We start from the raw sequence: 124712 nt of genomic DNA, 5'->3' as shown, positions 1-124712 counted from the left end.
AGTCAAGCTGTGGTACTTTACTGGAAATTTGCAGGACTCTGGATTTTGAGAATGTAAATCTTTTCGTAGTTTATTAAAAGTTGATTCCAGTTTTAAAGGGTGATTAGTGTTTACTGAGCGTAGATGAGGTGGAAAACATTATAAGCGAATAGCGCTGTGTGGGTATGGAAATTAACTGTGGTTAAGGAGTACTGTCTGATGAGGGAGGAAAAGTGTCTTACCAGGTGCTGAGAGTTTACGTTTATATTATTTCCATGAAGAGAAGTAGGGAGAAGGAAATGGCAACCCACTTCAGTATTCTTGCCTGGAGAATCCCAGGGACTGAGGAGCCTGGTGGGCTGCCGTCTGTGGGGTCGCAGAGTCGGACACGACTGAAGCGACTTTGCAGCAGCAGCAGCAGCATGAAGAGAGGTATAAGACCATTATAGAACTTTGATCTTTATTCTTTAGGTAATGGGTACATCTGAAAGTTTTTAATCCAATGAATCTCATGCTTTATACCTGTTTTTTGTTCCGCACCACTTTATATTTGTGGAGTGCTTTATAATTCATGAACTTTTTATTTAATCCTCACATGGTTACCCTGTGGCATTGAAGGACAGATTTCAGGATAGAGTAAAAACAATAGAAACTGTTATGAAGTGCTTGAAATATTTCAGGCAAGAGATTGTCGATTTAAAAAACAGTCACAACCTAAAGGTTGAGAGTTGTTTTATTTGGTGGGAATTTTTAGGACTTAACCCCAGGAGGCAGCATCTCAAGTAGCCTTGAGAGAACTGCTCCGAGGAGTCAAGGGGAGGAGCCAGGTTATATAGAAGTTCTATGACAAAGGGCAGGCAGGCTGAATATCAGAGATTATTGTTAAAGGAAACCAGATATCCCAAGTTAAGAAATTTGATGATTTTCCATGTCTGGGAAGATGCAAGAGTCTGGTGAGATCCTTGTTAATTGATATGGCAGGAAATAACTCCATTTCTCAAGATGAAGGTTTGCATTAGAGCAATGACAGAACAGATTCAGGGAGCATTCTGAAGGTAGAAGTAACCTAACTAATGATTCTAGATAGTAATTGGGGATAATCGTGAACTGCCATCCATACCAGAGATACACACCTTCATGCCTATTCTTCACATACTCTCCTTAGAACATCTGCAAACCCACAGCCCCTCTTGGCTGTGTGATGATACATGACTTTGACTTCTCATTAAAATAGAATTCCTGTGGCTGTGTGGATGTCAAACCAAAGAAAACCCATTTGCAGAAAGGTTAAGAAATTGAGATAAGGAAGTGGGAGAGAGTTAAACAGAAAGAAACTGTTTTGAAATCTGACTGCTTACCAGATCTTTCCAATTTCTCAGGGAACCTGCAGCACTTAATGCTCTTGAGGTCCATGAGATAGCTCTACATTCCAATAATCTTCCTACATTCCAATAATCTTTTTTTTTTCTGGCTTAAACAAATGAGTAGTTTTATGTTCCTTTCCTCCAAGACAACCAACTAAGCTGGAAGTAGATTTCTTACTAAATCAATCAGCAATTCATGAGAATATCTATAAATGTGTAATTGAAGTTTTGAATATATATATCCTAAGTTACAAGGTAAGTGACCAATCTGAAATCTCAAGGAGGCAACTTCTAAGTTTTGAAACCAAAACTTAATCAGCAGAAATCTGATCATTTGTTCAAGAATATGATCTCATTAGCATAATCAACCTGGAGCACAAAAAAGGAAATCTAGAACAGGAAATCCCATGTCACGTCCAAATGATCTATTTGAGTAGTGCAAGAATGATGCAATATTAGAAAAAGTCAGTTATAATTGGTTATATTAATAGGTCAAGGAGAAAAATCAAATTACTAATTTTATCATATTGGAAAGCATTTGTCAGGAAGAAATTTTCCTCTACCCTCATAGGTTCTTCTGGCTGATCCGAGAAATTGACATTAAGACAAAAGGAAAAAAATAAAAAGTTCAGTAATATGTACACCTGGGAGTGACCCAGGAAATCTGAGTAACTCTGCAAAAGAGCAGAAACCCTCACCTGAAAAACCATCTTTAGCTAAAGACAAAATAGGATGTTGGGGATAGTGGCTTAGGACTTTAAAGGAGAGGGAGGCAGATGGAAAGGCAAATGTTTGGCAAATAAATATTTGTTGGGTCATGCAGAGACAATGGAACACAGAGTAGACTCATGATACCCCTGAACCAGGAACAAACCTCTGAATATTTTTTAGGCAATCAAGGAAAAGGTCAAAGTTACTTTCTGATCTTGGTCAGGTCTTGATTGTTTTCAACTTGAAATAACCCACAAACCAAAGAGACATTTTGGAGTGCTAAGTTCTGTTCTCAGTTCAGATCAGTCGCTCAGTCATGTCCAACTCTTTGCGACCCCATGAATCGCAGCACGCCAGGCCTCCCTGTCCATCACCAACTCCCGGAGTTCACTCAGACTCACATCCATCGAGTCAGTGATGCCATCCAGCCATCTCATCCTCTGTCGTCCCTTTCTCCTCCTGCCCCCAATCCCTCCCAGCATCAGTCTTTTCCAGTGAGTCAACTCTTCGCATGAGGTGGCCAAAGTACTGGAGTTTCAGCTTTAGCATCATTCCCTCGAAAGAAATCCTAGGGCTGATCTCCTTCAGAATGGACTGGTTGGATCTCCTTGCCGTCCAAGGGACTCTCAAGAGTCTTCTCCAACACCACAGTTCAAAAGCATCAATTCTTCAGCACTCAGCTTTCTTCACGGTCCAACTCTCACATCCATACATGACCACTGGAAAAACCATAGCCTTGACTAGACGGACCTTAGTCGGCAAAGTAACGTCTCTGCTTTTGAATATGCTACCTAGGTTGGTCATAACTTTCCTTCCAAGGAGTAAGCGTCTTTTAATTTCATGGCTGCAGTCACCATCTGCAGTGATTCTGGAGCCCCCCAAAATAAAGTCTGACACTGTTTCCACTGTTTCCCCATCTATTTCCCATGAAGTGATGGAACCAGATGCCATGGTCTTCGTTTCCTGAATGTTGAGCTTTAAACCAACTTTTTCAGTCTCCTCTTTCACTTTCATCAAGATGCTTTTTAGTTCCTCTTCACTTTCTGCCATAAGGGTGGTGTCATCTGCATAGCTGAGGTTATTGATCATATCCAATAAAATTCAACATCAGTTCAGTTCAGTTACTCAGTCGTGTCTGACTCTTTGAGACCCCAAGGACTGCAGCACGCCAGGCCTCCATATCCAACACCAACTCCCAGAGTTTACTCAAATTCATGTCCATCGAGTCGGTGATGCCATCCAACCATCTCATCCTGTCGTCTCCTTCTCCTCCTGCCTTCAATCTTTCACAGCAACAGGATCTTTTCAAAGGAGTCAGTTCTTCACATCAGGTGGCCAAAGTATTAGCGTTTCAGCTTTAACATCAGTCCTTCCAATGAATATTCAGGACTGATTTCCTTTAGGATGGACTGGTTGGATCTCCTTGCAGTCCAAGGGACTCTCAAGAGTCTTCTCCAACACCACAGTTCAAAGGCATCAATTCTTCTGCACTCAGCTTTCTTTATAGTCCAACTATCACATCCATACCTGACCACTGGAAAAACCATAGCCTGAACCAGATGGACCTTTGTTGACAAAGTAATGTCTCTACTTTTTAATATGCGATCTAGGTTGGTCATAATTTTTCTTCCAAGGAGTGTCTTTTTATTTCATGGCTGCAATCACCATCTGCAGTGATTTTGGAGCCCCGAAAAATAAAGTCAGCCACTGTTTCCACTGTTTCCCCATCTATTTCCCATGAAGTGATGGGACCAGATGCCAAGATCTTCGTTTTCTAAGCCAACTTTTTCACTCCCTTCTTTCACTTTCATCAAGAGGCTCTTTAGTTCTTCTTCACTTTCTGCCCTAAGGGTGGTGTCATCTGCATATCTGAGGTTGTTGATATTTCTCCCCGCAATCTTGATTCCAGCTTGTGCTTCATTCAGCCCAGCGTTTCTCATGATATACTCTGCATGTAAGTTAAATAAGCACAGTGACAATATACAGCCTTGACGTACTCCTTTTTCTATTTGGAACCAGTCTGTTGTTCCATGTCCAGTTCTAACTGTTGCTTCCTGACCTGCATACAGATTTCTCAAGAGGCAGGTCAGGTGGTCTGGTATTCCTATCTCTTTCAACATAAATCCCTCATTAAGGGGAGAAAAAGGTTAAAAGCTATTAGGTGTTCACTTAACATGATCAAGAATATATAGATATAGATATCCCAGAAAGCTGCCATCATCTCGTTGCTAATTAAACATTAGAAATACTTTCATTAAAATCAAGAACAAGGGAATTCCTTGGTGATCTAGTGGAGTCCTAAACTCCATGCTTTCACCACCAAGGGCCCAGGTTTGATTCCTGGTTGGGAAACTAAGATTCCACCAAAAAAAAAAAAAAATCAAGGACAAAGTTATCTATTGCCACTATTACTTACTATTGTGCAGAAAGTGCTACTAAGTGCAGTAACAAAAGAATGAAATAATAAGAGAAAATAAAGATGTAAATATTGGGAAAGATTTATAGATATGATTATATACTTGAATGTTTTAAGGGACAATAAGAGAATATAGTAGTATAATCACAAAATATAAAAAGATCAGAGCTTTATTAAGTGCTAACAATATCTAACTAGATGATATAATAGAAAAAAAGATCCCATTCACAGTAGCAATAAAACCCATAAATATCTAGGAATGAACTTTAAGAAATGTTCAGGACCTGTATGGAGAAATCTTTATGTTCCCAGAAGAGCTCAATATCATTCAGTTGAAAATTCTCCAAACTCAGTGAATTTCTAATTGTTGTTGTTCAGTCGCTCAGTCATGTCCGACTCTTTGCCATGGACTGCAGAGTGCCAGGCTTCCCTGTCCTTCACCATCTCCCAGGGCATGCTCAAATTCATGAGTCGATGATGCCATCCAACCATCTCATCCTCTGTCGTACCCTTCTCCCGCCTTCAATCTTTCCCAGGATCAGGGTCTTTCCCAATGAGTCAATTCTTTGCCTCAGGTGGCCAAATATTGGAGTTTCAGCTTCAGCATCAGTCCTTCCGATGAATATACAGGACTGATTTCTTTTAGGATGGACTGGTTAGATCTCCTTGCAGTCCAAGGGACTCTCAAGAGTCTTCTCCAACACCACAGTTCAAAAGCATCAATTCTTCCGCACTCAGCTTTCTTTATGGTCCAACTCTCACATCCATACGTGACTGCTGGAAAAACCATAGCTTTGACTAGATGGACCTTTGTTGGCAAAGTAATGCCTCTGTTTTTAATGTGCTATCTAGGTTTGTCAAAGCTTTTCTTCCAAAGAGCAAGTGTCTTTTAATTTCATGGCTGCAATCACCATCTGCAGTGATTTTGGAGGCCAAGAAAATAAAGTTTGTCAGTTTCCATTGTTTCCCCATCTATTTGCCATGAAGTGATGGGACCATCACTTAAGATGCCATGATCTTAAGTTTTTGAATGTTGAGTTTTAAGCCAGCTTTTCCACTCTCCTATTTCACCTTCATCAAGAGGCTCTTTAGTTCCTCTTTGCTTTCTGCCCATAAGGGTGGTGTCATCTGCACATCTGAGATTATTGGTATTTCTCCAAGCAATCTTGACTCCAGCTTGTGCTTCATCCAGCCTGGCATTTTGCATGATGTACTCTGTATGTAAATACATTCATTTCACATGCTAGCAAAGTAATACTCAAAATTCTCCAAGCTAAGTTTCAATAGTATGTGAACCGAGAACTAGGTTTCAACAGTACATGAACATCTTGAACTTCCAGATGTTCAAGCTGGATTAGAGAAGGCAGAGGAATCAGAGATCAAATTGCAAACATCCACTGTATCAGAGAAAAAGCTAGGGAATTCCAGAAAAACATCTACTTCTGTTTCATCGACTATGTTAAAAGTCTTTGTGTGGATCACAACAAACTGTGGAAAATTCTTGAAGAGATGGGATTACCAGATCACCTTATTTGCCTCCTGAGATACCTTTATGCAGGTTAGGAAGCAAGTTAGAACCAGACACGGAACAATGAATATGTTCCAAATCTGGAAAGGAGCACGTCAAGGCTCTATATTTTCACCCTGCCCATCCCTGGGATTCTCTAGGCAAGAATACTGGAGTGGGTTGCCACTTCCTTCTCCAATGCATGAAAGTGAAGAGTGAAAGTGAAGTCGCTCAGTCGTGTCTGACTCCTAGCGACCCCATGGACTCCAGCCTACCAGGCTCCTCCGTCCATGGGATTTTCCAGGCAAGAGTACTGGAGTGGATTGCCATTGCCTTCTCTGAAAACGAAATTATTAAACTATAATAATTAAAATGTGCTTGTACACAAAAGTAGGTCAATGGCACAGACTAGTTATCCCAGTGCTGTTATTCCCTATTGCTGCTGGTAACAAATTACCACAAATTTAGTGGCTTAAAACAACAGAGATGCATTGTCTTACAATTCTAGAAGTCAGAATTCCTAAATTCTGGGTCTCAGTGAACTAAAATCAAGGTGTTGGCAGGACTGTGTTCCTTCTGGAGGTCCTAGAAGAGAGTCTGTTTCCTTGCCTTTTCCAATTTTCAGAGGGATTTGCCCTCTCTGGTTTGAGGTCCCTTCCTCCATCTTCAAAGCCAACAATCATTCTGATCTCAGCTTCCATCATCACATCTCCTTCTCTGACTCTTGACATCCTGATTCCCTCTTATAAGGACCCTTGTGATTACACTGGACCCACCCAGCTAATGCAGGATAGTTCCACATGTCAAGATGTTTCAGAACATTTGCAAAATCCCTACTGTGATATAAGGTTACATTCATAGGTTTCAGGAATTAAGATGTGGACATCTCTGGGGGGCTTTATTCTGTCTAACATACTCAGCTGTAGATATGAATATATAGAGAAATTTAGTATATGAGAAATATATGAAATTTAGTGTATGAGTATATGAGAAGAGAGAAATTGTGACTCACTGGGAAAAAAAGGGTGTTCATTAAATGGTGCTGAGATAACCACATAGCCATCTGAAAAAAAATAATTTTGATCCTTATCTCATACTCTGTGTTAGGATAATGAATCAAAGATATAAATGTAGTGTTAAACCATAAAAGTTCTAAGAGAAACCATGGGCTTTACAGCAAAAGAAATAAAGGGGGAAGCCAAGGTAGGGACTTTTGACAAAGGGGTATGTGCACCAAACACACATCTTGTTAGGTGACTACTATTCAAAAAGAATAGATATCTTAGTTAACGGTGTTAGTACTTTTCTAAGTACGGGAAGATGCAAGAAACTGGGTTCATAAAATTTTCTCCAGAAAATAACTGAGGGCCAGTTCTGCCAGTTTTGCCAGAGCATGAAATGCCTCATCCTGCTCTTCGCCCTGAATTCCTTTCTAGGATGTACTGTATGTCATCCTACACTGCTAATAACTCAAATCTTATAGAACTGGATGGTGGCCAACATTTTTTCTTTTACAAAACCCTCATTTTGTGTCTTAATTTTGACAAAGATTTGGGAGGCATTTCATGACCAATTTGTCCCACAGCGTTAGGAATACTCATTCCCATGTCAGGCGAGGATTTCATTGATATGCTACTCACTGTGCTATTACTGGACTCGGGCCTATTAATAGTTGCCCAAAGCCTCTGGATTGCCTGTCTTACTTGTATCTTATGGTCCAGGAAATGGCTTACTCCCATACCTACACTATTATAAACATTGATGTTATAGAACTATACATTTGGTCAATCATTTCAAGTCCCCTGAAAAGTGAAAGTGTTAGTCACTCAGTCATGTCCAACTCTTTGCAACTCCATGGGTTGTAGACTGCCAGGCTCCTCTGTCCATGGAATTCTCCAGGCAAGAATACTAGAGTGGGTTGCCACTCCCTTCTCCAGGGGATCTTCCTGTCCCAGGTATCAAACCTGGGTTTCCTGCATTACAGGCAGATTCTTTACTGTCTGAGCCACCAACTATGTATTTGGTCAATCATTTCAAGTCCCCTAGTCATTATTATTTTACTGGAGGCTCAGTCACACATTTTGTAATGTTAAACACACACACACACACACACACACACACAAATGAACTAAACAACCCAGTAATCTTATGAAATAGGCAGAATACAAGTAATATGGCTAGTAACATTAATAGAGTCATTTAGTAGTTAAGAACTTTCTTCCATTAGGTGTTGTCCAGGTCACCTGACCCAGTCTGTTCTGTACCAGTCATACCAGTCATAATCTTTATACATAAGTTCACCAAAGATGTCCACATATACAAGGTAGGTGGTAGTTCATTGAGACTTCTTACAGGACTGAAAAATAATGTTTTTTTCTAAGGACTACATGGCTGGTGCCAGAAGAAAAACTGGTCTCTATGTCTGAACAGGTATTTCTGATGTTGGGGAGGTGTGGTTAAAGCAAAATGCAGGTGCACAATGCACACTAGAGGGAAGGGAGGAGGCCTGAAAGGGCAGTGAAAATTTTTTCTTGTTTTGGCTTAAAATGTTAATTTTATTTCATCATTATATATATATATCTTTAAGATTCTAAATGGCAAAACCCATCATAAATAGTATCAAGTAAACCAACAAATGGGGGAAATTTGGCAACATATATCAAAAAGAGTTCTTTTATAAACACATCCTACAAGTCAATGAGAAAGATAACTCAGAAAAATGGGCAAAGATTATGAACAGACAATTCACAGAAAAGGACATACAAATTGTTCTAAAGCACAGGTAAAGAAGCACAACTTCACACATGAGAGAAATATAAATCAAAACCATACTGAGATAACCATCAAAAAGCTTGGGACACACTGTATTAGCAAGTTTGTGGTACTCAGTCCTAGTAGGATTGATTTGACTATTTTAAAGGGCAGTTTGCTGACATCTATTAAAGTTACAAATGCAACTAGCCTTTGACTTAACAGCTCCATTTCTAGGAAGCTATCCTATAGATAAACACGTATGCAAAATTTCAGCATAATTTACAGTAGCAGAAGATGATAAACAACCTACATGCTTATCAATAGATACAGTACATCCATCCAGTGGTCTACGATTTAACTAAAAGCAAAAATATGTGTTGGAAGTTCTTTATGTTTTGATCTGAACCTATCAAGATATGTCCTTAAGTGAAAAAGGTAAAGTGAAGGACAGTGTGTATTGCTGGGCTATTTGTGTAAAAAAGGAGAGAAGAAATACATATTTACACACTCATACCTACTTGCATACATGTTTACTTTTATACACAGACAGGTTTGGAACAACAGGTAAGAAACAGGTAATATTGGTTGTCTCTAAAAAGGGAAACTGAGTGTCTAGGGGCAGAATTAAAAAGAAATGTTTACTTTCCTTGTGATTTAAGCACAATTTTTAAAAAAGAACACAATACAATTTTTTGTTTTGGAAAATTTTTAAAGGATGGGGAAACATCACCAGAAAGAATTTGGCATAGTCTAGGAAGGAAAGAAATAAAATTTGGCATCAGAAACAGCTGCAGGAAGATATACTTCCTTATGGAACAAAAGCAATTCATCAGTCTTTCCTAGAGCCTCAGTGAAATTTTAGAATTGTACTACCTCTCATGCCTGGCCACCAAGAAAACTTTTTTTTTCTTCTCTCTCCCTTTTTGGCTACACTGTGCAGCATGTGGGATCTTAAGCTTCCTGACTAGGGATAGAATCTGTGCCCTCTGCAATGGGAATGCAGAGCCTTAACCACTGGACCACCAGGGAAGTCCTCAAGCAAACCTCTCTTCATCTCCAATTTTTCATTTTGAAAAAATTGAAGCCTAAAGAAATGTTGAAAGAACAGTGCATTTAAACACCTATGTACATGTTGTTGTATTTGTTTTCTCTCCTTTTTTCTGCATCTCTCACACACATGCATATATGCACATACCCACATATACTTTTAAAAAAACATTTGAGGGTTTCCCTGGTGGCTCATTGGCAGAATCCTCTTGCCAGTGGCGGAGACACGCATTCGATCCCTGATCTGGGAAGATCCCATGTGCCATGGAACAACTAAGCCCATGCACCACAGCTACTGACACTGTGTTCTAGAACCCTGAGCCACAGCTACTGAGCCTATACACTGCAACTACTGAAGCTCAAACGCCCTAGAGCTGCGCTGCACAACAAGAGAAGCCACCACAATGAGAAGCCAATGCACTGCAACTAAAGTAGCCTCCACTTGCTGCAACTAGAGAAAAGCCTGTTCAGCAACGAAAACCCAGCACAGCCAAAAATAAATAAAATTATATATATTAAAAAATCATTTGAAAGTAAACTGCAGACATGTGTTTCCTAATAAGAGCATTCTCCTACATACCATTATCACACAAGAAATTTAACACTGATACAAAACTATTATCTAATATATAGTTTAATATTCAAATTTCCACATCCCCAAAATATCCATTATGAATTTTTTTAATACAAGGTTCAATCAAGGATCAAGCATTGCCTTTCAAAAGTTCTTTAGTCTTCTGTAATCTAGGAGCCTTTCTGTTTTGTCTTGATTTCATGATATTTTAAAAAATTAATAATCAAAAACCTCAATTAAGTAGAGGAAGAAGAACAGAAAAGGGAATTCTCATGGCTGCATTGTTGGCAGAGTCCAACAAAAAGAAGAAAGACTCCTTTTCTGGGAAGGGTTCAGCCAATGAAAAGCCTTTGTTTCCTGTAGCCTCCTAGCTTTTCTTTCCTCTCTGTGTTTTCCTTTCCTTGTAGAGCGGGAAACTGCATGTGACCCACCACGGCTGCAGACCGTGAATTGCAGTTTTCTTCTGATCCTGAATCCATTTCCACTGGAGAAATATCTAGCAGTCTAGACTTTAGGAAACAACATGGATACTTTTGAACAGCTAAGGCAGGTTGTCTAGAACAGGGGTCCTCAACCCCCAGGCCACAGACTGGTATCAGTCTGCAGCATGTTAGGAACTAGGTTGCACAGCAGGAGGTGAGTGGTGGGCAAGCTTCATCTGCTGCTCCCCATAGCTCAAATTACTGCCTGAACCATACCCTTCCCCTGGCCCCTGATCTGTCGAAAAATTTTCTTCCATGAAACTGGTCCCTGGTGCCAAAAAGGTTGGGGACCGCTGGTCTAGGGACTATACTTTGAGAACCACTACATTAATTCTTAAGAAAGGATAGTTTCCTAAGGGACTTCAAAATAGTTTTCTTTTATTGTGCCTTAGAGACAAAGGGATAACTACGGTTGGTACCTGTTTCTTATTAAGGTCCTGACATACTTTAACCTTATCTGAGTTTTCAAATACGTGATTATTTCTAAAGTGAGCTTGCTTAGGCATATCTTCAAGGATATACTGGATACAGGGTAAAAAAACAAAAAAAACTTCATAAAGAGATACCACTTTAAAAATATTTTACATAATAAACTTACTTTAATAATGCAAAAAATAATGTTTCCAATCACTACTGAAGAAACTTCCAAAGAATTTTATAAAAATAACCAATACTTTGAACAAATAGAAAAGCAAATAACTAGATAAATAATACAATTATGTACTCCAAACCCAAGAAAGCAGAGATTATCATTGCAAGCCAAATCATCCTTGGAGCTGGTCATTCCAGGTTGCCAAAATGTATAAAACAAAACTTCTACTTTTTTAGGTTTACAGAAAGAAATAAAACAACTCCAGTAAGAAAAAAAATTTCATGGGAAGTTTCAGGGAAACATATCATATTGATGACCTTAAATTTTTTTCAAGGAGTTTACAGAAACAGGGAACATTTAAATATTGATTTTTATGGCAAATGAGTTTTATGTTGACTTTTGAAGCTTAAAAGACCATTTACTATTTTGACTAGTAGTTCAGGAGTAAAAGCCAATCAAGATGGCAGATAACATTCATGGGACCCATAGAACTTTAACCTGATCCCAAAATATAAACCAAAATATTAATATAAATTAGTTTAAAAATGTAAATATATTTGAGAAATATATAAGGGAAACAAAAATGATCATGATTAGGATTTGACTAAAGATTAGATGAAGTTTTTTCACATTTGTCTATCTTACAGATAATACTGATTATTCAATTATCAATGGACATGCCTATTTTTGTGTATAAGAAAGTGTTTGGCTTCAGAAAACAATACTTAAAAGTTCATTACCATTACCAAAACTTGACAAACCTGTGTTTTGGGTGTGATATTGTTTGAAGCTGTTATTAAATGAAAGAGACTGAGAATCTTGTTATAAGGCATCCTTCAGAAAAATGTTTTGAAACTGCCCAGGTAGAGGGATGTCTCTCTATACATCTCTATGTATTTCTATATACATCTCTTTACTATATCACAAACACAAAAACAGTATTTATATATTTACATATATGTATCAAACCAAAAATTAATTTTTCCCAACAAAATTATATTAGGAAAATACTAATAGACACTATATAAACCTAAAAATCACAGCCCTAGATATGGGGAAATAGCTAATATTTTTGTCTGTGGTGACCTCTCCTTATACTTAAAAGTTAATTCTTAAAGGGCTTGTACTAAAGCAGAGAGCGTAACTTTAGTGGGAGAAATTTCCATCAGAAGAAACTTTACCAGGCTTCTATGACCTAAAGATGAATATTAAACAGTAACTGAAACACTGACATAGTATGAAGTGTACTGTGTTTGACTGTTATAACTGCAGTCCATGATTCTAGTGGTAGAAATGGCTGTCAGTCCTGAAGCAGATCTCGGTAAATTTGTTTGACTACATTCTTTAGGTAGTTGTCTTCCAGTGGCACTTTAGATAGAATGGCAGTGACTTCATCTTGGCTGGAAAGAACAAAAGGCTAATTAATTTTCTGGAAACTTGTCTTCATTTCAATGAAGTTCATATTTTTGAGTAGGATTTCTGAATCTACTAGGAAGCACAAACAGGTATTTCTGGAAATAATTAGATGTCCAATCTGAACTGAGATTCTAAAAATAAGGTCTAAGAACCAATTATGTATGTAATTGTGAGGTATCGTGACTTAGCTGCTTTCTCTGGCAATGAAAATCTAAACTATTGGCGTTTGCTGATGGATTTGGGGTGGGCATATTCTATACTCTATCACCTTGCAATCTGTCAGCAGTGTATACAAAGTCACAACACATACAGTAGAAATGAAGTACTTTTAAGTCTGTTCCACAAACTAATTGAGAAAAGCACGATGACTACATAATTCTTAAAGTGATTACTCTGTTTTTAAGGCCATGAAAGTTGTTCAGATGTGACCTGGGCTAAACTTAAGCAGGATTTTTTTTCTTTTTGATTCCTGTTTCAGGAAGGAGTTACCATAAAATGGAGCAAATATAAAAAAATAGACCAATGGTCTCCAGTATTCACTGGAGATAGCAATGAAGGTCACTGACTTTAAAAGAACAAATTCTTCAAAATGAAATCAGAGCGAGAGGTGACTTCTGGCTTTCACTATGGTCTATCCATTTTCTGACCACTTTGAGAAATCTTTCTAAAGAAAGAACAAAGGTAAAAAAGTAGTTGGGAGCCCTTTCTTGCTTGCTCTTTACTCACCCAATGTTTCCAAGGTGATTTTGAATAGAGAAAGGTAATGGGACTGATGGGTAGTGGGCTGAGAGAGACAAAGTTATCTCAAACTTTGCAAATGCTGCTGAGCTGGAGAATAAAAGCTTCAATCTGTAAAAGACAAGATCCTCAATTAAAAACACAAAACAAAAATGGAATGAAACAAATACATTTTCTTTTTATACTGAAACTATGGTATACATCATTGCTTATCAAATGAACAGAGGGTAAAACATCTGGAACAAAGCATGCTTATTTTGTATTTTCATCATTAGTCATGAAACTATTAATTAAATTATTTTAATAAGTTTTCGACTAACTACTTACCGTCATGGGTTGTGTCCCCTAAAATTCATGTATTAAAGCCCTAACCCCTAGTACATCAGAATGTGACCTAATTTGTAAAGAGGACCATTGCAGAATTAATTAGTTAAGATGAGATCGTTCCAGAGTAGGGTGGGCCCCTAATCTAAAATGACTGGTGTCCTAACAAAGAGGGAACATTTGGACACAGACATACACACAGGAAGAATGTCATGTGAAGATAAAAGAAGCTACTGGGATTACATATTTACAAATAAGGAATGCCAAAAGACTTCCCACAAATCACCAGAAATTAGGAGAGAGGCATGGAATAGATTCTCTTTCATAGCCATCAGAAAGAACTGATCCTGCTGACACTCTGACCTCAGACTTTCAGCCTCCAGAACTGTGAGACTATGAATTTCCATCGTGTAAGCCACCCAGTTTGTAGCACTCTGTCATGGCAGCTCTACAGAAACTAATACACTTACTCAGTATTATTCACATCTATGCTTATTAGGTTATAATTTGGTCCCCATCGCTTTAAAAACTCAATCTCCTCTCCAAGGAGTTTGCAATGGCTCACTACCAGTGAGATTTCTTGAAGCATCTGGGAAAAACAGAAAAAGAAAAGATGGAAGTATAAGAACATTTTAGGGTTTAGTGACTCTTTTATAAAGAATACCCCAAAGTTGAACAGTTTAGTATATCTTAGTATATTTATCATTTCAGGATTCACTATTACATACATAAAATTTCAGTTCTGCTTTCTGGAACAGTTGACGTAATTTCCTTTAAATATTTCTGTGGGAATTTACCTTGGGTACCTGATGCTGTGTTGTGCATGTCTTCTTCCAGGATTCCTGTTGCTCAATGTACTGGAAAATAAGGCTATGAACTAAAATGGAGGAAGTAGGAGCTTTATCCTCTGAGGAAACAAACAAACAAACAAAATCAAAAGCAGGGTATTACTTATCATTCATGTATTTTATATATATATACACATACACACACACTAGAAATATTAACTAGAAATACCTTCAAATAACTAGGTATTTAACTATCATCTCTATTTTATTTTCAAACACATAAATCATCATATATAGTGAACATAAGTCACTGTGATATAAACTCAAGCCTTTATCACATACAGAATAAAATTGAGATAAATGTGTAGGTTTAAATGTAACATAACCCTGAGTTTAAATTCTGGCTTTCCTTACTACCTGAGTGATCCTAAGCATAATACTTATTGCTTCTGAGCTATAGTTCTCTAATTGCAAAATGGAGAATAGTGTTGATGTAAGTAATATACATATCTGATTCAGAGTAAGTACCCATAATGGTAATTTTTAAATTATGGAAATAGCTATTACTCAAGATTTAGTAATAACTTTTTAAAATTTCTTTTAAAGCCCATACAATATTTAGAACAATTCTCAAGCAGTTTTTGGTCTAATACACATTTCTAATTATTATTGTTGTTTATATTTAATTTAGTATGTAAAAGAGTTCTCAAGGAACAATATACACTTATTAAATAATTTAATTAATATTAAATAAATTTCCAAAAGAGTTTTGTTGGATTAAATGTTCTGAACTTACCATCTAACAGAGATTGAAAATTCAGATCAACAATCTTCCTATAAGCCTTGCCCAGGAAAGGGAGACCAACTAGGAAAAACCAGCACAAAAACAGTATTTCTTTTTATCATCTGATTTAAAGCCACATACAACTCAGTACTTTAGAATCCTATTCTTTCTGGGTAGCAGGATTTTTTCATAGACAGTTGAAGCTTTATCCCTGAATCACACTATTCTCTGTGTATGTAAAGTTTCCCCTGAGAACACTGAACTATATTAACTGGCAGGCCTTTAAGGAAATTTAAGGTGTGGGACATTTTTGTAAATTTATCAGGGCCTCCTCCTTTGAACCCTAACTTCTGTGCAAAAATATTCTTTTTAGGAATCATATAAAGAAGACGACTACAACCTCCCTATACCTATTATCTTTGTACAAATACAGTGAAAACAATTTATGCTTTTAGCATCACAGTAATTTTAGCCACTCCAGTATTCTTGCCTGGGAAATCCCATAGACAGGGGAGTCTGGCGGGCTATAGTGAATAGGGTCACATAAGAGTTGGATGTGACTTAGCGACTAAATAACAGCAATGCATTTTAGGTAGCTAGGAGAGCTGATTGTTCTTCCATACACCAGAGTTATCTCTTGTCTCTAAGATTCTGATTCTTTTCACTCTGTTGAATATTATCTATGCGTTAGGCACTGAGGATATGCTAGTGAGACAAACAAACATGATCAACCTATGCTCTAAAGAATTACAGCTCAGGGGGACACACAGATAATTGCACTAGTAAACACACCAAGAACTACAAACTATAATAAGCACAATAAAGAAAACTGCATGAAGCAATGAGAACATATGCCAGGAGGGCAAATAGCAAAGGGAGTGAGTAAAAGAAGAGTCAAGGAAAACTTTCCTGAGAAAGTGATAATTTAGTTGAGCTCTAAAGGACTATTAGTAGACATTTACTTAGTGAAGAGGAGGTGCTATGGTCTGAAAATTCATAGGCTGAAAACCTAATGCCTACTGTGATAGTTGTAGGAGGTGGAACTTGGGAGGTGCTTAGATCATAAAGATGGACCCCTTATGAATGGGATTAGTGCTCTTAAAACAAAGACCTTGAAGAGCTAGCTAGTTATGTGAGGATACAATGAAGAGTCTGCAGCCTGGAAGAGGGCCCTTGCCTGACCATACTGGCACCCATACTTTGAGCTTCCAGCCTCCAGAACTGTGAGAATAAATTTCTGTTGTTTATAAGCTACTCAGTGTATGGTATGTAAAATTTTATAGTTTAAAATTTTCTCTAGTTGCAGCATGCAGGCCTCTCTTGTTGTGGAACATGGGTTCTAGGATGTGCTGGTGGCTCCGTAGTTTTGGTGCATGGACTTAGCTGTCTCAAGGGGTGTGGGATCTTAGTTCCCCAGCCAGGGATTGAACCCATGTCCCTTGCACTGGAAGGCAGATTCTTTACCACTGGACCACCAGGGAAGTCCCAGTTTATGGTATTTTTTAAATGGCAACCCAGAAGGACTAAGACAGGGCAAAAGTTTCCAGGCATAAGAAACATCAGGATGAATGTCCTGAGGTAGGATGGAATATGACTGAGCATGAAAGACCATGATCTTTTAAAGAAGTGAAAGAAATTCACTGTGGCCGATGTGCAGAGAACAGTGTAAGATGAGGAAGGAAAAGGAGGAAAAATTCAATTCATTCAGGGCTTTACAGGTTATAAGCATTCTGATTATCAGTCTAAGAGTAAGCGGTACATGATAAAATTTTCAACAATTACTACAGCTACAGGAAGGAGAAAGAAATAGAGGGGAAAAGAAAAAGTTCCAGAAAGACTACCTATAGTGTTATTGTACAGATTGGAGGTGTCTCTTGGCAGAAGAGACACAAAATAGTAGATGAATGTTAAATCTGAATCAGTTTAAGTCTTACGCATAATTTAGATATGCCAGGTAAAGAAGAAAGAAGTATAGAGTGATTCCTAACTTTTAATTTCGGATCTGAACAGAAGTTGATGGTATTCATTTAGAAAAGGAACTTTTTTTGGAGGGTGGGGGGGCGTTGTTCTACACGATTTACAGGATTTTAGTTTCTCAACCAGGGACTGAACCTGGGGCCACGGTAGTAAAAGCGCAAGTCCTAATCACTGGACAGACAAGGAATTCCCAGGAATGTTTAAGGAGAACTGGGCTTGGAGGCTGAGAAATTATAAAGATTCAAAGTTTCAATTTGGCCATGTTCACCCAGGGCTGGCCATGCTGAAGCTGTTTCAAGAGAAGAGACCTAAAGATACTGACAGGAGATTATAACAAAATAGCTAGGACTCTATTAAGTTACCATCTAGTGATGTTTACCAATTTTGATAAACCTACCAATCAATACAGAGAGAATTTCCAATTAGGTTGTTGGGTTAACTTATGTATATCAAAAACCCAGTCAAGAATCAACATTAGGAGCAAATCCTCCATCACAACAGAGACAGATGGGAAAAAAGAAATCAGAGTAAATAGATATGAAGAGCATGTTGATCCATTTTTCTGGATAGGCAAAATTTCTATTATCTAATGTAGTTCAACAAAGGGCAACTTTCACTAGCTGGTTTTTTACTTTTTATTTAATAAAATAAAATTCTATTATCACTAAATAAAGTGATTGCCTCTTTTAAGATTTTCAGCAGTACTTTCATCATGTCAATACATGTTAATATTGTATTAAAACAAAGTATGAATCTTTAGTAAGTTTAACCATACATTTATCTGCAGAGGAATTATCTTATTCTTGCTACTTACCTACTGGCTCTCCAAAGGTAATGATGAGTTCTATTGTGTCATAAAGAAAGGTGAATACAGCTTGATCATCACTCCACTCAATGACATCCCATTCAGACAAGCTGAATAAAGAGAAAAAACAAAAAAACATTTTTTAAGATAAAAGAAGAGAGTTAAGTTCTTCTACCATCTGAACAGTACCATCAGCAGCTACTGGAGTTTTCTACTGGCTTGGGAGACATTCATTACTCTAATTCCAATACTGTGAATGTACAAACTTATGCTTTTGAAAGAAATAAGAACTGACTCAATTTTGAGTTATTTTTCAGAGAAAAGCCAAGTCTAGGCAATATAAAATATTAAATATCTTAACATTACAAATTTCATAGCTCTCCCACCTTGTATACTTTCGGCTTACTGTTGAGTATATTAATTCTTCTTTTTGAGAATACATTGCATTATAGGTTAAAAACAGTGATACACATTACAAACACATGTCAACTGCACTAGTAGTCTGAGACAACCACAAAGGTACAGGATAAAACACAAATTAATGCTGCCTGTTTTCCCTTACCTCAATTGATCCAGCAACTCTTCAGTTCTCCTTGTTTGTTTTTGCACAAAGTCTAATTGAGCAAGGATCTGCTCTTTCTGTATCTCCAGCTCTAAGAAATTTCTGCAAATCAAACCAGGTATTCACAGAAAGATAACGTCACTGCTAGAGAATTCAGACATCATTAAAATAAAAGTTTATGACAAAAAGCCATGTGCTAAATGGCTCCCCAGTGAGGTGAGTGATGTATATTTTTGCATTTTTAGGTTTTTTTTTAATAAACATTAAACTAGAAGTGTGGGTCTATTACTAAAATTTACATTTTCCCCCCACCCCATCCCACCCCTCTAGGTTGTTACAAAAGACTGAGCTCCCTGTGTTATACAACACTTCCCATTACTGATCTATTTTACATATGGTAATGTATGTTTCAATGCTAGTCTCATAATTCATCCTATCCTCTCCTTCGTCTGCTGCGTCTAAAGTCCGTTCTCTGTGTCTATGTCACTATTTCCGCACTACAAACAGGTTTGTCAGTACCATTTTTCTAGATCCCATATATATTTATTAATATACAGTATTTGTTTTTCTCTTTCTGACTTAATTCACTCTTTCTAACAAGCTCTAGATTCATCCACCTCACTAGAACATGTATCCTTATGGCTGATTCACACTGTTGTATGGCAGAAGCTAACACAATATTGTAAAGCAATTATCCTCCAATTAAAAATAAATTAACAAAAACTAACCTCAAAAAATTTTAATTTTTATTTTGATGTTAAAAATGTAAGCATAATGTAGACCATAAGAATGCCCACCTCAAAAATGAAACATGCCATAATTTTGGTGCATACATTTGGTTTTGTTTAGCTTATTAGAGCTAAACAGAATTTATATTTTGTTAGTCATTTTGCTAGCATCAATTTAATTTTAGCTAAATTATCATCACCTATCAAGTTAATGTTTCCAGTTGGAATTTAACTGGCTTTGTCATTATTTGTATTTGATTTCTTTGAGTCTTATAGTTAGATAAGATCCACAGTATAAGAAACACATACCTCATTTTATATTTATTTACACTTAAGTGTCATATAAAAGCAGTTTAATGCTAGATTTTCTTTAACAGGATCCTGATATTACACAAGCTTGAGAACTACTGCCTTGGATTAATGCTCTGTAAGCAATAAATGCTTAGAAAATACTGCTAAGATGGCCTCCAAGGTCAAGTGCAAAGTGGAGTAGAAGCCCTGGCTCAACCTTTGTCAATATTCATGTTCTCAGTCTTGTCAGTTTCTGGAGGTAGGAAATCACTTAACCATGTGGAAGTTGGCATATTTTCTAACACTCAAACTGAAGGCTCACCTTTGAAGCTTTTCTTCCTCAGTTTTCAGCTGTTCCAGTTCTTTGAAAAGAAAAACAAAAACAAAGTGATCAGAATGTACACATTAAAATACTGGTATAAAAATCATCTGTTTTATTGAAAAGTCTATCTCATTAATCTCATTTAAATAAAAAACTCCGAGGATTTTTTTCCCCATTTACCTCCCTAATTAAATCAGTTACCTTTTTCTGCAGCTCTCACTTCAGAATTCAGTTCTTCAACAGGACTGTCTTTCTGTTCATCCTCCAAATTCTTAGTTTCTAAAATAGACCATGGATTAAAGTAACTCAGTCAAAAATAACTGAACAACCAGAGATGAAAAGAAGAGATGGTCCCAAAATGTCATGTTAAGAATATTTCACAAGCATTTATCTTAACCCACCTTTTCCTTGACAAAAAAGCATTGAGATACAAAAATAATTTTATAAAAAGACTTGTTCTAGTGATAGATGGAAATTTTTTATATATAATTTGCATACATCAAAATTATTGTTAGGCAACCCCATGGACTAAGCAGGAACCATACACATATATAAATGCACACACACATATTTAAATTTATTTCTGATACCTTGGAATCATCCTTAAAAGCCTTCTCTCTCCCCACATCCAAACCAACTTTAGACTTTTACCTCAGATATATTTTCTGAATCTACTTTTTTCCTTCACCACTACCAAGTTCCCTTTATATAAGCTATTGTTCTTTATTAACCACACCATCCAAAAACTGCTTAACTTCTTAATTTACAGCCAATGCTTAACACCCTTCAAATGGCTATTCACTGGTCTCAGAAAAAGTCGAAACTCCTTAAGAGGCCCTCCTTGACCTGGTCCCTAAAGCTGGCATCTCCAGCTTTATCTCAGACTATGTTCCCCTTTGTTCTCTCTTTTCTAGCCACATTTGCCTTATTTCAGATCCTTTTACTTGGTATATTCTTTTCCATAGAAAGGCTCCTGCCTGTGTTATTCATATTGAACAGTCTGCTTTTTCCTCCCTTCTCACTTTAGCCCCGACTTATTCTTCAGACCTTGGCTTAAATGCCACTTCCTCAAAGGGAAGCCTCTCCTGAACTGACAGATTTCTACTTCAGGAGCTTACGGCACCATGGAACCACTCTTCCACAGCAGTTACCATAAAACTATTTAATGCTTATAATCTTTCCTCAATATTGCAAAAGCAAATTGTCAAATCCAAATATATTTGAATGTGATCTCCTATAATTTGAAACTGAAAATAGCATCGAAGCTCTGTATAGTACTGTAAAAAATTAAAGTATGGAAGCCTTTCTTAATGTATGAATGTTTGAATTAAAAGATAGTAATGGGAGAATTGACAAATTAAAAAAAAATATTCCACAAAGGCATAAAGTTTTGTTTTTAATCACTACAGTAGTCTTAGCAGCAAACACTATACAAGGCACATGATAGGTACTTCGTAATTTGCTCAAGGAGTAATGAAGAAAGGAGACAGAAATAGAGAGCCATTCAGTGGCAGCTAGAGAAAGAGTGTGATTGTTGGTACTTTTAAAGGTGAGAAATGAATATATTCAGTGGAGGAGGCAGAGAGCTTGTAAATACAAGAGATAAGGGAAAGTCAGTGTGATAAGATTCCTGAGAAGACAAGAGAGGCTGCAATTCAAAGTTCAGGTGGAGAGATTGATCTTAGGGAAAAGAAAGGAAGGATGAATATATAAAAGTTTGGTTTGTTTTGTAGCAGGAAGTTTAGAAATTTTGGCCTTAATGGCTTCTATTTTTTTTTTATAAGTGAAAAGGCAAGGTAATGAACAAAAGGGTGTGATAGTCTAAGACTATGGACTTCATATATTTATTACCAGTTCAATGGAGAAAATATACACCAGGCACTTTTTCTGTGCAAAGCATAGTGCTAAGAACTTTGAAGGATATGGAGAAAAATAAAAGCTGATCTTTGCCCCCATGGAGCTTACAAATTAGATAGGAAAGTAAACTATATAGAAGTAACTATAATTACAATTAGATATGATAGGTACAATAAAATAGTCATAGCAGCTCAAGAGAGAGAACACTATACCTTGGTAAAAAATATAAGGAGAATGTATTAGGCAAACACAAAGTGGCAGAACTGCATAGAAATGACAAGATTTGGTTGGAATTTAGAATGTGTAAGGGAATAATAGTAAAAATCATGTAAGAAGGGAATATCTGAAAATGATGGTTGAGAATGCTAAATGTCAAGCTCAGGAGTTTGGACTTTATTTTGTAATAAATGGAAACGCAGAAGTTTTTCAGGGTAGTAACATAAAAGAAAAGGTGGCAAGAATTCATGGAAGAACTATACAGAACAGATCTTCATGACTCAGACAACCACGATGGTGTGATCACTCACCTAGAGCCAGACACCCAGAGTCTGAAGTCAAGTGGGCCTAAGGAAGCATCACTACGAACAAAGCTAGTGGAGGTGATGGAATTTCAGGTGAGCTATTTCAAGTCCTAGAAGATGATGCTATGAAAGTGCTGCACTCAATATGCCAGCAAATTTGGAAAACTCAGTAGTGGCCACAGGATTGGAAAAGGTCAGTTTTCATTCTAATCCCAAAGAAAGGCAATGCCACAGAATGTTCAAACTACTGCACAATTGCACTCATCTCACACACTAGCAAAGTAATGCTCAAAATTCTCCAAGTGAGGCTTCAACAGTATGTGAATTGTGAACTTCCAGATGTTCAAGCTGGATTTAGAAAAGGCAGAGGAGCCAGAGATCAAACTGCCAACATCTGCTGGATCATAGAGAAAGAGAGTTCCAAGAAAACATCTACTGCTTTATTGAGTACACCAAAGCCTTTGACTGTGTGGATCACAACAAACTGGAAAATCCTTAAAGAGATGGAAATACCAGACCACCTGACCTGCCTTCTGAGAAATCTGTAGGCAGGTCAAGAAGCAACAGTTAAAACTGGACATGGAACAACAGACTGGCTCCAAATTGAGAAAGAAATACGTCAAGGATGTATATTGTCACCCTATTTATTTAACTTATATGCAGAGTACATTATGCGAAATGCCGGGCTAGATGAAGCACAAGCTGGAATCAAGATTGCCGGGAAAAATATCAATAACCTCAGATATGCATATGATACCACCCTTATGGCAGAAACTGAAGAGGAACTGAGGAGCCTCTTGATGAAAGTAAAAGAGAATAGTGAAAAAGCTGGCTTAGAACTCAACAGTCAGAAAATGAAGATCATGGCATCCAATCCCATCATGGGTCCCATCCAGTCCCATCACCTCATGACAAATAGATGGACAAACAATGGAAACAGTGACAAACTTTATTTTTTGGGGCTCCAAAATCACTGCAGATGATGACTGCAGGCATGAAATTAAAAGATGCTTGCTCCTTGGAAGAAAAGCTAAAACTAACCTAGACGGCATATTTAAAAGCAGAGACATTACTTTGCCAACAAAGATCTGTCTAGTCAAAGCTATGGTTTTTCCAACAGTCACGAATGGATGGGAGAGTTGGACCATAAAGAAAGCTAAGTGCCAAAGAATTGATGTTTCCGAACCATGGTGTTGGAGAAGACTCTTGAGAGTCACTGGGACTGCAAGGAGATCAAACCAGTCCATCCTAAAGGAAATCAGTCCTGAATATTCGCTGGAAGGACTGATGCTGAAACTCCAATACTTTGGCCACCTGATTAGAAGAACTGACACACTGGAAAAGACCATGATGCTGGGAAAGATTGAAGGCAGGAGGAAAAGGGGACAACAGAGGAGATGTTTAGATGGCATCACCAACTCAATGGACACGAATTTGAGCAGGCTCCAGGAGCTGGGGATGGACAGGGAAGCCTGGTGTGCTGCAGTCCCTGGGTCACAAAGAGTTGAACACAACAGTGACTGAACTGTGACAGAACAGTGACAGTGTCAGAACTGAATAGTGACAGAACAGTGACAGAACTGAACATAATGAATACTGTCCTTTATAATTATTAATCCTGCAGCAATGTAAAGGTTGGACTGGAAAGAGACAGAATGAAATTAAGAGCGTAGAAAGATTAGTTAGAAGATCTGAAATAGCACGTCAGAATTAATGATAGTGTTAATGGGAGCAGGGAAGAGTATAGAAGATACTGAAGCAGATATAATAGGATTTGATAAGAGAAACTCAAAGACAATAAAAGTTATGAGCCTTTTACAATCTGTAAGAATGGTGACACTGTTAATACAAATGAGAAGTATCACAGACAACAAATTTTTAGATATTATTTTGAAAATGGAAGACAATAACTTCCATTTTTTCACATACTGTTTAAAGTGCTTAAAGGACACTTTTGTTGAAAGGTTCAGCAAGAAGCTGGAAATGTTAAGTCTGGAACTGAAGAGAAGAGAAAGATGCCCTCATGCAAAATGGTTACAAGTCACTTGAAGGCAAAAATCTAGGACATCCCGGGTGGTCCAGTGGATAAGATTCCAAGCTTCCAATGCACGGGGCTCAGGTTCCATCCCTGGTTGGGGAACCAAGATGCCACATACCGTAACTAAGCCTGCATGCCACAACAAGAGAAGCCGGCACACAGCAGTGAAGACCCACAGCAGCCTAAATAAATAAACATTTAAAAATGGGCAAAAATCTGTGTATATATTTTTCCTGACACTAAGCGCAGTATCTGGCAGTAGTAGGTGCTGAACAAATGCTGGATGAATTTAACTGAATTTGGGAATCACTCATATAAACATAATTGTTAAGGCAAATGAAAGCATTAGGGGAGAAAATATAGAAATGAATAGATGAATGCTACACAAGGGCTTAGTTAGATAAGGGACAACAGAGGAGCTAAAAGAAACAGCAGAAAAGAATAGTATCAAGATAGAGCAATACCATAGAGTTCAGGGACAAGAACGCTTCAGGAAGAAAAGAAGAATCAGCAGTGTCAAATACTGAAAGAGATTTAGATGGCTAAGGACTGAGAGCGACCAAATTTGATGATTATGTGAAATTTTGTGATCTTTGAAAAAGCGGTTTCAAGATAAAACTAACAAGTCGGGATAATGAGAGACCAAACTGAAAGGATAAATAAGTTCATTTATTAAAAAACAACACAAGATTACGGTCTAAGTTATGAAGAGTTTTCCAAAGAGACTTATTATTTTGGGTATCTCTTGATTATATGAATGACCACAGTAAAGGAGTTGCTCTAATTTAATGTCTCAAGCTGCTAAATACCAGGCTTCAGCATAGTGTTACTAGCAAAGTAGGGAAGGATTTAGATACAATTAAATTTTCTTTTGGAAAAGTATTCAAGATATTTTACCGATTTCCACCTCGGTGAGACAGTTATCAATCTTCTTAAGTATATTGTCCATCTCATTTATCCTTTTATGAAGTTTCTCTCTCTCACTCTAAACACACAATATCATAGATTGTCAAGTTAAACCTCAAAACAAAACATTATAACATTATGAACAGTTCAAACTGCTAACATAACTGCTACGTCTGATTTATGATCAAGCAAATCTTTTTGTTTGTTTGTTGTTATTTTCATTTTGGCTGTGCAGTGCAGCATGCGGGATCTTGGTTTCCAACCATGGACTGAACTATTCCCCGTGCAGTGGAAGTGCAGTCTTAACCACTGGATCACCAGGGAAGTCCCATGAACAGGCAAATCTGAAAGATCGAAACTTCTAGTCCTGTCTTAAAAAAAGTTTTTTAAACATACATAACAGATTAATATTAATTCATATTTTATATTTATTCTATATTTCTATGTAATATATATAACTTAGAGTTTATAAAAATGATCTATGGTCAAATAAATTTGGGAAACACTGATCAAATAGAATTATAGCATTTTTTCTTTTTAGACCAAAAAAAAAAAATTTCTGACCTTAGACTTTAATATGCTAGCTATTATATTTCGTCAAAAGGGCATCACTGTATGTAACACTTCCCAGACTTATTTGCCAATGAAAAGTTTTTTTATGTAGGACCTTTCTTCAAGGATGACCATTTTGGAAAATGCTATTTTTTTAAAAAATACATGCATACACATGCATAGCTGAGTATGGACTATGAGAAGATAATACCAGAGCAAAGTCCTTAGCAAAGGAAGATCATAATTCTATATTGTTTTATTTCAATATATATAATTTGAGATGAGACATACACCCCTATTAGTAAATGTATTCTAGAATTACTCAAGATGCCAGGATTTACTATATTCTAGAATTCCTCAAGATGCCAGGATTTACTACTTTTCTTAAACTGACCCTCACTTCTTAAGAATAATTTTAAGTTTTTGCCCAACTCTCATTCACATGTCTCCTAAGGAACATTCTTCATATCCCACAATCACTATAAAGTAATTTTAATAGATATTTCTAAGCTCTTCACGGTCTCAAATTACCTGAGCTGACTGCACCAGCTTGCTGTATAGAGCCACTTTTCCTTGGTGAGTAAAGACTTTAGTCATCTTGGTAAAACGTGATTTTATTTTGTTCAAGTAAATTCCAAAGGCCTTCAGCTGTAAAGTCAAAGATTACACTGCATTAAAACAAACGAGTTAGAAAAGGCAAATGGTCTGGGAAGACTGGTTCAGCTGCTACGTGCTAAGATTTGCCCATCCTAGACTATGATTCCTAAGGCTTCTTATTTGCAAATTTAATTTCACTTAATAGTTTAAGTCCAGAACCAAAGATTTCAACTTTAATTCCAGTTGAATAATTCCAGTACAAAATTCATTTATATTACAAATTAGAAAATGACAGGTTCTTTAGTTAATAAAACTTCAATAAGGGCAAATATAAAATGAGTTGCTTATTTAATCAATTAAAGTCTATCTCTTCCCTACCTAAATCTAAGTGAAAAGCAAACAAGAAGGGAACTCTAAATTTCAAATGTATTTCATATATTAAATTGATCATGTAAGAAATGTACGATTCTATACTAATAATCATTCATATATAATAAAATCTTACTGACATATTATACCTGAGAAGTAAACTAAAGAACTCACCACTAATTATCAAGTGTGAGTGTGTGTTTGTGTGTGAGTGCTTAGTCGCTCAGTTGTGTCCTACTCTTTGTGACCCCATGGACTGTAGCCCTCCAGGTTCCTCTGCCCATGGAGACTGTCCAGGCAAGAATACTAGAATGGGTTGCCATGCTCTCCTCCAGGGGATCTTCCCGACCCAGGAACTGAAGTGAGGTCTCCTGCATGGCAGATAGATTCTTTACCAGCTGAGCTACCAGTGAAGTTCAATTATCAAGTAACAGGTACTAATTTCACAATAAACATTGTAATGACTATACTGATTCCCATTCAGAAAATGAGACAAAAGTACCTCCTCATCAGAGCAGTGTTTCATTTTTTCCCACAGGTTCCTATTTATATCAGTTAACAGTTTATCTTGGTTCAGTGCAGAAAGCTTTAATCTAAATAGAGAAAAGTTAATTAGCAGAGTTCAGAAGTCAACCCGAATGATTCAATTTAGATCTACAGGCATACTTAATTTTTCCTAGTTCTTTTCTACATAAAGAGGGGAATTCACTCAGGAATAGTGGCCAGTCTGACTATTTCAACACTTGTAGAACAGTTCAAGAATGTTATGATTCAAAAAAAATTTCCCTCCCAAATAGAATTCTCATCTCAATGCAGCAACTTGTTCCAAAATGAAAATACTGTTTTGGTCAAGAAGCTTATTTGGTTAATGAATACACTGTTCAATAAAGTTCTTGGTGAAATGAAAAATATGTCTTTTATTTTTACTTAAAACCAAACAAACTTTTTGGTCAACTCAATATGTTGCTTATAAAGAATCCTTTAAGGGCTTGTGAATGCATAATTGTTGCAAAGTTGTAGCTATTAAGTTAAAGTTTCCAATTCCGTTCAGCATTAATAAAAGTAGCAAGGTTACCTTGTTAATAAGTATAGGGAATAAATTTTTATCAGAGTTAGAAGATATTATAAACAGGCATATAGGTACAAAATCAAATAGTAGAGCACATCTAAACAAACTTCTCATTCTATGCAATGAATCTATTTTATTCAAAATAAAACATTCTTAGACAAATCCTGAGACACCCAGCTCTTAAATAACATGAAGGTAAGAAACTTATCTTGTTCAGGGATGAACCCCAGGATTTAGTACTGCGCCGGGCACTCAGTAGGTGCTCAATACTTCATTCAATGAACAAGCCAGAAACCGGCAAATCTGCAGTACCATAATTTAACAGCATCTTAACTTTCTAGTTTTAGAACTATGAAAAGTGAAAGTGAAAGTCGCTCAGTTGTGTCCGACTCTTAGCAACCTCATGGAGTATTCAGTCCGTGGAATTCTCCAGGCCACAATACTGGAGTGGGTAGCCTTTCCCTTCTCCAGAGGATCTTTCCAACCCAGGGATCGAACCCAGGTCTCCTGCATTGCAGGTGGATTCTTTACCAGCTGAGACACAAGGGAAGCCCTTTAAAACTATAATTCCCTTTATTTATTGAGGTAACATTGGTTTAAGACACTGGTTTAAAACACTGGTTATATGTTTCATGTGTACATTATATTTTGACATCTATGTACACTACAGTGTGTTTACCACCAAAAGTTTTAAAACTACATGATTCTTAAAAGATTACTTCATTTCTTTTCTGTTTGTTAGACTGGTTCAAATTCAGTTTGACAGTTCTAGATAAGTATGATATAAACACTGCCTTGAGTTGCAAGGTTTGGTTTACCTGTGAAAATCTAAATATACCTAATTTGTAAATTAGTCTGCTGCATCTACTAACACCAAACCACTGAGCTACAGTCTTGATTAAAATCATGTTCTTTTATAAATGCAAGCTAAGAGCAAATGTGATAAAACTATAAACCCAAAGGCAATCTTACTTTTAGGCACTATATAAATCTCTAAAGGGTACTATCTTCTTCTTTTAAACGTGCTATTTTGGAATTTATGATATCATAATCTAATAATTATTGCTTATAAGGACCTTTGTTGTCATTGTTTAGTCACCAAGTTATGTTCAACTCTTTTGTGACCCCATGGCTATAGCCTGCCAGGCTCCTTTGTCCATCGAATTTTCCAGGAAAGGATACTGGAGCGGGTTGCCATTTCCTTCTCCAGGGGATCTTCCCCACCCAGGGATTAAACCTGAATCTCCTGCTTGGTAGGTGGATTCTTTACCACTGAGCCACCTGGGAATCCCTATTAAGGACATACTCTTTGCTGAGAATGACATGCAAACTTCTTATATATACTACTTCTACACTACTAAGTAGGTATTATTATCCTCAACTGATGAATGTGAAAATGAAGGTTAAATACCTTACATAAGTAGCCAAGAGTTGAACTTCCATCTGACTACAAAACTGAAATTCTTTCCCATATACTATATTACACTGCCAATTAATACGGTCAGCTTTTCTTATGCCAGTGTTATTCTAATCAAAATCTTGTCACACAGATTATTCACCCATCCAACAAAACACACAAAAGAGGGAAACTTTCATACTCTTCAATCTTCCGGCAAAGAGCTTCACAATCTTCTTTATAAATCTGTATCTTGGGTCGATAAACATATTGACTTAACATCAGGTCTTCCAGAGTAGGTGATGTGTTTACAGTAAACTGAAAAAAAAAAAAAAAAAAAATCACTTAAAACTGGTATTTGAGGACCAAACCACGTGCAAGGACTGTTAAGAGTCTCAAACAGTGCTTGAGACGTGAGTGCTTACTTTTACAAGTTCTACAAAGGAAAAATGGAAAACTTTAAATTCATATACCTAGTAAGCTACAGTTGGAATTTGAAATAAAGTCTCTGACAACAAAGTCCATTTCCCACAGATGTTTAGAGGAACTGTGGAAGTTCCACACATAGGCTTATAAGTGATTTGAAAATGTTTATGCATTTGTATAAACACCTCAGTAAACTTGCGTGGGAGAGAGAAATGGTTATACATTGTTTTTTTAATTCATTTTTTAATTGAAGGATAATTGCTTTGCAGAACTTTGTTTTTGGTCAAACCTCAATATGAATCAGCCATGGGTATACATATATCCCTCCCTTTTGAACCTCTCTTCCATCTCCCGCCCTACCCCACCCCTCTAGATTGATACAGAGACCCTGTTTGAGTTTTACACATTGTTTTAAAACTATCAATATCTGAAAATTCAAACTTATAAAAAACCTCTTTATTGAAAGAAAAAAAAAAAGATGCCAGTTTCCAAGATTATTCTTTTCTATTCTCATTCACTAGCCCTGATCCTTACTTCTATCCCAGGTTGAACTCAGACTTTTCTGGCATACATAAAATGAAGCAGTAAAAATCTGGTTATTTTTAAAAATGTATTATAATATCTTTTGGACATTTTTTAAATGTCTTATAGCTCTAACCCAATGACTTTCTGATGTCCCTAATGCAGTGTTGGAAAAACCAAGTTAGCCTATTACATATAAAATCCAAAGAAAACACTACAAATGTCCATTATTCACAGGCAGTATGGCACAGAATAGGTCATTTTAGCATTCTAGGTTTTGGCCTCATCTATAATATGGGTACAGTATTGACCAACCTCTTAAGATCAAAGTAAAAGTTTTTTAAAAAGGTACCAAAGCTCAGGGCCTGCTAAATAATCTAACAAACTTTAGTTTCCTCTCAATCTCTCCTTTCAGTTGATAAATTAAAAGGAAATACAAATGAGGTTTTAATTTCATTTCTCTATCTGTAACTAGTTTTCTAACATGTTGTCAAAGTGTAAAAAGGTGCTAAAGGCAATGATTACTGATGATGACTCTCTTTCTTAAAAAGTAGTTTTAAACCTCTATACTTCTCAAAGAAATCAGGCCTCCTTGGGAAAATGGCTGACTGTCTTTCATATAGGAGCCAAATACTTGATAAAGTATTTGGACATAATATGGAAAAATGAAGAAAATCACAATATCACTACTTTACAACTCCTCTAATAAATTGCTAGATCTATATAATGATAACTTAATGGTGATCATCACCAGACATTAACTCCTGATGGAAGGACAAGTATAAAGTAAACTTGGAAAACAAAAACATGTCATCTGATAAAGCCTCTGCCGATATACAGAAAAAACAAAGGACAGAAGGACACGTTAAAACGAAAGTTAGGGTATGCATAATGGGCAAAACACATACTTAGCAGAGTATGGAAAAATCTGGTTTCCTCCAAAAAAAAAAAAAAAAAAAAAAAGAGGGAGAGAGAAGGGAGATGGGGGGAGAGAGGGTTATTGAAGGGGGCTTTATACTTTAAAAGATAATTAAGAAAGCTATCAATCTCATTTGGGTTGCAGTTTAACAAACTGGAAAATAATGCAGACAATCAGGGAAATATAATACTGACTGAATAATTAGTCACTTAAAGATAAGATTATCATATTTGGACATAGTTTAAAGAATCCTCATCTTTTCAGGGATATACACTGAAATACAGATAAATTGATGATACCTGGGATTTCCTTCAAAATAACCAGATGGGGAGGTAGGGAAATATAGAGACAAGGGTTGATAATTTTTTTTTCAAGTCTTTATTGAATTTGTTACAACATTGCTTCTGTTTTATGTTTTTGTTTGGCCCTGAGGCACGTGGGATCTTAGCTCCCCAATGAGGGAACAAACTTGTATTCCCTGCATTGGAAGGCGAAGTCTTAACCACTGGACTGCCAGGAAGTCCCATAAGTTTATAATTTTTGAAGTTTGGTGATAGATACATGAGAAGTTCATTAAACTATTATCTACTTTTGTATATGTTTGAAAATTCCTATAACAGCTCAATTTTTTTTCTTTAAAGAGTAAGGTTTCTCTTGAACCTTCATAACCACAAAGTGAAACACAGGAAGGACTATGTTCCCAGAGATTCACCAGGAATGCCAAATGCAAAGGATATCAGGCTTATGCACTGTGGATACAACTGAATGCAACTGCCATTGCTGTAATGCAATACATGGGTTAAACTACTGCTCCTTGTGTCCAGGACTACATGCACAAGTCACTCCCTTCCCTTGCCTTATCTATTTTGATTAAGTGCCCAATTTATGCACTATCAGCTCTTAGATATTTCAGGCCTGGTAAGGGTACCTGCAATAGTTCCACAACTGCACTGAAAGGGAATATTTGGTATGAAACATTCCTTGGGCATGCAGAAGGTCATGGGGCACTAACATAGAATCTTTTTTTTTTTCCTCAGTTTTATTGAGATATAACTGACATATAGCACTGTGTAAGTTTAAGATTCACAGCATAATGATTTGACTTACATACATCATGAAATGATTATCACAAGTTTAATGAATATCTATCACATGGAACAATAGACATAGAACCATCCAAATAGGGAACCAGTACATCAAGGCTGTATACTGTTACCCAACTAATTTAACTTATATGCAGAGTACATCATGTGAAATGCCGGGCTGGATGAAGCACAAGCTGGAATTAAGATTGCAGGGAGAAATATCAATAACCTCATTTATACAGATGACCACCCTTATCGCAGAAAGTGAAGAACTAAAGAGCCTCTTGATGAAGGTGAAAGAGGAGAGTGAAAAAGCTGGCTTAGAACTCAACATTCAGAAAACTAAGATCATGGCATCTGAGCCCATCACTTCATGGCAAATAGATGAGGAAATAATGGAAACAGTGAGAGATTTTTTAGGGGGGGCGGTGCTCCAAAATCACTGTAGATGGTGACTACAGCCATGAAATTAAAAGACACTTGTTTCTTGGAAGAAAAGCTATGACCAACCTAGACAGCATATTAAAAAGCAAAGACATTACTTTGCCAACAAAAGTCTGTCTAGTCAAACCTATGGTTTTTCCAGTAGTCATGTATGGATGTAAGAGTTGGACTGTAAAGAAAGCTGAACGGAAAAGAATTGATGCTTTTGAACTACGGTGTTGGAGAATACTCTTGAAAGTCCCTTGGACTGTAAGCAGATCCAACCAGTCCATCCTAGAGGAAATCAGTCCTGAATATTCATTGGAAGGACTGATGCTGAAGCTGAAACTCCAATACTTTGGCCACCTGAGGCAAAGAACTGACTCATTAAAAAAGACCCTGATGCTTCGAAAGACTGAAGTGGGGAGGAGAAGGGGATGACAGAGGATGAGACAGTTGAATGGCATCACCAACTGGATAGACTTGAGTTTGAGTAAGCTCCAGGAGTTGGTGATGGGCAGGGAAGTCTGTTGTCCCTGTGTTGCAAAGAGTCGGACATGACTGAGTGAATGAAATGACTGAATGATCACCTCATACAGATACAAAATTAAAGAAATAGAAAAAAATTTTCCTCGTGATGAGAACTCATAGGATTTGCTCTCTTAACAACTTTCATATACAAAATACAACTGTGTTAACTGTATTTATCATGTTGTACTTTACATCCCTAGTGCTTATTTATCTTATAACTGGAAGTTTGTACCTTTTGACTGCCTTGATCCAATTTCCCCTCTCCTCATCCCCACCTCTGGTAAACCACAAATCTGACCTCATTTTTTGAGTTTGTTTTTAAAATATAACTGACCTACAATACTATGTTACTAGTTCTTCTTACACAATATAGCAATATGGTATCTCTACATATTATCTTTAGCTGGTGCTACCAGCTGAACTCCTGCAACTGCACACACACATGGGTGCCAAACATACATCTCCCTGTCTGCCTCAAGAATGCCTCCCTAGTTCCAGCCTAAAGGAGACTCATGGTCATCTAAATCCTGTAACAGATGCCCATAGTTGTGAACGTCCTTTTCCACAGCCCATACATTACCCATTTCTTTGGCCCTTCTCTACTTTGGGATTTTTTCTTAACTACTTTTTTTGGTTGCACCACATAGCATGTGTAATCTTAGTTCCCCAACCAGAGATGGAACCTGTGCCTCCTGCACTGGAAGCATGGAGTCTTAAATACTGGACTGCCAGGGAAGTCCCTACTGTGGGATTTTTAAATTTCTTTCCTGCTATAGCATGAACTCTTCTTACTATCTTTTTTTAAAATTTACTGAAGTACAGTTGATTTGTCTTACCCTCTTGATGGTTCTTTCCCAGATATATTTCCCTAACACTGCCTTTCCTGACCTCTACAAAGCCTGAGACCAAACGGGAAGAGTCATACTAATTCATACTAATATTCCCTTGATTCATGCCTCAAAGATTAGCTTCCCAGATATCCTCCACTCTTCCACCCTGCCAGCAGCCTTTCTGTTCCTATGCTTCCCCTTTGCTTTCTCTGGCCCCTGGTACTGTTTCTGCATTTCCCAAGACTCTAGATACATACCTAGATACCTTTCTATTTCCCATCTGCAGCTGAGGCAAGGGGATTCTACAGGGAAGGGACACTATTATGGTGATGAGAATAATGAGGTTGGGGACCCAAAAGATGCATGAGTATTTTTCTCCTTTCTATCTTTGATTTACTTTTCACCTTTAGATATCAATCCTCCTGTAATTGATTTCTTTCTAAACAGCTTTATTGAGATTTAATTTACACACCATATTATTCACTAGGTATGCAACTAAATGATTTATAAAATATATTCACAAGGTTGTGCAACATCATCACCAGCTAATTTTAGAGCACTTTCATTCCTCTAAAAGAAACCTTGTACCCATTAGCTGTCATTCCTTTCTCCTCCACCCCTATCTTAGCCTCAAGTAACCACTAATCAGTTCACTTTTTGGCTATTATGAATAATGTTCATGTACCAGTTTTTGTGTAGAGGTACATATTCAATTCTCTTAGGTAAATACCTAGAATTGGAATTGGTGGATCATATAATAGTTCTGTTTAACTTTTTGAGGAAACATCCAGCTCTTCCAAAGTGGCTACACCATTTTACAAGTCTACCAGCAATGTATGAAAATTCCAGCCTCTTCACATCCTTGCCAGCACTTGTTATTTTGTCTTTCTGGCTACCGGCATCCTAGTGGCTGTGAAGTGGTAACTTATTTTAATTTGTACTTCCTTTATCACTATTTTGCTAATTGTCCATTCGCATATCTTCTTTGGAGAAACGTCTATTCTGATCCTTTGATATTTTTTAATCGGGTTATCTTTTTTTAAAAAAAAATTCTTTTTATTTATTTGGCTGCACTGGGTCTTAGCTGCAGCACATGGGTTTTAGTCCCCTGATCACGGATTTAACCCAGGCCCCCTGAGTTGGGAGCACTGAGCCTTAGCCACTGGACCACCAGAGAAGTCCCCAATTGGGTTATTTTTTTGAATTGTAAGAGTTCTTTAAATATTCTGGATACAAGGCTAAGTTGTATGATTTGCAAATGTTTTCTCCTGTTCTGTGGGTTGTATTTGCCGTTTCTTAATGGTATCATTTGCAGCATACAAGTTTTAAATTTTGATGAAGTCCAATTTTTAATTTTGGCACTTGTGCTTTGGTGTTGTATAGGACTGATTTTTTAATGTATAATGTGAAGTATGGATCAAGGTTCATTTTTTTCCTGTAGATAACCAACTGATTCAACACCATTTATAGGAAAGGCCACTATTCTACAGTGGCATCTTTGTGATAAACCAGACAGTCATAAATGTGTGGGTCTATTCTTTAAAAGTTAGAAGTCATCTAGTCCTAGTGACAATTTTAATGGTAAACTGCAAACTAAAAATTTCATTGGTGGGAATTTCCTGGTTGTCCAGTGGTTAGGACTCCTCACTTTCATGGCAAAGGGTTTGAGTTCAATCCCTAGTCAGGGAACTAAGATCCTGCAAGTCAGGTGGTGTAGCCAAAACAAATATTCAATGGTAGTTAATGACAGTTATCCAGTTCTTGGGTTAATTTTGGTAATTTGTATTTTTCTAAAAAATCATCTAGGTCTTAAAAATTGTCATCACAGTTGAAGGATTAAAAAAAATTCTTTTAATCTTTCCTTTAATCTGTGGATGCGTCTTTCTCAATTACATGTATTTTAGCTTTCTCTCTCCCCCTTTGTTTTAGATTTATTTTTTGGTGGTGGTGTGTTTTTGCTGCTGCACACAGGTTTTCTCTAGTTGTTGAGTATGGGCTTCTCATTGCAGTGGCTTCCTTCTCTTGTTGGAAAGCACGGGCTCAAGGTTAATGGGCTTCAGTAGTTGCAGTACATGGGCTCAGCAGTTATGATTCATGGGCTCTTAAGTACTGGCTAGAGTAGTGCATAGCAGAGTAGCTGCATCGCAGGGGCTCCGTTGCCCTGAGGCACATGGGATTTTCCCAGACCAGGGATTGAACCGGTGTCCACTGCATTGCAAGGGGGATTCTTACACACTGGACCACAGGGAGAAGCCTTCCTTTGACTTAATTAAGCTCTTTAAGAGTTTTTAAATCCTTTTCAAAGTACCAGTTTTTATTTTATTAGCTGCATTGCACTAATAAATGAAGCACTAAGTGCTTCATTTTAGCTCTCTGACAAGAGATGGAACCCAAACCCTTGGCAGAGAGCACACAGAGTCCTAACCACTGGACTACCAGGGAATTTCCCCAAAATACCAATTTTTAGATCTGTTATCTTTTCTACTAGTTTTTATTTTCTAGTTTATTAATTTTCTATTTACCCGAATTCTGTCTTCCTACCTTTTTTACGGATGTCATTTTATTGTTCATTTTCCAATTCCTTAAAGTATTAAAGTCCTTTAGTTTTAGATTCTCTTCTATAACAGTGATATCTAAGGCTTTTAATTTCCTGCTAAGTGTATGTTCCGTTGTATATCCCATAGATTGTTCTCCTTTGCTTTCTAAATAGTTTTGCTTTACTCTTTGATATGAATTATCTAGAAATGTGTTTCTTAATTTCCAAGATGTTTGTGTTTTTAATAGTTCTAATTTTATTGGATTAAGATCAGATGATATCTATGAAATCTCCATTTTTCAATTTCTCATGTTTTTCTTTGTGATCAAGGGCATACCTAATTTTTGCAAATGTTGAACAGACTTAAGTTAAACAAAATACTATGTAATTTTATATGTAAATGATATGAGTTTTCTATTAATCTTTTAAACTAAGCCTCTTGGTTATATTATTAAATTTATTTATTTTAATTGGAGGTTAATTACTTTACAATATTGTATTGGTTTTGCCATACATCAACATGAATCTGCCACAGGTATACACGTGTTCCCCATCCTGAATCCCTCTTCCTCCTCCCTCCCCGTTGGTTGCATTATTTAAATATTCTATGATTTCAAATATTTTTGATATTGAAAAATGTTTATTAAAACCTCTGCTGTGGGAGGGGGGTTCATGTTTGGGATCGCATGTACACCCGTAGTGGATTCATGTCAATGTATGGCAAAACCAATACAGTATTGTGAAGTAAAATAAAGTAAAAAAAAAATAAAACCTCTGCTATACTTGGGTTTTTATAATAATGGGGGAAAGCATATGTTCAGGAAAAAGTATAAAAAACAAAACAGATGGCAAGAAATGAAAAAAAACCCTCCACTTTTTCAAAATTTGTGTTTTTAAAAAATAAATTTTTATGCTAACCCCAAATGTACCTTCTATAGCAAAATTTTCCTTAGATTCTTTTTTTGTTCTTTAATAAACACTTGCTTGATATAGTTTAGTAAACAATTACAGTATATTTTAACTGAGATGACTATTTTGCCAAGAAATTGTACTTACTTTGGCTGGAAGATTGCTCTGTCTGGGTTTCTGTATCAGAATGTGGACCTGAAGAAGTATAAAGAACTCCTTTATTGTTATTCTTCCATCTCTGAGTTTCTGAGGAAAGAAAAATAGTTTGCATGACCATTCAAGGTAAAACTTGACCACTGCTCAAACTTTGACCACTGCTCAAAGTTTGTATGAGCAATTTTGACTAGAACCACCTCCTTTGTTTCTATATAGCTTAAAGTACTTTGCATATTTGTGTAGATATTATTCTGATGTAGGCTATACACAAGCAGATTTCATCTAATATTATTTAAGTTTATTCAGTAATAGTAAAATTGGGGGAAAAAACAACAAAATGTAGGCCTTCCAATTGTGATTCTACTCCACATAATTGCCATGTCCTGTCCTTAACAACAACAAAAAAAAACCACTGGTCTTCTGCATATTTGAAATATTTCATAATTCAAAAAAATTAAACGAGAGAAAACAAAATGAGGAAATCTGTTGCATTTGAGAAATAGGGGCTTCCCTGGTGGCTCAGGTAAAGAATCCTACTAATGCAGGAGACACAGGTTTGATCCCCGATCTGAGACGATCCCACATGCTGCAAAGCAACTAAGCCACGTGCCACAACTAATGAGCCTGTGCTCTACAGCCCACAAACCGCAACTACTGAGTCCACGTGCCACAACTACTGAAGCCTGCGCTCCTCAACAAAAGAGGCCGCCACAATGAGAAGCCCGTGCACCACAACCAGGGAGGAGCCCCTGCTTGCCACAACTAGAAAAAAGCCTGCACAAAGCAAAGATGACCCAGCACAGCCAAAATAGTATATAAATTATCAAAAAGAAATGAGAAATACTTTCATACCTCCTTCAAGCTCTCTTCACAAACGGTATCTCTGAGAAACTGTGATTCTATTTGACTACCAAGGTGTGCTAAAAGTAAAGCAAATTCAAGTGATGAACAAGTTAAATCGTAAACTTAATTTTATTGTTCAGGTCTATGTGTGGTTCATGCTCTTGAAGCTATCTGCTAGGATCCTTCTGGGAAGACAGTCATTTGTAGGGTAAAGTATATTAGTTTTAAGGCTCCATATATATTTTTCTACTAATTTTAAGCTTCTTAAGAAAATCACTCTTGTAATATAACACTTCTCAATTTATTAAAACAACTAAGAATTAAAAATAAACTAAATATTATTTTACTTATCAACTATTTATAACTCCCAAAAAGCTTATACAAATTTCTAATATCTCCTGAACTGAAATACATGTATTATTAGTCAAGTAACAAATGATTTCTTATTTAGCCTTCATTAAAATCTTACTGCTTAAGTCCAGAGAGGTCCCATCAGCCTTGATTGAATCCAGAGAACTGCTACAACTAGATGGAGTTCTGCTCAGGCTTTTTATCAATACACTGTTAGCATTTTTATCCATATCTCCTTCAGCACGGAGATTAGCAATCTGAAATCATCAATAAAGGAACATCATAAGAGTAATGTTATGACACTATTAATTATAATGACTAAATGCTGAATGCCAAGAGAAATACTTCTAACATAAAATTTATCTGTAATCATATAAAATACTTTAGTAAAGAATTAGAATAAGTAACAAGCAGCTTTAGAAGTTCAAAGTAATTTTATTTAAAAATATAATGAAATAACATTATGCATTATACTATGTAAGAAAATTGTTTCTCAGTGGTATCTAGGTTATAACCAGATCCTGCTGCTGCTTCTGCTGCTGCTAAGTTGCGTCCGACTCTGTGCGACCCCATAGACGGAAGCCCACCAGGCTCCTCTGTCCCTGGGATTCTCCAGGCAAGAACACTGGAGTGGGTTGCTATTTCCTTCTCCAATGCATGAAAGTGAAAAGTGAAAGTGAAGTCACTCAGTCATGTCCGACTCTTAGCGACCCCATGGACTGTAGCCTATGAGGCTCCTCCGTCCATGGGATTTCCCAGGCAAGAGTACTGGAGTGGGGTGCCATTGCCTTCTCTGTAACCAGATCCTATGAGCTACCAAATGTTGACCTATCCAGTTATTCATCTACTAGACACCAGGGTCAGGGCTACCACACTGTAGAAAACAGAAGAGAATACTGACTATACAAGATAGCCCTGTCTAGAGTACAGAGAAAAAATTTATTTCAAGGCTTTAGTATTTCTTTCCCCAGATGACCAAGACTCCTTTGGCTGAAGTCAAATAAGTCACATGGTCCTGGTTTTACCATTTTAACTATTTTACTTTACAGACTTAAGTGTCATTTTCCTCTAACTGAAATCATCTTCTAAGCTTACTTACAAACTTCTTAACAGAATTTAAACTTTGTTTCTATGAACCTATGATACTTTCTAATTTTTATTTTTCCACTTATAAAACTCAGTTTAAATGACAAGCCCATGAATACTGGAGTGGGTAGCCTATCCCTCCTCCAGGGAATATTCCTGACTCAGGAATCGAATTGGGGCCTCCTGCATTGCAGGAGGATTCTTTACCAGCTGAGCTACCAGGGAAGCCTGTATTCCCCAAGTTATCCGAATCAGTGTTTTTAAATAAACACAAAATCTTACTTCACTTTGAGGTACTGGGTTTGATCTAGCCATTCTCCCATCCTTGAGAGAAATGGACTCTCAGCTTCTACGTATTTTCATTAGTCAAGAAAATTCAGTCCATCTTTTCTTTATGCAGTCTGCATAATAAATCTTTTTACCCTTCAAACATTTTAACACTGAAGATGACTTATCAAACTCCATGTACCCTGCCTAGAGATTTTTATATGCAAAGTCACAATGACAAATCACTAGAAATGACAGAATATTTAGAATTACACAATCAATATTAATTTTTTCTACTTCCCATTTCATTTTTTGTGACCATTTGTCACTTCAAACTGTTTAAGTCTACCTGCTAGTCAATTAATTTCAAGATTTTATACAGGAATATTTCTCCATGCCTATAACTGGAAATAATCAATTCCTGCTTACCTAACAGTAAAATTAAAATCCAAGAATACTCATAATTTAAAAGAAGACAATCAAGAACATTTCTTAGTTCAAGACAGGGCTTACCTCCTGATCTTTTCCAGTATCACTAAACCCAATTTCATTTTTTCTGATTTTTTTCTCATTCTGAATATCATCATCATCATCTTGTACCCAGGTTCTTTTTTGGCTATTGCAGGTTTCTTCCATTTCATTTTCAGACGGTGAAGTCTCTCTTGGGTATGTCTCAGTCAAAGCCTTTTCCTCAGTATCTAAGCTGATAGAGTCTGAGGAATTAATCTCACCAGGATATATCGGGAGATTTTCCTCATTTATATATTGAGATGGACTTAAGTTCAGTTTAGCTGTAACAATTCCAAAGCCTGAATCCTTATTGGAAACCGGCTGAGTTTCTAAGTGATTTAAATCAGTTGTGTCTGGTGGAACCTGCTTCAGAGCATCAATACCTGTGACACTACAATTTCTTTTGTTTGGCAATCTGGGCAAAAATATTCCCAAAGAACATCTCCTCATTTTATCTTTTACAGTTGTCATTAATGGCACAGAGGTGGTTTCAGCTCCCTTATGTGGAATGTTATTTTCTTCACCTCTATCATCTTTAACATTGCTAGTCACTATGTTAACATTACATGCTTCTGTAGCTTGCACTATACTCATATCACAGCGTACCTTATTTACTAATTCAAGTAACTGTTCTGGAGAAGGTGGTAAATGAACTGGTTGGAAATCTAAAATTTCTTCAGTTTTTCCATTTAAGTTATTCAGATTTGGCTTGACACTACTACAAGTTGCAACACTGGATGCAATTACAGGATCTGATGCTTCTCGAGGACGGATAAGAGTTTGAATAACTTGCTTAGTCAAGGATGAGTTACTGTGGAAATCTATAGCTGTATTACATTTAGCTGTTTGAATATTTTTCTTTGGTTCTTTTTTATAGGCTGCAGTAAACTGTTTCCCATTATAAAGCATTGTGGAATCGTTTTCACATGTGGGTTCAGAGGAATTTCCTCCAACAGTATTTAAATTATTTCCAGCTTTAGACAATATTCCTTCATCTTTATTGACACTATTCTGTCCTTGTTGAGGTAATGGAGGTAGTTGGGTTAATAGATGGTGCTGAGAAGCAACACAAACATCATCAACAAAGGTCTTCTTTAAACTGTGTTCTGCCTTATCAACAGAGGGCTCCACTTGATCCCTTGGAAGCTTAAAACACACTGGCTTTGAGTTAAGTTTAGTCATCTCCCCCGAATCTTCACCATATGCTAAAGTTTCATTTGATATTAGATTTGGGGGCTCCTTAATCAGATCTTGATCTTTTAGCACTTTTGGGGCACAATGTAACTGTCCTTGGGTATTGGTTTGAACAACTTTCTCCTTCTTTAACAAGCAAGGAGCAGAAAGAGGCAGTCCCTCAGATTTCAAATAATCATCACTGGCTGAATTGTTTGCACAAGGAAGATCATTTTGCACTGGGCAATGACTGGCTTTTAAATCTTCATCTTTATCACATAAGGACACGACATTCTTCTCCAAATTACCAAAAAAGGAGGTAACATTAGGTAAACAGGAATAATTATCACCAGATCCACAAAGAGCAGTTGCAAGACTGCCTGTAAAATCCACATTTCTTCTATCTGTACTATTTAACTGACAGCTTTCAATTTTGGGTTTTTCCAATGTACAGGCCTGGCCTACAACTTTCATGACTTCTTCATCCACTGAAGTGCTATGGAATTTGACATCTGTCTCACCTTGACCCCCAGACAATGTATTAGTAGGAACAAAGGGTATCACATTATGCTTTTGCTCACTGTGAAGAAAGATTTTGTTTTCTACAGCCAGTGCTTGTTTTTCAGTGACTTCTTGAATAGAATTACCATCCTGTGGAAAAGAAACACCCAAAGTTTTTCCTTTTGCTATTCCAAATGCAGGGCACTCTTGAAGTATTTTCTCCGTGGCTTGACAATCAATGAAAACAGTGTGGGACTTAGTAACTTCCAGATCACTGTGATTATCTACAAACATAACAGTTTTGTCTGTAGTCCTAGTGGTTATTTTATCTGGTGAGACAGGTTTATACTCTAAGGCGGTTGTGTGACTTCTGGTGATCTCCATGTCATCCTGTCCACACGTATACACAACAGTATTAGAAGTTCCTTCCAAAGGCACCAAACGGGAGTCCTCTCTATCGTCCAGGACACTTTTGTTATTTATTTCCACTGTACAACACTGGATGACATGCATATCATTTTTATCATTCTTTGAAAATGCATTGGTTGTGTCATTTTTGAGTCTAAGGCTTTTCCTTCTCTGATTTTTGCCTGATAGAGGTTCTTTCAGAAATATAGGCTTTTGTACATTTCTGTCATTTTCCCAAATGGTTGATTTAGACATTTCCATGTTATCATCAGCTATAAATGCTTCAGCTTTCTCTAAAGGACCATGATTAGACCATTTCTCTGGTAGTGTTAGCTGGCTGACTTTTGCGACTGAATGATCCCTTTTGACATTTTGTGGGAAAAAAACACTCTCCTCAGTAGAAGTAGGGGTCACTTTTAATTTTTCTAGGCTTTTTCTTTTGGATAGTTCAAAGTTAGGTCTGTCTGGAAGCACAGTTCTCTCCTTTGTTTGGCAGTCAATGAAAACAGTATGGGACTTTGTCATTTCCAGTTCATCATGATTATCTACAAACATTACAGTTTTGTCCACAGGCCTAGTAGTTGTTTTATCTGGTGAGACAGTTTTACATTCTATAGCAGTTGTGTGACTTCTGGTGACCTCCATGTCATCTTGCCCACATGCATACAAAACAGTGTTAGAATTTCCTGCCAAAGGCACCAAATGGGAATCATGTTCATCTATTAAAGGTCTATGATTTATTTCCACTGTACAACTCTTGGTGATATCCATATCATTCTCATTTCCCTCTGAAAATACAACAGTCTTATCAACTTTTAGTCTGCCAAGACTTTTTCTTCCACAAATTTTGACGTCTTGTTTTTCATTCAGAATTCCGGATTTCTGTACATTTTTGTCCTCCAACACATCCATGATACCATTAGAAATAAACACTCCCATTTTTTCTACAGGACTTTCATTACATTTTTCAACTTTTACAGCTTTCTGTCTGTTTACTGTTGACAACTGGCTATTAGTGTTTTCAAAATTAGTCTTACTTAGTTCTAGTACTTCAGAAGGACCAAATCCAGTAATGACAGTGTGACTCTTGGTTAGATCCATATTTTCTTCCTTCTCTGAACAAATAACTGTCTTGTCAGAACAGTGAGGAATGGGATTACCTAAACTTTTCCTTAGTGGCTCAGGCAGTTTAGAATTCTGGCCTAGTACAGATTTTACTGTTTGACTGTTAACAACACTATGATTTCTCATGGCAGGCCATCCTCTTGATGAAAATAGTGGCTTTGTAGTAGGCAACAAAGCTTTCTCACATGAAATTGTATTTCTGTTATTTCCCAGTGGTACCTGTTTGTCAAGATCTTCACGAGAGTATACTATATTATGTTTTGTTGCTACGTCCTGGTTAATATCAGGTGACTGAGGAGAATCTTTATCAAGAAAGGGTGAAATCTTCAAAACTTGACTTTTTTCTTTGTCCCATGTATTAGCTGGGATGGTCTTAAATATTATGTTTTGTTGTTGGGATAGGTCAATATGATCTTTGGTCATTTTTTCCCATTCATCTGAAAGGCTTTTGCTGTGAGAGTGAGATTTACTGGTATTCTCAGATGTCAGATTGTAAGATGCAAGAGGAAACTGACTTCCTAAATTAACTGTGTGACTTTTAGTCAAATCCATATCTTCATCCGTGAAGATTTCAGTCCTTTTGTCAGTCAATGAAATAAATAAAGGATTTTCTGGGCTCTGCTGTAATCTTTCCTGAGATACAAGAGGAACAGAGTGACAATTTACATTCATGTCCCAATTCTCTGACACAATTATGTGATTTTGGATCATCATTTCTTTTTCAGATACTGGTACAGTTGCTTTCTGTACATTTGTCTGAACTTGTTTAAAAATTTGATTATCTATTTTAACTGTGTGACTCCTGGTAATGTCCATGCTATCTTCTCCTGAATAAACAGTTTTTTCTCTAAGAGAGTTGCCATCTGGATTGGGATACATTTTAGAATAATTATTGTCATGCTTTACCAAATTTTTCTCCTCTCTCATACTTGAGTGACACTTGGTCAGTTCCATGCCATCGTTACAACTAGAATAGAAAAATGTCTTATCATCTTGAATAGCTGGACCAGAATATTTAGATTCTGGGATCACGGCCAATGGTCTGATATTCTGGTTGGTAGCCTGTGTGACTGTTTGAATTTCTGTCCCTGTAATACGACTTCTGATCATATGTATGTTACCTTCAGGGTTTAAGGAAAGGTCTTGGAAAGCATCATTTGGTTTATCCTTAAAGACTGTCTTCTGTTCTAGTGCTTTAGTTTCATAACATGTTGAAACATCCATCATGACATCCTGAGTTTGATTTTCTATTTCAGATAGATTATCTGCTGAAGGTAACTTCTGTACAGTGTGGCTAATTGTCAAGTCCATGAAATCATTGCCATAAACTGTAATATCATCACCTTTAAATTCCCTTAAGCTGGCCTCATTGGATGTGGGAACAAAAGCCTGAATATTGGTTGTATGACACTGGGTAAAATTCATTCCATCATCTTGTTCTCTAAAGAGTCTAGTCATATTACTGGTATTTTCATCTACACCAAGAGATACATGCATCTGATGTACAGAAGTGGTCTTATTTACTTCTTTGGAATGAACAGGCATCTCAGAATTTTCTTTATCAGGTCCTGCAAAAGGAAAAGCATTTGATTTTCCTATTTTCAATCTTTTTATGAAGTCATTGAAATTTATCTTCTTTTCTGAAGAAGTGTTTTGATCTACGGAAAAATGTAATTCTTTCTTCATTCTTGAATCTTCAGTGTGGAGTTTTAAGTTAGCCAGAAACGATGTAGTATCTATCTTGGTGGACTTTTCACTTTTGGTACAATTGAAAAGGCCTTTGGTAATCATCACAGTGTGACTTGCTGTCAGGTCCATCTGGTTTTCATCTGAAAAGATGACTGTTTGGTCATTTGCATGTTTCCTTTCATGGCTGTATTCTGTAACTGAAATCTACAGCAAAAGCAAAATATAAGAGATCAGATAAAGTGCAAACTTCCAAAAGGGTATTTTATAACATGTACTATATAGAAAGATTATATAAGCAATCCTAAATGATGGTTTCATGATACCTTGGTTTGCGTGAATCAATGGTGTGGTGAGCAGCATGTAACTTATTATTAAAATGTTTTTCTAAAGTCTATGAATACTTGCAGTTTTTGAAGGTTAATTATAATTAACCATTAATTATAAGGTTAATTATACACCCTCTAGAATGACTAAAAAATGAAAAGACTGACAATACCAAATGTAATTGAAATGAAAATTATATTAGATAGGTCATTCTCATTCTAAGTAAAAAAAAACTTAGAAGGAATAAGCGCATGATGGCTAAATCATAGTACACTCTAAGTTCTTGGGGGCTGAGTTTTCTTTGAATGCAGTGGTTTTACTTGTAAAGACATGGTCTAACTCTGCTACTCAAAGTATGGTCTATGGACCAGTGCATTACTATCACCTGGGAGAGACGTATAGAAGTTCAGGACCTATCCCAGATCTAGGGGATAAGAATCTATATTTTAACCAAATTCTTAGATTATTCATATGCCTCATAAAGTTTGAGAATTCCTGATATAATTAACATATTTCTGTATTATTTAAACTGGAAGTGATTTAACTATACTTAGTTAACTGCTAGATAGTGAAGGACAGAGAAGCCTGGTGTGCTGCAGTTCATGGGGTCGCAAAGTGTTGGACATGACGTAGCAACTGAACCACAAATTAACTGGAAAGGTAGGTAGCTTTCCCAGTCTATGTTGGTTCATTCCGGTAAGTAATTTCTAAATCATGTCATTAACATTAATTTTTTTGTGTTTTAAAAGTTTCGACTATCAAACAAAATTAAAATATGAAGGTATTTGAATGAACTCATACCTCTCTCTGGGGCATCTGGGTCTGAATGGGAGCACAAAGCAATGTGTTCATTCCTATTGAGTAAAAAGAAAAACTATAATCATGACAAAAGTATATATCACAAAGAGCCTGATTTTTCAATTCATAGGAGTTTCATCAGTTACAGGTATTTACTAAAGTTTTTTCAGTTACTAAGTCCTTTCTAAAGACTTAGGTATTAAATTTTACTGAGACTTTCAAACTGTCCCACTTTAGAAAAAGACAGATCAGTGATTACCGTATTCTCTGCATACTGAAATATTTTCAGAATGTGGTAGAAATTTTTAAAGGTGGGATTCTAAAGATGGAAAGTATGGATTAATTTTTTTCCTTCTTCACGTCTCCATTTTTATTTCCTGGATAGTAGAAGTTACACACTAAAGAGTACCAACTGCTAAGACTGAAATGTTAGGGTAACATTTTTATTTAAAAAAATGTATTTATTTGGCTCCACTGGGTCTTAGTAATGGCACACATGATCTTCGTTGCAGCCTGTGGGACCTAATTTCCTGACTAGAGATCAAACATGGGCCTCCTGCATTGCGAACATAGAGTCTTAGCCCCTGGAGCACCAAGGAAGTCTCTGTTAGGGTAAGATTTTGAGCATCTTTTATTCTATGCTAAGGAATCTAGATGTTCCCAGATGAGATGTGCATTTTATAAAAATAATTCAAGAGAAGAAAATAGATTCAAGAGAAGATGAACCAATGAGGAAGCTACTCTAATAGTTCAGATGTAACACTGTAGAGTTGAACTTGTGTTAGGGCAACAGACAGCAAGAATAGAAATAAGAGATTAGATTCAAGACACTTTAGAACTGAAATATAAAGTTTTGGGGGACAAACTGGACTTTGGAAACAAGGAAGTGACTGAAGATGCTATAATAAAACAAGAAATATATCTAAAAATACTTAGGTTTAAGACGAATCTTTAGAATATTTTCAATAGTTTATGGCAATCCTGACTGAATATAATGAAGTGATTATGGGCTTTTTACTAAAGCCTTATTTACATATCAAGCTTCCATTTTTGTCATTTAACAAATATTGATTCAGAACATATACGTGCTCCAAAACTCAACTATATGCCAAAGCACAAACAAGACAAAGTTTCTGGACTCAAAGAATTTCTAGATTAATAAAAGAGCCAAAAATAAATACCTAAAATACAATATGATAAATTCTATAATAGACTGAAAAATAGTATTTTGAGAGCACACATCAGAGTAACTAACTGCTTGGTTTGGATAATCGAGAAGGCTCAATTTAAGCCAGCACCACTTAATGTATGGTGTCAGTCTGTGAACTGCTTAATATCAATTAATTTAATATAAGGAGCTTGCAGCCACTATAAAATTCCTTTCATCCATAAAGCTTTACTAAGAAAAATAAAGTCACTAACTAAACAGTAGCTTACTACCATAGTGCAAGTTCCTTTCTTCTCATGGACTATAACAGTTGTGGACTGGCTACTTTGAATGGCACTTAAGCTAAGGGAAAAGCTAAGTTAAGTGAAAGATGAGAAGACTGTTAGACAAATTGGATTAGGAAGACCTCTTTAGGTACAGGAAACAGCATTTACAAATGGACACAGTCAGAAAAAAGACCATATGGGAAAATGCAAGTAGTTATTCATGGGCCAGAGCAAAATATGCCTGTAAAGGGCTGGAGATAAAGTTGGAGAAAAAGACAAGTGAAATTATAAAAGGCTTTCTAAGTTTATGCTAAGGAGTATGGGTTTTATCCTGTAAACAAAATAGTGTCTTTTGAAAAATTTTAGGATGGGAGGTAATACAGTAAGATTTCAAAATACATAGAATGAATTAGAAGGATAAGAAACTAAATACAATAGTCCAAGAAAGAATTCAAGTGAGGATTTGAATTCAAATACTGGGAGAAGGTACAGAGAATAAGTAACATATAGGCAAGATATTTCAAAGACAGAACTGAAAGGAATAGGGCCAAAAGGATATATGGAAAGAAGGAAAAGTTAAAAAACGACTCAATTCCTGACTTTAGTGAGTGACTGTGAATGGGAGTTCAACATAGAAACAAGGAATAGCAGGTTTGAGAGAAATATCAGTAAGCTTGTTAAATTTTAAATTAAAGAGCTTATGTAAAGATCAATACTTCCTCTACATTTTTTGTTCACGGTACTCTTAAATATTACTTTTTAAGGAATCTAGATGAAGAGAAAAACACATGATAAGAAGAAAAGTATTCTGATCCTACTCACCAGTTATCTCACAGTAGTTATCTTCTGGATTCTTATTCCTAAAAATTAATAAGTAATTTAAAAATCTATGCTCCAGACAATTACCAAGAATCCCAACAGTTGAAAGAGGAGGGGAGGTGAAATGTTTTCACAGGATGACTGGCAGTAAACTCCAAAGACATCTTTTAAAAAAAGACTCATCTAATAAATGGGCTTCCCAGGTAGATCAGTGGTAAAGAATAAGCCTGCCAATGTAGGAGATGCCCCTGGAGAACTGGGTTTGATCCCTGGGTCAAGAAGATCCCCTGAAGAAGGAAACTGCAACCCACTTCAGTATTCTTGCCTGAAAACTCCTATGGACAGAGAAGCCTGGCAGGACGCAAAGAACTGGATATGACTTAGCAACTGAGCACATCTAATCTGGCAGAAAAAATTACAAGGCAATTAAAGGAACTTACCATTAAATTTTTTCAGAAATTTAAATATCAAGAACACTATAAAAATATGCTTAACATATGCTGCTTGCTTTTTCTTTCCTTTTTTTTTTTCTTAAATTTTTTTGGCTGTGCCTTGTGGCTTGCAGGATCTTAGCTCCTCAACCAAGGACTGAACTCATGCCCCCTGCAGTGGTTAGGAAGCATGGAGTCCTAACCACTGAACATCAGAGAATTCCCTACTTTTTGGGAAAAGAATGGCCTTTAAAGCAGCTCATTTTCTAGGAAAAAAAGGTAAGTAAAATGAAACAACCCAAATGTCCATCAATGGGGAGCTGACTAAACATTGGTGCTGACATACAGCATATTATAATAGACTGATGTAGATCTGTATGTAACAACACGGAAAGTGCTACAAGACATAAAGTGATCCCATTTTTGTCTTCTTTTTTTTTAAAAAGCTAAAGATTAACATGTAGTTAGATATATAGATATATATAATTTCTGCAAGGACATCCAAAATTATCAATAGTGTTTATCTGTAAGAAGCCTGAGTAATATGGCCTAGAGATTTTTCTGTATAAGTATATACAGACAATCTTTTCCTTCCAGCTCAGCTCTAGTCAATTACACGGAAAAACTGGTATTTATTTAACCAACCTTTTAGTGACAGACCTTTAGAATCTTTTGCATCTTACATGAAATCTCCGTGCCAAAGAGCATGTGAAGTTAAAATTTGGACTGACATTGCCAATTGTCTTCTACAGTATATGTTCAGATGCTCAGTCATGTCTGACTCTTTGTGACTCCATGGACTATAGCCCGACAGGGATTCTACAGGCAAGAATACTGAAGTGGGGTACCATTTCATCCTCCAGAGGATCTTCCCAACCCAGGGATCAAACTCAAGTCTCTTGTGTCTCCTGCACTGACAAGCATATTCTTTACCAGTAGTGCCACCTGGGAAGCCCTCTATAATATTTACCTACTACCAATGAGTGACTTTTTACCTAGATTCTTAATTGATTAGATAAACATTATATCTCAATATACCCTAAGTTATATTTCTCTTATGAGGAAGATAAGCATCTTTCCATCTGTTCAAGCTCTATGGTTATTTAATTTTTGAATTAATATTATAATAAGAAAAACATTTAATGAAAAAAATCTGAAGGCCTGGTATTTATTGTTTTCTACTAGTGGATGTATTTTAAGGATTTACATATGAAAGTAGAATGTTTCATCCCTCTTAAGAGGATAAACTATACTTAACAGCTATAGCAGCATGTTAAATTATTATGCAAATAATGTGCTTTAAGAATTAATCCTAAGTATTACACAAAAGGGAATTAAAATAAAAAACAAAAAGAATATTAACTTTAAAAACACTTAAATAATAGGAATAAACAACATTTAAAGTATAATTTGCATCATACTTTTCTTACTTACTGTATAAATAGGACATTTTCTCTTGCTTCTGTTTCTATAAATAGAGAAAAGGTTATTAAAGTTTTTCAAAAATACAGTAATAAAGTATTAGAAAAATTACATAAGGATATTAACAACAATAAAAAAATACTAATGCCATACCTTACATTCTGCCCCTCACAGCTCAAGTTACACTTTTTAAGCAAGTAGATAGATATTAAGTTATACCAGTTATCTGGTTAGATAACCATACCATAATCATATAGAAAACAGATTTAGTAGGGGTAACAGAACAAATTTACCTGAAATTTCTGACTTTTTCACTATTTTCATATGAGACTCTGTCTGGAATACTCTAGAAAAGAAAATAAAGATTACTGAAAATCTGCAATTTTTTTTTTTTTGACTGAACTGCATGGCTTGTGGGATCTCAGTTCACCCACCAGGGGTTGAACTCAGGCCACAGCAGTGACAGCCTGGAATCCTAATCCCTAGGCAACCAGGGAACTCTCCCAAATCTTCAAGTTTTAATTAGAACACTATGATGTTAATTTACAATCTATTTTGAGATAAGTAAGATAAAGCTTTCTGATTGATTTATAAAACTTCATAGAACCTCAGTAGTAAAACCAAGTAAGAATACCACATAAAATCTATAGGCCAACCTCATATATGAATATTAGTGCAGAAAACCCAAAATATTAGCAAACTAATGCTAGCAAAGTTATTTTATGATTAAACTGGATTTATTCCAGGAATGCAGAGATAATGCAACATCCAAAAAATTATTTTATTGTATTAAAGATTAAACTACTAAAAACTCTTAGTTATCTTAATAATTGCTCTAAAAGCATTTATAATACCCATTCTTGTTTAAAAACAAAACAAAACCCCCAACATTGTGAATCAACTATACTCCAAGAAAAAGTAAAAAATAAAACCAAAAATCTGCAACAATAAAGTTAAATTTACCCAACAATACAGAGAAAAGAGGCATACTGATTTTAACAAATGTAAACAGGTTGAAATACCCTATTAAAAATGGCTATTGACTAAATTTTTGAAAATTTTAAACTCAATCTACAACCTGCAAGTTACAAATTAAAAATATTTTTAAAAATTATCTATGGACAAACAACAGAAAAGTGAAGATAACTATGAAGTAATTCAACACATTACGTTTCATAGCAAAAAAGTATTAGAACTAAACAAGGTTGCTATTTTACACTAAGAGGAAAGTTATCAATGAAAACTAACAATGAATAACCCAATTTACATGTAAAAAGTGAGAGAAAAAAAATGAAAGAAATACAAACAAGAAAATGCCGAAATATATTTAGATGCCTCAAGATCCAAATTTTTATTTTTACTGAAGTATAGTTGATTTACAATGCTCTGTTAGTTTCAGGTGCACAGCAAAGTGAATCAATTATATATATATAAATACGTATATATATATATATATATATATATATATATATCTACTTCTTTTTTTTAAGATTCTTTTCCCATATAGACCATTATAGAGTATTGAGTAGAGTTCCTTGCGCTATACAGCACGTTATTATTAGTTATCCATTTTATATATAAGATCCAAATTTTGGAAACCACATATTAAGTGGGCAAAGAGTAAGTTGTAAATGTATAAAACATATTTACTAAAGCATATTTAGCAAACATATGGAGACAGTTAACTGAAATGGCAAAATAGTTCTTTCCTCCATTCTCCTGTAAATTTAATTATGTTATCCCTTGCTCTCTCATTTTTTTTCAACCTATACAGTATCTATGATATAGGGAAAGCTTTCAAAGGCACAATCTGTTGCAAAAATTATTTATGAACCAAGAAAGACACATGCTTTAATAACAAATAAAGAGTTCAATCACACAAAAACTTTAAAATATTTTCTTTAATATTGTCTAGGTAGATGAAGAAATGAAAAATGAAACATTTCAAAATGAGAAGAAAAAAAAGCACAAATGAGCAAAATATAGAAAAAATAGTAATGACGAATAAAATCCAAATTAAAATAACTAAGATAATAAAATCAATCAAATCAGCTAAAATTAAGTGTTAAAATATACCCTGAGGAAAAATAGGTACATTACTAAAGTTACTAAAACCAGTAACAAAAATGTAATAATGACTATGTAACTACTGCTTCTTTTAAACCTGGGAATTCTACTTTGAGGAATATAATCCCAAGGAAGTAACTCAAAAGAAAAAAGGTTAATTTACACAAAAATATCTAACACAGTACAAATGCTTAACAGAAAACTTAAAATAGTTATTTTTACATTAATATTCAGCGCTAGTGGTAAAGAACCCCCCTGCCTATTCAGGAGACGTTAAAAGATGAGGGTTCGATCTCTGAGTCAGGAAGATCCCCTGGAGAAGGGCATGGCAACCCACTTCAGTATTCTTGACTGGAGAATCCTATGGAAAGGGGAGCCTGGCGAGCTACAGTCCATAGGGTTGCAAAAAGCTGGACACGACTGACGTGACTTAGCACGCAGTTAAGTAAAATTACCCGTGTCCGACCTCTCCTCAGAGAACTAAGATCTTGCAAGCTGACAAAACAACAACAGCAGCAACAACATGTGAAGGAAAAGTCAGTCTGAAACAAAGTGGAGAAAGTGAGTTATTAAATCAAACCTAGGCCACAGTTATTCAGGGAGTATACAAATAGAATCTTTTAAGACATGCAATAATAGGTGTGTGTGTACCTACTGTGGAGGTAGATTCATTAGGTTTCATAGCCTGGTGCCTTTAAACATTCTGAATCATAACTAGTAGTTCAGATTCATAACTAATAGTTCAGATTCCATTATCAGCAAGCCATATTTACAGTATAATTTATTTTCTTAGGTAGAATGCCTTTGAGGAATGTATTGATGTACTCATATAAGGGTTCTGATTCATTTGTTTCTCATGATACATTTAGCAGTGAAGAAATGGTTAGTCACTCACTCGTGTCCAACTCTTTGCAGTCCCATGAACTGTAGCCTCCCAGGCTTCTCTATTCACAGAATTCTCTAGGCAAGAATACTGGAGTGGGTAGCCATTCCCTTCTCCAGGGGATATTCCTGACCCAGGGATTGACCCCGGGTCTCCTGTAATGCAGGCAGATTCTTTACCATCTGAGCCACCAAGGAAGCCCATATTTAGTAGTAGCATTCTTAGTTATAAACAAATCTCTAGTGAATCTGTTTAATACAAGCCCATTTCTAAAAGATCCACCCAGTTTTGGTACAGGGAAAAAAAAATTGTAGTCTGCAAAACCAAGTGCAGGATCTAGGAAGACAGTGGCAACTCTACCAAGGAATATACCACCAAGGGAAGCCTACTGGCAGGCAATAGCTAGCCTTCCCCGGTAATACCAAATCTTATAATGTCTCTCCCACCCCCCACCCTTGGAATTCAATAATATAAAACATTGACAACTCATGTTTATCCAGAAAGGCATTAATTGACTTACAGATAAAAGATGAACAGAAAAGAGCAATAAAACAATTACAATTACTACCAGTTAACAACAACAAATTTATATTTCAGAAAGCACCTACTGTTTGGAACTACTCAGTTAACAGAAAGATGTCACACAGCTTCTGCTAAGAGGGAACTCCCTATTTCACCCCTTACCAACATCTACTTACTCTTCCTCTAAGGAAAGGAAGAAAATATTTTCCCAGCAGCCCCACAACTGAAATCCTGGGCATCCTAGTGCAAAATCATGCTTTATGTGGTAATTGCAGAACTGAATTTCTTTAATCTGTCTGAAAGGTTTATTAAGGTAAAGAATTTGGAGGAGACAGAGGAACAAATGAGGAATGGGAAACAATGTAGATTAAAGCCCAGGACTTTCCTAGATTTCTGGACATGAAACAATCAAGTCTCATCCCAAACTGTTCAAATCCAAGGTTAAACTGATCTAGGAGCTCATCTCACTATAGGCCAAGTTAAAGCAGTCTAAGTTATACAGAAAATAAAATTTGAAGGTGGTGATATTAAATAGACAGTCTGTCTTTACGATAGCTAAAAAGAAAGCCTATTTATAGAAAAACAGCTACCTTGGAATACCACCACATCCCCTCCTCCTCCACAGAAATGTCTTGAAAATAACACCCAACATATTCAATGATGAGGAAAAAGCATACAATCCATAAAGACACCAAAGATTAAAAGAAAGCAAAGCATAATATATTTTATTAACATAAAAAAATACTCAGAAAAATGTCCCAAAGATGATGAAAACTGTACTCACAGTTTGCTATGGATTTAAAAAGCATAACAAAGTAATCATCTCTCTGAAAGGCAGAAATGCAAGAACTCAAGGAAGAGATAAGAAGACAGAAAAAGACACACAAATAGATGAAATTAATGAAAGAAGCAGAAGAAAAAATATAATCAGCAACAGAAAGGTGAAACTGGAAGAGATAGAGTGAGTAAGCACTTTGGAAAATATGATAAAGGACAGAACAATTTAACTAAACAAAGTAAAAGAAAAAAGGAATTAAGAGAGACTATAACACAGAAGAAAAGCAAAGGTTATAAATATTATTTGTATTTATGGATTATTGAGTCCCTAGTGAAAAGGCAAAAAGATATGACACTGAAAGATAACTCCCCAGGTTGACAGGTGCCCAATATGCTACTGGAGAAGAATGGAGAAATCACTCCAGAAAGAAAGAAGAAATGGAGCCAAAGTGAAAACAATGCCCAGTTGTGGATATGACTGGTGATGGAAGTAAAGTTCGATGCTGTAAAGAACACTACTGCATAGGAACCTGGAATGTTAAGTCCATGAATCAAGGTAAGTTGGAAGTGGTCAAATAGGAGATGGCAAGAGTGAACATTGACATTTTAGGAATCAGTGAACTAAAATTTACCGGAAGGGGTGAGTTTAATTCAGATAATTATTACTGTGGGCAAGAATCCCTTAGAAGAAATGGAGTAGCTCTCATAGTCAACAAGAGAGTCCAAAATGCGGTACTTGGGTGCAATCTCAAAAATGATAGAATCATCTCTGTTTGAAGGCAAACCATTCAATATCACAGTAATCCAAGTCTATGCCCCAACCACTAATGCCGAAGAAGCTGAAGTTGAACAGTTCTACAATGACCTACAAGACCTTCTAGAACTAACACCAAAAAAAGATGTCCTTTTCATCATAGGGGACTGGAATGCAAAAGTAGGAAGTCAAGAGATACTTGGAGTAATAAAGTTTGGGCTTGGAGTACAAAATGAAGCAAGGCAAATGCTAACAGAGTCTTGCCGAGAGAACACACTGGTCATAGCAAACACCCTCTTCCAACAAGACAAGAGAAGACTCTACACATGGATATCACCAGATGGTCAATACCAAAATCAGATCGATTATATTCTTTGTGGCAGAAGATGGAAAAGCTCTATACAGTCAGCAAAAACAAGGCTGGCAGCTGACTGTGGCTCAGATCATGGACTCCTTCTTGCAAAATTCAGAGTTAAATTGAAGAAAGTAGGGAAAACCACTAGGCTATTCAGGTATGACCTAAATCAAATCCTTTATGATTATACCGTGGAAGTGACAAACAGATTCAAGGAATTAGACTTGATACAGTACCTGAAGAACTATGGACGGAAGTTCGTGACACTGTACAGGAGTCGGTGATCAAGACCATCCCCAAGAAAAAGAAAAGCAAAAAGGCAAACTGTCTGAGGAGGCCTTACAAATAGCTGAGAAAAGAAGAGAAGCGAAAGGCAAAGGAGAAAAAGAAAGATATATCCATCTGAATGCAGAGTTTCAAAGAATAGCAAGAAGAGATAAGAAAGCATTCCTCAGTGATCAATGCAAAGAAATAGAGGAAAACAACAGAAAGGGAAAGACTAAAGATTTCTTCAAGAAAATTAGAGATACCAAGGGAACATTTCATGCAAAGATGGGCTCAATAAAGGACAGAAATGGTATGGACCTAACAGAAGCAGAAGATCTTAAGAAGAGGTGGCAAGAATACACAGCAGAACTATACAAAAAAGATCTTCATGACCCAGATAACCACGATGGTGTGATCACTCACCTAGAGCTAGACATCCTGAAATGCAAAGTCAAGTGGGCCTTAGGAGCATCACTACGAACAAAGCTAGTAGAGGTGATGGAATTCCAGGTGAGCTATTTCAAATCCTAAAGATGATACTGTGAAAGTGCTGCATTCAATGTGCCAGCAAATTTGGAAAACTCAGCAGTGGCCACAGGACTGGTAAAGGTTAGTTTTCATTCCAATCCCAAAGAAAGGGAATGCCAAAGAATGTTCAAACTACTACACAACTGCACTGATCTCACATGCTAGCAAAGTAATGCTCAAAATTCTCTAACCGAGGCTTCAACAGTACATGAACAAGAACTTCCAGATGTTCAAGCTGGATTTAAAAAAGGCAGAGAAACCAGATATCAAATTGCCAACATCTGTTGAATCATAGAAAAAGCAAGAGAGCTCCAGGAAAACATCTACTTCTGCTTTATTGACTATGCCAGAGCCTTTGACTGTGTGGACCACAACAAACTGTGGAAATTCTGAAAGAGATGGTAAGAGAACCTTACCTGCCTCTTGAACAATCTGTATGCAGGTCAAGAAGCAACAGTTAGAACTGGTAATGGAGCAACAGACTGGTTCGAAATTGAGAAAGGAAGTACATCAAGACTATATATGTCACCCTAATTATTTAACTTATATGTAGAGTACATCATGAGAAATGCCAGGCTGGAAGAAGCACAAGCTGGAATCAAAATTGCAGGGAGAAACATCAATAACCTCAGATATACAGATGACACCACCCTTATGGCAGAAAGTGAAGAAGAACTAAAGAGCCTCTTGATGAAAGTGAAAGAGGAGAGGGAAAAAGTTGGCTGAAAACTCAACATTCAGAAAACGAAGATCATGGCATCTGTTTCCATCACTTCATGGCAAATCGATAGGGAAACACTGGAAACAGTGACAGATTTTATTTTGGGGGGCTCCAAAATCACTGCAGATGGTGACTGCAGCCATGAAATTAAAAGACACTTGCTCCTTGGAAGAAAAGCTACGACCAACCTAGACAGTATATTAAAAAGCAGAGACGTTACGTTGCCAACAAAGGTCTGTCTAGTCAAAGCTATGGTTTTTCCAGTAGTCATGTATGGATGTGAGACTTGGACTATAGGGAAAGCCAAGTGCCGAAGAACTGATGCTTTTGAACTGTGGTGTTGGAGAAGACTCTTGAGAGCCCCTTGGACTGTAAGCAGATCCAACCAGTCCGTCCTAAAGGAAATCAGTTCTGAATATTCATTGAAATGACTGATGCTGAAACTGAAGCTCCAACACTTTGGCCACCTGATGCGAAGAACTGACTCATCTGAAAAGACCCTGATGCTGGGAAAGATTGACGGCAAAAGGAGAAGGGGACAACAGAGGATGAGATGGTTGGATGGCATCACCAACTGGATGGACATGAGTTTGAGCAAGCCCTAGGAGTTGGTGATGGACAGGGAGGCATGGCATGCTGCAGTCCATGGTGTCACAAAGGTCATAGGTGACTGAGGGACTGAAGTGAACTGAATGAAATTTACATAATAGAATAGAAAAAAATATTAAAAGGTTGATTCAGGATTCAAGACCCAAAGCAGTCAAAATGAAGACGCATTCTAGTAAAGAATGCATCTAGTAAAGATGCATTCTAGTAATGCATTCAATAAACTTCAAAGATAAGAAAAGACTCTCCTCTGACTTGTTCATAGAAACATTCAATGCTTTAAAAGAACAGAACAAGTTCTTTAAAGAGAAAGTGAATTGAAGATTTTATATCCAGCTAAATCGTCAAGTATAAAGCCTGTAACTAACAGTTTAAGTACCCAAGAACTCATAGAATAAATATTGTTCCAATGAGCCCTCAAATATAAGGGAAAAAGCTTCAACCAACCAAGAGATAATTAGGGCAACTATAGTGACAGAACTGATATGAACAATTAAATATATATAATAGAACTGATACGCAAATGTGACAGATTCCCTAACGTCAAATACCCAGAGAGAGAGAGAGAGATGCGAGAGAGGGAAAAAGAGACATGATAAAAATTAAAAAAAAAAAATTAAGAAAGCAATGAGAATGGGGGAAAAAATGAAAGGAAGAAGTAGGCTAACTACCTCATCCTTTATAAATGCCAAAGGATATCATATAAAACAATGAAGTTTCAACTGAAGTTTAAGCATATTAAATAGTACAAGGAAGGGAGGGAACAGACTAACTTTACAATTGCTTATACATGGTCAAACAATACAAAAAGGTGTACCGCAAATATGAAAGCAAAAATCTAGCAGAGACAGAAATCTTAACAGCAGTCTAGGCAGAATTTGAATCAAAAAGCAATAAACAAAGCAAATATGATTAGTTTGTAATGCCAGAAAGTACAATCTTGAATAAAGATTAACAATGATAATATGTACCAATGAACACAGAATTCACAGAGAAAAACTATTGGATAAAGAGAGTTAGAGTGGGATCCACTATCAATTAGAGACTAACTCACCTCTCATAATTCATGGAAATTAGAGTGACTGAAACTATGTAAGATTACAGAAGACCCAAATAATAAAAGGTAGAAAATGGATAGAATTGATATGCCAAATTCTACACTCTAATATTCAAAATATTATCTTCTTTCCCAAGTACTTATGGATCATTCACAAAAATTGATCACATATAAGATCACACAGAAAATGTCAATAAAAATCAAAATAATACAGATTAGCATTTTCTCACTACAATATAACTGAAAATGACCACAAAATGCCTTTACTAGATATGAATTTTAAAATTCTCAAGTAACTCTTCAGTGAGAAAATACAAATATATTGATGAGCATCAAAAAAATAATCATAAAAATACTATATATAAGAATTACATTAAATTTATAACTTAGGGAGAAGTGACATCTTTATGATATTAAATCTTTTTATTTAGGTAATTGTCTTCATTTGTACAGTTCTTTTTTTTTTTGGCCACACCAGGGAATTCCCTGTACAATTCTTAACTTAGTATCCTCCAGTAATGTTTTATTCTTTATATGTTATTATTAAATTTACAGCAACAAAATATAATATAAAGAAAAAAAGACACTTATCTTCTCATTATTATTATATAGGAAATATATTAAAATTTTAATAACTGTTTTTTTTCTCTATTTTTGTTGTTTAGCACCTCAAAAAAAATGTTAAATAACAGCAGTAAAACGTAGTTGTTTTTCTCCTGGACTTTAGAGGGGATGCTTTCAGTGTTTCTTTTAAACATGCTGCTGCTGCTGCTTCTAAGTTGCTTCAGTCGTGTCTGACTCTGTGCGACCCCATAGACGGCAGCCTACCAGCCCACCAGGCTCCCCTGTCCCTGGGATTCTCCCAGCAAGAACACTGGAGTAGGTTGCCATTTCCTTCTCCAATGCATGAAAGTGAAAAGTGAAAGTGAAGTTGCTCAGTCGTGTCCGACTCTTTGCAACCCCATGGATTGCAGTAACCACCTGCAGATTGCAGGCTCCTCCGTCCATGGGATTTTCCAGGCAAGAATACTGGAGTGGGGTGCCATCACCTTCTCCGTCTTTTAAGCATAACAGACTTTTAAATAACAATTTCCCAACATTTATCTAATTGACACACCAATTATCCAAATCAGTTAGTACCAACATATTTGGTGTAAGACAAAAAAAGTATTATCAGTAACATTGAAATTATTTTTTTCAACTTACTTTATAGTATCTGCAAAGCTGACTCGACGAGAGTTTTTCTTATTTCTCAAAGCATTGGATTCCTAAGGGCAAAGAATATATGGTAAGATTCTTAATGTAACGACTAAGAAGTATGTCTCCAAGAGTATGATAAGACAGACACCAGGTCTTATTTTAAACTAATGTGATATTATTAATTTTGATAATTTGATCCTTCAAAAAATTCCAATATAGAAGCACTTAACAGGAATATAATTTTCAATGTGAATGATGATAAGCTCACTGACACAAACATATATTTAAGGAAGGTGATTACTGTCCTTAACCTTTTCTCTCTCCTTTAAATAAGTGGTAATTTTGCTATCCAGTAGAAGAAAGACTGGAAACAAAACAAGTGATATATTGCCTATCATGGTAACCTTACTATACTATTTTTAAGATTAAAATAATTTTTTAAATTGTGGTAAAATACAATTAACATAAAATCACTTAAAATTTTTTTAATTTTATTATGGTAAGAACACTTGATGCGATCTACTCTCTTAACAGAGTTTTAAGCGTATAATACAATGTTGTTAACTATAGACATAGTGTTATACAGTGAATCTCTAGAATTCATTCACATGTATAACTGAAACTTTATACCCATTGATTGGCAACTCTCTATTTCCCTCTCCTTTCAGTCCCTGATAACCACTCCCCTCCGCTCTGATTCTATGAATTAGACTATTTTGGACATTGCATGTAGGTGGAATCATGGAGTTTTTGTCCTTCTGTGACTATTTTACTTAACATACTCAAGCCTCTTTTAACTGTTTTTAAGTGTACGCTTCAATGCTGTTACATACATCTATATGGCTGTGTAACCAATCCCCAGAAATCTTTTCATCTTGCAAAACTGAAACTATACTCAACAAACAACTCCCTCATATGCCCCAACTTCCCCACAACCACAATTTTACTTTCTGTTTCTATGAATCTGACTACTCCAGGTAATTCATAAAAGTATTTGTCTTTTGTGGCTTTTTTTTTTCTTTCTTTTAACATCATGTTCTCAATGTTCATTCACATTGCAGTATGTCAGAATTACCTTAAGGCTGAATGCTGCTGCCGCTGCTGCTGCTGCTAAGTCGCTTCAGTCGTGTCCGACTCTGTGCGACCCCAGAAATGGCAGCCCACCAGGCTCCCCCGTCTCAGGGATTCTCCAGGCAAGAACACTGGAGTGGGCTGCCATTTCCTTCTCCAATGCATGAAAGTGAAAAGTGAAAGTGAAGTTGCTCAGTCGTGTCTGACTCTTAGCGACCCCATGGACTACAGCCTACATGCTCCTCCGTCCATGGGATTTTCCAGGCAAGAGTACCGGAGTGGGTTGCCACTGCCTTCTCCATAAGGCTGAATAATATTCCATTAATACCACCTTTTGTTTATGTATTCATCTGTCAATGGATTCTGGGTTGCTTCCACCTTTTGGCTACTGTGAATAACACTGCTATGAACAGTGGTGTACATCTCTTCAAGACTCTGCTTTTAATTCTTTGGAGTATATACCCAGAAGTGGAACTGCTGGATCATATGGTAAATCTATTTTAGTTTCTGGAGGAATCATTATTTTCTATAGCAGCTGCACCATTTTACATTCCCACCAATAGTACACAAGGATTCCAATTACTTTACATCCTAGCCAACTGTTGTTATTTTTTGTTTTTTTAATAGTAGCCATCCTAACAGATATGAATTGATATCTTACTGTGGTTTTGACTTCCATTTCCCTAATGATTAGTGATGCTGAACATATTTTCATTATACTATTTTTATTTTCCTTCATCTTCCTTAACAAGGACAAACATTTTTACTCATATAGATACCAAACACAAAACCAAATGAAATTCATAGAGAATTTTACTTTCCTAATTCTGGATACCTGAGCATAAATTTTGTTACAAAGAACCAGGAATGTTCATCCTCTCTGTTAAGATCCTGGGAGACACTACAGGTGGCCTTGAGCTTAATAATGACAATAATATGGACATAATAAATACTACTATATTTCTTACCTTTTAAAAAACCCTGAAATTTGTGTGGTATATTAGAAAGCACTAAGGAAATTATAGCTCGAGTCTGAAGTCTGCCACTAACTGTGTGGGGTTAGACAAAACATTTAACCTCTCCGGACCTCCTATTTCTTATTTATAAAATTAAGGAATAAGATTCAAGATTACTATTGAGGTCCTGTTAGTTTTAAAGCTCTATGAATCTATGAATACATTATTTACTCATTCAAACATTCATTAAACTAAAAACAAAACAAAACACACACATACTAAATCCCATGCTGAGTGACAGCAAAAGAATGGTAAAGCAAACAACAGAGTCCCTACTCTGCTGCTGCTGCTGCGTCGCTTCAGTCGTGTCTGACTCTGTGCGACCCCATAGACGGCAGCCCACCAGGCTCCTCTGTCCCTGGGATTCTCCAGGCAAGAACACTGGCGTGGGTTGCCATTTCCTTCTCCAATCAATGCATTAAAGTGAAAAGTGAAAGTGAAGTTGCTCAGCCATGTCTGACTCTTAGCGACCCCATGGACTGCAGCCTACCAGGCTCCTCCGACCATGGGATTTTCCAGGCAAGAGTACTGGAGTGGGGTGCCATCACCTTCTCCGAGTCCCTACTCTACTGGGGATTAATGGTAACACAGACATTAAAACAAAAATCTACACAAATATAAAATTCAAAATGTAGTAAGTGATGGAGAAGGCAATGGCACCCCACTCCAGTACTCTTGCCTGGAAAATCCTATGAACGAAGGAGCCTGGTAGGCTGCAGTCCATGGGGTCGCTAAGAGTCAGACACGACTGAGCGACTTCCCTTTCACTTTTCACTTTCATGCACTGGAGAAGGAAATGGCAACCCACTCCAGTGTTCTTGCCTGGAGAATCCCAGAGACGGGGGAGCCTGGTGGGCTGCCGTATCTGGGGTCGCACAGAGTCGGACACAACTGAAGTGACTTAGCAGTAGCAGTTAGTGATATGAATAAAAACTACATTAAAAAATAATAATTTAGCCTGAGAATTACAGAAGATTTCTGTGAGGAAGTACATTTAAATTGAGATCTGAAGGATTAGTAGTCAGATGAAGAGTTGGACAGAGGGAAAGCATTTGATTCAGATCATGTGCAAAGGCTTGATATATGTGAAAAATAGAAAAATTTATTTATAGAGGCTAAAGTAGGGTAAGCACTCAGAATTAAATGGACTCCAAAGCTACACACATTTCATCATTCAACAAAATGTACTGAAAGTGAATTATATACCACGTATAATACACTAAGAAAACATACAACAAAGTTAATCTCAAGAGAGTTCTTATTATAATGGACATTAGTAAACAACTACAACAGAATATGTTAAGGGATGATTTTCTGAGAGAAGTGACACCAAAGCTGAGTCTTAAGAGATCAAATGGGAATTATGGGGTAAAGAGGACTACAAATATACAATAAACCAAGTATGATAAAATATTAATTGTAGAATCTAGGTAATGACTATATGAACATTTACTACAAAATTCTTTCTATTTTTCAGTGTGTTTGGAAAAATTTTTAATAAAATACTGGCAGGTAAATGAGGATGAGGGACTAGCCATCTTAACAGAGGTAATATCACATATAAATACCCACAGCCTTGACAGTTCATGTCTGTTTGGGGAATGGTAAGCAATTCTGAACGGTGAGATACATGTATGAGAGTGGCAAGAAATCTGGGAAAGTAAATAGGGGTTAAAAATCAACAGTGCCAGCTTGCTCAAATGTTTGGATTATAAGCTGAGGGCCAGGAACGCTTACTTGTACATATTCAACTGAGAATCATTTATGGTGCTCTCCCTTCAATAGCTAGCAAATTTTCTACTTATTGAAAGTATCACTGAAAATAGTCATCTATGATGCATTTGTACCAGAGACTTACCTGAGTAGTTTCATTCCCATTTCCACCTCTGAGGTCCTGAAGAGGACTCCTTGGGGGTTTCAAAATCTAGAAGAGAAATATTCAAGAAAGTCTGCTATTATCTATTATTATTTCAGAAAGGTAGAGATACTAAAATTCTGTAGAAACCTCTAAAACACCACAAATTCATACTACTTTGTACTTTGTGGCTGTTTTAAATGTTTGGCTCCATTCCCTTCTTGCCTACATTTCCCAGTTATTTTGCTTACTCTCATCCCATGTGGTCTGGGTAAAACTCTTCTTCAGCTCTAGGGTTGAACAGGTAACCTAGGCCAAGATCAATCTGCACAAACATTCTTTCATCACTAGTGACTGGTTTGGGAATGAGGACTTGACCCATATCAAAAAAACAGAGCCAACATGATTCAACCCTGAGTATTCTAGGTTTATTTATTTATTTTTTAATCCTGGGGAAACAGACACTATTTTTTATGTAGAACTGGAAACTGGAAGTTGGGAGAGCTAGCTATACTGTAGTAATAATAATAATATAGAGAGAGAACTGTTTATTACCCAGAGGAAGAGATTAGAGTATAAAAATGAAAGGAAATCAAGTACTAATTGTGTCCAGTACTTTCACCATAAGTGTCCTTGCAGAGACATCTGTCCTACAAACACTTTTGCTGCATAACTAATTGACCAGAAGGCAATTTTGCTATAAAAGATAAAAGAGAGACATTAAAAAGGACATAATGAAACATGAAAAATGAATAACAAAGTTAAAGACTTTATTACAGAATACTTGAATACATTTAAAATGTGTATAAATTCATGGCAATACTGCATAAATAACTGATTTTATTTTGTGAGTTGTACCTAAGCACTTGCCTTTTATCTTTTGCTTATAGTATATTTAATACATTAAAAAAAATTTATTGTTTCATACTTTTCATTTGGCATCATAGTTTTTCACTAAAATTTCTTCTATTAAGATAGGTTATCAGTTTTCAAACACTAGGATACGTATTTGTAATTGAGCTTTGTATTGTGTTATAAAACCCTTCCACAATGATAATACTGCTGCCAATTAGTAATGCGGCAAAAGTGTTTGCGGCAAAAGTGTTTGCGGCAAAGATATTTATGGCGAAAGTATCACAGAACCACTGGTGCTATTGTTGGAACCCCTTGTTAGTTAACTTGTGCCTAATATCATCCCTATCTTTTGGATTTTTTTCAATTTCATAACTCAAAAAGTTTTGTGCTTAAATAGATTGTAGCTGGATTATTTGGTTTTGCTGCAGCTCTGTACAATAGTTTTTATATATTTTTAAAACAGATTTATTAAAGAATAATTTACACAGAACACAATGAATTAAATCACCATGAAATCCATAAAATAGGAATTTCAGCATATCTACAGAATTGTATAATCAGGTTAAATATTTGAGTCTTTATCCAGAGAGTAACAGAAGCCAGCAGGGTTGGGATGATGATGCCATTCAGACGTACTGTGGTATACAGTCATCAGTCAATAAAAGGTAACAACAGCTCAAATAAGCGTTTCTTACTGAAGAATGTCGTCTTCCAACAGGTTTCTCCACATTGCCACTGAAAAAGGGAAAAAATTTTACATACACAGTGGTAAAAGACTGAATTTCTAAAACCCATCATTACAATATCCCTTCCATGCTTATAAATCAGTCATCACTTTCACTTAATAAACTTTATATTACAAGACTTAAATTCAGTATTTAGGAAGTCAGCATTTTAAAATACATATGGTATATCATATGTATTTCCTGAAAAACAATAAGTACAACATAGTTTACCATATTGATATAAGTACAATTATAAGATAAATAGACTAAAAAAAAAATAAGAAAGGTAATTCCCTGGTGGTCCAGTGGTCAGGGCTCTGAGCTTCCACTGCAGGGGGCATGGGTTCAATCCCTGGTCAGGGAACTAAGATTCTATAAGCAGCAGTGCGGGCTAAAAAAAACCAAAAGATAAATGGATCATAAATCAAAAGCCTCTAGCTCTGGTTTTACTACTGTGTGATTTTTTAGACCAGGTTTTGAATACTGAAAAAGCCAAACAGATAATTTAGTAGATGTTAAGAAAAATAGGTGGTGTTGAGACTACAGAGAATTCCTCCCTGCCTGGTTTGATCATTACAGCTACTATGTACTCCACTAGGTTAGCTGTTGCCAAGCAAGAATATGAGCCCAGTGTCGCAACACTTGATTTTTCTACTGTTGTATGAAATTTTGGCAACTAATTCAAAAATTAAAAAACAGTGTTTAAAAAATATTTTTCTTTGTCATATATCCATATGCCTATAGGCTGTAAACAGCTGCTAGTTTGTGATATGCCAACTTTAGACAAATCATTTCCTTGGGCCTCAATTTTCTCATCCTTAAATTGAAGAGATGGGAAGTAGCCTCTAAATCCATCTCAATTTTCACTCTAGATGAGTTTATACAAAGATATGATAAGAAGTGCCGTGATTCTGTAACATTTACTTCTTTTCCCTGGAACAGACTGGGAAAACATTTCAGAAGTTATCAATATGTCTTACCAATTGGAAAAATATCTTTCTCTGATAAGCAGTTAATGTTTTTAGCTGCATTTCAAGAACTTACTTTTCGTCATTAGCCTCTGAAGACATCCCATCCATTTTTGAAGAAAAACTTTTCTGTAACAAATACACAATAAGAAAAGGTGAGAAAAGAGGAGGAGAAATCGTAATGAAGGAAGAGATTAAGAACAAAATTGAGAATTTAGGATTACTTTCTGTGAGAGGGCCAAAAAAGGAAGGAAAGAAGAAAAAATTTTCATTATAGGAATATGAAATATGAAAAATTTTGAGGACTTTACACTGCTCTGTTATAATTACCATTCTTGGAAAATTCTCATATTCAAGATGAAATCAGTAACCAATACTGATTGGGATGATATGGACTTCAATGCTTCAAATAAAAAACTGTCCCAGTTTATAGGAGTTTATGGATTACATAATAATTCAATCTCAAAATATAGTCAATCAGCCATCAAAATACAGCTTAATAAAATCTGCACAAAATGAATATTTATCTTATGAAAATTCAACTTTACTCAGCAAAAAAAAGAAAAAAAAGACATAAAAATAACACTGTAAACACTGTAACTGGGACTTCCCTGGTGGTGGGTGCATAGAATCTGCCTGCCAATGCAAGGGTCATGGGTTTAACCTCTGGTCCAAGAAAACTGCAAGCAGATCCAACCAGTCCATTCTGAAGGAGATCAGCCCTGGGATCTTTTCGGAAGGAATGATGCTAAAGCTGAAACTCCAGTACTTTGGCCACCTCATGCGAAGAGTTGACTCATTGGAAAAGACCCTGATGCTGGAAGGGATTGGGGGCAGGAGGAGAAGGGGACGACCCAGGATGAGATGGCTGGATGGCATCACTGACTCGATGGACATGAATCTGAGTAAACTCTAGGAGTTGGTGATGGACAGGGAGGCCTGGCGTGCTGCGATTCATGGGGTTGCAAAGAGTCGGACACGACTGAGTGACTGAACTGAACTGAACTGAAGAAAATTGCACATGCCGCTGAGCAACTAAGCCCGTGTGCCACAACCACTGAAGCCCAGGCACTCTAGGGCCCGCAAGCTGCAACTACTAAAGCCCGTGAGCTTAGAGCCTGTGCTCTGCAACAAGAGAAGCCATCGCAATGGGAAGCCCATGCACTGTAATGAAGAAAAGCTTCCATTCACCTCGCAAAGCAACTAAGACCAGTGCAGCCAAAAAATCAATCGATCAGTTCAGTTCAGTCGCTCAGTCGTGTCCAACTCATTGCGACCCCATGAATCACAGCACGCCAGGCCTCCCTGTCTACCACCAACTCCCGGAGTTCACTCAAACTCACGTCCATCGAGTCGGTGCTGCCATCCAGCCATCTCATCCTCTGTCGTCCCCTTCTTCTCCCGCCCCCAATCCCTTCCAGCATCAGGGTCTTTTCCAATGAGTCAACTCTTCACATGAGGTGGCCAAAGTACTGGAGTTTCTGCTTTAGCATCAGTCCTTCCAAAGAACACCCAGGACTGATCTTCTTTAGAATGGACTGGTTGGATCTCCTTGCAGTCCAAGGGACTCTCAAGAGTCTTCTCCAACACCACAGTTCAAAAGCATCAATTCTTCAGCGCTCAGCTTTCTTCACAGTCCAACTCTCACATCCATACATGACTACTGGAAAAACCATAGCCTTGACTAGACAGACCTTTGTTGGCAAAGCAAAGTCTCTGCTTTTCAATATGCTATCTAGGTTGTATAGATCACAACAAACTGTGGAAAATTCTGGAAGAGATGGGACTACCAAACTGTCTTATCTGTCTCCTGAGAAATCTGTATGTGGGTCAAGGAACAACAGAACCAAACATGGAACAACTGACTGGTTCAAAATTGAGAAAAGAGTACAAGGCTATATATCATCACACTGCTTATTTAACTTCTATGCAGAGTAATTCATGAAAAACCCCAGGCTGGATGAAACACAAGCTGGAATCAAGATTTCTGGGAGAAATATCAACAACCTCAGATATGCATATGATAACACTCTAATGGCAGAAAGAGGAACTAAATAGCCTCTTGATGAAAGTGAAAGAGGAGAGTGAAAAGGCTGGCTTAAAACTCAACATTCAAAAAACAAAGATCATGGCATCCAGTTCCATCACTTCATGGCAAATAGAAGGGGAAAAAATAGAAACAGTGACAGGTTTTATTTTCCTGGGCTCCAAAATCACTGCAGATGGTGACTGCAGCCACGAAATTAAAAGATGCTTGCTTCCTGGAAGAAAAGCCATGGCAAACCTGAATAGCATATTAAAAAGCAGAGACATCAAAAAAATAAATAAATAAAAATAAAAAGCAGAGACATCACTTTGCTGACAAAGGTTCATACAGTCAAAGCTATAATTTTTCCAGTAGTCATGAACAGATGTGAGAGGTGGACCATAAAGAAAGCTGAGTGCTGAAGAGCTGATGCTTCTGAATTGTGCTGCTGGAGAAGACTCTGGAGAGTCCCTTAAAAAGCAAGGAGATCAAATGAGTCAATCCTAAAGGAAATCAATCCTGAATATTCACTGGAAGGACTGATGGTGAAGCTGAAGTTTGGCCAACAGATGCGAAGACTTGACTCACTGGAAAATATCCTGAGGCTGGGAAAGACTGAAGGCAAAAGGAGAAGGGGGTGGCGAAGGATGAGATGGTTAGATAGCATCACCTATTCAACAGACATGAATTTGAGCAAACTCTGAGAGATAGTGGAGGATGGAAGAGTCCGGTGTGCTGCAGTCCATGGGGTAGAAAAGAGTTGGACGTGACTTGGTGACTGAACAGCAACAACAACCATAATACTAAATGAATATCATACACGTAACTTTCAGAATCAATGTTTGTACACTTTTGGCAATACATAAAAAACCGAAACAAACAAAAAACCAAACAGATGCTTAAAAGATACCTTATTTTACATGCTTTTATTATATACAATAGAAGCCAAATTAAAGAACAATACTCCATAATGAACCTGAACCTGAAGTAAAAGTCTGCTTATTCTTCAGTATCAATTTATTTAATTAACTGTTAATATAGATATATAAGGCAATGGGAATCACCTAGGATTTGATCTCTGACTCTCCTTTTGTCTTCCATCACTTTCTCAGCCTGTTTATCCATTTTTCTGGTTTTACTTATCTCTTGTTCACAGATTATAGCCATATCTACTTAAAATAATATTTTTACAGTTTTAAGATAGTACATACTATCCTCTTTCCCAAAAGCAACTACCTCCACTACTTTTTTTGTTTTAAAGAAAACTCTCTTACCTGCCACCTTCTCTATCTCATACACAGATGCTCTATATCCAGATATATATAGTACAACAAAGTAAATATTACATGCTAATTTTACTACAATAAATGTAAGATCCTAAAAAAGAAAAATATAGCAAAAAGGAGCAATTTGTGAAAAGAAGAATGTGTCATGGTCACATTGGTTGTATTCCAGAAATACTTAGTTGGTTCAAGACTGGAAAATCAATTTTACAATTTACTATCCTAACAGATTAAAAGGGAAAAACCATAAATTATCTCAACAGATTAAAAAAAGTTTGATGACTTTTAACATCCTTTCAAATTAAAAAAAAATTAGCAAACTAGGAATAGAAAGTAAATCCCTTAATCTAACAAACAGTATCTATTTTAAAAGCAGCAAACATCAACTTAACAGTAAAACCGAAAACTTTTCAAGATCAACCAAGTATGATAGCTGTTTCCACTTCTATTCAATCTAGCACTAAGTCTTACTGATTCTATTTCCAATATATATCCCAAATTAATTCCCTCCTATCTTTACCACCATAATTCAAGCTGCCCTCATCTCTGAAGTGGAACATTACAATTTCTGTCTCATTGGTCTCCCTACTTCCGCTCTTATCCCCCTGAAGTCTTCTTAAACATAAATCACCTTTAAAACATTCCCTATGTAAAACCCCTTAAAAGCTTACCATTGTACTGAAAATAAACTCTTTACCAGGACCTACAAAGCTTTACAAGATCTGGATCCTGCTTGCCTCTCAGACTTCATACTTAAATCTCATACCACTGTCTCTCTCTCTGTGCTAGAAACATTGGCATTTCTATTCCTGCACAAACAAAGCTCTTTCTCAAGTCATCAAATTTTTATTTGCTATTATTTCTTGGCAAGAAAGCCAAGAAAAGTACTTTGTATCACTGTGTATGTCTCCTTTGTAGCATTACCACAACTGTAATTTAAGTCTGTTATGTAAATTAATTATTCCTTTTATCTTCCCAAACTAACTGATGGAAGAAATTTTCACATATTGAAGTATGGTGAAGCCACTGTAATCAAGTCAGATTACACATGATTTGGCTTGAACTTTATTCTAATTAGAACAGCCAGTGTGATAGCTTATCTAACATACACTATACATGTGCTTTAGCCATTAAAGAAGAGGGTACACTGTCCAGAGGTAAAGAATGTCTGTTTTGCAGACAGACATAAAAGCCTCCCTTTCTGGGACATCAGTGCTAGTACTCCTTTGATGATAAGGCTCCCTTCCCAGGCTCCAAGAACATAATGACCGGCTGTGTATGTGTTAATCTTTCTTTAAGAAACACTGAAGGAAGGTACCCTTGTTATATTTGATGTTCTTTGTTCTGACAAGATATAAAGCTGCACTGAAAATCATGCTTCTCCAGAACAGTTCCTCAGAACTGAAAGGCTGTCTCCCAGGCTATACTTCCTAGTTTGGCTCAGATAAAACTCTCTTCTGTTCTTATTTACAGATTGACTATTATTTGCATCAACATATCCTTGCCTAAACAGTAAACTCCATGAGAACAGGGCTGGTGTCTCTTACGTTTACTGTCACATTTTGAGAATTTGGCACAGTGCTTAGTAAATAATACAAGCTCAATAAATTCAATGCCTTCCATATTTTTTTCTCCTTTTGGAAATATTTTCAAGTCCATATTCAAAATTCATAGATAAAACTTAAAGTACTATCAAAATCTTGTTGCTCAGTCACCAAGTTGTGTCCAGCTCTTCACAACACCATGGACTGCAGCACACAAGGCTTCCCTCTCCCTCACCACCTCCCAGAGTTTGCCCAAATTCATGTCCAGTGAATCAGTGATGCCATTCAACCATCTCATCCTCTGTCAGCCTCTTCCCCTTCTGCCTTCAATCTTCCCAGCATCAGGGTCTTTTCCAGTGAATCACCTCTTTGCATCAGGTAGTCAAATGATCAGAGCTTCAGCATCAGTCCTTCCAAAGAGTATTCAGGGTTGATTTCCTTAAAGATCGACTGGTTTGATCTCCTTGCTTTCCAAGGGACTGTCAGGAGTGCCACAGTTCAAAAGCATCAATTATTTGGCACTCTGCCTTCTTTATTGTGCAGCTCTACATCTGTACACGACTACTGGAAAAACCATAGCCTTGAATCATCTAAACATATTCATTGTTTGAAACAGGCATTGTGCATAATCTCTGTCTCTCTGCCAGACTTAGCACTTAAGTGATAAGAGTCAAAGCTTACTGATGTCCTCTTTTAAAAATACTCTATTTATTACATATCTGTAAGTTCCACTTCCAACAGAAATAGGAGACTGCAGACTCTCACATTAAGCTTCATGTGTAAAATGCTGTTATGGTTGAACTTTCGATCATCATCACATTCACTGATTATTAATTGGTTCCAAAACGGTGCACCTGGCACGTAAGGAGGGGTGCTACAGCATACTCACAAAGGGGTTCTGGAACATTTTAAATTTCTGAGAGAAATAATTCTCAACATCTATCTACTGCTAGTTCAAAAGAGTACCCACTGACCTTACACTAGTTTTGGTTACATATTATTGCAAAGCTGGATTTTTGGCAGTTGCTGTGATATAAAGCAAGTACTTTTGATCAATGTGGCCCCAGAAATGAGCATGGCAGTATCCGATTCCAAGATCTGAAAGTTGTGTAGCGTTCAACATGAAATGGAGAAGGACTCTATGGACCTTGTTCCCCATGTTCTCCACCTGCCTTTTGTCTATGGAAAAACTTTACCTAAAGAATAGCATAATCAGAGAAGTGAGAAAATGCAGAAACAAAGGAAAACAGCAAAAGAAACCACATAAAAATAGTTTAGTCATCAAGCATAGTAAAGGACCTTTAGTTCCTTCTCAAGGGCTATAGATACTATTCTGGGCCATATCCTGTGAGCTCTTAAAGATACTGAAACCCCCACCAGGTGGAAGAAGTGAACTACACAATGAGTAGACTGTAGCCATGACATAAGCTACCACTGTTCAGAGAATTAGTCTCAAAGAAACGGGAACAAGCCCATCCTAGGAGTGAAGATCAACTGTATTTAAAACAATCAAGATGATCTTGATCAGATCACCACACGATCAATTTCAAGATGACTGTCAGAGCTGACTGTGCTGTTTCTGCATGTAGCCTCTCGCCATATCTATAAAAGCTGTTGCCCATTGATCATCACTGGGGGAGAGTTGGGCTTTGAACAGAAGTCTGCCCTCTTAGCCCATTGCCAATATCCAAAAAGAAGCAAACTCTCCTTTCCACCAACCTTGCCTCTTTATTGACTTTTGAGTGGTAAGCAGTCGGACCCCATTTTCAGTTACAGGTGCACATATCCAATCAAATAATTGTGATTATTAAAGAATAAAATAAAGTATCTTTTAATTCAATTTATGTATATTATCAATAATCTCAGATATTCAGATGACACCACCCTTACGGCAGAAAGTGAAGAGGAGCTAAAGAGCCTCTGGATGAAAGTGAAAGAGGAGAGTGAAAAAGCTGGCTTAAAACTCAACATCCAAAAAACTAGGATTATGGCATCCGGTCCCATCACTTCATGGCAAATAGATGGGGAAACAATGGGAACAGTGACCGATTTTATTTCCTTGGACTCCAAAATCACTGCGGACAGTGACTGCAGCCATGAAATTAAGACACTTGCTCCTTGGAAGAAAAGCTATGACAAACCTAAACAGTATAATAAAAAGCAGAGACATTACTTTGCCGACAAAGGTCCACATAATCAAAGCTATGGTTTTTCCAGTAGTCAGGTATGGATGTGAGAGCTGGACTATAAAGAAAGCTGAGCGCCGAAGAACTGATGCTTTTGAACTGTGGTGTTGGAGAAGACTCTTGAGGGTCCTTTGGAAAGCAAGGAGATCAAACCAGTCAATCCTAAAGGAAATGAACCTTGAATATTCATTGGAAGGATTGGTGCTGAGGCTGAAGTTCCAATACTTTGGCCACCTGATGCAAAGAGCCCACTCATTGGAAAAGACCCTGACGCTGAGAAAGATGATTGGATGGCATCACCGTTTCAGTGGACATGACTCTGACCAAGCTCTGGGAGATGGTGAAAGACAGGGATGCCTGGCTTGCTGCAGTCCGTGGCTCAAAGAGTCAAACAGGACTGAGCCACTGAACAACAGTTAATATATTTCATAGTGTCCAATGATATAGACTCTAGACTTGTGCTATATCAGTTAGTACAGATCTAGAGTCTATATCATTTAAATTTAATTAAAATGCAAGAAAATTTAAATACCGTTCTTGCCACAATTAGCCACAATGTAGGTGCTCAATAGTCATATGAGATTAATGAGTACTGTGCTGGGCAATGCAGAAATTAAACATTACCATTAACACTGGAAGATTTATTGGACAGCACTGTCCTACTACCAATATCTAGGGTATCTTTTACTGTCTCTTACTTAGCATCAAACACATCATTAATATTACCACTCCAAGTATTTTTCACTCAGTTTACATCTACTTGTCACCTTGTAAACATTTCCAGCCATTCACATTGTCAAGAAAAATCATACCACCTGGAACCCAACCTTTACAGTACGTTAAATTCACATCTCAAACCATTCTTTCCTTCAAGTTCCACCTCAAATAACACTTCCTCCAAGAAGCCTCCTCTAGACTCCACTGCCAAAAAGCATCAAATAAGCTGGTCTGTGTTCCCACATTCCTTTAGGATGTCCTGTAATCCTTTACAGTGTCTTGCTTTATAGTTATCTGTGTATATCAATTCCTTCCCGTTCTGGACTGTAAATTTTAGATGAAGGACTGAATCTCCTGCTCCCTGCCCGAGCACAAGACAAGGAATCCAATACAGATCTGAGGAATTAGACTGATCCAATTCAACTGAAAACTTCAACCTTAATACCTAAAGTAAGCTCTGCTTTGGTCTTCTCTGTCATATCTCTATAAACCGACCTTTAAGATTCCAATCGACAAAACATATTTTTAGAACTTTTTTCTTAAACTCTACTATTGAGACAAACAGCAAGAAAAGACTCCTTAACTCTGGCTTAATAACGCACCGATGATTTTTTAAAAACTTATTTGTGGCGTACTAATACTGGCTTTATTTATGTTATTACATCCGCTGCTGCTGCTGCTGCTAAGTCGCTTCAGTCGTGTCCGACTCTGTGCGACCCCATAGACGGCAGCCCCAGAAAACTCAAAATCTGCTCAGTGCCGCTAGCACTCAGATCAGACACTGTAAATAAACCATAAACCGAGAGTTCAAAATCACATTTCTGTTACTTCATTTATAGCTAAGAAAAGACTAAGAAATGCAAACACCCGTGAGTTCCCCAAAGAAGGGAAAAGGAGGTAGGTGCTAGGGGCAGTCCTGGAGCCCTGACAGAAGATGGCGGGGCGGGACGCGGAGAGAGCCGCGGGCCAGCGACCCAGGGCCGCTCGTGGGGCCCAGGTGTGGATGGAGACTGCTAGGGGGGCGAGAGGCGGCACAAGTGTAGGCCGAGGTGAGAAAAGAGCGAGTCCTGCACCGGGGGAGAAGCGTCCGTACCTGAGCCCACAGTTCTGCGGCAGCCTGGCTGTAGGCGCGTCCCTCTCCTCCCAGCGTGGGGCCTTGAGTCCGCTCTAGCAAAACCTAAATCCCGCGGGCGAAGACCAGGACGAAAGTTACCCGCCGCGGCCCAACGGCTTCACAAATTCTCAGACTTGTTTGTGGTCCGCACGCTCCTCACATAGCTCACCCCCACCCCTTCCCGTCTCCTCACGACGCCCAGAGGACTCTGTAAAGCATTCAAATCTAACCGCCTAGCTAAAGCGCAGGCGCAAAGCCGCTCAACGCGTCGGCCCCGCCCCTTAGGCGGCGGACCCTCCCTAAGATTTCTTCAGTCAAAGTTTTTTCCCAGTTAGTATGCCAATTTTATTTCTTTCAAGGTTATCTCATTTTCTACGGAATTTTCCTTTATTCCTCCCCACTGCAAATTCCTCACTGCATGGGAGCGGCCATCTTCTTTTTATTTCTTGCTGTAAAAAAGATCGGAGCTTTGCTTCCGTACAAAATGGCGGCTCCCATTCCATTACGTCACATCCCCCTAGTTTTACTCCCTATAGCTACCAGGAAAGAGTAGGCTTCTGGGACGAGGTGGCCGAGTGGTTAAGGCGATGGACTGCTAATCCATTGTGCTCTGCACGCGTGGGTTCGAATCCCATCCTCGTCGAGTGAAGGTTTTATTTTTTCGCCACTGATTTGAACCGATGACGGTAAATTTCCTTGCGGAATGGAAACAGTTGCTTATTCATTGCAAGTATGATTTACTAGTCGACTTTGAAACCTCCGGTTTTACTCTTTAGACAGCTTTTGGAGCATTCTGACCTCACGTATAAAGAAAAAGGAGGGAAAGAGACATTTTCTGGGAATCAGTGTTTAAGTAAATAATGCATTTAGTGTATTTTTAATGTAGCAAAAAACAGTGCATAGAATCCCACGATTATCGCTATTTACATATGTTCTAGTGGTGGTCTGCTCGGCATTAATTAACCCAGCTCCTGATTGAGGAACTTCGGTTATTGTGGACTCTAACCCCAGCGTTTTTCATACCTGTCGTTACTATGAAATATCAGATTTTACTTCAAAAGCTACCGTGAGACTCAGTGTTCAGGGTTCTCTTTCAGTCCCCAGGAGGCTGCAGGTGCTCAAGAAAAGTACTCGACGTTAAAAAAAAGATGTTGACAGCACTTGGAAACTTGGTAGTTATCTAGAAGTCAGAGAGGTGAAGACATAGCTGCCTTCCCAGAGGAGAAAGTTTTAATTCTTCTCTTGGATTTAAGCAGAGAGGGAGTAGGAAAAGAATAGAGATTATCCTCCTGAAGGGTCATCAGGCAGTCTTTCAACTCACATTTTAACAACCGTCATTTATCCACTATTTATCTACAGGCACCACAATGAATTACAGAACTTTAATTCACAATAACACTGTGATCACAACAGACATGTTTATTACTCCATTTTACAGATGAGGAAACTGAAAGATAAACTTGTCCAAGGTTATACAGCTTTTGTACTTCCAGAAAAGGCATTTATTTAAGTCTGTCAAACTCTGGTGGCCCTTCACCACCACCCTATATGGTGCTGGAAATTAGTAAAAAGCGCTCATCAATCCTTTGCGGTCATGGTTTACACATGGTTTACACATTCTCTCCACACTGAATGGTACCCCAGAACCTGACACTGGGCAGATATCTTCAGCCCTGGGAGTGGATATCAGGCTCCACTGACTCCTCCCACATCAATCCAAATCCCTTAGGAATGTAGATACCTCCCAGAGCTGAGGGCTGAGTGTCACCCAAGCACTTTGCTTTCTAATCCAGTCACCACCCTGTTGCTTGAAAGGGTTTCAACCTGGGTTCCACACACTCCCAAGGGGTCCATGGATAGAACTGAATTGGTTATTTGGTTGGGAGGAAAAAAAATTGCAGCTTTATTTTCATTAATCTTTCATTGAAAACACTTCCTTCTATTAATAAAGGTAAGCAACAAAATACAGTAATATTAACCTTGAACGTGAACATGAAGTCGCTCAGTTGTGTCCGACTCTTCGCGACCCCATGGACTGTAGCCTACCAAGCTCCTCTGTCCATGGGATTTTCCAGGCAAGAGTTCTGGAGTGGATTGCCATTTCCTTCTCCAAATATTAACCTTACCTGTGATTTTTGTCACCAACTGAAATAACGGATATTGTTGTATCATATTAGCAATATGCAATACTGCCATTGTTCTATGCCCATTACTGCTACAGTACTTCAGTTCAGTTCAGTTCAGTCGCTCAGTAGCGTCCGACTCATTTCGACCCCATGAATCACAGCACACCAGGCCTCCCTGTACATCACCATCTCCCGGAGTTCACTCAAACTCATGTCCATGGAGTCGGTGACGCCATCCAGCCATCTCATCCTCTGTCGTCCCCTTCTCCTCCTGCCCCCAATCCCTCCCAGCATCAGAGTCTTTTCCAAACAGTCACCTCTTCGCATGAGGTGGCCAAAGTATTGCAGTTTCAGCTTTAGCATCATTCCTTCCAAAGAAATCCCAGGGCTGATCTCCTTGCAGTCCAAGAGACTCTCAAGAGTCTTCTCGAACACCACAGTTCAAAAGCATCAATTCTTCGGCGCTCAGCTTTCTTCACAGTCCAACTCTCACATCCATACATGACCACTGGAAAAACCATAGCCCTGACTAGACGGACCTTTGTTGGCACAATAATGTCTCTGCTTTTGAATATGCTATCTAGGTTGGTCATAACTTTTCTTCCAAGGAGTAAGCGTCTTTTAATTTCATGGCTGCAGTCACCATCTGCAGTGATTTTGGAGCCCAAAAAAATAAAGTCTGACACTGTTTCCACTATTTCCCCATCTGTTTCCCATGAAGTGATATGACCAGATGCCATGATCTTCGTTTTGGACCTACCATTAGATCTTGTAAACTTAAGCATTCATAAGGAAGTATGTGCACTATAAGGTCACCAATTTTTTTTATTTTTAATTTTATTCTAGTTGATTTATAATTTCTGCTGTAAAGCAAAATAATTCATATATATACATACATTTTCATATTCTTTTCTATTATGGTTTATTACAGGATATCGATGTAGTTCCCTGTGCTATACAGTAGGACCTTGTTTATCCAGTCTATATATAATAGTCTGCATTTGCTAATACCAACCTAGATAGTATATTGAAAAGCAGAGATACTACTTTGCCAACAAAGGTCCGTCTAGTCAAGGCTATGCTTTTCTAGTGGTCATGTGTGGATGTTAGAGTCGGACTGTGAAGAAAGCTGAGTGCCGAAGAATTGATGCTTTTGAACTGTGGTGTTGGAGAAGACTCTTGAGAGTCCCTTGGACTGCAAGGAGATCCAGCCAGTCCATCCTAAAGGAGATCAGTCCTGGGTGTTCTTTGGAAGGACTGAGGCTGAAGCTGAAACTCCAGTACTTTGGCCACCTCATGCGAAGAGTTGACTCATTGGAAAAGACTCTGATGCTGGGAGGGATTGGGGGCAGGAGGAGAAGGGGACAACAGAGGATGAGATGGCTGGATGGCATCACCGACTCGATGGACATGAGTTTGGTGAACTCCGGGAGTTGGTGATGGACAGGGAGGCCTGGCGTGCTGTGATTCATGGGGTCGCAATGAGTCAGACACGACTGAGCAACTGAACTGAACTGAACTGAACTGAACTGAATCCCAAACTCCCAATCCATCCTTCCCCTCCTTTCCTCCCTCTTGGCAACCACAACTCTATTCTCTATGTCTGTGAGCCTGTTTGTTTTGTAGATAAATTCATTTGTGTCACAGATTCTACATATATGTTAGATTCTACATGTAAGTGATATATGGTATTTCTCTTTCCGACTTCATTTGGAATTAAATCACAGATTTTAAAACTATTTTGATAACTGTATTCCAACATAATTGGTTAACTTTATATTACAACAAACTTAATTTTATGCATTTAAAACCAATATTCTGAGAAGGGACCCATAGGCTTCACCAGACTGCCCAAGATCTGTGTCACATGAAAAGGTTAAGAACTCCTGACGGATTTTCTGAAGTGTCCTCAACACATCAGTTTTAAAACCCCTCCCCTGAATTAGGCCTTGTTCTGTCTCCCCAACACCTTTGCAGATGCTTTACTTACTCCTCTCCCTGGATCATGCCCCTGCTGCCCAACACCTCCTTCCCATCACCCCCTTCCTGGCTGGCTCCTGCTCCTCCTTCAGATCTCAGCTTTGATGTCATCCCCATCAGGAAGATTTTCCTAGCCCTGCAACCTGCAGCTCCTTCTTAGATTTCTCTCACCTAGTCCCATGCTCTTCTACTTCTGGGTCTTTGTACCCCTCCTAGATGTTCCTGTAGCTCTGTGTGTCTTCCTCAGCTTTTGCCAGATGGTATTTAAATTGTCCATTGGTGCTTCGACCTCTCCAAAGAGTGGCAAGTCTGCATGCTTATTCTGAGTTTTGCCTGCTTCTCACAATGATGACTTCCTATGGAAAATTGATAAGGTCTATCGATGCATCCAGTCTCTATAAATAAAAAGTGAGTGGGTTGTTTTCTCAGAGGAAGATCTTCAGCTGTAAAAATTCTGAAACTATAAAGCACTGGAAGTGTCTTGAGATTAAAAAGAAGAAGAAATCATGAGTGGATGCTCACTTTTCTATTCCGTATTTCTTTACCTGTTTTCATGCTTAGTTCATTTGTGATTTCTTTTATATGAAATTGCAGTAAGTCTTGCTGTGATGGTCCCAGTTTTTTTGCATTTCTGTGATCTTTTGATGTATAAGAGTTGTGCTTATTTTACCTCTTTCTACGAGACTTCAAAGGATTAAGGCTAACACAGAAAGGTAGAGTAAATCTCTAAAATCCAGAGAAAAGATTGTAAATCTCCTCTTGGATTCTGTCTGGAGTCACAGCTGGAAAAAAAAAAAACAGAACGGAATTAACAACATGCCAGATTATTTAAAAGCCCAGGGGTGGTGGTGTGGGGACTTGGATTAGTAATGGAAAAAGAAATTTATAATAAATGAAGGCAGTAACAGTTAGAGGCGCCATCTACTGGAGGCGCTGCAACTGAGGACTTGGACAAGATAGTTCTGCCTCATCTGCTGATACATTTTGCAAGATTCCCATTACCCACCCCCCCAAATTGGTCACAAGCCACAGATCAAGGAAATCATTCTCCATCAACACCAGTTCTTCATAAGTCCTATCCTGAACTGTTGCAGGACCCCTCAACCTCTGGAAGACCAGAAATAAAGAACTATTGTGCAGCCAAATTACATTACCAAGATATTCCAGATCTCTGTTATTTCAGTGCCAGGGAATGAATCTCCATTCTGAGCCCAGCTTCAAGAAGACCAATTCTCAATGGAGAATGAGGTGCTCTGGAAACTGTCCAGTGTTTAGTTGGTGATGGTCTGCTGCCTGGGCAGGCCCTTATGTGTCAGCCTCCCTCACAGACAAAGCTCTGAAGAAGTGAAATGTGTGTGTGTGTGTGAGCCCTCACAGACAAAGTTCTGAAGGAAGAAGTGAAATGTGTATGTGTCTATGCGCGCGCGCGTGCCTCCAGTTCATTTCTTAAACTCTTATAAGAAAAACCCAGACCCAGGGCTGTAAGACTTGCAAAGGTTGGTTTTGAGAGGTAGGCAATATGTTAAATCCTTCTATCCCTTACCATTAGGAAGTGTAGTCCCACTGGGAAACATCTCTGGGAAGACAGTCATGACAAGGTCTGTGATGTGATGCATTAGTCGCTCAGTTGGGCAGGACTCTTTGCAACCCCATGGACTATAGCCCACCAGGCTCCTCTGTCCATGGGATTTTCTGGCAAAGATACTTGAGTGGGTTGTCATTTCCTTCTCCAGAGAAATCTTCCCGATCCAGGGATCGAACCTGGGTCTCCTGCACTGCAGGCAGATTCTTTACTGACTGAGCTATGAGTGAAGCTCCAACAAGGCCTGAAGAGGTTCAAGAATTAATCCAGGAATTCTCTGAGTCTGCAACACCAACTCAAAACTTTTTTCTCAAATCATTCCCTTAGCTTCATGCTACCATATGAAAACATCTACTTTGCCAAAATAACTTCTGGGAATGCCTAGTAAGCTGAAAACTAAATAATATGTCATATTGAAGATCAATTAGAGCAAAAATTGAAATCTAGCTTATAGTAGACTTGCTTGGGGAAGACAAAATGGATAAATGCCAATAGAATTGGGGAAATAGGGAATAACACTTGCTATAGCCCATGCTTTGTAACTTCTGCAAAGATAGCTGTGAATAGACAGCAAGCAACAGTTACACTTTTCCTCATCATAGTGAGAATGAGCAATGCCCGAGATTTCAAATCTCAAAATTTTCATTTGAGATCTTCAGAATGAAGTAAAACTGGGTCAAACTCAACTTCAATAAGGTGAAATTAATGGATGATGGCAAGACCTGAGGACATGACTGGTGATCCACAGAGTTAGAAGCAGTAATTCCTTTTCTGATTGTGGTACTGTGGAGTAGAAAGTTTTTTATATTTCTCTTTGGGCTAAATAAAAGACCATTGGCCCTGAAAACCCCTAACAACTAGGTTCAGAGAGCTTCTGAGTCAGTGAACAAGAAGGCATCCACATACTTGAGAGTGACCCACCTGAACTCTATGGAAGTCAGAAGCTTCTGTGCTCAGACCCTTTTAGACCTTGCCCTATGTATCTCTTCATCTTGCTGGTCTTTCCTAGTCTTTAATATCGTTTCTAATAAACCATAAATCAAGAAAGGAAACTGTTTTCCTGAATTCTGTGACTTATTCTAATAAATGGCTGAACCCAAGGAGAGGGTTGTGGGAAACTCTGATTCACAGGTAACAATCTGGACCTGCCACTGTCATTTGAAGTGGGGACAAGTTTTGTGGGACCGAGTCCTTCATTTGTGGGATCTGACCCTGTCTCTGGGTAGATGGTGTCAGAGGTGAGTCAGATTGTAGGATACCCAGCCTGTGTCAAAGAATTGCTTGATGTGGGGAAACCACCACATATTTTAGAAGTACAGAGTATTCTATGAATAAAGAAAAGTGAGTTTTTCTTTTCCGGTATTTAAAATAAACACAGAAGCAGAGAGTAGAATGGTGATGTCAGGGGTTGGGGGCAGGGGGAAATAAGGAACTGCTGTTCAACAAGTATAAGGTTTCAGTTATACATGATGACCAAGTTCCAGAGATGCTGTACTGTGTCTATAGTCAACAATATCATATTGTACACACTGATTTGTTAAGGGGCTGATCTCACATTAAGTGTTTTCACCATAATAAAAAAAATAAAACTTTTGAGAGTCACAGGACACTGCCAATAAAGTGAAAAGACAACCTACAGAATGGGAGAAAATATTTGCAAATTATATATCTCTTAAGAGTCATATACCCAGAATATATGAATATTCTTATAATTCAACAATAAGCCAATCCAAATTAAAAATGGCAAAAAATTCGAATAGACATTTCTCCAAACAAGGTACACAAATGTCCAACAAGGATATGAAAAGATGTTTAACATTATTAGTCCCAAGGGAAATGCAAATCAAAACCACAATACTACTTCAATCTCACTAAGATGACTATAATCAAAACATTGGGAAATAACAAGTGTTGGTGAGGATGGAGAGAAATTGGAACCCTTGTGCATTTCCTATGGGAATGTAAAATGGTTCAGCTACTGTGGAAAAGTTTAGTGATTCCCCTAAAAATTAAACAAAGAATTACCATATGACCCAGCAATTCCACTCCTTGGTATATACTCGAAAGAACAGAAAACATGTATTCAAACAAAAATCTGTACACAAATGTGCATAGCAGCGCTATTCACAATAGCCCAAGTGGGAACAACCCAAATGCCCAATGAATGGGCATAACAAAATGTGGTATATCCATGCAATGAAATATTATTCAGCCATAAACAGGAATGAAGTACTGATGCATGCTATGAATTGGATGAAGCCTGAAAACATCACGCTAAACAAAAGACGACAGACACAAAAGGTCACATGTTGTATGATTCCATTTGTATGAAATGTCCAGAATAGGCAAAAGCATAAAGACAGAAGATTGGCTAATCGAATCAGGAGCTAGGTGGAAGAGGAAATGGGGATTGCCTGTTTGGAACTAATGAAGAGGTGAGGGTTGCACATCATTGTGAATGTAAGAAAGGCCACTAAATTGTATGTTTTAGAATGGCAATTGTGTTGTCAATTTTACTTCAATTAGAAAAAGAAAAAAAGAAACAAGTAGTGAAAAAACTAGACACACAAGGTATTAGAAAAAGAGCTCTATTTACAAACCAGAAAGTTCCCAAACTCTAGCTGGAGGGAGAGGAAGGAAGAAGGTAGCAAGTATGAGCAGGTCCTTTAAGAGCCCAACTTCACCCCCGAGAAACTCTGTACCAGCCCATGTGGTTAGCTCCTACTTCATGGCCCATTCCTGTTCCAATCCAATAAATAATCCCTCCATTGGCCATAGCCCTCAGTGTTCTTGCCAGTCATCTCGTGCCCAGGCAGGCATCGGTGAACAGTACTCAAAGTCTGGCCCTTTATAGCGCAGGGCATGCAGAAACATCACAAGGTCCTGGGGCGAGGGATCCTGTGGCACTCTCCGGCACTCTGAACAGAGTGGGTCTGTCTCTTGATTCACAACATCGATTTTGGTTGCCTTCCCTGATGTCACAGGCACTCCATCCAGATCCCGAGGGGCTGCCTCAACTGCTCCATCCATCTTCTGGGCAGATGCAGCCATCTCTTCTAGGCAGTCCTTGCTGAGCTCTGAGGAAGGTGCTGTGGAGTCTGGGGCTCCTGGGCACAGGTCACCCCCACAGAGATCTAGCACATCCAGACTCTGTTTGGCCTGGTGCTCTGCCACAAGGTCCCGCAGGAGTTCCTCATCTGTCTTTGGAATGTGGCCGCCTCGGCCTCGTGAGGGGCCCCAGGCGGCTGAGTTGTAGATGGGGTCATTGAGGATGGGGTGGCCCAGGAACTGAAGGTGGACTCGGATCTGGTGGGTGCGGCCTGTAAGTGGCCGGCAACACACCACACTGGAGTGGCCGTTGTAGCTCAGTCTCTGGAACACTGACTCACAGGGCTTGCCTTGAGGATCTACACGGCACACCCCTACCTTGTAAGACACCACCAAGATGGGTTCCTTGCAGGTGACTTCCTCGGTGGGGAACTCCCCCGCCACCCGGCACACGTACTCCTTCTCCAGCTACACAGGAGGGAAGAGGGAGAAAGTCAGTGCATGAAGCCCGACCCTTTTCAGTGATGACAAATGCACCCGTATCAGCAGAAGAGGGTTCAAACCCCAGCTCCATCATTGGCCAGTTGCACAATCCTAGGCACATTACAGTGCTCGGCTTCTTTGAAACCCATTAACTTGTCCAGAAAATGTTTGCTTAGAAAAGCATTTATCTCAACAGGGCTATTCCAAGGATTTAGTTAGCTGGGCTCTAACATACTTGGTATTGAGCCTGGTAAACAGTAAACAATAAATATATTACAGTCAGATCCAGAATTACAAGTCTCAAGACCACAATCACCACTATTTAACTCTTCTACCCAAACCTCTTCCAACTCTATCCAGAATCTTTCCACCAAGTAGATTCTCTCCACAGTCTTAAAAACCTTGCTCAGCCTGCCAGCATTTAAAATTTCAAAACAGCAAATTACCAAGAGAGGCAGTATATGTTATCTCTAAAGATCTTTTGAAACTTAAGAGATAATAACTTGTCTCTGGCTCCTTAGGTGCTGACCTTCCTAAAGATGGGAAGCTTGAGCAGATAAACACAAAACCTCATTTCAGATCTAGAACTCAGTGACACCCTTTTGATGCAGAGCATTTGTGAGCCCAGAAGTGGCCTGCGAGAGGCAAACTCAGTTTGGCTCACCTGCCGGTCCCGAACCTGTTCATGAATTCTCTCTGAGACGGCTGCTGTTTTGGCAAACATGAGGACCCCGGAGGTAAGGCGATCAAGCCGATGCAATGGGTGTAGCTCCTTTAGCTGGTGCTCCTTGCCCAGGATGAAGATGACCGTGTTGTGTCGGAAGCGGCCACAGGGGTGGACAGGAATGGAAGAAGGCTTGTCTACAACCACCACATCTTCGTTCTCTGCTAGCAGGCGGATGGGTTCTGCGGTAACTGGTGGCTCATGCCTGTGCACCGTGTTCCGTAAGAAGTCATTGTCCTGCCAATGACACAGGCAACTGGTCACCCCAGGGTCCAGCCACCTATGATCAGTCAACTTCACACACAACTTCCCCCCATCTTCCTTACTGGATGAAAGAATGGTCACAGTACATCCTTAAGCAGAAAAAGTAGTATACACAGTGTATTCTTATTTTGTAAACACACAGACACACAGGCAGAAGCAGGCATTGAAAAAGAGATAGAAGGACATAGCCCAAATGTTATATATATCTGGATGGTATGATTATGGATTTTGCTGTTCTGATTATTTGTATTTTCTCTACAATAAAGTTATATTTAACAATATATTTTTCTGAAATGAAGGGGAAAATCCTCCATAGTTCAGTTCAGTTCACTCCTCCATAAACCATCACTTATTGTGACCTTGAACAAAACCAAGCTGTAAGTCCAGAGATTTGGGCTCTAGACCTGGATTTGCTACAGGCTTACTGCATGCTCTTAGGGAAGTCACTTAACTTCTCTAGGCCTCAGTTCCCTTATCTGCAAAATGTGAGCATCAGTCTAGACCTGTGCTTCAAAACTGTGACTGATTCAAACCACTCATTTTCCAAATGCCTTGCCATCCCCTCACAAATATGGTGAGACAGTGTTAATGACAATGTCTGGTACCTCTTAGCTGCGATGGAAATTTAAAGAAGGGTCAAAGCACTGGGCTACACAATTCTGGTCTCAATCTCTGTCATTTCATAGTTCTATCCTATCAGGCTCTAGGATAAATAATTCAAGTGGAAGTTATAAGAACACAGGCTTCCCTTGTGGCTCATCTGGTAAAGAATTTCCCTGCGATGTGGGAGACCTGGGTTCTATCCCTGGGTTGGGAAGGTCCCCTGGAGAAGGAAAAGGCTATCCACTCCAGTATTATGGCCTGGAGAATTCCATGGATTGTATAGTCCATAGGGTTGCAAAGAGTTGGACACGACTGACTGACTTTCACTTCATTTATAAGAACACAGGTGTTGGAGGTGGCACTGTGCCTTACTTCTGTGAGGCTGATCTTAGTTTCCTTGACTTCCTCACAGGCAAAATGAGGTGACAGTATCTACTCCACAGGGTTGTCATTAGAATTAAATGTTAAAGTACATAAAATGCTAATGCTGTGCCCAGCACACAGTCAGGAGATATAAATGATAGTCTCGATTATTACCATCTGTACAGAGATCTACAATGCAAGGCAGAAAGTCATCAGCACCAGTGCCACAAGACTGCATAAAAGAAGATGTAAGAATTCCCTGGTGCTTCCCTGGTGACTCAAACCGTAAAGAATCTGCCTGCAATGCAGGAGACCAGGGTTCAATCCCTGAGTTGCGAAGATCCCCTGGAGAAGGAATTGGCAACCCACTCCAGTACTCTTGCCTGGAGAATTCCATGGACAGAGAGGCCTGGCAGTTCATGGGATCGCAGAGTCAGACACGACTGAGCGACTAACTTTCACTTTCACAAGAATTCCAACTTCTGTGCCTTGGAAACAACAAAGTCGCTTTGATGGAGGGGATAAGGGGGCTGAGGTCTGAAACATACGGGCGGTCTACCTGCGGAAATGGAGCGGTAAAAGAGTTACAAGTTAAAACGAGAACGCTTCGGAATGACCCCGAATTTACTCCGGTACCTATGCCCTAGTAACCGAAAAAACCATGCCCCCTTTCGGGCAGGCCCCATCAGGACTCCACCTTGAGCACAATGCTGAGGTCCTGTACCGGCTCCTCATTGAGGTGCAGGCGTCCCGCTCGGACAGCGGCCTCGTAGTAGGCCAGAGGCTGGGCTCTGAACTCCGTGCCGAAGACGTGCAGCAAGCTGTGGCCCACCCAGCGGCCTTTGCAGTAAGTCCGGAAGTCAAAGTAATAGGGCCGCACTTTGCGCAAGCCGCCTTCAAAGTAGTAGCTGGTCTCAGCAAAGTGCTCATCGCCAAAGCTAACCCCTGCCCGCCGCTTCTTCGGGGGCGGCACAACGCGCTCTCCAACCGCGCCCCGCCGCTTCTTCCGCTTGGCAGGGCCCAGGGCTGCAGCCGGGGCCCGCTCCCCGTTTCCTGAGGGCTGCTTCGCGTCCTCCGAGACCGGCTCCACTCCTGGACCCCCCGGCTCCGGGTGCCCAGGGGGCTGCTCACCCCTCGCGGCGCCGCCCGCATCTCCGTTTTGCTGAGCTGGAGCCCCCAGCCCGCTCGCTGCCTCAGCCCCGGTCGAGAGTCTTTCCGCCATGGGTCTCCTACAGGCACTCCAAGTCCTGGCAATTGCGAGGCACCGGAGATTGGAGTACACTTGCCCAAGAACCGGGAGCCACAACCGGCCTCCCAGCCACATGACCCAGCGGCCGCGGCCTCTGGGTCGCGATCTGAGGGCGTCACTGGGCACCAACCAATCAGTGAGACCTGGTGCCGAGGCGGGATCGCGTTGAGAACAGGCGTGAAGGAGGTAGCTGAATGAGTTGAGAGCTGTAAGAATGACTCATTAAAAGTGTAGATTCCATGTAGATATGCTCGAAATTCCTTTACTCTGGAAAAACTCTTGAGTTATTAATATTTCAAAACAAAACAAAATGAAGATTGCTAAACTCTGAATGTACTAAGAAACACTGCGTTGTATATTTTAAAGGGTGAGCATATTTTGTGATTTATAACTCAATAAATCAAATCCCTTATGATTATACAGTGGAAGTGAGAAATAGATTTAAGGGACTAGATCTGATAGACAGAGTGCCTGATGAACTATGGACGAAGGTTTGTGACATTGTACAGGAGACAGGGATCAAGACCATCCCTAAGAAAAAGAAATGCAAAATGGCTGTCTGAGGAGGCCTTACAAATAGCTGAGAACAGAAGAAAAGCGAAAAGCAAAGGAGAAAAGGAAAGATATAAGCATCTGAATGCAGAGTTCCAAAGAACAGTAAGGAGAGATAAGAAAGCCTTCTTCAGCAATAAATGCAAAGAAATAGAGGAAAACAACAGAATGGGAAAGACTAGAGATCTCTTCAAGAAAATTAGAGATACCAAGGGAACATTCCATGCAAAGATGGGCTTGATAAAGGACAGAAATGGTATGGACCTAACAGAAGCAGAAGATATTAAGAAGAGGTGGCAAGAATACACAGAAGAACTGTACAAAAAAGATCTTCACAACCCAGATAATCACGATGGTGTGATCGCTCACCTAGAGCCAGACATCCTGGAATGTGAAGTCACGTGGGTCTTAGAAAGCATCACTATGAACAAAGCTAGTGGAGGTGATGGAATCCCAGTTGAGCTATTTCAAATCCTAAAAGATGATGCTGTGAAAGTGCTGCACTCAATATGCCAGCAAATTGGGAAAACTCAGCAGTGGCCACAGGACTGGTAAAGGCCAGTTTTCATTCCAATCCCAAAGAAAGGCAATGCCAAAGAATGCTCAAACTACCACACAGCTGCACTCATCTCACATGCTAGTAAAGTAATGCTCCAAGCCAGGCTTCAGCAATACGTGAACCATGAAATTCCAGATGTTCAAGTTGGTTTTAGAAAAGGCAAAGGAACCAGATATCAAGTTGCCAACATCTGCTGGATCATGGAAAAAGCAAGAGAGTTCCAGAAAAACATCTATTTCTGCTTTATTGACTATGCCAAACCCTTTGACTGTGTGGATCACAATAAACTAGGGAAAATTCTGAAAGAGATGGGAATACCAGACCACCTGCCCAGCCTCTTGAGAAATCTGTATGCAGGTCAGGAAGCAACTGTTAGAACTGGACATGGAACAACAGATTGGTTGCAAATAGGAAAAGGAGTACGTCAAGGCTGTGTATTGTCACCCTGCTTATTTAACTTATATGCAGAGTATATCATGAGAAACACTGGGTCGGAAGAAGCACAAGCTGGAATCAAGATTGTGGGGAGAAATAAATATCAATAACCTCAGATATGCAGATGACACCACCCTTATGGCAGAAAGTGAAGAGGAACTAAAAAGCCTCTTGTTGAAAGTGAAAGAGGAGAGTGAAAAAGTTGGTTTAAAGCTCAACATTCAGAAAACTAAGATCGCGGCATCTGGTCCCATCACTTCATGGGAAATAGATGGGGAAACAGTGGAAACAGTGTCAGACTTTATTTTGGGGGGCTCCAAAATCACTGCAGATGGTGATTGCAGCCATGAAATTAAAAGACGCTCACTCCTTGGAAGAAAAGTTATGACCAACCTAGATAGCATATTCAAAAGCAGAGATATTACTTTGCCAACAAAGGTCCATGTAGTCAAGGCTATGGTTTTTCCAGTGGTCACATAGGGATGTGGAGAGTTGGACTGTGAAGAAAGCTGAGCGCCGAAGAATTGATGCTTTTGAACTGTGGTGTTGGAGAAGACTCTTGAGAGTCCCTTGGACTGCAAGGAGATCCAACCAGTCCATTCTAAAGGAGATCAGCCCTGGGATTTCTTTGGAAGGAATGATGCTAAAGCTGAAACTCCAATACTTCGGCCACCTCATGCGAAGAGTTGACTCATTGGAAAAGACACTGATGCTGGGAGGGATTGAGGGCCGGAGGAGAAGGGGACGACAGAGGATGAGATGGCTGGATGGCATCACCGACTCGATGGACATGAGTTTGAGTAAACTCTGGGAGTTGGTGATGGAAAGGGAGGCCTGGCGTGATGCGATTCATGGGGTTGCGAGGGACACGACTGAGCCACTGAACTGAACTGAAGGGCTCCCCTGGTGGCTCAAACGGTAAAGAATCTCCCTGCAATGCAAGTTTTGAACCTGGGTTCAATCCCTGGGTTGGGAAGATCCCTTGGAGAAGGAATTGGCAACTCATTCTAGTACTCTTACCTGGAGAATTCCATGGACAGAGAAGCCTGGCAGGCTACAGTTCATGGGATCGCAAAAGAGTCAGATACTACTGAGCGACTAACTTTTACCTCTCAGAACTCAATAAAGCTGCCATATATGTAATTAAGCACACACACCCCAGAAAAAATATTTTTACATTTGTCCTTCTCCTTAACAGCATGAGGACTAGAGAGCTCCCATTTGCCTTCCATATGCTCCTGTCCTGAGATTAAAACTCCAAGTGGATCAGAAGATGTATTTGTCAGAATTCTTATATGCAAAATACTGAAACCAACTCCAGTTAACTTCATAAGGGACAGAATTATTGAAAGGATATTAGTGCCTCATGGAAAGGCAATGGCACCCCACTCCAGTACTCTTGCCTGGAAAATCCCATGGACGAAGGAGCCTGGTAGGCTGCAGTCCATGGGGTCACGAAGAGTCAGACACGACTGAGCGACTTCACTTTCACTTTTCACTTTCATACACTGAAGAAGGAAATGGCAGCCCACTCCAGTGTTCTTGCTTAGAGAATCCCAGGGACGGGGGAGCCTGGTGGGCTGCCGTCTATGGGGCCGCACAAAGTCGGACACGACTGAAGTGACTTAGCAGTAGCAGCGCCTCATAGGATTCATAAGAGAGCTGGAGAACAGGCTCAGAAACAGCCAAATCAAGATAAGCCAAGACCTCTGAGAACCAGCCACATGACAAAGGGTGAATTTTATGGAGTTTAAATTATTTTTCAATAAAGTTTTTTGTATTTTTTTGTAAAGAGTGTTTTTCAGAATGTGTCTGAAACACAGACAAGGAGAAAGCTATAAGAGAGGTCTAGAGAGGGAGTCCTTGTGGAATTGTATAAAGCATTGCTGCTCAAAACGTGGTCTGTGGATTAGCAACATGGGAAACATCCAGCAACTTGTTGGAACTGCAGAATCTTTTCCCTCTTCCCTTCAGACCCCTTGAATGAGAATCTCTGTTTTAACAAGATCCTCAGATGATCTGACCGCATATTAAAGTTTGGAAAGCACTGACATAAACCATTCAAAGTAGACTGTTCTCATACCCTTTGGACATCCAGCATCTTCTCAACACTCTTCTTTGTGTGGTGAATTTCCCACATTAAGTACTGTTTCCAAGAGGTAGGATCTAGAAACTGGCCTTCCCAGAATCCTTAGCAACTTGGGCATCCATCACCTGGGCTCTTTTGATCAGGCAGGGCCTTTGGTTCAGAGGCATAATAGCAGTGTGGAATTCATGTCTGAGAAGATAGCACTGGAGGGATTTGTATATTGATATATGGAGTTATATTGGGGACTAACATGGGGGAAGTTCTTGTGTCCAGTGTCCAGCTGCAGTATCTACATTGAGTAGCAATGGGGTGCTCCCTGAGAAGTCCTTCACTGAGGTTTAGAAACTCCTGGCTATATAGACCCCAAGTCTGACTCTGGCCCATCTTAAGATTCTGTGAACTGCTTAATATATTTTAATCCTATGGTCAACAGAATAGTCATTAGCCATATGTGGCTATTTAACTTAAGTAAAGTGAAAGGAAATTTAAAATTCAGTTATTCAGTTATAGAAGCTGCATCTCATGTGCCCAAGAACCACATAAAACTAGTAGATACCTTATTGGACAACTTAGATACAGAACATTTCTATCATTACAGAAATTTTATTGTACAGAGCAGCTTTAATTAATCCCTTTTACCACTTAAACTGGCTAGAATGAGCTCTGTTATTTGAACTAAGAACTCTACCTAACTTACTCTGATAAGAATTTAAGCCTTTAAGAGCAATGGGGAATTATCAAAGAGTTTCTGGTGTGTGTGTTTGTTTGTGTGTGTGATGATCCAATTTGTGTGCGTGTGTGTGATGATTCAATTTTCATTCCAAAAAGATTACCCTGGTTGCCACTTGTAGAAGAGACTGAAGAGTGAATCACAAGATCTAGCTCCAGTTCAGTGTAGTCTTTGACCAAAAGGTTTCTAATTTAAACATTCAGACACCAAATAAATTTTGAACATCTGCCAAGCATCACTTAGCTTCAGAGATACAAAGGTAAGAAAGACATGGTTCCTGACCTCAGTGAAGGCCTAGGCTGGCTGATAATACAAATGAAAAACATATTTGTACGAATCACTGTGGGAAAACAGTGTCTAAGATAGAAGGATGTTGACTGCTGTCATGTGGCTTCCAAGTGTGAGCAGTCCTTGGGAAGAGGGAGATCATCAGGGCTTATGGTTTCACCTTTGCAAGTCCAGGATCTGGTTTGGATTTATTCAGCACACACACTAATTAAACTCAAACGACATGGATGAATTAGTAAGGGTGTGCTGTGCACAGTGGTGTCCAACTCTTTGCAACCCCATGGACTGTACACTGCCAGGTTCCTCTGTCGATGGAATTTTTCAGGCAAGAATACTGGAGTGAGTTACCATTTCCTTCTCCAGGGGATCTTCCCAAGCCAGGAAACTGCATCTCCTGCATCGGCAGGTAGACTGTTTACCACTGCACCACCTGGGCAGCCCTATCAGAAAAGGTGACCATTTGTTAATTTACAGCTATCACTTTAAGTTGAAACGTGTATTCAATTTTACATCAGCCACTATTTGTGCCTACTGTTAAAGGAACCCTCATTCTGGTATCAAGATATGTAAGATAAGGGTGGCCAAATTTGAAATCAAGAGGGTATTATTTTGGTGAGCGGGATATTAGAGAAAACTTCATAAGTGAGTTGAAAGGCTATGGAGCAGTTCAGTGAAACACCCATAAATCTATGACAGTCATCCTTTCTATGAATCAGATGCTACAAGATTCATGTCACCAGGTCAGGCAGCAGTTGGAGGACTCTGGGAAACCGCCTATCCTCATATATTCTCTATGAATAAGCACTGGCAAAAATCTTGCCTATTATTTGCTCCTTTGTTTTCTTTCTTGCTTTCCACTTCCTTCTGTTTGCATATTCTAGGAATGGTCATAAATGTAAGTAAAAGAGTACCTTGTAGTTCCCTTTCACATGGTGGTAGTTATCACCACCATAGCCACACTGAGAAGCTTCAGACACATCTAGAGACTATACCCTCAGCCAAGCTACTTCTACAGATGGGTGGCTACTGTCTTTTCTCACATATATCTTTGTGAGAGAGTAATCAACCCTGGAAATTGGAGATCAGGTTGGGAGGCTTATGTCTCAGCGAACCCCAGAAGGATATCAAAGGTCATCTTCTTTAAAACAAACAAAAAAAAGCCTTTCTGACACACACCTCCCATGACCACTGGCTCCTTTATGTACTCTGGCCTCATTTCCGTCATATCTCTATAACTCTTTGCGGTGATTTGTAAACATGTCTGTCTCCATGGCGCTTCCTCCTAAACCATGAAGCTGGGACCCATACCAAGTCTTACCTGTCTTGAATTCCCGCTTAACAGAATGCCTGGAACACAGCAGGAGCTTGATGCCTATTGACTAAATCAATGTGGGAAAGCGTCATAACTGGTGAAAAGTACATGGATCTCCTGTGGGAGTAAGGAGAGTAATCGCCTCCGTCCCCCATTCAAGGTGCATACGTTCTCTAATCTGCGTGTCGAAGGTCTGAAATTTTCGGGGACCAACACCAGTCCAGAGAACTGCTGAGGAGACTAACTTGCTCAGGGAACCAAGAAAAGTCAAGGCCTTGGAAACTGGGCTTCCCTATCTGAGCAGGAATCACGTGGAAAGCGGTGTCCGCGGGGCTGGAACCCACTGATATAGGTGGAATCAACCTGGCCCCTTGGAAAACAGGGGCGGAGGGTGTGTGCTCCACCGTATCCAGGCAACAACAGTCCCGCCCATCGTTTCCGAAGCGCTATGCGGCTCACTTCCTTACCCAGCTGGACTCCTCTCGACCAATCGAGGCACAGAACATCTCCAGGTTGGGCGGTGGTTGGAGGGCTCCCGGGATCCGTCACCTGGAGACTCCGCCTCCTTATTTCTTCCCTGCTGCCTGCAAAGAAACTGAGCCGAGCGTTTGAGGGCTGCTGGCAGGCGGTTGTGGTAAGGGGAAGAGGCGCAGGGTTGCGCGGCGTTTCTATCCCTGGCTCCGGCCGTATTCCGAGATACCACAGAGGTGCCTGGGGGCCTGAGTCGTCCCGCCTAGTCAGTCCTTGAGGCTGGAGTGATTGAGGCCCCGGATCTGGACACGAGGGTTGTTTCTCCGCTCTGGACGGTACTTCTAGTGGGGACCAGGGGACCGGGGCTCTGATGCTAGCAGTTTTGGTGTGGGTGGGTTCCGACGACTTCGGGATGGGAGTGGAGCCTCATTGTGACCCTTGGCATCAATTCATACTGGGCCTCCGTCACATCTGGCCTTTTACTTCCGGGCCCTGCGCTTCCTGGGCTCTCGCTCCTGAAATTATTCAGATTTTTTTCCTAAGCAGCCTTCATAATCTCAAAGGTCCCTCCTGAAAGGAGGTGTCAGTTCATCCTACTAGACTGGATAGTTATGAAAGCCCCCAGGGCTTTGTGGGTCGCTGTTCCCTTTCAGCTCTGCTCATGCTATTTTCAGTATAGTCACAAACAGGCTGAGTTTTATTGGGTAAAAACATGGCTTTTGGAGCGCCGGGGGTCTGGTTTCCAATCAAGGATTCACTCTATACCAGTAATGTGTCTTTGGCAAGTTATGCTTCTGATCCTGTTTTTTCGTCTGTAAAATGATGAAAATGTCTATCTTTCTGTTTTTTTTGTTGTTGTTTTTTTTTTTTTTTAAATAAGAATATGAAGCATGTTCAAGCTCAGCTTCTCCATGTAATGAGCCCATGAGCTAGTACTCTGACAGGTTTCACCAAGCAGCATTTTTATTATCGTAGTGTACTGTATATGGAACTGTGCAGGACTTTTAGTCTGTGTCCTATTGAAAACAGAATTTAATTGGTTGCGGACAGAGTGGTCGCATCTTGGAGATCTTTGGAGGAAAGTGCAGGACGGTTGTCCTCACTGGAAATGTCCTAGAAATACCTCTATGTGTGTGCTTGCACATGTATAAAACATCCATAGTGTACATTTACCATTTTAACCATTTTTAGATGTAATGTTCAGTGGCATTAACATTATCACACAACCATCACCACCATCCATTTCTAGAACTTCCCAAACTAAAACTCTGTAGCCATTAAACAATAACTCCCATTACCATCCCCATCCCAATCACCATTTCATTTTCTGTCTCTGTGAGTTTGACTGCAGAGACCTCATGAAAATGGAATCATTCAATCATTCAGTCTTTTGTGTCTGGCTTATAGAAATTCTGTTTTAAAAGACCAACTTCATTATGAAAACAAGTGCAAAGCCAGAAGAGAAACCCAATTACCCTTTTGTCATCTTTTTATCTATAACATAAGAATGTAATAGAATACATTTTAAATTTTGTTAGGAAAAACTAATTAAAAGGCTGTAACCTTCCTTCCCAAGTCAGTTCTTATTCACTTGAGGTTCTGTTTTTCAGGTCAGATTCCAAATGAAAATGTTTGAAAGCATTGACTCTACAACCACAAGATCTGGCCCAGATCTTTGGGCTGAAATCTGTTCCTGCCTGCCACATCCTGACCAAGAGGACAGTGCCAGCAATGCCTTCTCAGACTCCTTTATGGATTCTTACCCTGCAGGCACAGGCCAGAGGGAGGCCCCACACTTTGCTGCACAGCCAGCTGTAAAGCCTTGGGCTCCCTTGCAGGATTCAGAAGTGTATTTAGCATCTTTAGGTAAGTTAGATGGCTTTTTTGTTTGTTTGTTTAAATCTGAAGCTGGAGGTTTTAAGGAAGCATGTTGAAGTTCTGTTACATCAAATCTGGTTTTCTACTCTTAATTTTTCTTTTTGTCCTCACCACATGTATCTGTCAGGTGTAAATCTACAGGGGGTTTCAGGTTGGTTGTTGGGAAGGAGCCCTGTTTTCCCAGTATATCCCTTAAAATAGTCTTTGTCATCTCTGGCCTTTGTTTCATCTAAATTTTGCTTTATTCGTTGGCATTCTACAGAACACTCTTACCTACTCTTCAGTTCAGTTCAGTTGCTCAGTCGTGTCTGACTCTTTGCAACCCCATGAATTGCAGCACACCAGGCCTCCCTGTCTGTCACCAACTCCCAGAGTTCACTCAGATTCACGTCCATCAAGTCGGTGATGCCATCCAGCCATCTCATCCTCTGTCGTCCCCTTCTCCTCCTGCCCCCAATCCCTCCCAGCATCAGTCTTTTCCAATGAGTCAACTCTTCTCATGAGGTAGCCACAGTGGCTCAAGTATTCAGGTTACCCAAAAGTGTCAAACCTATACCTTCCTGAAAGAAAAAGGTCATGGCCCCAGAGCTCCATTTGGATTTCTGATACTACAGTTTGAGACACTGTTATGTTTAATAGAATGATTGTTGGGATGGGAGTATATTGACATAATGGGCTTCCCTGGTGGCTCAGTGGTAAAGAATCCGCCTACCAATGCAGGAGACTCAGGTTTGATCCTTGGATTGGGAACATCTCCTGGAGAAGGAAATGACAACCCACTCTAGTATTCTGGCCTGGGAAATCCCATGGACAGAGGAGCCTGGTGGGATACAGTCCATGGGGTTGCAAGAGTTGGATACAACTTCCCGACTAAACAACAACATATTAACATAAAGTTCATTCTTCCTCTTGTTAGCCATTTCACTTTTAAAATATTTCCTGAACACATCTTCACTTATCTTTATGGCCTTAAGTATTTAGAGAGACTCCTAACTCAGGAAAGAGATTCAGATCGTCCCTTGATAGGGGAAAGACAAATATCAGTCTTGGACAGGATTGCCAAACTTCAGAATTGTGTTATCCTGTTTCATTAAACATCCGTGAGACCCATCAACATGTCACAGAGCCAAACCTGGGAATAATTATTTGAAGAAGGAAAGACAATTCTGGAAGAAGCTTTTGAGGAAGGACAGAAAGAAGAGTCAGAATAGGGTTTACATATTGCTAAGAAATGTCTTGGAAAAACAAAAGGCATTTGGTTAATGATGTGCAAGAAAAAATATGGGAAAAACACATGTGGAATGATGGCTAATTAGAAAGAGGAGGGTGTAATGTGAAATTTGTTGGGAAGCCATCAGAAATAGGATAGTCATCCATGCAGTAATGGCCAAAGAGGTTAACAGTTCTGTTGTGGCAGTCAGAATCTGTCTTCAGTGATGGTAAGGAGAAGAAACAACAGTCTGAGGAAGCTGGAGAACCAGATCCTCTGGCTTGTTGGTGCTCTGTGTCCTGGGAAAAGAAGAATCTTTCATGGAATCAGTCATGTCTTTGATTGGTGAAGACTGGTTCAGAAAGTTAAAATTCCACTTATCTTTTCTAAAATCAGTTAACATGATGATTAAAATGTCCTTCCCTGAAGAAAGTAAGAGGCATTTCTGTTGCTTATGGCAGAATCTGGGTGACAAGGGCAGGCAGGTTTGGAGGATCCAAGGGCGCCTGTTTCTGCCTGATCACACCTAACTAGGGACTCAGCACACAGAGAGAGGAAGACTTCTTCCAGCCCCAAAGACCTCTTCCCACCTTGACAAGGTCTAACAATATAAAGATTGTTTTTATTGCCAAATAAACTTATGTCAGAGAATGCAACTAAGAGCAACAATTAAAAACTTTTAACCAGTTCAGGGATTTCCCTGGTGGTCCAGTGGTTAAGATTCCATGCTTCCAATGCAGGGGGCATGGGTTCCATTCCTGGTCTGGAAACAAAATCCCACATACCACAACTAGCCAAATTAAAAAAAAAAAAAAACTTTTAACCAATTCAACGTGAGATGTACATAATCCTTTTCACATCCTCCTGGAGAGAAAAAAACTCCTTAAATATTTAACATTTATCAACTGTAGTTTTTTTTTTTTTTCACATGGTAAGCTTTTGGTGGTAACTTATAGCACCAAAAGGTGTTTGTTTTGATAAGTGGATTCAAGCTGATGTGGCTTGCTTAGAAATGAAAACCAGATTGCAAATCATGAAGTTTCTATTGGTCCTGGGCTTGATATCCACCTATCCCTTCCAAAAATCCATCATTTACCCATTTATTATAGTTGGAGGCAAGACTAAATTAAGGCAGAAGACAAATGGTGATACCCTTTCTTGGATTCTTTATTCTTAAATATTTATTTATTTGACTGCACCAGGTCTAAGTGAGGCACCCAGGATCTTTGATCTTAGTTGCACCATGTAGGATCTAGTTCTCTGACTAAAGATTCGGCCTGGGCCACCTACATTGGGAGCTTGGATCCTTAGCCACTGGAGCACCAGAGAACTCCCTCTTTCTTGTGTTCTTACTTAAACTGCAAAGTGTAACTAAACATATATCATCAGGAAACCATATGGACTGCTCTCACAGGGATTATAAGATATTTGTTTTTATTAAGCCTCCAACATTCAGGCCACAAGTAGAACAACTTTCAGAAAAAACTGTTAGGAGATTCCTTTTCTTTAATCAAGACTTTAATCACACAGAGTGATCTTAAAGGTCTCTTATTATTGTGTTCTCATCAAGTTAATTTTAGTGTCTAATGAACCATTGAATCTCCCTCCATTTTCTTTGATTCTTTCTCATGAGGTTTGAAAACCACTTTATGACACCGTTACCAAAAAACAAAACCCAACCATTTACTCCTCAGAAAAACTGTTTTCAGGAGTTGAAAAAAGACGACAGTATACACATCACACACCAGGGAAAACAAGCTTTCCTTAGAGAGATACCTGCTGAGATTATGTGATTTCAAAGAAAATATGCCATCAGTTTATTTATGAGAATCTATAGTTTTCCTTTTTCTGGAGTTACACATTTGTTTGATACAATGTAGAGTGAAGATGTTGTGAAGGAAAAAGAAAAATGTACGTTTGTCCTTAAAAAAATGAGAGCAATGTGCTTGTACTCATCAATAAGAATTTTTCAGTTGGCATTTTGCATTTTAGATTACTTTTGTTTCATATTCAAGTTCTTTGTTAAGCTCAACTTCCTCTCTCTTTAGAAAAGAAACTGAGAAGAATCAAAGGTTTAAATCAGGAAGTGACTTCCAAGGACATGCTTCGAACCCTGGCCCAAGCAAAGAAGGAATGCTGGGACCGGTTCCTCCAGGAGAAGTTAGCATCTGAGTTCTTTGTGGATGGACTTGATTCTGATGAGAGGTAATTGATTCCTAGTCCTGCTCCAGGTGATAGTCTGTTTCACCAAAAGCATTTCTCTTCCTCTAAAGAAGTCAGGGAGAGTGACATCTGAGTCCAGATATAAGTTGATATCAACAGCAGCTTTTCTGAGATAAATATCATCCTTTTTAAGGCTGCTTTATTTGCTCTTAGTCCAGTGGCAGATTTTTGAGAAAGGATATTTTTGCCAAAAAGCAAATACCCCATCTACATCTTGATCACAGGTTGAACAGAGTTGAGAATAAACCACCGTCTTCATTTTTAAGTACACACTGCACTTGAGAAACTAGTCATCAGTCAACAACTGGAACTGTCTTCTTACCTATGAGTCTCCACTGCCTTACAGAGTTTCTGTCATACTGTAGACACTCAAATTTGTGTAGCACAAATGGATGAATTTCTTAAGCATCTCTGGTGTGAAGGGACTGTGCTTGATGTCATGGGCATGAAGGGGGAGATGTAACGACGTTCTAGACCCTTCTTTTGGTCCTCAGAACTAGTTTGGGGAGAGAAGAATATATATGAAGACATACCTAGTAAAACGAGGCAGCATAAGAGCCAGATGAGCAGAAGTGACAATGTGCTTTAAGAGTTGAAAGACCATTGAGCTCCCTCTGGGCTCTAGTTTTGTTCCAAAGGGAAACAGTATCCTCAGGTGGGCCAGATGCAGAAAGGAGGAGAGGGCATTCTGTTACAAACAGCAGGATGATGCTTGACACTGGGCACAGGAGCTCTGCCACTTACTGGGTGAGTAACCCATGTGTGCCTCAGCTTCCTGCTCTGTGAAGCAAGAGTAGTAGCTCTTACTGCATAAGGTTGTTATGAGCCTTAAATGAGTTACTGTGTATGAAGCACTTAGAACTTGTGCCTGACACAGGGTCAGTACAAAGTGTTCAGTTCAGTTGTTTAGTCGTGTCCGACTCTTTGCGACCCCATGAATCGCAGCACGCCAGGCCTCCCTGTCCATCACCAACTCCCGGAGTTCACTTAGACTCATGTCCATCGAGTCAGTGATGCCATCCAGCCACCTCATCCTCTGTTGTCCCCTTCTCCTCCTGCCCCCAGTCCCTCCCAGCATCAGAGTCTTTTCCAATGAGTCAACTCTTCACATGAGGTGGCCAATGTACTGCAGTTTCAGCTTCAGCATCATTCCCTCCAAAGAAATCCCAGGGCTGATCTCCTTCAGAATGGACTAGTTGGATCTCCTTGCAATCCAAGGGACTCTCAAGACAAAGTGTTAGCTATTCCTAATATTATTCTTCCTACAGAGTTTTAAAATTCACTAAGAAATTTTTCAAAATGAAAATCAATGAGGGAAATAAAAACCTGAATTTTAACACAAGGTTTTAGGGGACTGTGATTTAACCTAAGTTTACAACCTGTCATTAACATTGATTTTCAGAGTCCCATGGTATCAGATGAATACTGCTGCTGAAATCATGTAAATAGAACTTCATAGTTACATTTTATTTTTAACTTGCAAAGTATTTTCACTTACATTATCTCAAATACTCAAGGTGGCCCCAGATCCTTCAGAAATCAGGATGGCATCTAAGATCAGGCCAGCCACCTTCCAAGGGTTCAGAAAATAATATAAAATTTACTCTTTTCTTTTCCCGGTAAATTGACCCAAACACAAAAGATGAAGACGTACCGATTCCTGAGCCACTAATAATTTGGTATTTTATTCTCTCCCCACTAATATTAATATTTCCTTCCTCTCCAGTTCTGAGAAACAAAGACAACTTTCTTTTGCATAATTCTCAAGTAGGAATTCTTTTTCTCTGAAATCCGATCAGCACCAAGACTCAAGTTCATGTTTCTGTGTATTTATTAATATATGAAATAATGTGGTTTCCCTTCCTTGTAGAAATAACTGGAACCTTTTTATGAAATGTGTGGTAGATGAAGATTAAATACCCACATGCATTGCCCTGAGCCTACATCTGTGAGAATGCTTCTTTCTGTTCAGAACAAGCACAGGAAACAGATATGCATTTGGTTTTAAACCTAAAAGTGTATGTTTTAAGCACAGGCCATTTTGTAGTGGAATTGTGTGTTTCTTCACATATGTGAAGACCAGATAGGTAACCCCTCCTCATTGAATGCTTTTGGCAAGGGAGCAATGGGCTGGGAAATCTTACTGTCCACAACATGACTCCCCCATTGTAGGTGTCTGAAGTCTGCTGGTTACGGCCTTATTTTTTGGCATATGACTTTTTGCTGTTGAAGAGCATAGAATGAGCTTTCCACTATTTCTAGTCATTTGTATTTTATTGTGTCTGTCTAATACCTTTAGGGGAGGATCCTGGATGCTCAAGGAAGGTAGGCAGGGATACCTCCCCCTCTCCACTGTGCTGTGCTTGGTCGCTCAATCATGTCCGACTCTTTGCGACCCCATAATCTGTAGCCTGGCAGGCTTCTCTGTCCATGGGATTGATTTTCCTGGCAAGAATACTGGAGTGGGTTGCCATGCCCTCCTCTAGGGCATCTTCACAATCCAGGAATCAAACCCAGGTCTCCTGCATTGCAGGTGGATTTTTTACCATCTGAGCCACCAGAGAAGCCCAAGAATACTGGAGTGGATAGCCTACCCCTTCTCCAGGGGATCTTCCCAACCCAGGAGTCGAACCAGGGTCTCCCACATTGCAGGTAGATTCTTTACCAGCTGAGCTACCAGGGAAGCCCTCCTCCTTACCACAGATCCAAACAAAAAAAAGCCTCCTGGCATAGTGGCCATTCCTTTGTGGGGGACATTGCTACTCAGATGTTTCCATCTTGGCATCTTGCTATAGAATGAATTAAATAAACAAAAACACCCAAAAAACCACACTTAGCGCAACTAAGTGCTGTAAGTATAATTGAGCTTCAGACTACTTCAGGTATCAGAGATACCAAGATGCTCAGGTTTCTGCCTTACTAATACAGAAGACATAAGAGACGTGGGTTCAGTCCCTGGGTTGGGAAGATGCCCTGGAGAAGGGCATGGCAACCCACTCTAGTATTCTTGCCTGGAAAATCCCCATGGACAGAGGAGCCTGGCGGGCCACAGTCCATGGGGTCACAAAGAGTCGGACGCAACTGAAGCAACTTAACATGCAATAATTTGGTATTTATTTGAAATGTTTCCTCCCCTTGAAAATTTCTCTTCTCTCCAGTTTGGAGGAAAAAAGACCAGACAGGCATAGGCTCTTCAGCTGTTCTCATCAAGTCTTCAGAAACTGCGTTTGAAGGGGGCCTCGTGCTGCTTATTGCCCAAGTGCCCACTAGGGGGTAAATTACACCATGGAGCTGCTAGGATGCACAGCTGTCAGAGGAGCTGTTGTGCCCCACACCTCATGTTAGCAGTGAAAAACAACTGTAGGAAGAAATTGGTGGTGGGTGGGAAGGCAGTCTTGGAGTATCTGAGATAATCATTAAGTAATTAGTCAGTGAAGTCTGATGCAGTCACACTTTCCTCCTCTTCTTTCCTAGCACCTTGGAACATTTCAAGAGGTGGCTCCAGCCAGATAAGGTAGCCATCAGTACGGAGGAGGTCCAGTATCTGATTCCTCCAGAGTCACAGGTTGAGAAGCCAGCGCCCGGGGACGAGCCAACAGCAGCAGAACAGAAAATTACACACATACACGCCCAGCAGCTGTCTTGGGTCCAGAGGGAACAGCGGAGCACTCATTGGCAGTGACGGCGGCAGCAAGGAGGTATCTAGGGAGGGAAAAAGCCCAGCCTTCCACTCCACGAAGCATGAAGCCACAGCCCCCTGAGGATTTGCCAGGGTCTGGCATGTGTGAATGTCTTGAGTAAAGTGACTGACTCAGTGTGCACTGGATCAAAGTACCACCTTACTCTATGTCTCACAGCTTGTCTGAGCTCTGTTGCTGCAGGTGAGAAGTCTGCTAAGAACCTAGTAAAGGACGAAGCATGAAGGTATTTGGAAAAACTGATGCCCTTGTGTATAATGCATAAGTTAAATGAGCTGTACTTTTTCTTGCCTCTTCTGAACGTTCCCACCCATGTTCCAAGTGTTCCACTGGTAAACTGTCAGGGGTGTGTAGGGTCAAAGAGTGTGAAGTCTGCCTCCTTGAATCCAAGCCCCAGCTGGGGCTTCTCTGCCAACTCCATAATAAATATAGGGACTTTAGGAAATTTGTTTCTTGTGGGCAAAATGAACAAAAGAAGTGTGAAAATGTTGGTGTCTCTGTGTATACATGTATATATATTTTTAATCTCATGCATGGTTTCTCCCCTAACTTCCTCTGATGCTTAAAAAGAGCCAGGTTCCAAATTAGACATGTAAATATGGTGTTGGTATTTGAAACCGCTCCTGAATAATTCTACGCCTGCTCCTTGTGGCTGCTTTCCTGGCTGAGCCTGTGCTTCCTTCCTTGTTTATGGTGTTCTTGTTCAGTTTGTATCGCCCACATAAAACTCTTCTCATCAGACTAGCCGTGTGTGTGGTGTTATTAACCCGATTCCTCCCAGAGAGGTGCTGCCAGGCAGTGAGGAGTTAAAGACAAACACATGTCAGGGCAGGAGAGCTGATAACCTCTGCCAGATTACTGTTTTTTTTAAGATTTGTTTATTTATTTATTAATGGCTGTGCTGGGTCTTCGTTGCCATGAGTGGGCTTTCTCTGGTTGCAGAGAAGAGGTCGACTCTCTAGTTTCAGCGCGTGGGCTTCCCTTTGCAGTGGCTTCTCCTGTGGAGCACAGGCTCTAGGTCACGTGGGCTTCAGTAGTTGTGGCACATGGGCTTAGTTGCCCCTGGGCATGTAGGATCTTCCCACAGTGGGGATCGAACTGGTGTCCCCTGTATTGGCAGGCAGATTCTCAACCATTGGACCACCAGGGATGATTCCTTTTTTAACACGTGCCCTCTGACAAGCCAAACTTCGGTGCTATGAGGGTAGGAGCTCTGGGGTTATGGCTCCAATGGAGCTTCTTTTTGGGTAGTAGGTTCCAAATCCCTAATGATAAACAGGTAGCCATAAAAATCTCCAGCGAACATTTGCTCACTTCTAAATCAAGTAGATTTAGAAATTTTGCCTTGTCCAAAAGGATGGGAACCAACCAGGTGATATGAATATTTTTGTCATAATTTCCTGATTTATTTTCTGTTGGGTTTTTTTTTTTTTTTTTTTGCCATTGACTACTGGTGTTAACTTTATTCCTACTGTCTTTTATTAGTAGGATGTCTTTGATAAAATGAGTGACCCTCTCTGTTTCCCAGACGCTTGGAGGAAGCCAGACACTGACAGTCATCTGGTCCTGGGCTAAGCTTGCAAAGGATTCTGCCTGGTTCAGGTGCCAGCCCTCACTGTTCCTACAGAGCCATCTGATGGCTTTCAGATGAAGGGATAGGTTTAGAAAGGAAAGGTGTGTGTGTGGGGGGGGAGATTGTCCTTCTCCTTGCATGATAAACAAAATTATTTTTCCTCAGTAACAACAATTTAAGAAGAAAAGCAGTGAGGTCTGAAATATTCTCCCAAAGAGCAGCTGCTCATCGATGGTTAGAGAACACTTCTGAACCAGAAAACAGTGTTACTCAGGATTCCAACTTTGCCTTTTCCCTTTCTCCCATTTTTGACCTAAGTAACAGGAATCTTAGTGTGAATAAAGGTGGAGTTAATTTAGAGGAACTGAGAAGAAACTGTAGGGCTGAAAGGTGGTTAGCCCAGGGTGAAAACTGGGGGCTGGGGTGAGGGGAAGGCCCTGGATCTCTGGCTGCCCTTTCACTTCACTTTTAGCAGAGACAGGCTTCCACAGAAGGGAGTCCAGTGGTTTGTAACTATGGTTTCTTAATTGGTTTAGAGCTGACAACTTAAGTGATTTGTCTAAAAACAAGGTGAAACTATTTACCAAAAAAAAAAAAAAAAAGTTTGGTATTAGTTTCCAAAGCTAGCTTTTTAATATAAATTTAACTTAGGCAATGGATGTATCAGTCCTAAACTTGAAACCAAGGTGCTATCTTTATCCATGCTGTGGCTTACTGTGGAATCGTAAGTTAGTCAAATGACCTCTTACTATTCCAGTTCCGTTTCAGAAATGAGACTAACCATAGGAAAAATTCTATTGGCCAAAAATGCTGATCTGTTTCCTTAGACCCAGGGAACTCCCAAGGAACTCCAGTTAAGACCTCCTCAAATCAGTAAAATTTATGAGTTGAGAGAGCCTTTCTTATCACCCTTAACTTTCTTCCTTCCTCTTGTCCTTAATGAAACAGAAAGAACACATGGAGCAATATTTACTGCTAAACCTTAGCGGCAGAGAAGGGCAATTCCCAACAGGGCAAAAAGGTCATGACTGGGTATATCCAGAGAAGGTTGGGTTGGAGCCAGGGAGATAAGGTAAGTGACTGCCGCTGTCTCTCCTGGCTCAGGGCTTGGCAAGATCAGTGCTGGAATGGCACAGGCTTGCGTCCAGTACCTACTCCAGAAATAGGCTCTGGATGGAGCACACCAAGTAAACAAACATCCTACCAGCTGTTGCCGAGGTGTGTCCCTGTCAGGCAGGCCTGCCCACCAGGACTGTTGTGGAAAGAGGAAAGATGTCCTGGAGCTACTCCCTGGCCTTGCCTTGGAATGAGTCCTCTAAAGCTAGGAACAGATCCAGCCACATACAGCAGCTGATATTTTCCTGAAAATTCCAAAGTCTCCCAACTAGCTTTGGCCCTACCTCAGTTATAACATTCAAGACAGGACCCTGCCGTAGCTATCTCAGGCTTGTGGGAGGGCTGTTTACTTGAACCTAGTGGGCTATTTAGGGCACAGATTCATTTCTCTAACCAATATTTGTTGAGCCCCTGCCATGCTTCAAGCACTGCTCACAGTGGGGAATAAAATAAAACTATCTTCCCACGTGGGGATGGAGGGGGTGATGCAGCCTGGGTAACTGATGCTGGAGGGCCTCAGCACAGGCACAGAGTGCTTTGAGAGCATATGGGAAGGAGAGATGAGAGCCCTAGGCCAGTTAGGTGGGAGGTAGGAGGAAGATCACGTTAGGGAAGCTGAGTCCAGAAAAAATAGCAGCTGGAGAGACGAGAGGTATAAGAGCCTGGTGGCAGAGAGAAGTCCCAGAAGAGGAAAACAGCAAGTACAAAAGGCCAAAGAAAGTTTGGATACTGGCAAGTGGTTCAGGGTAGCTGGCGCATAAAGGACAGGGAGGCGGCATCAAAGGTGAGGTTGGAAATTAATAAACAAGGCCAGGTGTGAAGGGCTTATAAGCCACGTTCAGGGGTTTGGAATCCATCTGGGGAGCAACAGGGAGCTAAAGGGTCATTTTAAGAGGGTCAGTGACAGGATCAGAATTGCATCTAGAAAGATGGTTATAGCTGCCATGGGTTTGACGTATTTAAATTGATGAGGGGAACACAAATTCACACTTGGAAATGATCTGCCAACATGAAATAATGCAATCAGATGGCTCTGGTTTTTCTGTGTGTTTATTTTCTAGCTTGATTTCTTTGAAGTTATTTTTTTACTACTATAGAACAAATAGAATCATGTACTGCAGCTTGTATTTTCCAAAGATGGCCATTATCAATACATCACATCCCACACGGTCATCTTACAGTGTGGTGTGGACACTCTTCCACTGAGATGTGGGGTCAATATTCCCTCCCCTGGAGCCTGGGTGGACCTATGTAACTGCCCTGCTAATAGAGCACAGCACAAATAATGTGACTTCTGAGGCGAGGTCATAAAAACATTCCACCTGGGATCCCTCTCTTTCTCTCTCAAAATGTTCCTTGGTAGTTCTGAGCCAGCATGTGAGAAGTCTGGCAACCTCGAAGCCTCCATGCAAGAGAGGCCTGGCAGAGAGCCAGAGGGGCTCGCACAGGTTAGCCCCCAGTTGTTTGAGTCTTCCCACCCCAGTGATTCAAACAAGTTCAGGCTCAGCCTTCAAACCACCCCAGCTGACTCCAAGTGGAACAGAGACAGGCTGTCCCTGCGAACCCTATAGATTCATGAACAGAGTAAATGTCATGGTTTAAGCCACTTAACTTTGGGTTGGATTGTTCTCAGCAATAGATAACTGGTACACCATAACCTGGGCTTCTCTGGTGGCTCAGCGATAAAGAGTCCGCCTGCCAATGCAAGAGACACAGGAGATACGGGTTTGATCCCTGGCTTGGGAAAATCCCCTGAAGAAGGAAATGGCACCCACTCCAGTATTCTTTCCTGAAAAATCTGAAGGGCAGAGGAGCCTGGCGGGCTACAGCACGGAGGGTCGCAAAGAGTTGGACGCGACTGAGTGCGTGTGTACACCATAACCTAGGTTTCAGATTTTATAGCTAATTTGCAGCCCCTTTTAGTTTCCGATGGTTACAAAATTTTAATGCTTATGCTGGATGTAGCACGGAGGGGAACAAAATTGGGTGTGGGCACCAGCTGTGAGGTGGTTGCAGTTCCCTAAGAGGTGACAGTGACTTGAAGACTTGTATTTCTACTGAGGATGAACAATGCTGCAAGAAAACATCACTGCCACCTTAACAATGAGGAATAGCTAGATAATCTAAAAAAATCGCAGCTTTTCTTGAGCCCTCAGAAAGCTGAGGTCACCAGGCAACTAAGTAAAGCCCCTTCAAGAGAGAGAGAGACACACACATGAACTGTTTCAACTTTAGCAGAGCACAGGAAACAGGGGTGGCTGTCATACAAGCAGGTAAGATGAAACCAACAAAAATTTTAACAAATGTTTAAATGCTAGGGTGTCATGGGCTAGCATGTCAGTTTAGGGTAGCTGGAGACCATTCCAGACACAGGGGAGTTTATATACTCATAGGCACCCTTTATTCTACCGACTCCCCTTGAGGTTCCTGAGAAAAAGAGCAGGGCAGGAAATGAGAGAGCTTTCCTCTTTGGTGGTTCAAGCATATATTGATTAAGGCAGCTGCTGGGGAAAGGCAAAAGGCCTCAGCTGCTCCCACAGTCCTTTTCTCCAATAAGCAACAGCCTTAAGTTAGGGAGGGGCAACAGAGTTTTGCTTAAGTTGTTATTGTTTTCATTTAGTTGCTAAGTCATGTCCAACTCTTTGTAACCCATGGACTGTAGCCCGCCAAGCTGCTCAGTCCATGGGATTTCCCAAGCAAGAATACTGGAGTGGGTTGCCATTTCCTCCTCTAGGGGATCTTCCTGACCCCGGGATCGAACCCACCTCTCCTGCATCGGCAGGTGGATTCTTTACCACTGAGCCACGAGGGAAGCCCTCATCTACTTCTAGGTGAGGGGTAAAAAAACTTCTTGTTCTTCTTTGACACTTGAAAACCCATTGATTTTTTGGGGAAAACAGAAGCAAAACCCTCTACTCCAAGGGGAGAAGCAGGGAACTTTTTCAGGCTGAAAATTCAAGCCAAGGTCTGCTCTGTTGGGGGAAAGGGAAGAAAGATTGACCCAAAACCAACCACAGGTAGGAGGTGGAGTTTGGGAGCAGGAGCAGAAATACTGAAAAAGAACCACTTCTGAAACTCACATAGGACCTGCCTAAGACTGAAGCAGAAGCAGGATGTCAGAGACCCGACTCTAACCCCCATGAGCCTAGCACCAAACAGCAAGCAATGGGAGTATCCTCTGGGTCGAGGGGCTGGCATGCTGGGATGGCTGAAAAGGTGAGGGTGGAGAGGAACACAGAAAATACAGAAAAATACAGGAATACAGAAAAACCTTCTGACACGTGGTCTCCACTCTAAGCAGCATCACTAGAAGGATTTTTCTGTGATCCACTGAGATAATGACAGCAACAACAAAATCCAAACCCTGCCTGACTCCTAACTAGATTAATTCCATCTTGCGCGCACCCCTCAGACCATCTTGCGGACAGAAGAGGCGTGACCATTTCCAGGCATAAATACCGTTTACCTCAGTCTCTGCTGTTCTACACAGGATAGGCACTCAAAAAGAATTTACAAAACATACAAAAAATCAACAAAGAAAAAAATCCAATCCATTGTCAAAAGATACATCAACAGAGTTAGACTGGCAAATGACACAGATAGTGAAACCATCAGACAGGAACTTTAAAAATAGAAACAACTTAGTCTGTTAAACAGTCTGTTGGAAAAAAAGTTGGCAGCTTACATGAACAAAGGGGTAATTTTGGCACGAACGCAGAAACTATAAGAAAGCCAAATGGAGGGATTTCCCTGGCTGACTCCATGCTCCCGATGCAGGGGGCCCGGGCTCAATTTCTGGTTAGGGAACTAGATCCCACATGCTGCAACTGAAGATTCTGATGCCACAATGAAGATCGAAGATTCTGTGTGCTGCAACTAAGACCCGGCACAGCCAAAGAAAAAGAAAAAGAAAGCAGAAAGGAAATGCTAGAAATAAAACGCACGTGATATTAAAGATAAATTCCTTCAATAGGCTTGTCAATAGGTAGCACAGCTGAGGAAAGAATCCATGAATTTGAGAAAGGAATTAACAGAAGCTAGACTCAAACTAGATTAAGTTATAAAGGGACACTGAAAAAAAAATAAATAAAAAATAAACGGACACTGATGGGGAAGAACAGAAGCGGTCTAAGGTCTCAAACAGTGTCCTCAGTCTTTTTTCCACTATAAACGTTGATGTGTGTATTGGTGTAGCACAGAGAGTTCTGCACATCATCCCAGTTTAGTAAATCCAAAGGTAGAGCTCTCCCTTCTAGCTATATATAATAAATCTCGGAAGGAATCTGATTGGCCTGGCTTGGGTCACATGCTCATTGAAACAATTACTGTGACCAGGGAAAGGATACTCATTTCTTGGCTGAGCCTAGGTCCAAACCCATGGTAACAGGTATAGCGTTTGGGGGTTGGCAATTACACCAGACCCATTTGAGAATGGTAAGTGGGGGAAGAGTTGCTGTTACCTGAAAAAAAGAGCAAGAGGGGCTTCCTTGGTGACTCAGGGGTTTAAAAATCTGCCTACCAATGCAGGGGACATGAGTTCAATCTGGGAAGATCCAGTCCTAGTCCGGGAAGATCCCACATGCTGCAGAACAACTAAGCTTATGTGCCACAGTTAACAAGCCAGCACTCTAGAGCTGCAACTACACAACTACAGAAGCGTGCATGCCTAGAGCCTATTCTCTGCAACAAGAGAAGCCACCACAATGAGAAGGCCACACACGGCAATGAAGAGTAGCCCCTGCTCCTGCAACTAGAGAAAGCCCCTGCACATCAACAAAGACCCAGTACAGCCAAAAGTAAATAAATAAATCTTAAAAAAAAAAAAAAAAAGATGCAAAAGGGATGCAGAGAAGCCAGAAGCACAGACATTCAGTGCCTTCAGTTCAGTTGAGTCAGCAGTGTTGGTGGTGGTTTAGTCGCTAAGTCCTGTCTGACTCTTGCAACCCCATAGACTGTCCATGGGATTTTCCAGGCAAGAATACTGGAGTGGATTGCCATTTCCTTCTCCAGGGGATCTTCCCAACCCAGGAATTGAACCCAGGTCTCTGGCACTGCAGGAAGATTCTTTACCAACTGAGCTATGAGGGAAGCCCAGTTGTGTACCTGCCAAAAAATCATAATTCTAGAAATCAATAGTGGAAACGTACTTTGGGCCATGGTAGTGAAAAATACATTCTGCGCTGGTTGTACTGCTCCAAAGCATCACCGGGGCACCACACTGAAAGAGGAATGTTGACAAATCAGAGTGCTCCCTAGAGGAGGGGTCCGGGATGAGGAGGCTCAGAAGATTGAGTCATTTGAAGAACCATCAGGGCAATAAGAGTTTTTGGCCTAGAGAAGAGAAGATGTAGTAGACATGCTTGGCCTTAGAATATCTGGAGCAGCCTTGGATAGAAAAATGAGACACCGAAGTACAAAGGACAACTAGGTCCAGTGTGGAGAAGTCTCAAGGAGGCCAATGACCATTCAGCATAAGAACTAATAGCTATCCAAGAATGGACAGTGCTTACTTGTAAAGGTAGTGAGTTCCCTGCACTAGAGGTGTTTAAGCAAGTGTCAGAGGAGTTGTAAAGGGAATTCCCAAATTGCTGGAAAGTTGGATCAGGTAACCCCCTGAGGTTCCTTCCCAGTTACAACAGTTCATGGCTGTCTGTTGGAGACCTATGTAAGCTTGCTGCTAACAAGTCCGCCCTGGCCTTCCCAACATCAGGCAGGTAGAGCTGGTGAGCGCTTTTCCTTCCCTAGATGATAATGACCCCTTCCAACAAACACCTGATCACCTGCCAACCAGCAGTCAGGAATAGAGCCTTCCAACACTTTAAAAAATAACAATAATATTTATTTATTTATTTGGCTGCACCGGGTCTTCGATGTGGCACTCAGGATTTGTGAAGTTGCAATATGCAAATTCTTAGTTACAGCATGTGAGGATCTATTTCCTTGACCAGGGATCAAACCCAGGTCCTCCGGCACTGGGAGTCCTAGCCACTGGACCATCAGGGAAGTCCCTTTCCAACACTTCTTATCTTAGCGCAGCCCTAAGGGAACTGACTTTGACTCTGGCTCTGAAGGTCACAGAAAGACAGCACTTGTGCTATTTATGCTCTCTGAATACATATCATGAGACAAGGACTTGGATGTAGGCATTATTTTAGGGGCTGAGTAGGAGTGAGGGAGCAATGAGATGGGGAAATTGGATTGAGGGGCCCACTTCAGCTACTTACAGCTCAGTCCTCCTGGGACCACTCTGAGGAACCATACAGATCACCGATCAGAATTCCTCCCCAAGTGATAAAGTAATTCCACCAGTGCCATCCCTTGTTGATTGAGGTTTGCCCTTTGGGAGAGTTAGGCTTCTGAGACTCCCAGGCTGCTGGGCAGGGGCTGAGGAGAGCCTCTGGCAGAAGAGAGGATGTGTCAGAACCATCCACTGCAGCTGCAGCTGGACACGAAAATGGGCTGGAAGGACATGGGGTACTAACAACATGTGCTACAGCCCCTTTCCCACCCAGGCCCAGACCTATCTTCCAAGGGACCTTTGATTTGCACATTCCAGCCTCCGTGGTGCACATTCCAGCGTGGGACCTTTGATGGTACATTGCTGGTTGGCTAGTTCAGCACAGCCGTGTCTGAGTGTCCACTCACAGTTCTACTGGGCTCCAGTCTCCCTTCTGGGCCTGACTCCCTTGCTGGGCTCTCCGGGCTAGGCGCACCGGGCTGGGCCCTCTAAGCTGTCACCTGCTCTCTTCTCCATCCACATGTGAGCTAGAAACATAGTGACATCAGGGACATTGGCTCCATTGTCCTACAGTGTGTTCAAGGCCAGGGAAGGCTGAAGGCTGGATGGGCTCTGAGTTTCCTCTCACTATATCTTAAAAAGAAAAGACTAAGCACAACCAAGAGCTCAAAGACCCCGAGAAACCTCACTCAAGGCCACGGAGACACTTCAAAGATGGGAAATCAGAGCACTAACATTGGAGGCAGGGGTCCTGGCCAGACCCAGAGGACCAATCCAGGTTGGCTCACCACTGCTCTAACTTCTCTGGCCTGCTTTGGTCAGAGCTTGGACACCTCTCTCTCTTCCTCCCTTGGTTCCTCTTATCCTCTTACTCCCACACTCCTGTCTGGTACTCAGTCTTTCCAGACCGTCCCTTCTCTCCTCTTCCATGTTAATTACCTTCCAGGGCTGCTTCATCACCTCTGATGTTCACCTCCACAAGTCTTTAATTTTTCCTCTTTTCTTTTCATCCCTGCTCGGTGTTCTGATGCCTATTTTACCACCTTGGGGAGGTGAGGCTGAGAGTGAGTATTTATGATGAGTTAGGGGTGAGATGGAACCAAGGACCTCCCTAGGGCAGGAAGAGAGGTGTGTGTGCGTGTGTGTTTATGTGCTGGTGTAGGGTGGGGTTCAAGTTTATTATTATTAGCTTAGGACAAGATCGCTCCCCTAAGGTGGCAAATGTTATCCAGCCAGAGGAAGAGCCAGGCCAGCAAATCCTCTCAGACTCCACCTGAGCCCTTGGAGAAAATGAGACAAAGAGAAATATTGGATCCGAGCCCTGCACATAACAAGGTAATTTACTGGGATGGGAGCAAGAGGGTGTGAAAACTGACTTCTCTCACACCTCTGCCCTCTTCCTCTCCCCTCCCTCCCTCAGAGCCTCTCCTTTATCCTTTTAGCCTGGGGTTCTCTCTGCTTATGTCATCAGGGTCCCTGTGCGTCTCTTTCTTTTTCTTATTTCCATCCCCGACTCTGTTTCACTTTCTTCTCCCCGCTGTCCTGCGTTGCCAAGGTTCTGTCACCATCTCTCTTGCGTCTTCATAGTCTCTGGGTCCCTGAGTCTGCTTGCTTCTCTTTGTCTAGGTCAGAGTGTGTGCCTCTGACTTGGTCTGTTTTTCTATCTGTCCATATTCCTGGAAGCCCTGTAACTCCGGAATGCCTGGCAGGAATGGCTTTTCTGAGAACGGAGCCTGGGACAGCCACCCAATGTGCTGAGTAGAGGTGGCTAAGGACATTTCCAGCCCAGCAGTCGTCATGGCAACAGCTGGGGCGGGCCAGGCAGGGATGTGCTGAACCACGTGGGCTTGACCTTTCTGTGGGTGTCAGGTTTGAGCGGGAGCTGGGGAAAAATAGCAACAACTGCTTCCCTTCAGCCCAGCCCTCAGGCATCCGGGCTGGGCGGAGAGGAGAGAGGGAGAGACGGAGAACCGGGACAGCTGGTGACAGAGTGAGAGGGGGGACAAAAGGTTAGCCACAGCCATCCAGAGAGACCAGGGGAGAGAGGCACCGGAGTACAGCACGCACTTGCTCTCGCGGCTGCCACCGAGGCTCCATGGTGACTTGACCTGTGGAGGGCACCAGACAACCTTCCTGGAGGCTCAGCTCACACTTCGCAGCCCATGCTCTGGGTGGGTGCTTACAAAAGGTCAGCTCCCTACACTCAGAGATCCCCTTCGGACTCCTTCAGATCAAATGTCACTTTTTCCACACTGCAAACGCCTTTATTGCTCCAAGACACATATGCTGAAACGTAAAGAAACGCCAAATGATTCTTTCAAAAATAGAAATAGAAAATAAAAAATGCAAACGTCCAAAGAAAGACACCCAAATAAAGGCATGTCCCTGTTTTCACATCAGCCTTCCCACTGGAGGGCGAGGAGGGGGTCTGATCCACACGGGGACTTTCAGAGGATCACTCCCTGAGTAACGGATATTGATGTTGGTTTTCACCCAGAGCTGCTTGGTCTGGGGTGTGAGCTGGAGAAGGTCCCAGGCTCCCCAGAGACAACGGTGTACCGGCATAGCAATGAGTAGTGGGTGGTGTGTGTCATCCCTCTCCTTTCCTGCCAGACCTCAGCCCCAACCTGCTACAGGCCCTGTAGTGCCAAGCTGGTTGCAAGACAGAGTAAACGTCACCTCTGACACACCTGCAGCTTGGCCTACTGGCAGCCCATGGGCTGGACAGCAACACCTGGTTGGCATCCGGGCGCCTTCCCTCCAGCCCTGAGCAGCTGTTTCCTATAGCTGTTCCCTCAACCTATGGCTTTACAGCCTCCTCTTGAAAGAGCCCCCGAGAGCGGGCTTGGAGTGGGAAGAGAGGGCTGGGGCCTCCTTCCTGTCTTCCTCCCTCTCCCGCCTCCTGGATGGCTGCAGCTGTGTTGCCTGATGTGGAGCTGAGCACAGACTTAATTACCGCTCAGCCCTGCTCATTAGTGCCTCTGAAAGCCAGAGAAGCCCCGAGTTATGAAGTCTCCAGCACAGTGCAGGCCCAGGTCCCAGGTTTCCTGGGTGATCGCTAGACCCACTTCTTGTGGATTGGGTCTGTCTTACTTGGGCTCCCTTTGAGGGCCTCCTGTGGGAGATGTTCCTCCTTGGGATGGGAGAGGGTTGGCGCTGGAGGGAGGTAAGGGAAGGCTAGGTCCCCTTGTGGGCTCACTTGTGTATGCAGAGCATCGGGGAACAGCATACGGTGGAACATGTGAAATGCCACTGCAATTCAAGGAAGATGAACAAATGATTAAATAAACCAAATGCGCTCAAATCCAGCACACTGATGACTTACCTGCCTTGTTGGGGTGGTGTGTGTGGGGTGGCGGGGAACTTAAGCCAGGAGCCTATGCATTGTTCAGTCACTTTTTTTTTTTTGCAGTGAAATGGAAAAAAGAACTATGGAGCGCCTGAACACTGAACAAAAAAGGGAAGCTTGAAGGGAGGAGGAGAGGTGGGGTGGACCCTGAAAATTATAAACCCATAGACCTAGGTCTGTTACATGGGAAAACTTTACAAATATTAACTTGTAAACACCCTAGAAAATCAAATGAGATAATACACATGAAAGTACTTAAAAAAAAGAAAACTTTAAAGGGCTATAGAAGTATAAGGTGTTATTATGAAATATGTCTGCTCAGGCAGACTGTAAAGCAGATGCTTGGGGAGGCTGGAGATTTATGATAATGGCTCATCACCCACAAGGTACTCACACATCTTAGGCTGTTTCCTTTAATCAGTCGTTGCCTCTCATAGAGACTACTGCAGAAGCCTTCTAAGTGGCTTCCCCACTCCACCTTCTTGCTTGTTCTGTTCATCTTATAACCCACTGCTGGGTTAATTTTCCTGATGCAGAGCTCTAATCCAGTATTTGCAATGCTTCCTCTGGCTGACAGTATAGGGCCTGGAGACCTTGGCTTAGCAGCCAGAATCCTTCACAATCTGGTTCTACCCAACTTTACCAGCCTGATTTCCCTCCTTCCAGCCTGGCAGATGCAGGCTCAGGTCATTTACCCAAGACTACACAAGACCTCTCAGAGAAGGCAATGGCACCCCACTCCAGTATTTCTGCCTGGGAAATCCCATGGGCGGAGGAGCCTGGTAGGCTGCATTCCATGGGGTCGCGAAGAGTTGGACACGACTGAGCGACTTCACTTTCACTTTTCACTTTCATGCATTGGAGAAGGAAATGGCAACCCACTCCAGTGTTCTTGCCTGGAGAATCCCAGGGACAGGGGAGCCTGGTGGGCTACCGTCTATGGGGTCGCACAGAGTCAGACACGACTGAAGTGACTTAGCAGCACACAAGACCTCTAACACCAGACACCTGACTCCCAAACCAACACTCTTTCTTAGCCCATAACTTCTTCACTTTGATGAATAGAACTGCAATGACGAGCTTTCTACACTGAGCTTTTTCTCTTCTTTTGAAATATTTTCTCAGGACAAATTCCCAGGAGTGGGATTACCAGGTCAAAAAACATTAATATTGTTATGGCTTCATGAATTGACGTACATTTTGTAAAAGGGTTGAGCTGATTTATATTTTAGCCAGTGATATCAATATATACAGATTCTACCAGACCCTTCTTTCCACTGGGGTAAACCTTTGAATAAATTGCTTATTGAATATGGGATTTCTTTTTTTTAGTTTGAATTCCTTTGACCCTTGAGACGAACTATTTTCCATGCTTAGGTTTATTACTTGCATTTTATCTTGTGCAAGTTGTGTGTTTATATCTGTTGTTCATATAATTATTAAAGCCTTCATGTTTCAGAAGCTACAATTTAAAAAGAAAAGGCAATCTTGAAGATATGGTGGATGTTGTGAAATCAGAGCAGAGGTCCTTATCTCATAAAGGCATGGAAATGAGTTGTATTTTGAGTTGATTGTTAAATCAAAATTGAGATCAACTAGCTTCAAATACTAGTCTACTGTTAAAGGGAGAATTAGGAAAAGGCATTTCCTGGACTCAGACAATACTTTCCCTGACCTTGTCAATGTGTCATAGCACTAACATTCATTGTTTAATTTCTGAGTCATTTTGGTGACTATATAATTACCCTAGAACAGAAATGATTTTATTTTTATGTTATGTTTAAAAGTATTCTAGTTTTTTACTAAATAATACATACACATGGTACTAAGGTCAAAGATATAAAAGGATATAGAGTTAAAAATCACCTCTGCCGCTTTCCCCCATTTTCTAATCACCTTGTTTCTTACCCTGGAGAGAGATGCTATCCCCAATTCCTGGTGCATCCTTCCAGGGATATTCTATACATATATGAGGCCGTATGTGTATATTTTTAATAGAAATAATAGCATCAAATACATGCCAGTCTTTTGAGAACATTCCACATCAGTGTATAAAAAGTTTAAGTCTTTTTTAAAAACTGTAATGTGAAATGGGTGTTCTCAAAAACAAAAATGTATATACACAGAAAAAAATTTCAGGAGATACTTGCTTCACAAGTGAGCCTCTATTGTAAAGAAATTATCTATTAAGCCAACTTCATACATTTCAGCTATGATTCATTTCATCAAAATTAAGTTTATATAGTTCTATAAAAGGTCTTCTCTGATGGCTCACTGATAATGAATCCACCTGCCAAGCAGGAGATGTGAGTTAAATCCCTGGGTCAAGAAGATCCCCTGGAGAAGGAAATGGCAACCTACCCCAGTACACTTGCCTGGGAAATCCCATAGACAGAGGAGTCTGGAGGGCTATAGTCCATGGGGTGGCACAAGAGTCGGACATGACTTAGCGACTAAACAACTACAACAATTTCTAATAGAAACATTCTGTAAAGAACAAAAGCCATTTAATTTTGAAATTATTAAGCAAATCAATTGTTAAGGATTATACAAGGTGACATATCCTGACCTGGTCAGAAAGAATGATGATATGTTTGAAAAAATTGATGCTATGTAATTCCTGTACTTTAAAAAAAGCCACAAATATATTCATTCTCCCTGTCCAGTTTGAAATTTAACAAACATCAAAGGCGTGAAGTGTAAAAGAAAGGACTTTCAATGTTGGTTGATATAGGATACACAGTCCAGGGCTCAATCTACCAAGATTCTATGTTCTAACATGGCACCAGGCTAGACTTTTACCCAGGATCCCAACAAAGAGTTGGGGCATCAGTTCAGTTCAGTTCAGTTCAGTCGCTCAGTCGGGTCCGACTCTTTGCAACCCCATGAATAGCAGCATTCCAGGCCTCCCTGCCCATCACTAACTCCCAGAGTCCACCCAAACCCATGTCCATTGAGTTGGTGATGCCATCCAACCATCTCATCCTCTGTCGTCCCCTTCTCCTCCAGCCCCCAATTTTTCCCAGCATCAGGGTGTTTTCAAATGAGTCAGCTCTTTGCATCAGGTGGCCAACGTACTGGAGTTTCAGCTTCAACATCAGTCCTTCCAATGAACACCCAGGACTGATCTCCTTTAGGATGGACTGGTTGGATCTCCTTGCAATCCAAGGGACTCTAAACAGTCTTCTCCAAAACCACAGTTCAAAAACATCAATTCTTCAGTGCTCAGCTTTCTTTATAGTCCAACTCTCACATCGATACATAACCACTGGAAAAACCATAGCCTTGACTAAAGGAACCTTTGCTGACAAAGTAATGTCTCTGCTTTTTAATATGCTGTCTAGGTTGGTCATAACTTTCCTTCCAAGGAGTAGGTGTCTTTTAATTTCATGGCTACAGTCACCATCTGCAGTGATTTTGGAGCCCAAAAAAATAAAGTCTGATACTGTTTCCACTGTTTCCCCATCTATTTCCCATGAAGTGATGGGACCAGATGCCATGATCTTCATTTTCTGAATGTTGAGCTTTAAACCAACTTTTTCACTCTGCTCTTTCACTTTAATCAAGAGGCTTTTTAGTTCCTCTCCACTTTCTGCCATAAGAGTGGTATCATCTGCATATCTGAGGTTATTGATATTTCTCCCAGCAATCTTGATTCCAGCTTGGGCTTCTTCCAGTCCAGCGTTTCTCATGATGTACTCTGCATATAAGTTAAATAAGCAGGGTGACAATATACAGCCTTGACGTCCTCCTTTTCCTATTTGGAACCAGTCTGTTGTTCCATGTCCAGTTCTAACTGTTGCTTCCTGACCTGCATACAGGTTTCTCAAGAGGCAGGTCAGGTGGTCTGGTATTCCCATCTCTTTCAGAATTTTCCACAGTTTATTGTGATCCACACAAAGGGTTTGGCATAGTCAATAAAGCAGAAATAGATGTTTTTCTGGAACTCTCTTGCTTTTTCCATGATCCAGAGGATGTTGGCAATTTGACCTCTGGTTCCTTTGCCTTTTCTAAAACCAGCTTGAACATCAGGAAGTTCGCAGTTCACGTATTGCTGAAGCCTGGCTTGGAGAATTTTGAGCATTACTTTACTAGTGTGTGAGATGAGTGCAATTGTGCAGTAGTTTGAGCATTCTTTGGCATTGCCTTTCTTTGGGATTGGAATGAAAACTGACCTTTTCCAGTCCTGTGGCCACTGCTGAGTTTTCCAAATTTGCTGGCATACTGAGTGCAACACTTGCACAGCATCATCTCTCAGGATTTGAAATAGCTCAACTGGAATTCCATCACCTCCACTAGCTTTGTTCGTAGTGAAGCTTCCTAAGACCCACTTGACTTCACATTCCAGGATGTCTGGCTCTAGGTGAGTGTGAGCGATCACACCATTGTGATTATCTGGGTAGTGAAGCTCTTTTTTGTACAGTTCTTCTGTGTATTCTTGGCACCTCTTCTGAATATCTTCTGCTTCTGTTAGGTCCATACCACCTGTCCTTTATTGAGCCCATCTTTGCATGCAGTGTTCCGCTGGTTATCTCTAATTTTCTGGAAGAGATCTCTAGTCTTTCCATTCTATTGTTTTCCATACCCTGAAAATATCCCCAACTTCTTTCAGTCACTGACCTCAGGGCCCACATCTATTGGTTTAATGAAAACTTTCCTGTGCTTTCAGCCTATACCATCTTTAGGGAGTGAGCCTCACGTGTTTATTCCCTGCTATGGAAGACAATTTTCTTTGCTCCAAAATTATTTTGAAGTAGCAAATTGGTGCTTTATTTGGGGAATGAGTCATCGTCCACCCCATCTGTGCTTGCTATGATCTTTTAAACTTTGATCTTATCTCTCCTTGGAATTTATCTTTCCCAGTTTGGAGTCCTAGCCCTTCTAATGCCTGCTTTCTAATTGCATAGTTAGAATGTATCATGAGTCATTTTATTCATTCACTTGCTCATTCACGTGGTATACATGAGTCACTCTTATCTCCTCTAAGTCTTTGCTCAAATGTTACCTTCTCAATGTGGCCTACCCTGATTATTCTCTTTAAAATTGAAGCATCTCGTCCTCCTTTATTCCCCTTGAAAAACGAAAGTTAAAGTTAGTTCTCACAGTTGTGTCTGACTCTTTGCGTTTCTATGGACTGCAGACTGTCTCTTTCCTCTGTCCATGGAATTCTCCAAGCAAGAGTACTGGAGTGGGTTGCCATTTCCTTCTCTAGGGGATCTTCCCCACCCAGGGATCAAACCCAGGTCTCCTGCACTGCAAATGGATTCTTTACCATCTTATTCCCTTTACTTGGTTCTATTTTTCCACATTACTTGGCACCTTCTACATTACTTTTCTTGTTTGTCATATATATATTCTTTATTGTACATCTGCTTCCCCTAGAATGTAAGCTTCATTGTGTACTGAATTGTTGATACATCCCAAGAATCTGGAACACCATCCAGGGCATAGTGGGCCTTCCATAAAGACAGAATTTGTTGAGAGAATAAGCAATGTGAACTCCTGCTGTGTGTAAGATGCTGGACCAAGCCCGTTGAGGTGAGTCTGTTCCAGAGATGACTCTGCTGTGACTCTACACTCAAAGAACCCATAGTCTAGCTTTGAGTCAAGACACTGAACTAATCACAATAGAAGACATAAACTGCAGTACAGAAAAAGAGCTGTGAAGTTAGAAGAGGAAGAAAAGAAAGCTTTCGGTCACAAAAAAAACAGAGTGAGGGCATGAGCAGAGGCAGAGGATGGGCTGAAGGGTCAGAGAGACTGGAACTGAATCTGGAATCTGCCCTAGTGGAATAAGATTGGCTTGTTATAAGCTTCTCATCCACACATTATGGGTAAAAGATATTTATCATAGTAGGATTGTGAGGGTCAAATAAGATAATGCATATATATAGGACAGATAAATAACAAGGTCCTACTGTACAGCACAGGGAACTATATTCAACATCCTGTGATAAACCACAGTGGAAAAGAATATGAAAGAGAATATATATGTGTGTGTATCACATAGTCACTTTGCTGTACAGCAGAAATTAGCACAATATTGCACATCAACTAGATTTCAGGAACATTTTTTTAAAAAGATAATGCATGGCCTGTGGTGGCTAGCACCTGGTGCCAAGTCATGGTGAACTGATAGCAATCCTCTCCTTCCTCTTGCATGTCCATCAGCAAGAGAGCAGAAGTTATGACATCTAATGGAATATCGTAAGTCGTTAAAATGATGGTTGCCAGGAATGTGTACCAGCATGTAAAACACTTTATGACCTATGTTTGCACACACAAAAAAGACTATAAAATTGTTCATGATTACAACTGGATAAAAAGAATTCAAAATTTACACAAAATTAGGACTTTTCCCGGGCTAGTCAGGTATATACCTAAATATACATCTTTGATTTTTGTAATTCTATTTCTCTGTCACCATTTAATTTTGATGTCATTTCAAGCTAACAGAAAAGTTGCACAGTACAAGGGATTTCCAAATACCTTTTACTCAGATTCACTAATTATTTGCATATTTGCTTTCTCCACTCCCACCTTCCCTATATAAATATAGAATTTTCTAAGAATAAAGACATTCCCTTGCATCACCACACCACAGATAATTTTCTACTAATTTTACAAATAAGAAAGTTGGCTGTACCTTCGACTGTACCTTCCTGAGATCCTAGGCCGCATTCTCACTAGGACACAAGGCCCTTCTCTGTAGCCCTTGGGCCCCTCAAAATTGAAAACAGCAGAAAACTACCAAGTCGATCATGCTGCCAGTGGGAAGGGCCCCCTTAACACACCTGGCATAGGGGAAGGTATCTTGTGCCTTCCTGCCTCTGGGGAGGCTCCTGTTTTCAGACTGAAACTCTGCAGGTGTAGAGCCATAGATGTTTCTGTGATCCTGTGAGCTTGTCCACTGGAGCTGAGCTTCCCTAGGGAGTGAATGGACTCTCAGGGGAAAGGCACTCAGCTGTCTGCCAGCAACTTCTGAGAACGTTTCTTCAGAGCACTGAGTTCTGGGGACCAATCTATAAGTGCTAGAATCAGAAATGGTCAAACAAGAGTCTGTCCTTGCAATCCAAGGCTTACAGTCACAGTCATGCAAGGACTGTTTAAGAAGATGCTTTTATTGGGAGGAAAGAGGTCTCCACAGAGGGCTCTGGGCAGTGACTTAGCAGCAGCCAGCTGGGCAGAGGGGTGAGGTCTCCCATTAGCATCTACACAAGGCCTGGACACAGGTAATCAACTTGTACACACCTCCACCATCATCAGGGCAACAGTTCTCCCCACTCCTCCCTTGGTCCTTCTGAGTTAGGAGACCCAGGGCCTTATTCTCTCCATATTCACAGCCTCTGCCTCCTGCCCCACCAGGACAAACCCAGGCAGAACAGATCCCACACGCTGCAGCCTGGGAAGGAATTTAGTCTCAATTCCAGCCCTCACCCCACAGGTCTGGCCTTGATTGCTTTGGCTCTTTGGGGTCTTTTGTGGTTCCGTACAAATTTTAGAAGTATTTTTTATATTTCTGTGAAAAGCCTAGTCCCTGGCAAGCCCAGGGTTAATAATGGCCTTGCCCTTGCTACTCTTGCCATCACCCGTAGATGCTCCTTCCTCCCTAGCTCTGTTACTTGTTAACTTTGTGATTTGGAGGCGTCAACCTCTCTGGACTTGTTTCTTCATCTATAAATGAGATAATGGCATTTACCTTGGAGGGCAGCGGGAAGGGAAAAAAGAAATTTTGCTTGTGAAAGTGCACAACTAACCTGAGCCAGTGTTAGTCAAATCTGAAGCTCCCCCATGGGAGCATCTAGAGCTTGACCTCTCTTAATTTATAGTCTAGAAGTGCCCTGTGCTAAAGGTCATAAACTGCTCAATTAATATTGATGGCTGAGGCTGATTCCCATTGAAAAGGTTTTGCCCAATATCACCTTGCAGATTGACAAAGTTACTCACAGACCACAGGGAGCAGGGTCCTCTCATATGCTAGTAGTAGAAGAATAAATGGGTACCATCTTGATACCTGGAAACAATTAGGAATATTCTGTACATTCCCTTTAATTAAGCAGTTCACCTCATAGAAGTATCAGAAATATTCATAAATGTGCACAATATCATATAATGCAGGCACTCACTGAAGCCTTATTTGTAACAGAAAAATATATGGAGACAATTTGAATGTCTGCTGCTGCTAAGTCGCTTCAGTTGTGTCCAACTCTGTGCGACCGCATAGATGGCAGCCCACCAGGCTCCTCCATCCCTGGGATTCTCCAGGAAACAACACTGGAGTGGGTTGCCATTTCCTTCTCCAATGCATGCACGCAAGATAAGTTGCTTCAGTCATGCCTGACTCTGTGCAATCCTATGGACAGCAGCCCACCAGGCTTCCCTGTCCACAGGATTCTCTAGGCAAGAATACTGGAATGTTGCCATTTCCTTCTCCATCTGAATGTCTAAAATTAGGGAAACAGTTAAAGAAATTGTGGAGGTGTGATGC

At 39.7% G+C, this 124712-nt stretch overlaps 3 protein-coding genes and 2 non-coding genes across 6 annotated transcripts; 3 read left to right on the top strand and 2 right to left on the bottom strand.

Annotated features, from left to right (window-relative positions):
• Nucleotides 1-12726: 12726 nt before the first annotated feature.
• Nucleotides 12727-67322, bottom strand: KNL1 (kinetochore scaffold 1). The gene is made up of 25 exons (XM_052647049.1): nt 67288-67322; nt 66214-66253; nt 64667-64732; nt 60728-60789; nt 51278-51330; nt 50997-51030; nt 49135-49172; nt 46882-46934; nt 40864-45960; nt 39116-39254; nt 38656-38723; nt 37795-37893; nt 29669-29784; nt 27504-27594; nt 26567-26683; nt 25475-25562; nt 20363-20440; nt 20162-20201; nt 18821-18922; nt 18268-18368; nt 15489-15557; nt 14702-14811; nt 14375-14493; nt 13569-13691; nt 12727-12826 (listed from the first exon to the last, which is right to left on the bottom strand). The coding sequence occupies exons 1-25, from the start codon at nt 67320-67322 to the stop codon at nt 12727-12729; spliced, it is 7038 nt and encodes a 2345-aa protein (XP_052503009.1).
• Nucleotides 67323-76642: 9320 nt separating this feature from the next.
• Nucleotides 76643-76724, top strand: TRNAS-GCU (transfer RNA serine (anticodon GCU)). Its single transcript has one exon. It is a non-coding gene; the product is annotated as a tRNA-Ser (tRNA).
• Nucleotides 76725-80853: 4129 nt separating this feature from the next.
• LOC128054901 (small nucleolar RNA SNORA26) lies at nt 80854-80971 on the top strand. Its single transcript, XR_008200048.1, has one exon. It is a non-coding gene; the product is annotated as a small nucleolar RNA SNORA26 (small nucleolar RNA).
• Nucleotides 80972-83955: 2984 nt separating this feature from the next.
• On the bottom strand, nt 83956-88578 carry RPUSD2 (RNA pseudouridine synthase domain containing 2). Its single transcript, XM_052646762.1, has 3 exons — nt 87952-88578; nt 85965-86261; nt 83956-85285 (listed from the first exon to the last, which is right to left on the bottom strand). Exons 1-3 carry the CDS (start codon nt 88576-88578, stop codon nt 84551-84553), a joined length of 1659 nt encoding a protein of 552 aa, XP_052502722.1. The 3' UTR covers nt 83956-84550.
• Nucleotides 88579-95025: 6447 nt separating this feature from the next.
• Nucleotides 95026-104687, top strand: CCDC32 (coiled-coil domain containing 32). Of its 2 annotated transcripts, none has more exons than XM_052646531.1 (4): nt 95026-95102; nt 96550-96805; nt 100076-100232; nt 103725-104687. In XM_052646531.1, the coding sequence occupies exons 2-4, from the start codon at nt 96562-96564 to the stop codon at nt 103930-103932; spliced, it is 609 nt and encodes a 202-aa protein (XP_052502491.1). In that variant the 5' UTR covers nt 95026-95102; nt 96550-96561; the 3' UTR covers nt 103933-104687. The 2 variants fall into 2 exon arrangements, with proteins under 2 accessions (XP_052502491.1, XP_052502489.1); XM_052646529.1 differs by having other exon boundaries at nt 95061-95274.
• Nucleotides 104688-124712: the final 20025 nt, after the last annotated feature.

Source organism: Budorcas taxicolor, chromosome 10 (genome assembly GCF_023091745.1).
Source record: "Budorcas taxicolor isolate Tak-1 chromosome 10, Takin1.1, whole genome shotgun sequence".
NCBI classification, from domain to species: Eukaryota; Metazoa; Chordata; class Mammalia; order Artiodactyla; family Bovidae; genus Budorcas; species Budorcas taxicolor.
This window is presented reverse-complemented; position numbering and strand designations above follow the sequence as displayed.

Bases quoted from the DNA above. Each gene is read 5' to 3' on its own strand.
- KNL1 (XM_052647049.1), bottom strand. From the start codon at position 67,322: ATGGATGGGATGTCTTCAGAGGCTAATGACGAAAA. The intron at 39,255-40,863 runs GTAAGCCCTGTC...TGATGATTTCAG, and splicing joins ATACTGGAAAAGATCAGGAG to ATTGCTAATCTCCGTGCTGA. The intron at 26,684-27,503 runs GTACTTTTGTCT...TTGACTTTACAG, and splicing joins AACACTGCTCTGATGAGGAG to CTGAAGGCCTTTGGAATTTA.
- RPUSD2 (XM_052646762.1), bottom strand. From the start codon at position 88,578: ATGTGGCTGGGAGGCCGGTTGTGGCTCCCGGTTCTTGGGCAAGTGTAC. The intron at 86,262-87,951 runs GTGGAGTCCTGA...TGTCATTGGCAG, and splicing joins ACCTCAGCATTGTGCTCAAG to GACAATGACTTCTTACGGAA. The intron at 85,286-85,964 runs GTGAGCCAAACT...CCTCCTGTGTAG, and splicing joins AACAGGTTCGGGACCGGCAG to CTGGAGAAGGAGTACGTGTG.
- CCDC32 (XM_052646531.1), top strand. From the start codon at position 96,562: ATGAAAATGTTTGAAAGCATTGACTCTACAACCACAAGATCTGGCCCA. The intron at 96,806-100,075 runs GTAAGTTAGATG...CTCTCTCTTTAG, and splicing joins AGTGTATTTAGCATCTTTAG to AAAAGAAACTGAGAAGAATC. The intron at 100,233-103,724 runs GTAATTGATTCC...CTTCTTTCCTAG, and splicing joins GGACTTGATTCTGATGAGAG to CACCTTGGAACATTTCAAGA.